This window comes from Mus caroli, unplaced genomic scaffold (genome assembly GCF_978045245.1).
Source record: "Mus caroli unplaced genomic scaffold, Mus_caroli_1 scaffold_4, whole genome shotgun sequence".
Taxonomy (NCBI): Eukaryota; Metazoa; Chordata; class Mammalia; order Rodentia; family Muridae; genus Mus; species Mus caroli.
The window spans coordinates 109,673,813-109,792,152 of NW_028227259.1; the positions used below are offsets into that span (position 1 = coordinate 109,673,813).

A 118,340-nucleotide genomic window follows, 5' to 3' on the forward strand; every position below is an offset into this window, starting at 1 on the left:
CAAGAATTTACATTGGATCTTAAAATAATAAACTTCTCATTTTGCCGTTTTACTATGTTTTCTCAGTAGGTATTCTCTGACAGATAACAGACTGTGGAATAACACAGACAGCTGAAAATCACACAGCCACACTGACTTTGGAAGCCCTGTGGGAGGCTTTCACTATGGAGGTCAGGGAGACAGCAGACACTGAAGAGTCACAATGACAGTTGTGAGACTTCGGTGAAGTTTTCAGTCAAAACCACCACCCATGCCAGGAAGTCTTCCTAGATGTGACACATAGGTATGACAATGGGAAAATCCAGTGTCTACAAGCACTCTGCAGAAGTACCCAGGGTGTGGACACATGGCTTAGTTTGTAGATCCCTGGCCATTCAAGCCTGAGGACCTGAGTTTAGATCCACATTTGAAGGCCACTTGCTGCAGTGTGCATATGCAACCTCAGTGCTAGTGTGGCAAGGCACGTGATAGAGGCAGAAAAATACTGAGAAACAAAAGAGGTGCCCTGCCTCACACAGCATGGAGAGCAAGAGCCTCCACCACAGTGAGGCACACATGAACATGCATGCATTCATACAAACATGTGCACACAGCATGCACACACACATAGAGACAGAGTCAGCGAGAAAGAAACTGAGAGACAGAAAGAGAAAGAGAAAGACACAGAGACTTTTTAAAAAGAAGAAAAATACCACCGGAGTAAGTAGTTTAATAACCTTTGTACTTTAATTTTGTAGTTGGATATCTTGTTGGAGCCTTTAAAAAAAATCACTTTCCTATTTTCCTGACACAAAATGCAACTGAGTTCCCAGAAATGCCTCGATTACAGAAGAGCTCAGTTGCTTTCAGTTTGCATCAGAATCATGTTCCAGGAAATGCCTTTCAGAGTTGTGTCAGGGTTGTCTCTCTGGCTGCACAGCAACTCTGCTAAGCTGGACATGCATTCAGTTTGGAGGGTGAATCCTCAAAAGTCAAACCTCCAGACTCACAATTTCATGGCAAGTATATGCATGGCACTCTTAAAGTCTTTCTATATTTCAACCGAATGTAGACAGGCCTGCTGCACACATCAGCAAGAACATGCACACACATGTGCACACATATGCACATATATTACAGTGCACAGACATGCACAAGTACACACAACACACATGCACATATACAATACATGCACACACAGTACAGTGCACAGACATGCACACACACACACACAAACACATGCACACACACATACATGCACACACACACACAAACACATGCACACGCACACATACATGCACACACAATACAGTGCACAGACATACACACCCACACAGACACATACATGTACACACATGCACATACATGATCTTGGGTGGTATAATAGGTCATCATTCAGGTCCCTGAGTTTGGTTCCCAAGGCTGAAAAGAGGGTAGGTAAGGTGCTTTGTTTTCTCAGGTTTTTCAGGAGTTTCAGACACCTCCTCATGCTCACCTCATAGCTTCCGTGCTCCCTGCTCCTCACCCTCACTCCTCTCCTGTGCTCCCTGCTCCTCACCCTCACTCCTCTCCTGTGCTCCCTGCTCCTCACCCTCACTCCTCTCCTGTGCTCCCTGCTCCTCACTCTTACTCCTCTGCCATGCTTCTTGTTCCTCACACTCACACCTCTTCATGCTCCCTACTCTTTACCCTCACTCCTCTACCGTGCTCCCTGCTCCTCACACTCACTCCTCCCCCATGCTCCCAGCTCTTTACCTTCACTCCTTTCTTGAACAGCCTCCAATAGTTATGCTCAGTCTTCTCCCTCATGACCTCCAGACACTGAAAACTTAGGGGCTGGATTCTTTCATTGTTTCAGGTCTCTTCTGGTGTTCATATTCTTATTTATGCCCCTGCCCTGCTCTGAAGGTATGTTTGAGACATTTTATAAATCTCTTTTTACAAACATTTTTATCAAGAATTTACATTGGATCTTAAAATAATAAACTTCTCATTTTGCCGTTTTACTATGTTTTCTCAGTAGGTATTCTCTGACAGATAACAGACTGGAGCATGTCGGAGGGGAGCCTCAGTCACTGAGCCTTCTGCTCACTGTAGTGGTCAGCTGCCTTCTGCACAGCTACTGAGTTCTCATGCAGGACTAGAGTTGTCCCCAGACAAGGCACTAAGTATAGTTTGCAGCCCATACACTCTTGGGTGTATAACATTCACTGGATGGTGGTCATCCCACCAGGGGCTGCAACACTAAAAAATAAAAACACGACCCCCCAGCCCCCACCAGTAGCTGTGACTCCTTAGCTAGAAGTGGAATTCTATGTCCCCTTCCATCTAGCCAGGACCAACAACAGTGATAGTATTTCTACCACATTTTTTTAGAGAGGCCCTGGGTTTTAATAGATCAAACCTGTCCCTGAACCCAGACACTATTGCATATGCTGGAAAGATTTTGCTGAAGGGACCCTGTTATACCTGTCTCGTATGAGGCTATGCCAGTGCCTGGCAAATACAGAAGTGGGTGCTCAGAGTCCTCTATAAGAGGGAACACAGGGTCCCCAATGGAGAAGCTAGAGAAAGCACCCAAGGAGCTGAAGGGGTCTGCAGCCCCATAGGTGGAACAACAGTATTTCTACCTCTTCTGTAATAGAAATAACTTTTCCATGGAAACTACTCCACTGTTGATGGCATCCACCTAGGTGGTCACCTGAGTCCTCAAATCCTCTGTGAACTTTGTGAATAGATAGGCAAATATCAAATCTCCAACTCAGTAAGATCCATGGCTCTGAGATTGAGTCTAAGGTCACACGCACTCACTGAAATGGAGTAAATGTTTGTGTTCCTCAAAAATTCAGTCCTTAGACTCAACTCCACAGGATGTGGAGCCTTTCATGAGATGTTTAAGTGGGAAGTGCAGAGGTCTTGTGGCTGGAACTGCTGTTCTTACAAAAGCTCCTAAGACAACTCACGCCCCCCCCCCCCATTGTGTGAGGAGACACCATAAGTCAGTGGTCGTTAACCTAAATGACAACTCCCCAGACACCAGCATGCTGGCACTCTGATTTTGAAGTCCCAGGGTCTAAAGCTAAGAAATAATTTTCTGTTATTTTTATGTTCATCCTTTGTGTGGGGGATTTTTTAATCCTAGTACTAAAAGACACGAAAACATGCATGTCTATAGTTATTCTGGCAGTCAGAGCCTGCATGTTCAGGTTTACACTTCATTGCACTCTTCCATGGGGTCTATCATAAACATAGATTAGCATCTCTCTTGTTCGTGGCCAGAAGGAAATCCAGGGTGGAGAGGAAACAGGGACACACAGTTTCACCCTAGCTAAGGAGTCATAGTTACTGGGGAAAAGAGTCGGATTTTTATTCTTTAATGTTGCAGCCTCTGGTGGGATGACCACTCTCTAGAGAATGCTATACACCCTGGACTATAGGGGCAGCACAATCTGTCCTTCATGGTTTTGAGAGAAAAGACATGAAGTTGGTGTGTGGGAAAGGAAGGAATGTCAGTGGAGATGGGATCAAAATTGATTGTATGAAATGCTCAGAGAACTAATAAACTGATAGAAAATAAATTATCTATTTTCTAAAATCATCAAAGTTGTCCACAAAAAACCACTTCCACATTAACATGAAATTTGAGGGGAAAAGACAGATTTGAGAGGCTAAGCTACACTGTCTTGTTTTAAAGTCATGAAGCATATGAATATTTTCAGGACCTTGTAAGTTGACACTTCCTTTGGCCTGGTTAGAACTCCCAGTGGTCTTCTTAAGAAATAACTTCTCTATTGGAGGGACAGAGATGGTCAAAGGTTAAGAGCACTGGCTCTGGCAGAGGTCATGGGTTCTGTCCCCAGCACACACATGGAGGCTTACAACCATCTCTAATTCCAATTCCAGGACATCTGCAGCCCTCTACTGCACTCCAAAGGCAATGCAGAAAACGTTCCCATATACATAAAATAAAATGAAAATTTAAATAATGTTTTAAAAAAGAAATCACCTATGTGACTTCACTGAAGAAAAAAATTTTTGAGTTAATGATATTTTATTAAAGATGGGGAACCTCATACATCTGGACACACGTGATGCCACCAACATATCTGAGAAGTTGTAAGCATGAACACACATTTCAATATGGTATACCAATTGTGGTGATTTTATCCTTAGGCTAATGGATTTGAATGCTTGGTCCCCAGTTGATAGAACTGATTGGGAAGGATTAGGGGGTGTGTCCTTGATGGAGTTGGTATCACTGGGGTGGGCTTTGAGGTTACAAAAGGCTCACATTCCCATCTAGCTCTTTCTCTCTGCCTTGTGCTTCTGCATCAGAGGTAAGTAAGACCTCAGCTACTACTCCAGGGCATGCCTGCTCACCTGTGTGCAGATTCCCTGCCATCATGATCATAGAATCACCCTCTGAAACAATGAGCATCAAATAAGTTCTTTCTTCTGTACATTTCCTTTGTCATGGTACCTTGGTACAGTACTAGAAAAATTACTAAGACATGAATATTATCAAATACATATTTCTGTATAGAAATAAACCAAAGTACAGAATAATGTGCTACAATGAAATACTCAGTGCACAGTACCACACCAAATATGACTTAAAAAGGAGGCTCACAAATACCTGTGACCTTCACTCCTGGTCCTGAACCTTGCATTAGAAACTTTAGAAAACTTTGGATTGCTCTAGAATGTTTGTATCATGATTGTTTTCAGATAACTATGCCATAGAATATTTTTTTTTAATACTGAGTGGTCAAAGACAGAATGCTTCCATCTGGAGAGTAAAAATTTATACTCTGTGAGTATATTGAAGCTTTCAGCTCTGGGGTTGCCTCCTGTGGATGACGGAAAGGGAGTTACACTGAGCAGTGGTGCAATGTTTTAGGCCTCTTTTTCTTCATTCCTAACCAGGTATATACTGCCTCTACCAGTATGATGGTTTCCATATGCAAGGACCAGGGAGTGGCACTATTAGGAGGTGTGGCCTTGTTGGAGGAAGTGCGTCACTGTGAGTGTGAGCTTTAAGACCCTCATTCTAGCTGTCTGGAAGTCAGTATTCTGCTAACAGCCTTCAGATGAAAATGTAGAACTCTCAGCTCCTCCTGCACCAGGCCTGCCTGGATGCTGTCATGCTCCTGCCTTGATGATAATGGACTGAACCTCTGAACATGTAAGCCAGCCCCAAATATATGGTGTCCTATATAAGACTTGCCTTCATCATGCTATCTGTTCACAGCAGTAAAACCCTAAGACAGCCAGCAAGTATTTATGGTCCATGAGATACTGAAAGATCCCCAAGGGAGAATGTGATCCACCAGCACCCACAGAAATGATGTCAGGTCACATTGGTTTCATAATATGAAAGTGTTTTTCAGAGTCTGCTATGGACTTTGGTTTTGTTTGAGCAGAACAAATATCACCTTAGTAGTCGGCCTCTTGGTCAAAAGCCTCTTGACGACACTTCCACTTTCTGTCTCAACTGGATTTGCATGCTCTTCCATTTCAGGTACCTTCATGTTTTCACACAAAAAGTCAACAGAATACACTGAAGATAAAACGGGAAATCTGGAGGAACTATGCCAGAGAAAATGAATGTAGATTCAGCCATTCAAGACCCTTAAAAGCATATAAGTAAGACATAGCTCTGGTGTGGCTGTATCTATGATACTGAAGGTGACTATGTGCACACTGGGCATTGTTGGCATGGGTAGAATTAGCTGCCATTGGAGTATGGCTCGACTTTGGAAAGGATTGAGCTGATACTTTGGTAAAATTGTTATGAAGAAACTCAATGGTTGAAATATATTGAACTCGTGTGCTATTTCTAAGGACTTGAGAACTCATTCATTCTTGTTGCTAAGAAATTACTGATTTATCTGTAGATCAACAAGACACAAAGTAGATAACCCCTTCTCAAGAAATGACCCAAGGGGCTCCAATATCAATTCAGGTCAGCCATCTCAGGTCAGTGGTGGAAAAACTAATCCTCGCAATTATACAGCACTGCTCTGGATCTAACTGTTAATAACCCAGATATCAAAACCAGAGCAGCTTCAATAGTAAAGGGAAAAATCAAGAGAGAGCAAAGGCCTAATGAATACAGGAGCAGATACAAGAAAGAGATGCTTAATAAATAAAAAGGAATAAGAAATCCCCCAGAGACAGATAAAAAAAAAAAAAACATTGCATTGGGGAAGAGAGTATGGTTTTGTTTCCACAAGAAAAAGAAAAACTATGAATTCCACAGTAATTAATAAAAATCAGATTTGAAGGGGAAGACTCCCTGAAGATCTTAGCGAAAGAAAGAAAGGAAGAAAGAAAGAAAGAAAGAAAGAAAGAAAGAAAGAAAGAAAGAAAGAAAGAAAGAAAGGAAGAAAGAAAGAAAGGAAGGAAGGAAGGAAGGAAGGAAGGAAGGAAGGAAGGAAGGAAGGAAGGAAGGAAGAAAGAAAGAAAGAGAGGAAGGAAGAAGAGGAAGAACAAAAAGTAAAGTATGATCCCCTACATGAGAACAGCTCTGAGACAGGCTGAGACATGAAAATGTCTCCAGTCCAGAACTTCAGCTATGCATAGCCAATAAATATATCTTGCTGGCTAAAGATCCTCAAGACTGATCATAATATCCTTTCAATTGGCATAGATAGAAATTTATGTTACAGTTCAGTTATATAATCCAAACTAACTTGTAAAAAGAGATGCCTTACCTGTTCAGAGAGCAGAAAGTCACCTTTAGCTAAATTGTGCACATTCCATACATATGTTAACACAGAAATGTATATTACCTCTGAAAGCTTATGTGTTCACATGGGAGAGAAACAGAGTCAGAGAGACAGAGACAGAGAGAGAGAGAGAGAGAGAGAGAGAGAGAGAGCGCAGATAAGCAGCTCTTGCAAGATTCACCCTTAGGGATGCTGAGATGCTGAGACATATTGTTTCAGCATTCTGCCTGATCCTAACTCAGACGGCCTTCATCACTGTTTCAACAGAACTTGCTTCCAGGACAGCTTCTAAGAAAGCTGCTGACCCCAGACAACTTTAATTTATCCAGTTTTACAGATTGACCCAGTCAGGAATTCACTTAAGCCTGAGCTTTCTCAGCTTGCAGAGACTGTTTTAGCTGGCTTTCTTTTCTTTTCTTGTTTAATTTTATTTATTTTATTTATAATTTATTTTTACACTACATATTCCATCCCCCCCCCGACACACACACCCTCCCTCTGCTTCACATCCCACACCTCCTCCTCAACTACTCCGTCTCCATGTGAATGTCCCCACCCCTCACCCCACCTGACCTCTAAACTCTCTGGGCCTCCAGTCTCTTGAGGGTTAGGTGCATCATCTCTGAATGAATACAGACCCGGTGGGTCCTCTATTGTATATGTATTGGGAGCCTCATATCAGCTGTTGTATGCTGTCTGTTTGGTGATCCCAGTGTTTGAGAGATCTTGGGGGTTCAGATTAATTGAGACTGATGGTCCTCCTACAGGATTGCCCTTCTCAGCTTCTTTCAGCCTTCCCTAATTCAACAACAGGGCCAGCTGCTTCTGTCCATTGGTTGGGTGCAAATATCTGTGCCTGACTCTTTCAGCTGCTTGTTGGGTCACAGCTAGCTTTCTTTTTTTTTTAATTTACTTTTTATTAGGTATTTCCCTCATTTACATTTCCAATGCTATCCCAAAAGTTCCCCATTCTCTCCCCCCCACTCCCACTTTTTGGCCCTGGCGTTCCCCTGTACTGGGGCATATAAAGTTTGCAAGTACAATGGGCCTCTCTTTCTAGTGATGGCCTACTAGGCCGTCTTATGATACATGTGCAGCTAGAGTCAAGAGCTCCGGGGTACTGGTTAGTTCATAATGTTGTTCCACCTATAGGGTTGCAGATCCCTTTTAGCTCCTTGGGTATTTTCTCTAGCTCCTCCATTGGGGCCCTGTAATCCATCCAATAGTTGACTGTGAGCATCCACTTATGTGTTTGCTAGGCCCCGACATAGTCTCACTACAGACTGCTATATCAGGGTCCTATCAGCACAATCTTGCTAATGTATGCAATGGTGTCAGCGTTTGGAGGCTGATTATGGGATGGATCCCTGGATATGGCAGTCTCTAGATGGTCCATCCTTTTGTCTCAGCTCCAAACTTTGTCTCTGTAACTCCTTTCATGGGTGCTTTGTTCCCAATTCTAAGAAGGGGCAAAGTGTCCACACTTTGGTCTTTGTTCTCCTTGAGTTTCATGTGTTTTGCAAATTGTAACTTATATCTTGGTTATTCTAAGTTTTTGGGCTAATATCCACTTATCAATGAGTACATATCATTTGAGTTCTTTTGTGATTGGGTTACCTCACTCAGGATGATGCCTTCCAGGTCCATCCATTTGCCTAGGAATTTCATAAATTCATTCTTTTTAATAGCTGAGTAGTACTCCATTGTGTAAATGTACCACATTTTTTGTATCCATTCCTCTGTTGAGGGGCATCTGGGTTCTTTCCAGCTTCTGGTTATTATAAATAAGGCTACTATGAACATAATGGAGCATGTTTCTTTCTTACTAGTTGGAACATCTTCTGGATATTTGCCCAGGAGAGGTATTGCTGGATTCTCCGGTAGTACTATGTCCAATTTTCTGAAGAACCTCCAGACTGACTTCCAGAGTAGTTATACAAGATTGCAATCCCACCAACAGTGGAGGAGTGTTCCTCTTTCTCCACATCCTTGCCACCATCTGCTGTCACCTGAATTTTTGATCTTAGCCATTCTGACTGGTGTGAGATGGAATCTCAGGGTTGTTTTGATTTGCATTTCCCTGATGATTAAGGACGTTGAACATTTTTTCAGGTGTTTCTCTGCCATTCGGTATTCCTCAGGTGAGAATTCTTTGTTCAGCTCTGAACCCCATTTTTTAATGGGGTTATTTGATTTTCTGGAGTCCACCTTCTTGAGTTCTTTATATATATTGGATATTAGTCCTCTATCTGATTTAGGATACGTAAAGATCCTTTCCCAATCTGTTGGTGGCCTTTTTGTCTTATTGACGGTGTCTTTTGCCTTACAGAAGCTTTGCAGTTTCATGTGGTCCCATTTGTCAATTCTCGGTCTTACAGCACAAGCCATTGCTGTTCTATTCAGGAATTTTTCCACTGTGCCAATATCTTCGAGGCTTTTCCCCACTTTCTCCTTTATAAGTTTCAGTGTCTCTGGCTTTATGTGGAGCTCCTTGATCCACTTAGATTTGACCTTAGTACAAGGAGATAGGAATAGATCAATTCGCATTCTTCTACATGATAACCACCAGTTGTGCCAGCACCACTTGTTGAAAGTGCTGTCTTTCTTCCACTGGATGGTTTTAGCTCCCTTGTCAAAAATCAAGTGACCATAGGTGTGTGGATTCATTTCTGGGTCTTCAATTCTATTCCATTGGTCTACTTTTCTGTCATTATACCAGTACCATGTCGTTTTTATCACAATTGCTCTGTAGTAAAGCTTTAGGTCAGGCATGGTGATTCCACCAGAGGTTCTTTTATCTTTGAGAAGAATTTTTGCTATCCTAGGTTTTTTGTTATTCCAGATGAATTTGCTGATTGTTCTTTCTAATTCCTTGAAGAATTGAGTTGGAATTTTGATGGGGATTGCATTGAATCTGTAGATTGCTTTTGGCAAGATAGCCATTTTTACAATGCTGATCCTGCCAATCCATGAGCATGGGAGATCTTTCCATCTTCTGAGATCTTCTTTAATTTCTTTCTTCAGAGACTTGAAGTTCTTATCATACAGATCTTTCACTTCCTTAGTTAGAGTCACACCAAGGTATTTTATAGTATTTGTGACTATTGAGAAGGGTGTTGTTTCCCTAATTTCTTTCTCAGCCTGTTTATTCTTTGTGTAGAGAAAGGCCATTGACTTGTTTGAGTTAATTTTATATCCAGCTACTTCACCGAAGCTGTTTATCAGGTTTAGGAGTTCTCTGGTGGAATTCTTAGGGTCACTTATATATACTATCATATCATCTGCAAAAAGTGATATTTTGACTTCTTCTTTTCCAATTTGTATCCCCTTGATGTCCTTTTGTTGTCGAATTGCTCTGGCTAGGACTTCAAGTACAATGTTGAATAGGTAGGGAGAAAGTGGGCAGCCTTGTCTAGTCCCTGATTTTAGTGGGATTGCTTCCAGCTTCTCACCATTTACTTTGATGCTGGCTATTGGTTTGCTGTAGAATGCTTTTATCATGTTTAGGTATGGGCCTTGAATTCCTGATCTTTCCAAGACTTTTATCATGAATGAGTGTTGGATTTTGTCAAATGCTTTCTCCGCATCTAACAAGATGATCATGTGGTTTTTGTCTTTGAGTTTGTTTATACAATGGATTACATTGATGGATTTCTGTATATTAAACCATCCCTGCATCCCTGGAATAAAACCTACTTGGTCAGGATGGATGATTGTTTTAATGTGTTCTTGGATTCGGTTAGCGAGAATTTTATTGAGTATTTTTGCATCGATATTCATAAGGGAAATTGGTCTGAAGTTCTCTATCTTTGTTGGATCTTTCTGTGGTTTAGGTATCAGAGTAATTGTGTCTTCATAGAATGAGTTGGGTAGAGTACCTTCTACTTCTATTTTGTGGAATAGTTTGTGCAGAACTGGGATTAGATCTTCTTTGAAGGTCTGATAGAACTCTGCACTAAACCCATCTGGTCCTGGGCTTTTTTTTGGTTGGGAGACCATTAATGACTGCTTCTATATCTTTAGGGGACATGAGACTGTTTAGATCGTTAACTTGATCCTAGTTTAACTTTGGTACCTGGTATCTGTCTAGAAATTTGTCCATTTAGTCCAGGTTTTCCAGTTTTGTAGAGTATAGCCTTTTGTAGAAGGATCTGATGGTGTTTTGGATTTCTTCAGGGTTTGTTGTTATGTCTCCCATTTCATTTCTGATTTTGTTAATTAAGATGCTGTCCCTGTGCCCTCTAGTGAGTCTGGCTAAGGGTTTATCTATCTTGTTGATTTTCTCAAAGAACCAGCTCCTCGTTTGGTTGATTCTTTGAATAGTTCTTCTTGTTTCTACTTGGTTGATTTTGCCCCTGAGTTTATTTCCTGCCATCTACTCCTCTTGGGTGAATTTGCTTCCTTTTTTTCTGGAGCTTTTAGGTGTGTTGTCAAGCTGCTAGTGTTTGCTCTCTCTAGTTTCTTTTTGGAGTCACTCACAGCTATGAGTTTCCCTCTTAGAAATGCTTTCATAGTGTCCCATAAGTTTGGGAATGTTGTGGCTTCATTTTCATTAAACTCTAAAAAGTCTTTAATTTCTTTCTTTATTCCTTCCTTGACCAAGGTATCATTGAGAAGAGTGTTGTTCATTTTCCACGTGAATTTTGGCTTTCCATTATTTATGTTGTTATTGAAGATCAGCCTTAGTCCATGGTGATCTGATAGGATGCATGGGACGATTTCAATATTTTTGTATCTGTTGAGGCCTGTTTTGTGACCAATTATATGGTCAATTTTGGAAGGTATATCCTTTTGTTTTAGGATAAAATGTTCTGTAGATATCTGTTAAGTCCATTTGTTTCATCACTTCTGTTAGTTTCATAGGCCCTATTTAGTTTCTGTTTCCACGATCTGTCCATTGATGAAAGTGATGTGTTGAAGTCTCCCACTATTATTGTGTGAGGTGCAATATGTGCTTTGAGCTTTACTAAAGTTTCTTTAATGAATGTGGCTGCCCTTGCATTTGGAGCATAGATATTCAGAATTGAAAGTTCCTATTGGAGGATTTTACCTTTGATGAGTATGAAGTGTCCCTCCTTGTCTTTTCTGATAACTTTGGGTTGAAAGTCGATTTTATTTGATATTAGAATGGCTACTCCAGCTTGTTTCTTCAGACCATTTGCTTGGAAAATTGTTTTCCAGCCTTTCACTCTGAGGTAGTGTCTGTCTTTTTCCCTGAGACTGGTTTCCTGTAAGCAGGAGAATGTTGGGTCCTGTTTGTGTAGCCAGTCTGTTAGTCTATGTCTTTTTATTGGGGAATTGAGTCCATTGATATTAAGAGATATTAAGGAAAAGTAATTGTTGCTTCCTATTATTTTTGTTTTTAGAGTTGGCATTCTGTTTTTGTGGCTGTCTTCTTTTTGGTTTGTTGAGGGATTACTTTCTTGCTTTTTCTAGGGCGTGGTTTCCGTCCTTGTATTGGTTTTTTTCTGTTATTATCCTTTGAAGGGCTGGATTCGTGGAAAGATACACTGCTAGCTTTCTTAAGACGTGCCCATTTCCCCAATTTTGGGACACCCCCCCCCAACAAAGAAAAATGATGCGCCAAATCAGCAGGAACCAATTTTAAGAGAACTACTCCCCATTCCCCAGAGGTGAGGTGGATGGTGTTTAGGACATTCTATAGATGTTGAATGTTTTCATCACTTAAGTGGGTGGTAACAAATTGTAACAGTCTTGGGTCATGAAGGAAACAATGTTAAAGCGATCTTTTTTTTCCACACCAATAGGTTCAGGCAAGATACACAAGAAAGAAAATAAGGGTCAACAAGACAGTTCAGTGGGTAGAGGTGCCTGCTGCCAAGCCTGGGGACCTGAGTTCAACCCCTAGGACACACACATGAAGGGAGGGAGCCCACTCGTGCACACTGTCTTCTCACCTCCATGTGCCATGGCATATGTGCGTGTACATGCACACATGCACACACACATGCACATACAAAATAAATAAAGTATAATACAAAAGAAAAGGAGATACAACAGAGCTATTGGATACATACTTTAAATATCTTTTAATAATATTGTTGAAGAATTGTTTGAAGATTTTAAGAAGGTAAGCAAAGAAGTAAGACTCTTCCTTTAAATATATATATATATATATATATATGTATGTATATATGTGTGTGTGTGTGTGTGTGTGTGTGTGTGTATGTGTATAAAGATAAAACATGATATGGCTATCTCCTGAGAGGCTCTGCCAGAGCCTGACAAATACAGAGGTGGATGCTCGCATCCAGCCATTGGACTGAATATGGGCTCCCAGATGGAGGAGTTGGAGAAGGGACTGAAGGAGCTGAGGGGGTTTGCAGCCCCATGGGGGAAGGGGAGCAACAGTGTTAACAGCCAGATCTCCTGGAGCTCCCAGGGACTGGACCACCAACCAAAGAGCACACATGGAGAGATCCATGGGTGCAGCAATATATGTGGCAGAGGATGGCCTTTGTTGGACATCAGTGGGAGGAGTAGCCTTTGAGCCTGAAGGGGTTCGATGCCCCAGTGCAGGGGAATGCCAGGACTGAAAAGCAGAAGTGGGTGGGTGGGTGGTGTAGCATCCTAGTAGAGTCCAGGGTTGGGGAAGAGGGAATAGGGGGCTTCCCAAGGGGAGACCTGGAAAAGGGGAAACATTTGAAAGGTAAATAAAGAAAACATCCAATAAAAGGGGGGAGGAAAGTAGGTTGGGCCAGCAGTCATGGGGGCTTCTACATCAGCTCCTGCCTCCAGGTTTCCGTCCCCTTTGAATTCTTGTCCTGGTTTCCTTCAGTGTTGGACTACAATGGGGAAGTGTAAACCCAATAAACTCTTTCCTCTCCAAAAAAAGAGATAAGACAAAAACTATCACATTGAAATTGGACAATGCAAACCAACAGGAAGAAAAGAGCCCAAGAGGAGGCACAAGAATCAGAGACCCACTTGTAACCACACTCAGGAATCCCATAAAAATACTACACTAAAAGCCATAATATATCTGCTTGGGACCAGTGCAGACTAACACTGGCCCTGTGCTTGGTGCATTAGTCTCAGCTCACATGCACCTTGCTCAATTGATTTAGAGGGTCTCATCTTCTTGGTGTTCCATCCCCTCTGGCTCTTCCAGTCTTTGCACCCCTTCTTCTAAGGGGTTCACTGAGCACTGACAGGAGGAGTTTGATGAAGACCTCCCATTTAAAGCTGAGTACTCCAAGGTTTAATGTCTGACTGTGGGCTGTTTGAGTTCTCATCTGCTGCAGGAGGAAGCATCTCTGATGCTGGCTAAGGAAGGCACTCATCCATGAGCATGAACTAAAACTCTTTATGAAAATCATCTCTCCAAGGAAAATCCCAACACATGAGCCATAAGGTCTATAAGCCTTCACCAGTGTCGCAGTCATTGAGCCGACCCTCGGCTTAGACTTTCATAAGAATGTTACTTATTCAGACAAAATGCCTCCAGAGAGATAGTGAACGAAATCAGGCATTACAGTTTACTAGAGAAGAGCTAAAAATCTCAGGGCTATTTCAACAAAGTAAACTTAGAATTCTCATTACAGACATGAATGGCAGACTACATTACATAATAATAGAAAGACGGTGGGTTGTGGTTTAAGGAGGAACTGAGCTGGTGAAGGCCAGGAAGCAATGTCCAATCTAACTTAGCTATTTGTCAAATCATTCCTTGGAGGCACTTATAATAAAACCATAGTGAAAAAAATGCAAGACCCTCCACACTATCGCAAAGACAAATCTGGAACACTTCTGTGTTATGGGACGCCAAGGCCTCCAGGAGATCAGTTTCCATGAAACTAATTGTCTCAAGACTGTGGCCAAACTTTTGGACTTGTCACACAGACTCCACTGGAGTGGGTATGGCATGGATCCATTAGTATCTGCAGAAGGAAGGCCATATTCCAGCCGTGAGAGAGTGATATGAGCCTTAGAGTGGCTTTCACTGGGAAGTCTCTTGCTGGCTTCATCCTTAACCTAATCTGTACTCTGAACAGCCTTTTGCCTGGAATCACAGGGGGTGAATTGGGAAAATTTCCAGTTAATGACATTTTTTTTCCTGTTAGTTGACTCTAGTCAATAAATAGATCAGTTTTATTTGTTAATACTAATAAAATATTTCTTTTATTGATATTGAATATTTAATTCTAATCAATGTGGATATATTAGGGAAAGCTAAAATAAGCTTTCCTTTATCCTCAGTTATTTAGATGAAGCCTGATTCCTATTAGAAAATGTATGACAAGAGAATTTTTTTCTAGAACTATTCCAATCTTTTGTAATCATTTACTACTGCCTACACTTATTAGATAATACCAATTTATGATGAATCTATTATATACAAAAAATTAAATTAAATCTCTATATTTTTAATTGAAAATTATGCCTGGCAGGTGTCTTAGTCAGGGTTTCTATTGCTGTGATGAAACACCATAACCAAAAGCAATGCAGGGAGGTGTGAGGAGCAGGTGTGGCAGCAGTCCCAAGATGGCGCCCAGGACTGCAGCTAAGTCTTATGACTTGCACCTGACTTCCTCATACACCTGAAAATAAGCCACGACCATCACCATCGTGAGAGCTGCGCAAGTGCACCATGATGCTGGTGGTGTAAACAAGTCCATATTTGGTGGAGACATGCCCCTGCCGCCCTGATTGGCTGAAGCTGCATGCCTGGTGAGGTGATGTGGCCTGCCATGAGTGGATGGGGGCTGAGAACATATAAGCAGACCTCCCTGGGTTTCCGGAGTCCCCATAGCAGCATCGAGGTGTTCCTGCGATAAAGGCTGTTGAGAAGAATCCGACTGTGTTGTGTCTTCCTTGCCAGCCGAGGTGGGCGCAAAATCTGGTGGCCCATACGTACGGAGACCCAAGGACAATCTCTCGGATTCAGAACTCTTCAGCTACAGAACGGCGGTGCCGTTAAGTTCCCAGGATATTGGGATGATAAGGTTCCCTGGTAAGTGGGACAATAGACGATAAGGTTTCTGGCTTTGGGACAAGTTAAGGTTCCCGGTTTTGGGACAAGTTAAGGGACTATGATAACCTCAGTGTAGTGATCAATAGATCCTCGCTGTGTAGTTATGCTTTTTTCTCTCATTGACCTTTTGTGGGTAGGTCTGATAGTTTTGGTCTTGTTTATTCTGATATATGGACTCTGTTACTGTTTGAATTGTCAGGCAGTCAAGACAGGTCAGAAAATCCTTACAGAGCAACAAGAGAGTATGTCGGAATAGGAGAAGGGCTTAAAAAGAAAAAAGAAAAAGGAGACACAGTGTTATCAGGTAGACAGAAAGAACAAAACAAAAGAGCCGAGGCAGAGGAGGAAGGCGAATTAGCTTCCTCGCCCCCTCCCTATGCCTCCTCGGCAGCCGCCTATAGGCGGACCTTCTGTCCGTAGGTTTGGAGAGAGGTTAGATTCTCCTTACTGGGATGTCCTATTTTCACCGACCAAGCAGGGCAGAGATATCATGAGCCTCTAGATTTCAAAGTAATCAGGAATTTGGCTGAGTCTGTGCAGACGTACAGCCTAACTACCTCCTATACTGTGGCTCAAGTAGAGGCCTTGAATAGACACTGCATGACGCCGTCTGATTGGGCAGTCTTGGTGAAGGCGTGCCTTTCACCTGGGCAGTATTTAGATTGGAAAGCCTTCCTTATTGAATTTGCAAATGAACAGGCAGCAGCTAACACTGCTGCAGGAAATCCAGCATGGGATAGGGACATGCTGCTTGGCCAAGGTCGCTTTGCACAACAACAGACAGGATATCCAGTGCAGGTGTTTGAGCAGGTGAATCAGATTGCTATAAGGGCGTGGAAATCATTGCTCAACAGAGGGGAAGTTAGTGAAAACTTGACTCTCGTATTGACTCCCCAGATGGGCACACAGGTGATTGAGGTTATGGTCTCATCACCATGAGGTATTGTGTCCATCTCCCCTGGGGATCGAGTAGCTCCAGTGTTGGTTCCCGGGGTCCCCGTAGCAGCATCGAGGCATTCCTACAGTAAAGGCTGTTGAGAAGAATCCGACCGTGTTGTGTCTTCCTTGCCAGCCGAGATGGGCACAACAGGGAGGAGAGGGTTTAGTTGGTTTAGTTGGTTTTCCTGGCACTGTCTATCATGGAAGGAAGTCAGGACAGGAACTCAAGCAGGCCTGGAACCTGGAGGCAGGAGCTGATGCAGAGGTCATGGAGGAATGCTGCTTACTGACTTGCTCCTTGTGGCTTGCTCAGCTTGCTTTCTTATAGAACCTAGGACCATAGCCCAGGGATGGCACCACTCACAGTGATTCAATCACTAATTAAGAAAATGTGCTACAGGCTTGCCCATGGCCCAGTGTTAACAGAGGCATGTTTTCAAATGGCTTCCCTCCTTTCCAATGACTCTAGTCTGCATCAAGTTGACGTAAAATTAGCCAGCAATCCAAGTTTTAAAATAATTATGTGTACTGTGTATACATGATTATTTCTAGCTGTAGACTTTATATCATTATGCACCTTCCCTTTAGAACTCATTCATTTTCTGTAGGAAATAGTTAGTTTGAAATACCTTGGACCGCTCACAATTAACAGAAGCCAGAAAAGAGGAAGAAGGTACGTGATGAAAACCTTGTGACCACATATTATTTGACCACAAATCTGAAAACGCCACAAGGCGAACCACCTATGGAGACATCTGTCTTCCCCATTAGTGTCAGTCGGCAAGCTCACGTCTATTGACCTTTTGTAACACAGTTACAGACGAAAATTTCCCCGTACCTCTCTGCTCAGAAAAACAGCTTAGTTCCTCGTCTAGTGAGGATAAGTTTTCAATAATCTATTTTAATGATTTGGGTACAATAGATGCAAGAGAACTCACCTCTGAGGTGAAAAATTACACCAGTCTTCTGCCCTGAGAACATGCTGACTTCGTCCTATATCCCTGCTCTGGAGAAAACAGCACCCTTAGCAGCCTGTGGGGGTGCCCTAAAGAGGGAGCAGAGCCCCTAGTCTGCGGCCTTAGCCACCCAGTAGCAGCTTGGAGACTCCAGCCCTCGACAGACACCTCTCAACTGAAGCCACAGAGCAAGCTTGAGCCACAGCCACCCGGAGAAGCATCTCCTAGATTCCTAGCCCATGGACGATGTGAAGCAATGAAAGCTTGTTAGTCTTAAGATGCTTGCACACAGCCTCAGGTGAGCGGAACGCTGATGCAGGCTCACACACCAGCCCCAGGGTGAGCAGTACACAGGTGTGTGTGGAAGTAAATGGGCAGTTTATAGGTGCATGAAGGAACAACAGATAGGGCCACTCTCTTCATCGGGTGTTAAGAGAAAGCTGTCACCAAAACAGGCCAGACTGCAGGATTTTTCCAACACCATTGCTATTACACTGTGACCTTTTATGCTAACAAAACAAAAGGAGTAATCCAAACATTCTCTTAGTGGAGGCTAGAGACAGGCTCAGCAATTGAGAGCACTGGCACTCTTCCAGAAGACCCTGGTTCAATGCCCAGTACCTACACAGTGGTTCACAACCATTTATAACTCAAGTTCCAGGGGATCTGAAACCCTCCTCTGGCTTCTATGAGCACCAGGCATACATGTGGGGTGCATAGAGCCAAAACACCTATACACATAAGAAAATAATATTTAAAGTATTTTTTTGAGTTCCCCCTTGGCTTGACATTTTTTTCTTTGTTATTTTTTAATCCAAATCCCACTGTGTAACTCAGGCTGGTGATGGGCTAATTATCCTCCTGCCTCTACCTCTGATTCCTGGGATTGAAAGGCAGGCACATAAGTCATGTCCAGCAGTGCTCTATTTTCTTCATATATGCATTTATTAAATGAAGACCTTTGAAGAGCTACAATGTGGGCAAATCCTACACTGGAGCACAGATGTCACCCCCTGATCACTATGAGGACAAATGTGCCCCTAACTCATTCTGATCTTGGACGGTATTTCCAGAGACTGGTGTGACAAGATAAAGGACTCGTGCCACTTGGTTTCCTGAGTGGTTCTTAAATCACAGTCACTAGTTAGTTTTTGGCTTTTTAAATAGTTATAATGACATTTTATCATTTAGTGATAACAAGCCAGGAAAAAGACCATATTCCTAAGCCATTACAGAGTCCAAGAACTCTCTCTATTTTTGTTTAGTTTGGCAAACATTTGTTCAACTGCTCCAGAATTCGACACACACTAAGTTAGACACAAGAAATACAGAGAAAATTGTGTGTGTGCTTATTCTCCAAAACTAAAGATCCAGTAAGTGCTTTACTCTTTTATGTGCCTCTGTGTGCACACAAGAGAACAATGTGGCAAAGTTAGTTCTATGTAGTTGTTCTCTTCCTCCACTTGTGGGTACCCCTGGATTCAACTCAGGTTGTCAGGGTTGGCAGCAAGGGCTTTTACCCACTGAGCCATCACACCAGCCCCAGATCCAGTAATTCTAAAAGTAAAATGGTTGCCATGCATAGTGCTGCACACCAGTGATCCCAGCACCCAGGAAGATGAGTCAGGAGGATCACAAGTCTGAGGCTAGCCTGAAATACATAAAGAGACCATACCAGTAAACAAATTGATGGATAGAGGTAGATATAAAGGTAGGTAGGTAGGTAGGTAGGTAGATAGATAGATAGATGACATAGATAAATAGATGATAGATAGATAGATAGATAGATAGATAGATAGATAGATAGATAGATAGATAGAAAGATAGATAGATAGATAATGAGAGAGAGAGAGAGAATGAATCAATGTGCTTGGGCTGACATGCAGAGATCCTTCAAGATCAACTAAGGCTTTGGGTGAGAGGGAAAGAAACAGAATCCAGAAATCCAGACACCAAGGGAGAGTGGCAGCAGTCAAGAGTGAGGGGCATGCACACATTATAAGAGAAGAGGTGAAAAGGACTAGCCAGGGAGCCTCCATAGCCTGGGATAGCCAGACATCCCTCAACCTGGAACATCAGCCAGGCCCAACAAGAACATGAAGTTACAGTCACTTATGAACTTTGGAGAGAGGTGAATAATAGTTAGGTGTAAGAAGTAGCCCACAGTCCTTCCCTGCCATGCAACTAAGGGCAAGGGCAGATAGGAAATGAGAAGAGAGGAAGAGAAAGTCCTACCTTTAGGAAAAATAAAAAATTTAGATAAGACACTAATTCCTAAATCAACTCTGCCTTGCAACCTAAAACAACCATGGGCTCTGGTACGGTGAAGTTCCCTTGGGGTTTAATCCCACAGACCAATGTCCGTCCTTCTAAATACAATTTATACTGACAGCAAGATGCAAAACTTAACTTGTGGGGGTTTCCCCTATCATTTCTCCAACCATAAGTATTTAATACACCATACATATTTACATTAATGAAAGCATTATTCAGACTACCCATGTGAATAAAAACAAGATTGTAAATGAAACATTCCATTTCTATCACGAAGGAAAATGACTATGAATTGTAGCTGCAATGCCTTTTCTCTAAAAATCACCCTCAGATCTATTTCTCGTTATCTGGCCACACTGACAGACAGCATTAGCAGAGTGTAGTGTGCATTAGGCATCCCCATAAGAAATCTGATTACACACAGCTAAGTTCTCATTGATTATAAGGGTCTTCCAGCCGGGCGGTGGTGGCGCACGCCTTTAATCCCAGCACTTGGGAGGCAGAGGCAGGCGGATTTCTGAGTTCGAGGCCAGCCTGGTCTACAAAGTGAGTTCCAGGACGGCCAGGGCTATACAGAGAAACCCTGTCTTGAAAAACCAAAAAAAAAAAAAAAAAAAAAAAAAGGGTCTTCCAGCTTAGCCTGGTTCTCCATAGCTCCCCTGCTCACAGCAGCTGCCCCACAACCAGCCCCACAGCCCAGCTCCACAAACCCAGGGCTCACACTCTCTGCTCTGCTCTGCTCTGCTCTGCTCTGCTCTGCTCTGCTCTGCTCTGCTCTGCTCTGCTCCCAACGCTGACTTGTGGCCCTTCACCACATGACCTCATTGTGGCATCTGCTCCCGTGGTTTCTCCTCATCCTTCAGTTCTTGGTGTCATTTCTTCCCAGGAGAGTTTGGTGGTCATTTCTGAAGACAGGGAGGAGGGACTGACACAGACATCACTCTAAGAAAATGAGCCTTCTTATGCCTTGACAAATCTTCCCCACTTCTTCAGCCTCATATTTTAACAAAGTGCCAGAACTCAGCAACAATTCCGTTTCCACACTTCCTGCTTGGACCTCCAGGTATCAGATATAAGCTCACCTGCCATCCTGAGCCTGTATCCTTCTCCCCCCTCCAGCTCTCCCCTAGGGTCCTGGCAGGTCCTACCACCTCTCACAAACACATGCTGATGGAAGTTATTAACATTCTCTACCAATCCAGGAATAATAAGCCAACTGTTATCAATGTCTTACTACAGGAAGTGTTGTATTATTTTATTCGATTCTTCTAGCACCCTCTTAAGAGAGGTATTTTGCTTTTTTTTTTTTTTTTTTTTTTTTGAGTTAGGAACTTAAGATATATACAACTAATACAACTTTCCCAATATTAACTGCCTGTAAGTGATAGAGAAGAAGCTTGACAAAGCCGTGTAGCAACTTCTGGTACAACTGCTGATTTAACGTCTGCACATTCAAGAGGGGGAAAAGCATCAAGCATATCCAGAAATGACACTGAGAAACATAAACCATTAAGTGAAGAAGGGAAGATGGAGACTCCATTTGAGACTTCACATCTGCAGACACACCAGCCGGGAGAGCTACAGTGCAAACAAGAGACTGTAAAGGGAATACACTGACTTGGCAAGAGACACAGAGGCTGCCAAAACACTGGGGAGAAAGAAGAGACTGGACTTGTGTCCTAGATGGGCATAAAGCTATCCCGGAGAGTCCAGATCTGCCTGGTGAGTAGCTTAGCCTTCCGCAGGAGGGTTCTCCATTACCTGCTGAGAAACCAGACTGTGTCGTGTTAAGTCCAAACAAACAAAGGTCCACAGAAGCTTGGCTCTGCATTGACTTTGAGAAATTCAACCATTTTGTCAGAAGAAGCAGGTTAAGCCACACCGAGTCAAGGCCCTTTTGAAACTTAAAATCTTATAAAGCTGTATTAGATGTGTAAACAATGAGAGTTAGCTAGCTATATGGGGGCAGATCTCTTAATGGGTGCTTACATACCAGTGCCTTCGTGCACAAGTAGGATCATGAAAAATTCATAGTCGAATAACGATCAGTATCTCAGTGCCTAGCACTACGTGAAGGCTTGGCAAATATTTCACAGTGGTACCACTATGATGGGGGCATGAAGAGCCACTGTATGACCCCAAGGAAAACAAATACATGCTCTCTCTAGGTCATTTACATTTAAGTGCCCTGTGCCTAGCTCCTGGCAGACCCTTACACATGGCAGGCAGTCAAGAGACATCTGTTAGATAAATAAAGGAAAGGAAGAAATGGGACTAAAAATGACTGCTCTTGCAGAGGACTTACCTAGGTCTAGCTTCCAGCATCCACATGGTAGTTCACAACCATCTGTAACTCCAGGTGCAGAGGCTCTGACGCCCTCTTCTGGCACTGCACACACAGGGTACCCATAATGGATGCAAACAAAACACTCACAGACATAAATCTAAAATATTTTTTAAGGAAAACAAGAAACAAATGAATCCTAGTGATGCCTTGATAGCAATGTTATTTGCGACTACCAACTAGAGACCAAGTATTCCAACCTAAGAGCCCCGGCCATTCTCACTCAAACCACTTGAGGGCGCTTTATAAAAACAAATGAAACTCAGAGAGAAACAAGAGGCGTACAGACCTTAAGAGAAAGTTAGTGTAAAACAAAATCAATTCAGAAACATGTTTCCAAAATTGCCCTCACCCCATCCTGAGAGAATGGCTACATTCATTCATTCCATATCAGAAAACGACTGCGTCATAAAGGACCTCTGATTGTGAGCTCAGTGGTCCTTTCATAAATAAGAGACAAAAGATTATTTACGCTGATGACATTTGGGGAGTATTTGAAAGCAGTCAACCATGCTAGCTCACATTGCAGTTCTTAAAATGCCCAAAGCCATGATGGGAAAGCCCGTGCTTTCAGGGACCAGCGTTGTATGCGTGCTTAGAGCAGACCTGAACGCTGATGATCAAGAGGCCGGCATCCATCACAAGCTAGTTGGTTCAGATCCAACTCAAACATCAAACCAGGCTTTCTACAGGCTGGAACAGAGCGACAAATAGCCCATCTGTATTGCCAGGGGGCGGCACCAATGAGAGCAGACATCTATTTCCATAAAAATAGACTTTAGTGGCTGAAATAACCGGACATTTGGCAGGGCCGGCTCATAAAACGAGCATTTCATATGCCAGTAGGCTATAATTGGTACAATAAATCATTTTCTTTCTACCCAGTGAATCTTTAGTTTTCCAAAAGACTAAGCCCGAAATTTAAAAGGGTCTAAATTGTTTTTGCCTTAAAGCCAGCTATCTGGAGAAATAACTTCATCGCAACAGCTGCAGCATAACAAGCCAGCATTTCTTCTCAAAACAATATGCATTGTTTTCTTCTAGAATCATGTGCTTTTCTCGTACCAGTTTTAAAGCTGCCAAAATCAGTTTTTTATTTTAAGAAGCACAGAGATGATTGGAGAGATGGCTCAGTGGGTATAAAGTGATTGCTGTATTGAATCTCTCACAGAGAAATGAGAGGTGGAGACAGGAGACTGGCCTGGAAGATCAGGGGCCAGCTAGCCTGGAACAGGCTGCACAGTGGGGCACAGTGGGGGTGGGGGGAGAAGACCACACTGGTTAGTTTTTGTCAAGCTGACACAAACTAGAAGTCACCTGGGAGGAGGCCACCTCACTGGGAAATTACACCAGTCTGGCTGCCCTCTGAGCAAGCCCATGAGACATCCTCTTGACTGTTAATGGGATAGGGACCACAGCGGATACTGTCACTCCTTAGTGGTAGTGCAGGGTTCTGTTAGAAATCAGGCTGAACAGGTCACTAAGCAGCACTCCTCTATGGTTTCTGCCTCAGTTCCTGCCTCCAGGTTCCTGCCCTGCCTTCCAAGATAATGAACCTATGATCTAAAATAAGCTTTCTCCCCAATTTGCTTTTGATCCAGCTTTTGATGACAGCAACAGAGAAGGAACTGGAACAGAGACCTTCCTCTGCTGTGCCCCGAAGACCCAGGAGACCCAATGCAAGTCAGATAAAGAGTCCTTTGTTCAAAACAGTGGGCTCAAGACAGACAGGACTCTCAGAAGCAGAGTAGGGTTTATTAAGCCAAACCCCACAATCACATCACCCCAGGTGTGGGCCAGGGGTGGGAGGCAGAAGTTTTGAAAGTTTCAGTTCATCTGATTAAAACAAATTGGTTTTGTGTTGTAAAACAATGGACCTCCGGAAGCTGCAGGTGCGACTGCATGAGACCGTTCTACCATCAGGATGTGGTTAGTGGGGGTGGGGGGTTCCGGGAGTGGGAGGGCACTGGGAAGCTTCTCGGCCACATGCTAGCTGAAACTAGAATAAAATGGAGTCGCTTTGAGCAGCTCACATCAACAAGAAGAAGAGAAACAACTAAAAGTCCTCTGACCTCCACACAGGCTCCAAGAAATGTGTGCAAGTGCACACATACACACATACCACATATACACACACCATATATATATATATATATATATATATATATATATACACACACACACATATACACCCCACACATACACACACACACAAACACATGCACACACACCACACACATATACACACATACATACCACACACATACACACAAACACATATGCGCACACCATACCTACACATATACCACACACACAAACACACATGCACACACCACATATATACACACACCTCTGTCTTAGTTAGGGTTTTACTGCTGTGAACAGACACCATGACCAAGGCAAGTCTTATAAAAAAAAAAAAAAAACAACATTTAATTGGGGCTGGCTTACAGGTTCAGAGGTTCAGTCTATTATCATCAAGGTGGGAGCATGGCAGTATCCAGGCAGGCATGGCGCAGGAGGAGCTGAGAGTTCTATGTCTTCATCCAAAGGCTGCTAGTGGAAGACTGACTTCCAGGCAACTAAGGTGAGGATCTTATATCCACACCCACAGTGACACACTCATTCCAACCAGGTCACACCTATTCCAACAAGGCCACACCTTCAGATGGTGCCACTCTCTGGTCCAAGGATATACAAACCATCACAGTCCACTCCCTGGTCCCCATAGACTTGTTCAAAAACATGAGTCTATGGGGGCCATACTTAAACATAGCATAATGCAAAATGCATTTAGTCCAACTTTCAAAGTCCTCATAGTCTATAGCAGTCGCAACACTGTTAAGTCCAAAGTTCAAGGTCTCTTCTGAGATTCATTCAACTTAATTATTAACTGTAATCCCCAAAGCCAGGCAGGAAACCAGCTGGGCAAACTCCAAACTCTGCATCTCCATGGCCGATGTCAAATTGGTCTTCAGATCTCCACTCCTTTTTCATCTTTGTTGACTGCAACAAACTGCTTTCTCCTGGGCTGGTTCCATTCCCTGTTAGCAGCTTTCCTCAGCATGTATCCCATGGCTCTGGCATCTTTAACATCTTTGAGTCTCCAAGGCAATTTCAATGTTACAGCTTCTTGTTTCAGTGTCTGGGGTTCCACTTGATCTTTTGGACTCCTCCTAAGGGCTGGCATCACTTTTCTATCTCTGCCCTCTGTAGCACTCTATGCTCAGGTTGATCCACTCCACTACGGCTGCTGTTCCTGGTGATCATCCCATGGTACTGACATCTCCAATACACTGGGGTGTTCCACTCCAACTAGGCTTCACCAATAGCCTCTCATAGGCTCTCTTCAGGGTGCCAAGCCTCAAATCCTTTGCATGACCCCCTCAGTCCTGGGCCATCAACTACAGCTGAGGCTTCACCTTCTCCAATGGCCTTCCCTGGCCTCTCATAGTGCTAAGCCTCAGCTTCTCTCCATGATCCCTTCATTCCTTCACAAGCAGTACCACCTGAGTGACTCTTACACATTACCAAGTCCAGCCGCAGCATAAGGTACAACCTTGGGTATCTCTGGAACACAGCTTCTTTGTGCTCCCAGAAAACACTTTCCAGAAGATTTCACCTCAGTGATGCTGGTCTCTTCTTAATCACTGCTAATTACTTAGCTCCAGCTAACCAGCATCAATTTTCCCAGTAGTTCCTTCCATTCTTAACTCTAGAGCCAGAGCCACATGGCTGAAGCTGCTGAGTTCTGCTGCTTGCAGGAACTAGAACATGACCCCCTTGTACTATTACATTGTCACTGGCTTTCTGTTTTCTAAATCCTTCACTGCCTAAGCTTGGCTATCCTGGATCTTGCTCTGTAGATTGACCTTGAATGCAGAGATCAGCATGCCTGTTTCCTGAGATTAAAGGTGTGTACCACCATGCCTGGATTTAATTTAGCTGGGTAGAATCTTGCCCCAAGGTCCCACTCCCTTAATCTGTTATCTCCTAGAACACAAGATTTTGCTCCATTTCACTTCCTGGTATGCCTTTAATACTCGAACCATATATTTTATATTTTGCCTTTCTAAGCTTGCTATGCTTGTTCAAACTTCTCTTTGTGAGACTTAACCAGAGAACAAAGTCTCTGCTGGGCTTTTTTGAAACTTCCTTTGTCAATGCAATTAATGCAATTAATCCAAGTCTCTTCACCTTAGCCTCAGGCAGACTTTTCAGACAAGGGTAAAAAGTAGCCACATTCTTCACCAAAATACCACAAAAACAGTCTTTATGCCACATTCTGAAATTCTTCTCCTTTGAAATCTCTTGGGCCAGGTCAACACGGTTCAAATTACTCCCAGCAACAAAGTCTTCCATATTCCTACTAGTATGACCCATTAAGCCCCATTTAAAGCATTCCACTGCCTTCCAAATCCAAAGTACCAAAATCCACATTCTTTCAAATAAAAGCATGGTCAGGCCGATCACAACAATACCCCACTCACGGTACCAACTTCTGTCTTAGTTAGGGTTTTACTGCTGTGAACAGACACCATGACCAAGGCAAGTCTTATAAAAAAACAACATTTAATTGGGACTGGCTTACAGGTTCAGAGGTTCAGTCTATTATCATCAAGGTGGGAGCATGGCAGTATTCAGGCAGGCATGGCGCAGGAGGAGCTGAGAGTTCTATGTCTTCATCCAAAGGCTGCTAGTGGAAGACTGACTTCCAGGCAACTAAGATGAAGATCTTATATCCACACCCACAGTGACACACCTATTCCAACCAGGTCACACCTATTCCAACAAGGACACACCTTCAGATGGTGCCACTCCCTGGTCCAAGGATATACAAACCATCACAACCACACACATACACACAGACACACATATGAAAATTGCTTTTATAGTCAGCAAAGAGAGAACAGACAGGAAATAGGACTCTGCTATCTAGTAAAGAACAATGGCCGACCTGCCTCAAGTCACCGTTCTGAACATTCCATAACCATCTGAATCAGTGCCACCATTAGAGGAACAGAGTTCAAACACATGAGCCCACAGAGGACATTCCCCACCCAAATGATAACAATACCAAAAAGAAAAGAAATGACCCAAATTTAGCACTCAGTCAAAACAGATGGCCCCTGAAGTGTCCCATTTAGATAACTCTTGGTAGATGTGATGGTGACCGACTTAGCTCTAAGTTAATGCACAAATTCAATGTTTAAATCTATTTATTAGGCCAGTTAGAAGGCTCAGTGGGTGAAGGTCAGCCCGATGACCTGAGTTTGGTCCCTGTGACCCACATGAAGGAGTAGAGGGACCCAACTCCCTGCAGGTTATCCACTGACACCCATGTGAATGCACTGGCACCCCCAACACACATAAATATTTATACTTAAATAGTTCATAATTAGAAAGCATTCTATGAATTGCCCTTGCATGAACTAAATAATCAGTATTAACTCTATTCTACAATGCTTGGTTTCTAGCTCTCCTATAAATAATTCCCCTAAAGGGGGTGGTGGTGATATCTTCGCTTCTTTCTAAGCCAATAATTATGTATCTATTTATCAATGCCAATGGGCTTTGAAAAGAAGTGCTTCATATCATCTATCATATTTCATATGAAAGACAAGTACTAACAAAACTAAAATGAATTTCACTTATTCAGAACTATAAGGCCATTCCATTTTCACTTTCAAGGGATAGCTTCCTAGGACATACAATGATGTATGTGTGCACCTAAGAATGCACATATGCATACTCATGTGTATGCATGTATGTGTAAGTGTATGTATATATGTATGCATGACATGCATGAGTATACATCTGTGTGTATATTGTGTGCATTTGTGTGTATACATGTGTCATGTCCCTATATGGGTGCATATTTTTGTATGTGTGCTTGTGTGTATGCATACTTGTTTGTGTGAGTCTCTGTGTGGACATATATTTCTGTGCATATGTTTGTAGGGGTATATGTGTGTGTGTGTGTATGTGTGTGTGTGTATGTGTGCATTTGTATACACATGTGTATGTGGGGGGTTGGAGTATATGTGCTACCACATGCCATGGAAGCTTATACTCCACCTAGGAGATAGTAGATGTTAACTGGGTTTTCAAGGCTATTTGTTGACTTGATCAACTATTGAGTGATTTTCAGTGATACTTTCTGAAGTGAGGAAACTGAGTTTAGAACCCCAGTAGATAGCAAAAGAACAAATAAGATAAAGCACGGGGAGTCTGATCATTCTGCTGAGAGCTGACTATCTGGAGTTCTTAGGGCATTGAAGAGCAAGAAGCCACCAAGGATAAAACCTACTGTCAATGGAATACATTTAGAGAAACCATACACAAATACTAAAAGCTGGTACGCACAAAGTGTAGGTGAGACTCTACGTACAACCTCAGACAGTAATAATAACAGCGACAACAGTAAGCTTCAAGGCTAGCGTGGTATGGTGGACACTGAACATCCTCAGAGTCCACCAGGACTGGGTACCAACTCTCAGTGCCAGGGCTTCACAAGCTGTCCTCCGCCAGCTATGGTTTCTGTCCTCATCCAGCTGTGGTTTCTGAATCTATTTTACTGATCCAGTCACTTCCTCTGCAACCCTAGAAACAAAGATTGAATGCTATCTGACAAAATACACTGTAACAGGACAAAGCACAGTGTGAACTCCAAGCAATCAACCACGCCTCCAATCACACTGTCGTTCTTTGATTCTCATTGAGAAAGCAGAGGAAACGTTAGAAAGCACGTCCAAGGCCTTCCAGATGTCTTAACTACAATTCTCACAGCATTCACAGGCCAAACTGGGTTGCTTTGTAGCTGGAGTTACTAACCTGCAGCTCGCTTAGGTTTCTGGGTCTCAGTATGGTAACTTTGGCTTTTCAATAGTGGGGTTCTGGTTAAAGATTCAAACCAACGCTTTCCAATGCTTCCGTGGCATACAAATGCTCAACACTTGATTTTTTAAAGTGTGTGTGTGTGTTCACGGGGAGGTCACAGTACAGCTTCAGTAGTTTGTTTTCTCCTAGTATCGAGCTTCCAGGTTTGCACTCAGGTTGTCAGTCTTAACAGCAAGCACCTTTTCAGACCGAAGAACCTTCCTGCTCCAACCTTTTTCCATTCTAGATACAACTCCCCCGTGGAGGATCCGCAGTGTTTCCTATTCTCTTATTTTTAGCCTAGCCTTTTCAGTCTTCGCATTCACATCTAGGTACTGTACGATTTATAAAGAATAATGAAGGAACCCACTGTACAAATTTTTAGAAGCAAACATTTTGGACAAAGGACTGTAGTACGAGACAAAGCAATGACCCCTGGCATATGAGCCACTTTCTGTCATGACAAGGAACCACATCCACACTGGCAACATAGTGCAGTGTGTCTATTTGACACAACTCGCTCCTAAAATTCTAAACACAAGTCAGAATCTAGAGTCTGAAAAGCAAACCCAAGGACGCCTGCGGTATAACTCTGTCCACCAGAGAGCGCCAAAGCCTTACACATATTTTATGCTACGCATTTCAAAGCGTAAAAAAGGTTAAGAAAGGAGTTGAGGCCCGCTACCACACAACTGGTAAAGTGGCATTTTTGATACTTTATCAGCTTACTGGCCGTCCACTGCTCCCAGATACGACATTAGGGGACAAGGAAACACTTAAGGAGTTTATAGTCTAACAAAGGTTTTTACCTTGTCACCTCTTCACTGACAGAAGACAGCACCCAGGTGCAAGGGAGCTGTCTCCCTGTCTCCAGCCTCAATGCATATGAAGAACCAGCCCTCCTTGTTTGATAGCAGTCGGATCAGAGGAGCTTTGGAGATACCTAGCTACACCCTCTAACTGTATGTATAAGGCCAGACTTAGTCAAGAACACAATCACAGTTGATGCTAACCCAGGATTTAGCACATACCTAGAATTTCCCTAATAACATACACACTTAGTTTAATCCTCCACAAAATTTATTTTTTAAGAGGTAAACTTAGGGCTGGAGAGATGGCACTGGTTGCTCTTCCAAAAGTTCTGAGTTCAATTCCCAGCAACCACATGGTGGCTCACCACCATCTATAATGAGATCCATTGCCCTCTTCTGGTGTTACTCATTTATATAATAAATAAATAAATTGTTTTTTTAAAAAAGAGGTAAACTTAGACACAGGACAGTAAGAAACCTGATAAGAACCAAAGAGCTCATTAGCCAAAGCCCAGACTAGCAACTTTGCTTCGGAGTCCAAGTGGCATTTTGAATTGTGCCTAAACCTCCAGATTGGGATTCTGAGTCCAATTCTCATATCAATAAAGAAAGCTGATGATAATATGGCACTTCAAAGTCACATGACTGCTAGGTTGGAAAGAGATAAGATCAAAGAGTCATTCCATACATAGTAACACTGTAGTAAATACAATTTCTAGTTCGCAGTAAACGTCTCTACTTTATCATCACTAATTAGCCCCCCTTCTCCTTTTCCCTTCGGAGCCTTAGTCTTTGTCTTTAAGATCTATTCTTTTGTTTTAATTATGTGTCTGTGTCAGGTGCTGGGGGACTAAAGTTGGATATGGGTGGCTGTGAACCACTCAGCATGGCTGCTGGGAGCTGAACCGGCGTCCTCTGGGAGACACGCTCTAATCACTGAACCATCTCTCCAGTCTGCAGACCCCAGTCTCTTATGTGTGTTCATTTGGAACTCTCACAAGTTAAACTATGACAGCTCATGAGGGCAGAACTGGAGGCTAAAGTACTAGAGTGACCCCAGAATATACAAGACGGGGGTATGGGTCCCCAGTCTCAAATCTCATTTCATTCATTCATTCACTCATTCATTTATTGCTTCCTGGGAACAAAACACTAATTTTGAGACATACGTACCCATGTGACTGCCGTGGCTTTCAGTCTCCTGAAACACACTTGCGCATCATTCCTCCAGAGGATGTCAGCGATCCGCAGTTACGAAGCACTCACTCATCTGCCCACCTCACAGGCCTCTGAACCATCCCTGAGCTGCAGGAGGTTGAAGTGCCTCAGCTGGAGAGTGTTAATAGATTCTATCACTCTCAGATACACAAACCAGAGACGTGGCAACCGTTATTTATCTGAGTGGTTTGGGTATTTTAGAACAGAAATTGCTTGCTTGTGGTTGTTTTATTTTTTTTCCCCTCCTGTAACCCGAAGAACAAACTGTTGTGTCCACTTATTACATTGATAAGTAAATTAGATGCAAGACTTTCACATCTCATAATCAACTTCACCCAACAATAAATATGAAATTGTGAAATTTCTACCACCCACATATCTGTTTTCATCTCTCCCTATGACCGTCCCTCATCTTGCTTTGTAATCAAGCTGCTTGTGATTTCTCCACCTGCACTGAGACCTCTGACAGCTTCTAAAAACCTGTCGTTGGTGCAGGGGCGGGGGGGGGGGGGAGCCTCTGGAAACAGGCTTCAGCTGGAGTTCTAAATTCTTTAATGTACCATCAGATTTCGATTTCTCAAAACGGTTCTCTCTCTCTCTCTCTTTCTCTCTCTCTCACACACACACACACACACACAGCTTATTTCAGGCTTACAGCAACTCTCAGAGCACCACTGTCCATCCAAAGCCCCTGACTCTAAGAGAACCGCTATCTTGCTGAACCACTCTGACTGGTGGTTCTCAGAAGGCTGATTCCACGGTGCAGTCATGGATTAAATAGGAAGGCATTACGTCATCAAAGGTCTCAAGCTTTATCCCTGGGCTGAAAACTGCTCAACTTTCCTAAATTCACCCTTGGTCAAGGCCTTCAAATGCTTGGGCATGCTCCCATCTTGATCACTCCATGCTCAAGATGGGAGCATCCCATCTGTATTAGTCAGGGTTTTACTGCTGTGAAGAGACACCATAACCAAGGCAAGTCTTATAAAAAACAACATTTAATTGGGACTGGCTTACAGGTTCAGAGGTTCAGTCCATTATCATCAAGGTGGGAGAATGGCAGTATCCAGGCAGGCATGGCGCAGGAGGAGCTGAGAGTTCTGTGTCTTCATCCAAAGGCTGCTAGTGGAAGACTCACTTCCAGGCAACTAGGGTGAGGATCTTATACCCACACCCACAGTGACACACCCATTCCAGCCAGGTCACACCTATTCCAACAAGGCCACACCTTCAGATGGTGCCACTCCCTGGTCCAAGGATATACAAACCATCACACCATCCTCAAGATGGGAGCACTCCCAGGAGGATGCAAGCATTGGGCAGGGTAAGAGTTGCTGGGTAGGAGGCTGGGGCAGGGACATTAGGAAGGTTCCTCAGCTACATCTGCTTACATCTTCAACTTTCTCTTCTAACTACATGTTTATCTCACTGTTTCTGATCCAGCCCACCTCTCAACCCCACTCTGACCCACTGGTATGGGATTCTGTTCCTACCCATAAATGTCCCTGCCTACTGTCCAGCAGTCTGGCTACTACCCCCCCCCCCCACAGCAACCCTAATCCCCCATCTTCACAGTCACCACATCTAGGAAGCACTGTGCTAGGAAACCTAGTCTCATGGCTCACGTGGATCCTTAAGGTTCAAGGAGCTATGACTTAATAAGTCCCATCAGCCCCAGAATCAAGGCTCTAAGACTTTCCTTCCCATGGAGGCAAGGTCAGGAGAGCAAGGTTACCAGGACAGAGGTCTAGAGCTCCCCAAGATAGCCCCTGTGTCTCAGAACTCACAACCCAAACCATTCCCTACCCCATTCATTGATTCTACGGACAAAGTTCCAAAAGTTCTATTATACTTTCTTCTTAATAGAAGTCTGAATCAGAGGGTCCAGGCCAGGGTAGGTCCCATCCATGGCCCCATCACTTGTAGCTGTCGCCTCAGTTTCTCCCACACTGTCCTTGTCACCTTCATCAATGTCAGTTTCTCTGGCTGTCCTCATTGTGGTACCTGTGACTTTAATTTTATTTATTTCATCTATTTATTTATTGGCTGATGTGAGAGGCCATCTTCCTCAGAGCAGCCCCAGCAGCCTTCTGGGAGCTGTAGAACATGGTCTGCAGCTGCCTTTCCTGGGGCACACTCCCAGCTTCCACAGCTGAATCACTCAGTGGTCATTGGCTCCCAAGAAGGTGTCCATCTGCCCTAGCTGCAAGCAGACCAAGGCTCCATTGACACAAACCCTGAGGAGCTCTTGCACGTCTCCCACCTCACCTGCTGTCATCCTTCCTCTCCTTTAAATCCATTTTACACAGATCAGACTAGCCTCCAGCTTCAATGAAGCCTCCTGCTTCTGTGTCCCGAGTGCCAGAAATTGACAGGACCACCAAACCGGGCCATTTTCCTCTTTCCAACCATTCTCTCCCCTAATGATGTAGGTCCAACTAGCCCTCAATTTTATAATGAGGTAAAGGACATCTGTATTATTCCACCTTTGTCAAAAACATACCAAGGTCACACTGAGTGCTCCTGAGACATGTTTTTGTTGAATGGTTTAACACTTGCAAGTAACAGTGAGAGGACTTTACATCTTACATCTATTCTCACACACTTGCCTCTCTTTTGAGTTCTGAAAACTCCAAGCTTTTTTTTTTTTTTTTAAGTTCTTTTGTTTGCTTGTTACATGGTCTCACTATATAGACCAGGCTGGCCCCAAACTCACAGAGATCTGCCTGCCTCTGCCCCTGGAGTGCTGGAATTATGGGTGTGCACTATAATTCCTGGCAACTTTAACCCAAGGCCCTACTTTCATTCTCTGCAGACATAAAAACTCAGAGGGCATGGTGAGTACACATAAAAAGCATATGGAAATAAATTAATAGAAAGATAAGCAGGCAATTAAATATTCAGGATTCAGAAGCTAAGGCCCAAGAAAACAGTGCTGTGAAAGTGTTTAGAAGTTTAGTTAGTCGAAACACTTATCAATTCTGGTGTTTGAATATGCTTGGCCAATGGGAAGTGTGACTATTAGAAGGTGTGGCCTTGTTGGGATAGGTGTGGCCTAGTTGGAGGAAGTGTGTCACTGTGGGAGTTGCTTAGTAGTCAAGCTCCACCCCCTGCAGCAAAGAGTCCTGACCTAGCTGCTTGTGGATCAACATGTAGAACTCTCAGCTCCTTCTCCAGCATCATGTCTGCCTGGATGCTGCCTTGCTTACCTGCCATAATAATGGATTGAACCTCTAGAAATGTAAGTCAGCCTCATTTAAAGGTTGTCCCTTATCATGGTGCCTTGGGCATTAGTGTCTCTTCACAGCAATAAAACCCTAAGATATTGGTTTATCAGGTCTACATAATACCATCTGGAACAATGCTAAGAAACTGAGCTTCTGATGGGCAAAGGCCATCCCGAAACTCAAGACAATCTGTGGTTTCATAGGCACTAGGCTCAGAATAGCTGTTGTTGGTAAATTAGTGAGTCAAATGATACAATGTCTAACACAACGATGCAATGTCTGATACAATGATACAGTGTCTGATACAATGATACAGTGTGTGGCACAATTATATACCGTCTGATACAATGTCTGATATAATGATACAAGTCTAAAATATGGAGTGTGCCCAGGACAGATAAGACATAATGGAAAGAGAAAAGCCCACTTAAAATGTCAGCAGTTGCTTGTCCTGAGTCTGGCAGCCCATAGACCCACCCGGGGAGGATAACGATGTTTTCTGGAAACACACACCTCTTTCTCCTCCAGTTCCAAAATGTCCTGACTCGGGCTCCTTTACAACTTTTCTGAAACTTTTCCCCAAGCCCTTAATAAACAGATATATGGTTCCTGCTTTTAAAGACTCACCAGAATTAAGAATGAAGGCAAGTATTTGGCATGTAGTAACATTAGTAGATAGGCTAGATGGTAGAGACACAAACAAGTTTTTAATCTAGCATTCAGGGAACAAAGGAAGGTGGGTCTCCAAATTTGAGGTCAGCCTGGTCTGCAAAGTGAGTTCCAGGATAGCTGGGGCTACACAGAGAAACCCTGTCTCGAAAAAACCAAAACCCAAACCAAACAAAATAAACACACCACACACACACACTAAAAACAAAAAAATTAGCAAATGGTTTCTTCTTGGGCCATAAAAAGAAAACACAGCTACTGAGTGGGGAAAATGGGGTCTACAAAGTCCAGCTGAAAAGGGGTTCATTGTGAGGCCACTTTCCCAGCAGCAGGAAACTCTTTGCCTAGATTTCAACAATGCTGAGGGAGAAAGTGTGAATCCTCACAGGGCTCCCAGCAGGAACCATTGTCTCTCACCTACTGAGGACCCCTCAGAGTGGTTTGCAGCCCACTCCATGACATCCGGGGGAAGGAGACAGGAGCCACTTCTTTACCCCTGGGCTTCCACCTGGTTCCACTCACCTATATTTCCTTAAGAATCGCCTCCCTTTTATGGACAAGAGTCAACAACAGCCAGGATGCTTGGATGGACTCAATGTGACCCGGATGACAGCATCTTTTCTTTAAATGGGATGCCTGGGAAACTTTCAAAGAAATATTTGGACAAATTCCCAGAAAACAGATCAAATGAGGATGTCTTGATTCTTCCTGCAGGAACTGTGTTTTCTCCCAGGGAGGACTCCGTGGAGAGGATCCCATGGGGAGGACTCTGAGGAGTGCCACCTACACAGCACTGTTCTGATGAAGATGGTGTTTGGTTAAGGCAGATCGAGGTGCATAACACAGCGGGTGGTAAGAACACTCCGTGGCCATGACTATTTGAGGCTGAGACTACACTAGGCGATGGACTCACACAGAAGCTCACAGCAGGCTTCGCACAACGGCAGTCTGGCTTTCTAGGTCAAGCTACCTTATTCCAAGCACATGTATAGATACCTGATCTTCTGCCTGGCTGGGAGCCCTCCCCGCTGAGCCCACTCTCCAAGCCATTCTCAGAATGTGTTCCAGGCTCCTGGAAAGCTTATCTCTAAGCCACAGTCACCGAGAGCCTGTGGAGGTCAGAGCAACTCTTCAGCAGTGGCAACATGCTCAACACCATGCAGTTAACCTGGCAGATGCAGCAGATGGCTGACAGGACACGACGACAGAGCTACCAACTGTGAGACTGACGATGCTGCCTTGTAGAGACAATTATAAGTCTGTGTCTTCAGGCCTGACCCCATTTCCCCACCCACCTTGGAGCTGCTGCAGGCTGAGAGTTTAGCAGCATAGGGAGGTACTAGATAGATTCCCCCTCCAGAACAGGAGCTGTGACCTGAAAACAGACTCAAGGCCCTGAGCCAAGACATGAAAGCAGAGTGCAGCCTCAGAGAACTGTTTTACGTTAGAACCCCTAAGCTGGATGGACCATATTCAGGGTTGTGTTCAGTACACTCCTTGCTATGACATTCTTTCCATGGTCAACTTGATTAGTTTTAGGAGCACTGAGGGTATTTGGATGAGACACAGCTTTGGGGGAAGGAGACCAGTCCTCAAAGTGTGCTATACCAGCCCACGTGCTGGGGTCCCGGAATAAACTGGCAGGGGGCAGGGAGGGCCGGTGGATAACTGTGCGTTTCCCTGTCCCTTCCTCCTCCTGGGTATAAGTGACTGCACACTGCTGCCACCACATCCTGGTAAGCTGCCTCTGCCACCAAGCTGCCAGGAGACAAAATAAACAGTTCCTTTCCTACATGATTTCTTGTCTGGTATTGGTTACAGGGGTGAGAACAGCAAATGATAGCCTGAGTCCCACAGTGCCAAGTGTGGCCATGACAGGCGGTGTTGTGATAGACAGGTGGCTTCCCTCACGTGGATGCTCACAGAAAACCGTGCACACTTCCAGCCAAATGTGTGTGCACTGCAGCTCACATCCATTTTAGGAGGCACTATGCTAGCTGCACATAGCTTATGTATGCTTTTGGTCCCAGCACTCTGCAGGCAAAGGTGGATCAAGGTCATCCTAGTGTACATAGTATATACAGGGCTGTACAGTAAGTATACTGTGTATATACAGGGCTCTATAGCGAGTATACTGTGTATATACAGGGCTGTATAGTGAGTATACAGTGTATATACAGGGCTCTATAGCGAGTATACCATGTATATACAGGGCTGTATAGTGAGTATAACAGTGTATATACAGGGCTGTACAGTGAGTATACAGTGTATATACAGGGCTATATAGTGAGCATAACAGTGTATATACAGGGCTGTACAGTGAGTATACCGTGTATATACAGGGCTGTATAGTGAGTATACCGTGTATATACAGGGCTGTACAGTGAGTATACCGTGTATATACAGGGCTGTACAGTGAGTATACAGTGTATATACAGGGCTGTATAGTGAGTATACAGTGTATATACAGGGCTGTATAGTGAGTATACAGTGTATATACAGGGCTGTATATCGAGAGACTGGAAGAGGAGTGGGAGAGAGAGATGATGTGCCCTCTGAACATACCGTCTCTACAAGAAGAGGGTCTATATTTTTAAGAGAATTCATTACTGTAGCTGCTGTGGTATTCTGTCTTCACCTCTATCAGATCTATATTTCATTTTTAAAAAGGATTTCTCATTATCACAGAAATTGAAAAATTACTAAAATGAAAAAGAACTATTTTAAGATTGACTTTTAACTTGTGTGTGTGTGTGTGTGTGTGTGTGTTGGGGTGCACATGAGTGCAAGTGTTTGAGGAGGGCAGAGGCATCAGATTTCCTGAAGCTGGTGCTACGATGTTGTGAGTCATGTGCTCTTAACCACCAAGCCATCTCACTAACCCCTGAGCCATCCGTCCAACCTCTGGAGAAAGAACTATTAATGCTGGATACTCTTCTGTCTCTCATAAATCACCCAAAGCTCTTCCAAGAGCAGAGAAAACCTCATCAAGGCAGCCACATGGTGTGGAGCTTACCTAGTGCTCAAAGACCTTTCTGTTTCATTCCAGGAAACTAACACAAGAGAGACCTACCAATCCCACAAGTTAGGAAATTCCTTCCTGGGGTCACTGAGTTCACCTACCTATAAGATGACAAACTTGTAGCAATCCCTTATTTTCTAACATCTGTGACTTTAGTGACCATTAATTATACAGAGGAACTGACCACACACACCTCTGGTCTTATTCCCATTGTCACATGAATGGAAAGACCCTACCGCCAGAAAGAGTGAGGCATGGCAGAAAATTAGATCATTTTATTTTGGCTTCTCTAATCTACAGCTTGTCTGAAGAGCCGAGAAGATGAACCGCCATTTTAAGATGACGTCCAGAGCAGATAAGCAAGAGGAAGACACCAAATGTGTTCTTTAAGGGCCCAGATGATACTGATGTGCCAGGTTTCAGATTTGAGAACAGAGCTGAGGCCATGGTGCACCTGGAGCCTAAAGCAAAGACGGAAAAACCTGAATGACAGCCCAGGAGTTTCCAGAGCAGTACAAAGTCCTCTATCTGGCTCCTACAACTGTCATAATAAGAAGTGCCATCATTTGCTGATGAAAATTAGGAATGTATTAACAGTAATCACATTTAACAGCTACATCTGTGGGGTTTGCCAGACGTAACACATTTTGAATGAACTTGATCACCGTTGCTTCCTATTGATAGGTTGAGCTACAAACAAGGAAGCCAATTTAATATGCATCCCCATTGAATTTAAACTGACCACCAAGCTTATAATCTCTGGCTGTAGAGACGAGGACACAAAGAGTTAAGTAACTTCCCCAAAGTCACACAAGCAGCCATGCTGTTGTGACAGAAAACATTATGTGTTCAGGGTCTTGGAGGAGGAAATGTCCCTTCTCAAACATTCAGCCAAGGTTGTAAAATCAGAAACGTCCAGCTTATAATGTTCTGATCTGATACCCTGATTCTCTTACAGCACTTACTTTTTCCCCTCAAAATGATACTTAAAAAAACTCTTTGTCTGGGGGCTGGAGAGATTGTTCAGTGGTTAAGAACACTGCTTTTCCAGAGGTCCTGAGTTCAATACCCAGCAACCACGTGGTGGCTCAAAATCATCTCTAACAGGATCCGATGCCCTCTTCTGGTGTGTCTGAAGACAGCTACAGTATGCTCACATAAAAATAAATAAATACAAATCTTAACAAGAAAATAAAAAACCAAATACCTCTTTGTCCAGGTGGTAAACAGTTTGAGGGCCATACTTTACATCTAGAATTACAAACATGTACACAGGGTCTTACACACAATTTAATGACAATATGTTGTATGTTCAAATGAAAGAATTTTTTTAAAAAGATGTGTGTGTGTGTATGCAGTGTGTGTGCCACGTATGTGGGTGCACATGTGTGTGGGAGCACATATATGTAGGTGCACATATGTGTGGATGCCTTTGGAGGCCAGAAGACGGTGTCAGAACGTTTGGACCTGGAGTTGTCGGCAGCTGTGAACAGAATTCTGGTCTTCTGCAAGAACGGTCTGTGCTCTTAGCTGTGGAGCCGTTAGTCCCCACACTGTTTCCAATGTTTGCTTCAGACTCAATGCAACTGCATTCACTCAGAGTGAATTGGACAAGGACCGGGTATAGAAGTGACTTCCAGGGCAGTTCGGGCTGGAGTTCTGATATGACTGGTCGCTACTGGATACAGCGCAGTCTTCCACACCTTGGTAGTGTGTGGAGGTATTGGGTGCCCAACTGATCAGGTGATTCAAATGCTGTCTTCTTTTATTCCTCTGGGAGTGTTTTGTTACCTAGGGATGGGAACACCATAGCAACTAAGAGTTACAAATCTTGCTGAATTGAATCCTTGTGCTAGAAATAACCTGGACAAAGACCGAGCTTAAAACAGAACAGGGAGGGTGTGGGGGAGTTAAAGATTCGAGGAGGAGAACAGAACTATTAAATAACCCAGAGATCTGAATTTGGATTAAAATTTTGCTTAACTTGCAAGGCACACTGTTACTCTTCAAATACAGGGCCATTGACAGGAGAAGAATGTGGATGGGGACAGGTGACCATCCACAATGAAATACTACTATGTGTTCTCCCTCTATCTTGTCGCCTCGCGCTGAAGATAAAGACACTGGAAAGAAAAAGATGGTATTGGAGGCCCAGAAGCTGTTTAGTTTGGCCCTACTGTAAACCTCCTTCCCAGGGGCCCTGCAACCTTTCCAGTCACGCGACTTATAGAGCGTTAAAGGGACTTCACTAAAGGCAGGCCCTGCGCGGCACACCCCACCCTTCCTGGTAGAGTAAGTTGTGTCAATAACAAGTTTCTCAGGGGTGCACACGTGAGAAGGCAGGGGTCTTCTGCTGGGGTGGAGCGCCTGGGGAACGGCCATAAGCCCCGGCTCCTGGGTTTCTGGAATGCAGCCCCAGCTCCTGGCGCGGCGTGTGGCTGCCATGCACCGCGGATGCCAGGCTGGGCGAGTGCATCCGGGCGGCCGCATGGCGTTGGCTCCGGGAGGTGGCAGCTGCGCTTTGTGTGCAGCAGGAGGGTGAGTCACCGGCCCCCGCGGTCCGTCCCAAGGCCGGGTGGACTCTCGGGCCGGGTGGCGGAGCGATCCGGGTAAGGGCGGCTCGGAGGCGGCGCTGCGCGTCCCCGGCTCCCGCCTGCGCAGCCTGCGCAGCCCGCGCGCTCCGCTCCTCCTCCGCGCGCGAACTTAGTCAGCGGTTCGCGCCGCCGCGCGCCCATTGGCCGGCCGCGCGCGCCGCGTCACAATGGAGCGGCTCCGGGGCGGCGAGCCGGGCAGCGCCGGGGCTTCCCGCTGAGCCGCAGCCGCCGGAGTGCGGGCGCCGGCCGCTCGGCTCGCCCCGGCCGGCCCGGCAGCGCGGGCCTTGGGGGCTCCGACACGAAGGTAGGCGGGGACGGCGGGCACGGCGGGGACGGCGGGGGAAGGGGGAGCGCAGCAGCAGGTGGGGGCAGCAGGGCAGGTGCTGTTACCTGGCGGCGCCTCACCTGGGTCTCCCGCTGCGCGCAGGTGGCACAGTCACCAGCTAAGCCGCGGTTGCGCGGCTCCCACGCCCCCGGGGGAAGGAGGGCGCGGTCCCTTGCGGGCACCTCTCCTGGATGTTGGGGTCAGATGGGGCGAGAGGAGGGGGCGGCCGCGCCCAGGCGGTGCCTTCGCTGTCCCCACGGCTGAGCGCGCACCTATGTACCCCCCACCACCACCCCTGAAGGGAAAGGCCCTCCCTCTCCACCCTGGTCTCCCCTTAAGTGAAGGCAGCTCGCTCAAGGGGGTCCACACCAGGTCCCCGCCGTTTGCCCCCTGCCCTGGCGCCTCCTGTCGACATTTTATGCTCTTGGGTATTTACTGGCCTACAGCTGTGATTTTAGCGTTTGAGCTGGAAGGGGTCAACTGATTTCCATTTGAAGACTCGGGTGGTTCCTCCTCCTAGGTTGCAGGTGCTGACAGGTCAGAAGGAAGAGGCTCGGTAATCCGTGTCCTCGACTGACTTCCCCAAGTCCGTAGGTTGCTTATAGTCATGTGACGTTTGTGGAAGACTTTGATGTGTGGTTAGAAAAACTACCACTAGGATCCCTTTGCCCCCCCACCCCAGAGGACAAACCTAAATTTAAAAGTCAATACCAGCGTGTGGACTTCTTGAATACATTCTGGTCTTGTCTGAGAACTTAACAGGAAAAAAAAAAACCCAAAAACAACAACAACAAAAAAAAAACCTAACTGCTATATAAAAATAAGAGAGAACGTTTAAAATATCGTACATGTGAAACCAATTTAGATAATTTGTTCAGTGTCCGTTAAGGAATTAGAGACTGAGAGTGTAGCCCCAACAGGCTTAGCAAAGGCAAGGTTGGGGGTTCAGTGCCCTCCAAAGTACTACTACTGTTGCATATGACAATGATAATAGTAACAGTAACTGCTTTCCAGGACATCTGTGGTTTTTGCCTAGATGTATATATGGGAGAGTGTACGGTGCTACAGTGTCAGTACACTCAAAGTGAACAAATCCCACTTCCTAAGAAGGCACAGTACAGTGTTCTGAGCTGTGGATGCCAAAGTCACTTTTCTGTTGCCCCCAGCCTTCCTCGTGATCAGGTCTGTTCTTGACAAGAATAAGAAACTATAGTTAATCCCCCAGGTAATGAGGCCTGAGCGATTTAAAAACCTGAAGCCCTAACATGTCTGGTGCTGCTCTGAGCTAAAAATGGGGCTTGGAGAAGCCGAGTTGTCGATGAGCACACCTTGAGTCATGCTGACTTTCTTATGCCTAGTTCCCCAGGTATTCTTCTTGTTAGAATTCGGTTGACTTCCTTGAAACTCCTGTGCTCTCTGATCAGAAGGCTGTCACAGCATACCTAAGTGCACGGGTTCACTTTGTGAGTGGCTGTATTTGACACATTGAGATTTGACTTTAGGTCAGTTGGCCTGTCCCCACCTCTGTCCCTGCTGATATTCTGATTCCCAGAATCCTCAGGATGAAAACATCCACCTGAATTAAGATGTAGCTCTAAACAGTAACGTTTGGAAGGGCCACAAGTGTTTTTAGATGACCACGTAGGGCATTTCCCCTCAGGGACCTGTCCTTTGTCTTTTTGGTCTCTCTTCTGCATTTGAAAAGGGAAAAGGTTTTAAAAGGATTCACTCTTCAAACATTTTCACTTTGTAAATTTTGCTTTTGAAATTTTCATGTTCGTGTTGGCATTCATTTTTAACTGCCTGTGTAAGATCCAATAGCTAGCTGATCTTTGGTTGAGGGTCTTTCAAGTTAAGTTTTCATTTTCTTTTCACTTCTCTCTCCCAGCATCTGTTGCCCTTGGGGGTGTGATCAGGAATGGATGTGTTCTGATCCCGCTGGGATTCTCAACATTGGTGGATTGTTGCTTGGCTTGTTGTATAACACCCTCCTGAGAGTCCCAGAGCACTGGTATACCAGCAGGCAGCGTGGTTCTGTGACCACCTGGAGGAACCACAGAAGCCCAGTGCTGTAGGTTTCCCTAACATAGTTGTACACTACCCCGGATCCGTGTCTCTCATTCATCTTTATACTTGCTGCCTTCTTGCTGTTGCCTACTTTCTGTCTGTTTCAACTGTATTCTCTCTCTTTTTTTAAAAAATGTATTATTACTGTTCATGTGTGGTGTGTGTGTGCAGGCCCTGGCACCCTACAGCACACATACAGAGGCCAGAAGGGAACTTTGTGGTGTCTCTTCTACCCGAGTGAGTTCAGGTGCTCCGACTCCTGTTTTCCCTGCTGAGCCGTCTCCCTGGCCCACGGCTGTGTTATCTACACTCCCTCACACCTTCATTGATTTAGTTCTCTCTGCAAAACAGTCCTATAGCAGACGTAATAACCAGTTTGTCTGCTTCTGGATCATTAGGACTGATCCTCCGTGCAACCTGCCTCACTCCACGTCCCCCTCCACACTCCTGCCATTGCTATTCGTTTAGAAATTGAGCAACAAGATACAGTAAACTCCCTCTCCTGTAACTTCACTTTCCTTAGACTTCTACCCAGTTGCAACACCATTTAAATGCCCTCCTTCGGCGCTGTTGTGAAAGAGTAAAGGGACTAAAATGGGCACCCGGCTTCAACCTTGACCTTTTCTCTTTGCTTGCTGACCTTCACGCTGCCTTTGATAAGGGTCATGTGATTGTCCTTGTCCCTTTCCAGACTCTGTATTTGAAGTGCATCTATTGCTTCTTTGAATCCTGACCACTCTGTGCTCTTTCCTATCTGTGTGCCCGGCGTTTGCACAGTGCCTCTCCACCATGCCTGTCCTTAGGCACGGGAGCTGCCCAGAGCACTGCTGTTTTCCTTGTTTCCAGGGCTGAGATTTTTGCTTTTGTCTCTGGTGGAGACTGAATTCTTTGTGTTAGGCGTCATTGTTCTTTATTCTGTGTGTGCAAAATTAAGAGCACGTCTGAACCTTCCTTATTTTCTCTCTTCAAGTCTTTTCGCAGTCTCTTGAAACATTCCCCCACCACATACAAGACTTCTTACAAATTACCCGTCAGCCTTTGCCCAAGCGCTTGGACCTTGCAGGCTGACATGCTAGTACCTGAACTTCGCTGTCACTTTGGATAAGTTGCTCAGTTAAGATTAGCTCCTCGTCAAAGATCACAAAACAGTAACCTAAATAAAGTGACAGTGGTTTCCCTTTCACGTGAAAGTAAGAGAGTTTGTGGTGGTTTGAAAGAAAACACACACACACACTCACATACACACACACACACACCATGGGAGTGGAAGCATCAGGAGTCGGGGGTATGGCCTTGTTAAAGTGGGTGGGGCTTTGTTGGAGAAAGTATGTCACTAGGGGATAGACTTGAGATCTCAAATGCTCAAGCTAGGTCTAGTGTTACATTCACTTCCTGCCGCCTGTCTAACCTGATGTAGAACTCTGTTACCTCCCCAGCTCCATGGCTGCCTGGATGCTGTCATGCTTCCTGCCATGACGATAATGGACTAAACCTCCAAAACTGTATCAAATGTTTGCCTTTATAAGAGTTCCCATGATCATAGTGTCTCTTCACAGCAATAGAAACCCTAAGACAGAGTTAACAGATAGCTAGGCACAATGGTGATGCTTGTAATCCCTGTATTTGGAAGAATAGCACAAGCGAATTGCTGCAAATTTGAGACAGCCTGGGCTATATATATATATAGTAAGATCTTGTCTCATCCCTGCCCCCCGCCCTGGGCAAAGTTATGGATGGTCCAGCCAAAAGTATTATCTATGGTTCTATAATCTTCTGAGAAGACTGGTCTCATTTAGTGGCTCTAACATATATAATGTGAGCCATACATAATGCATAGCTCTATCATACATAATGTGAGGCTCCAACCTTATGGTCCAAGGTGATGCTTTAGTCACCACAGCTAGCTCCAAGTGGCAGAAAGAAAGATAGAAAGAGGAGAATAGGCATCCGCTTGCAGTTAGGAGCTGCTGTTAGGAGCTTTCAGATACTTACTACATCTCATTGCCTAGAGCATAGTGTCCATCATCACTGCTTCCAACCGTAGTCGGTCCCAGGCAGAGCGCAGGGAGGATCCATGCTTAGGAAATAATCACACCTCGTCTGCATGTGTGTGTGTGTGTGTGTGTGTGAGTGTGTGTGTGTAGTGTGTGTGTGTGAATGTGTGTGTGTGAATGTGTGAGTGTGTGTGTGAATGTGTGTGTGTAGTATGTGGTGTGTGTAGTGTGTGTGAGTGTGTGTGTATAGTGTGTATGTGTGTGTATGTAGTGTGTGTGTAGTGTATATGTGTGTGTGAGTGTGTGTATGTGTGAGTGTGTGTGTGGTATATGTGTATGTGAATGTGGGGGTGGAGGGGTTGTGAATGTGTGTGAATGTGTGTGTGTGTGTGGTGTGAGGGTCAGACGACAGCTTCCAAATGGCAGAGTTTTCTTCTTTCATATTGCTTAGAGGCAGTCTCATGCTCTTTCTGCTGCTGCCCAGGCCTGTGCTCTTATCTTCACCTCATGTCTTACAGCAAGAGAGCTGGGGTGGGGAACACAGAAGCAGGGTGACTGTCAGAGGGCGGGGTCTAATTCAGGTCAACAGGGTTATGAAGCAAAGGCTTAGCCACTGTCATCCTGCCCGTCTTCCTGATTCTTAGTAAGAGATTCTTAGGGATCTTAGGGGAAAAAAATTAAAGCTATTATCAAACTGTGTAACCCTGGTTGGTTTGAAATTTACTATGTAAACCAGGCTGGCCTTGAATTCACAAAGATAGATAGGCCTGCCTCTGCCTCCCAAGAGCTGGGAGGCTTGTGCTACCATGCCTCCATACATGGCCTGACATTGTTTAATATGTACTTTTAATCTCCTAAATTCTATAAACATTGCAAAGTCTGCTGGGTGTGGTAACACACGCCTCTAATCCCAGCACTCTGCACTAGGTGGATCTGAGTTCCCAACCTGTCAGGGATCGATGCACAGTCTCAAAACAAACAGAAGCCAAACCCAATAACATAGTGTGTTTTCCACAATCGCCTTCCCGGCCTCCCATGCTTGCTTTCTTGTGAACTCGTCTCAAGATGCCATATTATTGGTTTCAATTTCTATCTTAAATATTTGAGCATTTGCCCTGGTTAGTAGTCATCATACATTTGAATTATGCCTTGTCACGGTGGGGAGATGAGCGTGTGAGTTCTAGAAACAATGCCAGACATTGTTTGTGTGTTTATTGAGACAGGAACTTTCTGTAGACCAGGCTAGTCTCGAACTCACAGAGATCTGCCTCTGTCTTCTGAGTGCTAGGATTAAAGGTGTGCATTACTACCTCAAGCATAGCAATGTTTTATTTCCTCAGTGGCAGCATGTATTTCGTAGATTAAAAACACAATATAGATTAAATGATGGCTCATGAAATCAAGTGGACCTGGTAGGAGTTCTGAATCTGCCACTCACTGAGTGTATACAGCCTCTCACTCACTGGGTGTATACAGCTTCTCATTCACTGGGTGTATACAGCCTCCCACTCACTGGGTGTATACAGCCTCCCACTCACTGGGTGTATACAGCCTCTCACTCACTGGGTGTATACAGCTTCTCATTCACTGGGTGTATACAGCCTCCCACTCACTGGGTATATTCAGCCTCTCACTCACTGGGTGTATACAGCCTCTCACTCACTGGGTATATAACAGCCTCTCACTCACTGGGTGTATACAGCCTCTCACTCACTGGGTGTATACAGCCTCTCACTCACTGGGTATATAACAGCCTCTCACTCACTGGGTGTATACAGCCTCTCACTCACTGGGTGTACACAGCCTCTCACTCACTGGGTGTATACCTGCAAACAGAGGTAGTAACGTGGAGAGTAAGGGGAAAGATTTTTTTATATAAAATGTGTAATAGTGTGTGTGGCAAAGGAAGTGGTAACTTTCCCACTTCAATGTGGCCTGGCCTTTTTCATGAGGCCTTCCTACAATGACCCATTTTATACTGGTCATTGTCATAGGTATCCAAGTGAATGCCCTTAACTTCTAAGTCAAACTTAACAAAATTGTCTCCAAAGTCAGTTTCTAACCCAAAGAACAACAAAACTATTCTGCATCTTTTGATCAAAAAGCAGCCAAGCCTTTCTGTTCCTTACCCTCGTAGTGAGTAAGTTTTGGCTGATCCACTAATGAATCAGTGATATTGCTAGACCCTTCCACCCTCGATAAGAGTTCGTGGTATTTTTAAGCAAATATTAATCACTTGCTGCATGCTAGTGATTCATAGTGCCGGATCCTAGGGAAGCAATGGTAAGCGAAACCCGGTCTGGTCTCAGTGTTGACAAAGGTTGTGGGTTATTGAAGTCAGACAAGCAGCTGCTGAGAGCAAGTAAAATTTCCATGGTGACTGTTGCTGGGAAGGAGGCAGAAAAGGGGCCGTGAAGGCACAGGCAGATGTGCTGCAGTCAGACTGAATGGTGACGCTAGTGGCAAAAGCTGACCCACAAGCTGCAGTAAGTAAAGGGGGGACACAGAGTGGCTTGAAATTAGCCCAGCTGTGAGCAGCTCAGGTATGGATGCCCGGCACCACCCATTGAAGGCTTGGAACTGTTGTCTACATACGTGTCTGTAGAGATGGAGAAGTAGCTGAGTGATAATAGGGGACTTGACTCTCACATGCACACTCCTCGCTCCTCCTTCACACCCAGAATATAAAGCAAATGTGTATAATACACAGCTCTGCTGTGTGCTTCTGGAAGGGGGGCCACAAAGCTCAGGAACTGTTCAAATCCTTTACTGCTCATCTGCACTGGCTAACTCTAAATAAATGTAGGGGTTTTGGGTTTTGTTTGGTTTTTGTTGTTTTGGTTTTGGTTTGTTTTTGACGCATCAAGCAGATGCATATTAAAATTCACCGTAAACCATCCACTCCTAAAAAGCCTGCAGTCAAGTGACTGACAGGTCCCTGCAAGGCTCAGTCGTGCTCCTACCACGGCGGGAGACACATGGAAAGAGAGCATCTTCCAAGCCAGATGCAAAGACTGGAGAGAATATATTTTTTCACACGCTTGTTGCTTTTTTTGACTCTGCTGAAGGAGACAAGGACAGTAAAGTGAGGTCTTTTCAGGGAGTCGGGAAGTGGTCTTTGTCGTCCTTAGCACATAGAATTTAGAAGACATGGACCATTCTGAGACCATTTGTAGAAGAGTCGGCTTCTGCAGCTGCACTGAACATGACCAGAGAGTGGGAAGCGTGCGGTTTTACAGGCTTGGCTGGACTCCTCTGTCTTTAATGGCCTACCTCAGGGCCAGGGGGCTGTCCCAGTGTCCAGTCCCTCTGTGTAGGCAGGAAGCAAGCTTGTCAGGGGTGGCATTGGCAGGGAATGTCATTTGTCCTTGCCCTGTCTAGCAGAGCCAAGAGAAGAATGGGTGAGGAAATGGTGCTCCTCTCGAACGCCAGCCACCAGCTTGCAGGAACCCGTCTTCCGTGTGTCTCCCACCACAGTAGCGGTGTGACAGCCCTGAGGGAGCCTGCCAGACCCTGGACTGCAGCTTACTATTTTTTTTTAGGAGTGGATGCATTTAAAGTGAATTCTATGAATCTGAATTTGTGAAGTTCATCTCTCTAGGCAGAATTGGATGAGTTTGTTGTTGGCCCAGTTTCAGTGCTGAGACTCCATCCTCTGGAGAGCCATGACTTATCTCCTAGCTGTGTTTGTGCATCATGCGTGATGCAGTTTCTCAAGGCCGCAGATTTCAGTGTGTGAGGGAGCGTGAGTGTGTGTGAGAATATGAATGTGTGCATGTGTGTCTGAGTGTATATGATGAGTATGTGTATAAGTGTATATGTGAGTGTGTCAGAGTGTGTATGTGTGAGAGTGTCAGAGTAGGTATCTGAGAGTGAGAGTGTGTGTGAGTGTGCATATAAGTGTGTGTGAGTGTATTGTGTGTGTATATGAGTATGTGTGTGAATGTGTGTGTGAGTGTGCATGTGAGTGTGTGAATGTGTGTTGTGATTGTGTATATGAGTGTGTATATGAGAGCGTGAGAGTGAGTGTGTAAGAGAGTGTATGTGAGTGCATGTGAATGTGTGTGTGTGTGTATTTCAGTGTGTGTAAGTTGCGTGTATGTGAGTGTCAGTGTATATGTTTGTGAGTGTGTGTATATGAATGTGTATGTGTGTGCAAGTGTGTATATGTGAGAGCATGAGAGTGTATATCTATGTGTGAGTATGTATATGTGTTGCTCAGGTTCCCAGGATATCCCCTCCCCCAGGCAATTTATGCTGTGCTTGTGCTATCCCCAGGTACCTGAAGTCTCTGTCACCTTCCCCCACACACCCTTGTGACCAGGCTCCTTGTTTTGGGTTTCTCCTGGTACTGGGAATTCCTATCAGTGACACAAAGAGTTTATCGATGAAGAACATGCCACTCTTCCCTGATGAGTGTAACTGAGGTGTCTTCTCAGTTGTGACCTCAGCCCTTCTCTGGTCACCTTAGGTGAGGCACCCATGCCTTGCTCGCCCATTCCCCATTGATCTGTCACACCTTGGTTTATGGTTGGCTTGCCTGTATTTTCTTTTTCCCCTTACCGACACCGGGACATGAGTTCTGTGAAAGACTTTGTCTCTATTCTTGGTTGCTTTTAAGCATGCCCAGTAGCGAGCTTCCCAGAACTGACGTGTGTAATAGTGGACAAATAATTTGACCCTATTGGTGATTAAATTGGTCTGTGATGGCTGCCTCACAGAAAAAGCAGGGCCTGGGGTTAGTGAGTTGATAGTTCTTTTCCCTCACAAAATGTGTTTACTTTTAGACCCCCTCACCTTTTCCTTTTCTAAATACCCAAGCATTCACTCGGTTCATCCAACTGGTGACTGCTAGGACTGGAATTTGTTCTCCCCTCTCTGCTCCTGCTTATATTGTCGGCAGTTGGTACAGTTGATGCAGAGGCTGTGTCCTTCACCCTTCCCCTCTGCATGCTTCCTCTACGCAGCTTCTTAGCTATGTGCGCCTGTGCTAGGAGCATCAGTGGCTATCTTCTCCCTGATATCATTGAGTTTGTAATTGTGTCCGTCTCTCCCCCACACCCTCCCCCCTCCCCTTGAGGAGCCCAATGGCTTGTGCACACCACAGGTATCTTCCTAAGAGACACATCTCACCATATCGGGGTGGCGTGGGTGCAAGCACCCAGGTGTGCAGAATCATGAAGTCTCCATTTGTCTGGTCTCAGCAGCTGTTCAGCACCACCTGTTTCCGCTCAGCAGCTTCTGTGTCCCCAGAGGTTTCACCGTGGACGCAGTGTGCACACCGATGCCCATCTTAAGCTGTCTGTAATACAGGGAGGTGGTGGGAACAAGATGGCTGCACTCTATGGCAATGTTCCCTCCTGCTACCCGGGTGTGCCTAATAAAGTGTGAGCCTGGTTCTCCTAAAGACCTTGGCCGGCATCTGTCTTTCATCCCCCGAGCCCCACCCCCTCCCCCATGCTACCTCTGGTTCTTGTACAGGAAGGATGCCAGAAAACAGCTTTGCCTCCTCTCTGGTGTTCCTCGGAAGTAATAGGTATGTTTTACTCATCTTCTGAGCTGCTTGGACCAGGCCTCAAACCTGCCACGCTGCGGACAGCCAATAAACGTATGCAGGAAAGCACCAGGGAAGGAGTTGGGTTCACACACAGTGATCCCAGAGATAGGTTTTACTGATGTGCTTTTGACTGGAGTTTTGAAAGAAGCCTCTTTAAAGGTTAGAAGTTATGAATGCTGTTCCTATTCCAGTTAGGTTTTTTGTTGCTCTGATAAAACACTGGTCAAAAGCAGCTTAGCAGAGAAAAGGGTTTGTGTCTGGGTTACAGCTACAGTTGTTCATTGACAGAAGCCAAGGCAGGAACTGCAGGCAGGAACCTGGAGGCCAGGAACTGATGCAGAGGCTATGGAGGGGTGCTGCTTCGTGCTTGCTGCCCATAGCTTATTCTCCTACAACCTTAGGGGTGGCTTCTCCCACAGTGGACTGGGACCCTCCCACATCAATTGTTAATCAAGAAAATGCCCCACAGACTCGCCCACACAGTCCAGTGTAATGGCGGCAGCTCCTCACAGTCCAGTCTGATGGTGGCAGTTCTTCAGGGGATGTCAGTTGGAGAGTCCGAGCTCATGATGGTTGAACATTAATCTGCTTCAGAGTTCTAGATCTGATGGCTTACCATGGACACTGGAGACAGCTTTTGAACTTTCTGGCATAATCCTGTTCCTTCTTTCTGTCAGAAGTCATTTTTTAGGTGGTCCACACAGACCTGTGCCTCGGGTGTTTAGAGCTAGGCCTTTGAGTGCCCACCTCTATCACTTGTTTAAAGACAGAAGCTAACATTTTTCATGATTGCTTTATAAGTATAAAAGATGACATTTATGATGATATACTGTTTTTTCTTTAAAGAATAATTTAAATGTGCCCAATAGAAACTAAATTAAATACCAAAATGGCTTGCTCTCCCACTGCCATTTAGTTAAAAAGTAAATTTACAGAGTTTTGGTAATGAATCTCATTTTATTTTCTCTGAAGCTCAGTCTGAGGGTAATATGCATATATTTAGAAGTCTTTCCTAGCCCTAGGTTAGCATATCATACTCTTTTGACACATAAACACAAACACAGTTATATCTACATCTACATTCTTATCACAACTATGCTTTAAATATTAATGAACTTGTAAACATCGAGTTATTTTATTCATATACAATTAACAGCATTAAATCCATTAAAACTTTGATGATTGAGCTGTCAGGGTGCCTCAGCAGATGAAGGTACCTGCCACCAAGCCTGAAGGTCTGAATTAGATCCCTGGAACCTACACTGTAGAAAGTTGTCCTCTGACCTCCACATAGGTGCCCTGGTGTGTGCATGCACACACTCTGTCTCTCTCACATATTTATACACACACACACACACACACACACACACACATGAGATATGTGGACCTAAGAGCTTATTTGCATGTGGGTAATTTTACTTATTGACAAAATAAGATTTATAATCAAATGCTTATGCCACATACCTGAGAGAAGGGACCAGAGCAAAGAAATCCACTCTGTCCTTTGAACTGCTGAGTGCTTGTCACGGTTATCCAGTGATTGATGGGGAGGGGAGGGTTTCCAGCCTGGTCTTCTGAGCTAATTGAGTAGGTCCTCCTCCACACCTACCCCAAGACAAGAAATGTCAACTCTCCCCAAAGCCAGAAGGGCTTGCTTCTTGGTCACTGAGTCTCTTCACTCCTCAACACCTGTAACCTTAGGGGATTTCAAATCAACACTTAGCTCAGTGTCCTGGAACTGCATCCGAGGGCATGGTGGCCCTGGCAGATGGCTGGCAGCAGAGGTTTGCCCTTCTTTTGTACTGTGGGGGAAACGGGGGCAGAGGGGTTAAAAAGAGAAAGAAAATAGCTGTGAAGTGGACCCCAGAGAGGGGGGACATTCATGGGGAGGGAGGGCATACCGAGTAATAGGGGGTGGGGGTGGAGGGCAGATAGTTTCACTCAGAGTTTAACTATCTGGAGATAGATCCTACCAGGATACTCCACAAAAGTGACTTCCCACACTTAAACCCTGCTTTGAAGAGCAGTGGTTTGGATACTTAAACATATACACACATACACACACACATGCATGCACACACACACACAAACACACACACCCCTTCCTAGTCAAATTAGCTGTCAACTCTCATGGTCATCTGAATGGAAGACTTACAAGTATACTCTTCCTACCAAGTGGCAGTGGTGGTGCACACCTTTAATTCCAGCACTTGGAGGCAGAGGAAGGCCAAGCTCTGAGTTGGAGGCTAACCTGATCTACAGAGCAAGTTCCAAAACAACCAGGGCTACGTGAAAAAAAGCCTAAATAAATAAATAAATACTTGAGTAAATAAATTTTTTTTAAATTGTTCTTGCTACTCAGGGACTTTGTGTAAGAACAAGTATAGTTGAGACTGTTTCTTTGGAATATCCCCCACTGAAGCTAAAAATTAGCTACCGAAGTATTACTACATCTATTTAAGAATATAGGAGACCCACAGAACAGAACTTTGATTAAAAATCACCAGATATTTAACTGGCAGTCAGCTAGGTTAGCATTTGATTGGTTTTTATAATTTGCTCTAGAACTCACTGTGTAGACCAGGCTGGCCTCAACTCAAAGATCCACCTGTCTCAACCTCCCAAATACTGGGTCTAAAGGCACACACCACCCCTACTGGTCTCTAAGAATACATCTTGACCCTACAGAAAAGAATCAAGAATGGTAATTTGTTCACAGAAAGAGATTATTAATTACAAAAGTTGGAAGCGTTTGGGCCCCACAGAGGCCCAGGGCATTTTCCTATGAAGTAATGCAAGCTTCAATCCTGTCTGGGCTTCTGGGTGCCCCAGCCCTCTGTGAGAGGACACTGGGCAGCTGACCCCTACACGTCTCTCTACAGCTTAGAGCAAGCATGTCCTAAACTTCAGGAGTCTTAGCGATTATATTCCTGCCACTTACCTGCCTCTTGATGATGCGATAATGACTCATTCGAGTATAACCTTGCTTGGCTCAGAATCAGCCTAGATCTTAGTGAACACACCTCTGGGGTGTCCGTGAGGCTGTGTTTCTGAGGAATTACTGAGGGGAGCGAAGGAGACCCACCCTGAGTGTGGGTGGTACCTTCCCCTTTTATCAGAATCCCAGACTGAAAGAAGAGAGATTCCAGACCATCAACCCAAACGCTGCAGCCTCCTTGAGCTGTGCCTTCCCTCACGGAAGGACTTCCTCCCCTCAGGGGCGTGGTCACAGATGCTGTGGGAAAGATCCACGGGGAATACGGGGCTGATAAGCAAGTCCTCAAACCCTGAGAGATTTTTTTTCTTCAATGTATTGCTGGCTTCTTGTCACCAATGAAGTGTCCTTATAAAAGGCCTCAAGGACTGGGAGACTTGACTGTAAGAAGCATAGGCCTGCGAGATAGATAACCCCTAGGCTCGGGCAATCCCAGATCTTGTGTTCTCAGGACTATATTTGATTTCTTGTTCGTAGGCTTAATGTTTGCTATAGGTCTTTAAAGCATCAATTCCTTAACAGACTGTTTTTGACCATTTAATATGAGTCAGGCATCACACTGGGTACTGGGAAAAAATCCAACAATGAAGGAAACAGAGGAAAAATGTTTTATATGTGCATCCTGAAGCAGTAAAGGTGTCCAATGAGCAAACACAAGGTTGGGTGTTATATAACCGAGGCTACGATGAAGCAGATGGGTGAAGAGCTAGCGCATTCTTAGGGCAGGGTAACATAGGGCACCCATCCTAGAGTAGGCAATTTGTTCAGAAGGAGGCTGGCCTCAGACTTCCCATGTAGTGCAGAATGACTGTGAATCTGACCCTCCTTGTGTCCTCTGCCTCCAAGTGCTGGAGTTGTGTAGCTCTGAGGACTGAAACCTGGCCTTTGCATACAGCAGGCAAGCACTTGACTTCTGAGAAGCCCAGACTTGAAACCATTGAGTTTATCTGATGAGCCAGTTCAAGGTTGAGCTACTGCGCAACTGTGTGCCAGAGACATCATCATTTTTCTATTTTTCGCTTTTGAGTATTATGTTCTTGAGACTCTTTCTCAGGTTGTACACATACTGCTGTGATAAAATGGTATTCAGCCTTGATCCTTACGGAGAACTGAATGTCCATATTCATGGCTGTATTTTAGTCTGTCCTTTATTCTTTCCTAATAAGATGTTAAGGTTGAGAAAAGCAGAGTAACATCCCCTCAAGGGAATGCAGCAGTCCCCCCTTTAATCCCAGCACTGGGGAGGCAGAGGCAGGGCACCTTGGTCTGCCAGGACTCACTCACTGGTCTGCTGGGTCTCACTGTGCAGCCCTGGCTGTCCCAAAACTACCGTGGAGAAGAGTCTGGCCTTGAATTAGGTTAAAGGTGTACACTACCACACCCAGCTTCATCTCCAAGGTTTTCCATGCTGTGGTCTGAATGTCTGACTCCCAGCTTTTACAGTGGGATCCCAACAGGGAAGGGTAGGTCTCTAGGAGGAGATTGACTCACGAGGAGTCCTCATGGGTGCAGTGAAATGGACATCCACTCAGAGTGAGACCCAGCCGAGTTTGTCTGCCTTTCCACTGTGTAAGGTCACAGCAAAACATCAGTCTCAGACATTCAAAGTGTCAGGGTTCTCTCAAAATATAAAAATCACAAGTAAGCACACATCCCAGAAAAGGATGAGCAAGCACTCAGGATGCAGGGGATGGATGGACAGATGATAGATAGATCGATCGATCGATCGATCGATCGATCGATAGATAGATAGATAGATAAGGTACCTCAGAGAGCTGGATATCTTGACAGAGTGTTTCTTCAATGGCTTTAAAAGGACAGTGTTAGGGCTTAGAAGACCTGAAGTTGTAGATAGGAGAAGATCTGTCGATAGGAAAATCCTTGTCCCTCTTTCAGCCAACACAGTGACTTCCTTCCTCTCTGTGACACAAAAGTCACCCCCACCCAGGAATTTCCTCTGGGCACATTTTATAGAGGATGTTGGAAGATAAGCTTGTCACTGTCTAGAGAGTCTCCTCCTGTGGCTTATCTCCTGGGCCACACTTCCTTAGCAGATGTCTCAGCTCTTTCAAAGTAACCGAGAGTTGAAAGTTGCCATTATCCACACAGTTGGATCAGTATATGGTTTCCAAAAGTAGGTAGCAGTTAAAGATTTCAATTTGCATATTTGAATTTTTTAGTAAAATTTAGCTAGCTTTGTAATTTTAGATGCTTATTAATTCTTCCTCCTACAAACACTGGCATTTACTAAATCAATCAATCTCTCTCCCTCTCCCCCCCCCTCCTCCCCTCTCCCCTCTCCCCTCTCCCCTCTCCCTTCCCCCTCCCCCTCCCTCTTTCTTTCTCTCTCAATGGTCATGGCTGTCCCGGAACTTGGAACTTGCTATGTAGACCAGGATGGACTCAGAGATCCACCTATCTCTTGCTCCAGAGTGCCACCACACCTGGCCTGCATTTGCTGAATTTGAGAGTTTTCTATTGTTTTAATGGAGACAAAGCCTTCTTTTTCAGACTTGCCCTTTAAGGCATAGAACACTTTGATAGAAAAGACTCTAGCTTTTCTCTCTCAATTAGCCAAAGGCCTCTCTTTCACCCTCACCCCCACCCCCAGTATTTGTGAATTTCTACCCTATGTTTCATCAGTGTTCCTTGTTGCTATAGTGATAGGCACCGCCACTATATGTGATACTCGTCTTCACGGGTGGCAGACCTGGAACAGTGCAGTGGAAGAGATGCTGGGGTTATGGGCTGGTATTCTTGTCCTTTCCCTACCCAGGCGTTATGAGGGTGAAGAGTGACAGGGTTGGGGGCGGGGGGGGGGGGGCTGGGGGATCATCTGTGAAGAGTTTATAGTGCATTTGTTAACTGTGCAGGGGAGAGTACTGGGGGTGGTTAAAGCTCACCAGCCGCGGGCTGTAATGCTCACCAGCTTTGATACGGGCTGTATGGCTTAATTTCCCCCACTTTTCTGCCTAATCTTTAAATGTAGATGTGTCTGCTTAGGATTTCTCCTCTTCACGGTACTTGGCTTTTATTAAATGTTTCTCTGACTTCATAAGAACCAACCTGATGACCCCTGAAGTTTTTTTAATGTGGTCAGTTAATGCATACTTATTTTGTCTTAAAAATGAAGATGAGGCTGGGTGCCACCACGCCCTTGATCCCAGCACTTGGGAGGCAGAGGCAGGTGGATTTCTGAGTTCGTAGCCAGCCTGGTCTACAAAGTGAGTTCCAGGACAGCCAGAGATACACAGAGAAACCCTGTCTCAAAAACAAAAAAAAAAAAAACAACAACAAAAAAATGAAGATGAGTTAGTCTCCAGCTTTTGGAAATCTGCTGTTTCAGTAAATCCCTGCAGTTGTCCACACCTCCCTTTTAACCTACATGCATATTTATTCTTTATACAGCGCACCTTTAAGGGCCATGTCCGCAGAATGCTCAGGAAGAACCCAGACATAGAGCAATGTGACCCAGCTGCTCAATTGTAAACAACTGTCTGTTAAATCTGCCTTTCACTGGTTTTAAATCTTGTCGTACTTACTCTTTTTGTTTAGGTAGCATGTACAGTCTGACATAATTTAACACCGTGTTTAGATTATAAAGTTATAGTTCATTCATTGCAGACCAGCGCACTTACACATTTTATTAGCTTGGTTCCAAATGAAGACAAAAGTGTGGTGATAAATGATTCTAAGTAACCAAAATGAATTACCAGAGACACTGCGAGAAGCAAGACTGTCAGGAATGCTAAACCTAGAATGAGAGAACAGTCCAATCAGTTCTGCAGCGTACTGACACCGAGACCAGCACAGGATAAATCAAGGGTTGGAGCTACCTAAACAAACTGATACACAGGTCCGCTGCTCTGTGGCACAAGAACTCCCATTCTTTCTCCATTGCCTGTAGGGTTTCTTCCTTTTCACGGTGACCTTGCATTCGTCAATTTGTGTTTGGAGTCAGTGGCACACGACAATTTTTAATATACTGCACATGGTGTATCTGCTTGCCCAAGCCATCTTTTCCCCTTTGTAGCTCAAAGGGACGATGGGCACTGAATGGATCTGAATGTGCACACTCACTCTGGCTTGAAGGGAAGGGGACATTGGAATGAGCTTGGACTGTGCACGCTGATCCTGGCCCAGGCTCCGCCTGAGCTGTGCCTGGAAGCTCCCTTTTAACTCTGTGCCCAGCACACAGCTTTCCAGAGAATAGTTCAAAGACAAAGAGAAGCAGAAGGTGATACGGGCTTTGTTTAGGCACAGGCACCAGCAGCCATTCAGCTGTGCTGGAGGTAAAGGGAAATCACCTTGAGAGACCCGGATGTGATGGTGTTGAGAAAGGAACCTAATAGCAAAACAATCTGAGGGGAAAAAACATGTAAGGTTGAATATTCTCTTTTTATCAGAAGGACTCTATGGTGGTTTGAATAGGTTTGGCCCCACAGACTCATGTGTTTAAATGCTTGGTCAAAGGGAGCTGCACTATTAGGAAGTGTGGCCTTGTTGAAGTAGGTGTGGCCTTGTTGAAGTGAGAGTGGCCTTGTTGAAGTGGGAGTGGCCTTGTTGCAGGAAACCTGTTACTGTGGGCACAAGTTTTGATGTTTCCCCTATGCTCAAGCTATGCCCAGTGTGATACAGTTTCCTCCAGCCTGGGAGTCAAGATGTGGAACTCTCAGTTCCTCCAGCACCATGCCAGCCTGCATGCTGCCATGCTGCCTGCCATGATGATAATGGACAAACCTCTGAACCTGTAAGCCAGCCCCAGTTAACTGTTTTCCTTTATAAGAGTTTCCCTGATCATGGTGTCTCTTCACAGCAATAAAACGTTAACTAAGACAGATTCTATTATAATTACCAGTCAACTATGCTTACAGACATTTATAATGGTTAGTATAACTCCCACCTTTTGTCACCTTACAGAGGTGGAATGGACTAAACTCTCCACCAGATCCTCAAGTTTTATGTAATTCTCCGTGTGAGCATCTGCTAACAGTCTGTGAGGAAAGGTCTGAAGGACATGGAGTTGGTTGTGCGGGGAAAATAAACTCCTTCCGCACAGGTGAGCATGGTTTCAATGAGGAAGGCCGGCAGTCCGAGTGGAGCTAGGACACGGTGGGCAAGATTGGTCGGGTTTATGGCCCAGGAGAACAGAGGCTGTATTTGTGAGCAGTTTCCTCTTTCATGGGCCACTAGCCCCTGATACCTTGTGGGTGAAGGTAGATGTCAGCACTTTGATGTTTTCATCAGTGTGGAAGTAGACTAGGCCAGCAGAAATTATTTCTGTTAGGACTAATGATGAAGCTGGCCTCCTGAGAGACTGCATATCTTGGACAATGTTAAGGTTGATGACGGTAGGGATGGATGAGAGCTCCTTCTCCTTTGTGCATCTCCTGTACTGTGGGTCTAAAGCAGGTGATTTGGATACTGATCTGAACAAGGGTTGAGCGTGGTTCAGCAGGGTGTGCCTGCAATTCCAACCCACGGGAGGCTGAAGGATTACGAGTTTAAGGTTTCATCCTCAACTACATACCGAGGTCTAGACCTGTCTGGGCTATGTGAGGCCCCGTCTCAAACAAATATGGGTTGGGAATACAGCTCAGTTTAATGGAGCCCTGGATCTCTCTCACCTGGTAAGCTGTGATGTAGTGTGTTCCCAGCACTCTTGGAGATGAAGATAAGAAAAGCAGAAATTCAGTGTTGTCTTCAAGTAGGACCTGGAAGACAGCCTGGGATAGAGGCCCCTGAGTGATGGAGAGATGACAGCTGGTAATTTCAATAACAACTTTCTTGATGTTGGTAATCATCTAAACTTGTGGAATATCATCATTGGTGATAATCTTAAGAGGGTCAACATTCTAGGAACATTTAAAGCTTAGGTATAAAGCCAGTCACTGTCATGTACTAGAAAGACAGGCTTGAACAAAGATGTAAATCTTGAACATATCTTGCTTTCATGGCTTCCAGGTTGATTCTTATTTCTTGAATCCATGCCTACCTTTAGGCCAGGTTCTAGAGAGGAGAATCCTTTGTTTGGGCAAGCTTGTGAACTCTGGGCCTTGGTCCTCACAACGACCTTGTCTCCTTAGTGGTTCCCATGACTCACAGGGTTGCCAAGCAGTCCCTCTGCCAGGCCCCCTCCATCTGGAACATGTATGTGTGACCAGAATACAATCACTGAGTAGCCATTTGCCCTTTGCCCTGTCAACAGACCTGGTTCCATGAGGTAGGTAGGAGTGGCTCCCCTGGGTTGATGCCTCTGGTGTGAGCATTGTTGGTTTTCCAGAGCCACCCACTAGGCAGCGGCCACCCCCAATTCACCAAGCGAATACACGTGTGCATGTTAGTCTGCTGTTCATTCCATCCAGTGTCACAGCCTCCTCTTTCTGGCAGAGCTCTGGAAGGTAATCACACGGATGCTAGCCATACTGTCAAGGAAAGTCCACAGGGCTCTTGTCCCTGTTACATCATCGATAGAAACACTGGAAAAACCATGTTATCGTCTCTGATGCTTTGGCTACACCAATTTTATCCACGGTTTCTGCCTTACCTCGGCTGCTTCCTAGGGCCTGCAGGTCCTCACTCAGTGCTTCTTTCATCTTATATACCTGGGAGGAGCTAGTAAGGGAATCACCTTACTTGTCTTATGATGAACGTGTGTCAGTTCAGTAGTGAGGGCTTTGATTGACCTTTTCCTCCTTGTGAAAGTAGACCCAAATCATTGCTGGTAAAATTAGGCTTGAATTTAAAAGGAAAGACTTTTTAAATTGATTTATAAGGAAGACTACAGATAAATTGGACTTTGAGGGTTTTTTTTTAAAGGTTTTTAGATTCATTGATTTTATTTTATGTATGTTTTGCCTGCATGTGAATGTATAATGATGTGAATGTGTATTATGCCTGCAGAGGTCAGAATTGGGTGTTGGATGCCCTGGAAATAGAGTTAGGGGTGGATATAAGCCAGCACATGGGTTCTGGGAATCAAACCTGGCTCTTGGGTAAGAGCAACAAGTGCTACGTCATCTCTCCAATCTTACAAAAACAAGGTTAGAAAATTATCACAGCAGAGCAGTCCCAGGACCAGAGCAGAATAGCCCGTGAATCTCACCATTGCCCCACAAATGTGACAGCACAACCAGCCACTCTTCACACTGCCAGTGCATGCGCTGAGATTTGGGGCTATAACCCAGGGGAGCGGTGGGCCCTAATTGGTCTTCATGGCTGTCAGTATTCAGGGTGCTCAAAGAAACAGACATCTAGAAGACAAAAAATAAAATAAGATACAAACTCTTTATTTGTTAGGTGTCTTAACATTAGGAATTGAAAGATCACAAAGTTAGTGACCTTGCCAGTCTCCTTATTTAGCAGTCTGCGCAGAGGGTTCTATTCTATTATGACCTCGTTTTTTGGAAAAGCAAGCAAGCTGCGATGTTTAAAATGGCTGTGCGTGCTTGTGGAAAATAATATGTACGTCCATATGGTGACTGTGGACTGTGTGCAGCCGACTTTGACTGGAAACAGCCGACAGAAGGAAGTTAAGTTCTTGGTATATCTTGTGTGTCTTTCCTCTCCAGTAAATCCTCAGGGTTGTTGCGTATGATGGCCAAGTCTTTAAAGAATTCATTTTGAACAAAACTCCTCCTGCTCTCGTGAGGTTTTTGTCTTGGTGTTTATCGTCCCAGTGCTGGGATCTGAAGTGTTCTCTGTCTATTTCTGTGACTTTGTCCTGATAATCTCATTTGGATTTACCAGGCTCAGCAGCTGCTGTTTTCACAGACTATCACAAAGTCGCATTAAGGTCTCAGATTGATAAAAATCCTTCTCAGGGTTGGCCTAGATTATTCAGAGGTTGTTTTTGTTTTTGTTTTTGTTTTTTGTTTTTTTACAAAACACAAACCTTACCCCCAGCCCTTGTAATTGTCAGACTCAGAGGACCCACCCAATATATGCAGCAGAGCACAGAAGAGACACAGACAGGCCCCTGAGCTCTGTTGTCCCTTTCCCACCCCACCATACCGTCTGCCTACCCAGATGGCATTCAGTTTCCCAAGACATTTTTCACACAAGGAATTCAGTCAGTGATTATATCAGCAAACTTTATAAAAACTAATTGCCCATGGGACTCTTCCCTACTAATAATTAGGTCTTGACATTATATATGTGTGTGTGTGTGTGTGTGTGTGTGTGTGTGTGTGTGTGAACACATATATGAACGATCAGAGAGGTTTCCTGCCTTTTAAATCAGTGACAATGTGAACATCCAGCTCGAGAACCGCAGGCCAGTGATCAGGTTCCAAGAAACCCTCCACACAAGGTCAGTGGAAATCCTGAGGAAGGGATGCCTTGGGATCTGGAAAGGGGCGGTGCAGCACTAGATTAATTGTAGGTGACGTTGTCTGCTCAGGATCTGCTGGAAAACATGTGGGTGTGGCCAGGCAGGGACCGATCATTTTTAGACCTACCGGAAAAGCACATGCGGGACCCTTGCTTTTTCCTATTTTATCGTGTTATAAATCTTCCTAGTACAGTTTTTTTTTTTGTTTTTGTTTGTTTTGTTTTTTTTACAGAGGGTTTCTCTGTACAGCTCTGGCTGTCCTGGAACTCACTTTGTAGACCAGACTGGCCTCAAACTCAGAAATCCGCCTGCCTCTGCCTCCCAAGTGCTGGGATTAAAGGTGTGCGCCACCACCGCTTAGTACAGTTTAAAAAAAAAAAAAACAAAATAAAGTTTACAATAAAAATATGGTTGGTTGGACCTTGGAGCTTTGCTTAAATGTAGTAAGCTCAGGGTGGGGTCATGGCCCAGCATGCACCATCCAGGCTGAAGGTCACTCAGCTGTACCGTCTGCCCTTGCTCCTCCACACCCGATGAGCCGTGGTGGTTGCTAAAAGCAAACATAATGGCCAGCTTTTGCAAATTCCCATCATAGCCCATCTTCTTCAGCTTAGAATTCATTGGCAGCTTAAGCTCATGGGCTCCAGCGTGGATATAGTTTTCTTCTTCCAACTTTCCCCTTCTGCTCCTTTGCAAACTGTTTTTCTTCAAGATAAAAGCACAGCTATAATTCCCTGGTGAAATGGAGGTGAACGTGAGCGAGGGCATCTTAGTTAGCCCCCAGAAGCAGAGACAGCAGGCTGTTTATAACAGGAAACAGCCCACAACCAGGTCGAGGGCCTCCCGCCTTGGTGTGGCTTCCCAGAATTTCCCTGTTTCCTGCTTGACTCTTCTACCTCAGAGAGACAGGGGAGAGGACAGAGAATCAGAGGAATCTAGACAGCTGGTGAGAGTCAAGGATTGTTAGTTCTTTCACTGTGAATTGAGGATATCAATGCTGACGTGCTCATGCTTATCAAAATAATCTCCTAAGGGGCTGGAGAGACGGCTCAGCGGTTAAGAGCACTGACTGCTCTTCCAAAGGTCCTGAGTTCAAATGTGAGCAACCACATGGTGGCTCACAACCATCCACAATGAGATCTGATGCTCTCTTCTGGGGTGTCTGAAGACAGCTACAGTGTACTTACATATAATAATAAATAAATCTTTACAAAAATATCTAAGCTTTTGGGAATTTTGCAAGCCACTTGTTAAATGGTCATTAAAACAAAAACCAAAACCCCAAAAAAACTAAGTTATAGGGACAGCTCATTGATTAAGACCCCTAGCTGTTCTTCCAGAGGACCCAGGTTCAATTCCTAGCACCCACATGGCAGCTTACAACCATCCCTAATTCCAGTACCAGGAAATGCACATATACATAAAATAAATAAAAACCAAAACTATGCTCAGTGTTTCTGTAGAGTTGAGGTATAAGGTTGACGCATTTGTTATATGTGCATCTCAATTGCACTTGTGTTTGTTGGTTTGACATTACCCTTAGTGGGAATATTTATACCATGGAATATAGCAAAGTCTCTGAAGCCAGCCCTCCCTGCCCCACTTTTCCAGAAGATTGTTAAATATTTATAGCAAACCATTAGGTATATTTATGATATTTTGGTTATATTTTTCAGGTGTCTACTTAGGAGACATTGAAATATAAGCCATGTCTAGAATGTGACGCAGATGACCCAGAGAGGGTGGGCATTGTGATTATGATGTTGTTGGTCGGCATGTGGGCTTTGGTATGCTCACTCTGCTTTTGTGTGTGGTTGGAATTTCCCATAATAAAAAGTTAAAACACTAATTAAGGTTGCTACACTATAAACAAACAAGCTGTGTGTCCTCAGTGGTCAGGCACAGGATTCTGGCCCAGTACTTGGCTGGCCCTTAATTCTTGTTTTGTTTTGTTTTTTTTGTTTTTAAAGACAGGGTTTCTCTGTGTAGCCCTGGCTGTCCTGGAACTCACTTTGTAGACCAGGCTGGCCTCGAACTCAGAAATCCGCCTGCCTCTGTGGCCCTTAATTCTTACTAGCAAATCCCTTTAGTGTAAAACTCTTCTCAAATTTTGGAGCATGTATTCTGTGTCATGCAGATCATTGACTTTAAAGACCTTTTTCTCATTAAGTAGCATCAAGAAGTCACTGTGCAGTTTATGGTAGACATGAAAGCAAAGGACCCTGATACAGGTGTTCCCAGAGCTTTCCTTGCGGGTGGGGTATGGGTGGGGACACGTGCGATGGCTGGATGGCAGGTCCTGCTTGCAAAGCCATTTGTACAAATAGGAAGAATGAGCCACATTATTGCTCAGCAGGCTGCAGACAGCTATATTCCAGCTGTGTGCCCTTTAGAGTTACTTTCAGTCTAGCTAATCTGAGTCATCACTCTTGAAAGGAGAACTCTCGTCAGCTGCACCTCCCTGAGAGCTACCTTACTCATACGCTGGATGTGTGTGAAATTAGTGGCCTTTGAATTGAACTAGTTGTAATTTAATGACTTAAAACATCAAGGGCTACCTCTGTGCTGTCCGAATTTCACAAGGCAAACATCACAATATTTTTTTTTCTAACATGTATTGAGGTATCAAATGGAAAAGTTGTAACACCAACTACTTAAATACAATACATGTCTTGGTAAGGTTGGAATGTTCATGTCAATCTTGATATGAGTTTTGAGTATAATAGTTTCTTCCTGGATTTGATTATATAGTAATTCATACACACTTAATCTAGTTGACCAGAAAACTGAGTAATGGATGCAGTCAGTCATTATGACTGTCCCAGAAACCAGGGCAGTGGGGAAACCAGGCTTTGTGATAGGGACAAGGAGGGACAATAGCCTTGAAGGAGAAGTAGGCTCTGACACCCACCTTAAATGTTAAGTTATGCAGCCGGATGCTCAGTGGACGGAGGTAGGCTTAGATCATTCACCAGGTTTAATCACAAAACAAAAGCTTCCCAAGTCAAACTCAGATAAAATACTGAGATAAAATTTACCCAAAGGAAATGTGAGTGAGGGCAGGGGGCACCAACAGCAAGCAGGAGCATGAACCAGAAACAAGGGTAGGGCAGGTGAGGAAGCGACCCCAGCTCTCCCTCAGGCAGCCAGGCAGGCAGGCAGCAGGCAGGCAGGCAGCAGGCAGGCAGGCAGAGAAGTCATCTGAAGAACCCAGAGCCTTGGGAGTTTCTTCAGGATGTATAGATAGGAGGCATGGTTAAAAATTAAGTCAAACCATGGGGATTGTGACATGACTGCTAAAGAATAGTACAGATTTAGTTCCTACAGTGGAACGGGCACCGGCTGTGATTTACCCCAACACATATTTAGTGTCTGGGCCTGGTGGCGGGAAACTCAGTGATTTCCACAGAGAGCATCCGTGCTCCTGGGGTGCCCCACTACCAGATGGAGACAGACAGCAGGCAAAGCAAATAACCTTCAGGTAGATAAACCACAGGCAAACTGTGCAGCAAAGGAAAACGAGCACAATTCTTCAAATTACTCTGCCCAAGGACTCTGGGGGTGATCAACAGAAGGATCCTGATAACATAAAGACAGCACTCGTCTCCTAATGTGCTCCTTGCTCTTCATGTCGATGGACTAAGTGTATGCCTATGACCCAGAGTTGAGAACACAAGCGAGTCAGCATGGTTAGAGAGAAGTCATACTTCTGGGTGCTTCCAGTCAGGCAGCCAAACAGCAGTTATTCTGAGGTGCTTTCTCTCTTCCTCTCTTCCTCTCTTCCTCTCTCTCTGTCTCTGTCTCTGTCTCTCAATCTGTGTGTGTGTGTGTGAGAGAGAGAGAGAGATGTGTGTGTGCATTCTATAACACATTTGTTTGGAGTGGAAGTTGTTTGTTCTTTCAGACAGGGACTTCCTATGTAGCCCAGGCTAGCCTGGAGACCATACTTTCTCTGCATCTATCTCTTATCTGCTGGAATTACATATGTGTACCACAATATAGCAATAAATTTCTACTAACTTGTCATAAATAAAATTAAGTTGCCTGTCTTTATATAGAATTCTTTTAAAATAATTATGTATTTATTTTATGTATACTGTACATATACCATAGTGTACACTGTAGCTGTCTTCAGACACACCAGAAAGAAGGTATCAGATCCCATTACAGATGCTTCCAAGCCACCATGTGGTTGCTGGGAATTGAACTCGGGACCTCTCTTCTTCACTGCTGAGCCATCTCTCCAGCCCTTATATAGAATTCTTTAGAGGGCAGTTTTGTACATAGATTGTTTTTATAGGAGGCCACATATGTTTCTTTTTTTTTAATATACTTTTTCACATTACAAAGTTCAGGACTTTATATCCAACATCCCAGAGCCTGTAGTAGAAATGAGCAGCCCAACAAACACCACACACACACACACACACACACACACACACACACACACCACACCCGCTCACATTCTCCTGGGACTCTGATTGACTTTTCTATCTGCTTGTTAGTCCTCTGTATCTTTGAAGTCCACAAGCTCTGGGGCCTTCCCCTTTTACAGCTCCTGCAGCTGTAGCCCTCACTCTCCTGCACTGCTGGCCTTGTGGCCTAAACCAGGCTTGTCATTTGTCCTTGTTTCCCAGTTCTCCTTAATGGTTAGTGTGATACCAAGACCGAATGCTGAATGAATGCCTGGAAAACCCGAGTCCGTTCCCGTTAGGGAATCATTGTAACATCTGCTGGGGAGTGTGTAAACGTGCGGATAATAGGCTCGCCCTAACCTCTTTGCCCGGAGTCCGAGCTCAGTGAAATCATCCTTTCTTAGTTGTCCTAGGGACCACCAGTCTACCTGCTCCCTTTCCTATCTATGTTTCCCTCTTGAGGACAATGGTCTGTTAGCACTTTTCAGTTAAAAGCTACATTTGCCAAATCCTAAGGCAAAAGATCCTTAGATCGGTTCACTACCTTTGATCTGACATGAAACAGTTAGCAGGCTGCTCGGAGACCCCCACTTTCGATAAAGCCTTTCCCAGCCCAGCTACCGGTGCCCTCCTAATCCCTGCCATGTTTCTTTATCACCATGTTCCCCTGCACAGCTCCTCACACCGTTTCAGTATTTTCTTTATTTACATTTCAAATGCTATCCTGAAAGTTCCCTATACCCTCTCCCCGCCCTGCTCCCCTACCCACCCACTCCCACTTCTTGGCCCTGGCCCCCTGTACTGGGGCATATAAAGTTTGCAATACCAAGGGGCCTCTCTTCCCAATGATGGCCGACTAGGCCACCTTCTGCTACATATGCAGCTAGAGACACAAGCTCTGGGGGTACTGGTTAGTTCATGTTGTTCTTCCTATAGGGTTGCCGACCCCTTCAGCTCCTTGGATGCTTTCTCTAGCTTCTCGATTGGGGGCCCTGTGTTCCATCCTATAGATGACTGTGAGCTTGCACTATTTCTTAAAATACTGCTTCATTCTTTCAGACTCCATGACTCTTTTCTAAGTCAATCAGATACTCTATTCTGGAATCTGCAGGCCCACGCGTCTTCACTACCCAATTTATTCACAGAGATGCCACCCACAGACACATTAACCTTGTTCAGGACCACAGGACGTCTTTCCCACCAGGCAGCATCTTTTCCAGCCCCTCCTCTCACCCCCACCCCACACACCCATAAAGACTAGGGCTGCAGTATCCCCCGGGGCTGTGGTAGTCAGGAGAAGTGCTGGTTAGTTGTGTTTGGAATTTGTCATGATGGCTTAAACCTGTAATCTAGTCCTAGGGAGAAGTCAGGACAGTGAGAAGCTCAAGGTCAGCTTTGGCTACCTAGTGAGCTTCAGGCCAGTCTGGGCCACACAAGAACCTGTATCAAAACAAAGCAAAGTTCAGTACAAAACTATATTCGGTACTTGGTGTCGGGGTACACTTTTGGTCTTCCCTAGACACATGTCTTTCCATCTTCTTCCTTCATTACTTGGGGATCAGACACAGAGCCTCACACCTATCAGGCAAGCACTCCACCACCTAGCTCCAGCTGAAATTACCTTTTCCTTCGGAGCTGAGATTCTTTTTGTAAAAAAAAAAAAAAAAAGATTTATTTATTATATTTATATGCGTACACTGTAGCTGTTTTAGACATACCAGAAGAGAACATGAGATCCTATTACAGATGGTTGTGAGCTACCATGTGGTTGCTGGGATTTGAACTCAGGACCTTTGGAAGAGCAGTCAATGCTCTTAACCCCTGAGCCATCTCTCCAGCCCTGAGCTGATATTCTTGAAATCAAGGGCATGGTTTACCTATCTCTTTAAGAAAAGAGCAATCTGCATACTTAGAAGTACTCCATGTCCAGAATTAGTCATCTGTGCCTTACCTGTTTCCTTCCTCATCCTTGTTTCCTGTCTTCCCTGACCTTACTGAGTGCCATAAGGGAAAACACAAACAAGAGCAATCCACTTCCTCGTCCTCTTCATCCCACAATTCAGCAAATGCTCAACAAATTCTCTGCCAAAATAATTGAATCAAGACAACTCAAAAATATGAGGCTCCAAAAAAAAAAAAGTCTCTAAAATTTAAGTGTAATCTTTGATAGAAGGAGCAACAGAGATGGGGGAGGGAGTCTTAGAGGAAAGGGCTGGTCTGCTTCTCTTTTAAAAGTGAGTGTGTTTGTGTCTGTGTGTGTCAGTGTGCCTGTGTGCGCACACACGCAGACATGCACACACAAGCACACAGACACACATGAATACACATATGCATGCACACATATGTGTACATATGTGTGCATGAGTAAACATGTGTACACACGGGCATGCACGCATGCAAACACACACACGCAACATGGTACTTAAGTGGGGAGAGAGAAAAACTTTCAGGTGTTGTTTTTCACCTTCTGCTATGTGAGACCTAGGGATTGAACTTAGGTTGTCAGGCTTGGCAGCAAGCACCCTCACACACTGAGTCATCCCTCACACCATGGCCACTGGCCTGCTTCAATCCTCATCTTTCTGTGTGTCTACAGAGAAAACATTTCAAGTAAAGCTTTACTCAGACTCTTCGATCTCTTTCAATGCAACAGCAGTAAAACTGGCTCAGTTTATTAGGAGTGGCAGTGCCCTGGCAGAATAGGCCATTAGGTATTTGTTAAACACATATAGGTATTTATTGAACACAGTCAGGACACGTGATTGGCATATTCCATATGTGTTTGTGCTCATATGCATGCACACTCAAATCAATTTGTTGGTCCCTCATTTTATTTGGGTGTCCCCCTCTTTTAAATTTTACTCATAATTGTGACAGCAGTGGACTTGCCTTGTGGAATGGCACTTATGTGTCCTTTGCTTTTTGTACAGAAACAGATGGAGGCTAAGGTATAGGTCATTGAGGGGCTAACTTACTTGGGTTGCTAAGAATATTCATAAAAATGTTGCACTTTATGTGATTAAACTTACTCAACCCTGCTTGAAGCCAGAAGAAAATAAATCAGTGAGTGAGAATTCCTTTGATCTTTCTAGGCTCTCTTCTACGCCCAATCTCCAAGGAATACGCAACATGGTGGCAGAGCGCATATGCAGCATGGTGGCAGAGCCCATAAACGACATGGCGGCAGAGCCATTAAAGAGCATGGTGGCAGAGCCCATATGCAGCATGGTGGCAGAATGCATAAACAGCATGGTGCCTGAGCCTATAAACAGTATGGTGCCAGAGCCCATAAACAGCATGGTTGCAGACCCCATATGCAGCATGGTCACAGAATGCATAAACAGCATGGTTGCAGAGCCTTTAAACAACATGATGCCAGAGCCCATAAACACCGTGGTTGCAGAGCCCATAAGCAGTATGGCCACAGAATGCATAAACAGTATGGTGCCTGAGCCTATAAACAGTATGGTGCCAGAGCCTATAAACAGCATGGTTGCAGAGCCTATAAACCACATGGTTGCAGACCCCATATGCAGCATGGTCACAGAATGCATAAACACCATGGTTGCAGAACCTATAAACAGCATGGTTGCAGAGCCTATAAACTGCATGGTTGCAGAGCCTATAAACAGCTTGGAGCCAGAGCCCATAAACAGCAAGTTTGCAGACCCCATATGCAGCATGGTCACAGAATGCATAAACAGCATGGTTGCAGAGCCTTTAAACAGCATGATGCCAGAGCCCATAAACACCATGGTTGCAGAACCCATAAGCAGTATGGTCACAGAATGCATAAACAGTATGGTTGCAGAGCCTATAAACAGCATGGTTGCAGACCCCATATGCAGCATGGTCACAGAATGCATAAACACCATGGTTGCAGAACCTATAAACAGCATGGTTGCAGAGCCTATAAACTGCATGGTTGCAGAGCCTATAAACAGCTTGGAGCCAGAGCCCATAAACACCATGGTTGCAGAACCCATAAGCAGTATGGTCACAGAATGCATAAACAGTATGGTTGCAGAGCCTATAAACAGCATGGTTGCAGACCCCATATGCAGCATGGTCACAGAATGCATAAACAGCATGGTGCCAGAGCCCATAAACACCATGGTTGTTAAACCCTTAAACACCATGGTTGCAGAGCCTATAAGCAGCATGGTTGTAGACCCCATAAGCAGCATGGTGGCAGAGCCCATAAGCAGTATAGTTGCAGAGCCCATAAACAGCAAGTTTGCAGAGCCCATAAGCAGTGTGGTTGCAGAGCCTTTAAACAGCATGATGCCAGAGCCCATAAACACCATGGTTGCAGACCCCATAAGCAGCATATTTGTTGAACCCTTAAACAGCATGGTTGCAGAGCCTATAAGCAGCATGGTAGCAGACCCCATAAGCAGCTTGGTGCCAGAGCCCATAAACAGCAAGTTGGTAGAGCCCATAAGCAGCGTTGTTGCTGAGCCCATGAACAACATGGTTGCAGAACACATAAACAGCATGTTTACAGAGCACATAAGCAGCATGGTTGCAGAATGCATAAACAGCATGGTCGCAGAACACATAAGCAACGTGATTGCAGAGCGCATAAGAAGCATGGTCATTGAGCACATGAGCAACATGATTGCAGATCATATGAGCAGCATGGTTGCAGAGCCCATAAGCAACATGATTGCAGAGCACATAGGCAACATTTTTACACGGCATATAAGCAGCATGTTTACAGAGGACACAAGCAGCATGTTTACAGAACACATGAGCAGCATAGTTGCAGAGCACATGAGAAGAAGCATGGTTGCAGAACACATGAGCAGCATGGTTGCAGAGCACATGAGAAGCATGGTTGCAGAGCACATAAGCAGCATGGTTGCAGAGCACATAAGCAGCAGCATTGTTGCAGAGCCCAAGAAATGATACCTTGTATTTATGTCAGAAGCAAAACCAACAAGAATGAGTTTTAACAATACCTTGCTCTACCAAGCCATGGTACTTGAATTCTTACTGTGCCTGGGATTGCATAGTAAGTGTAAACTTCTCAGCAGAATAAAGATCCAATAGGATCCCCAGCCGAACAGTTCAGAGAAATGGGATCTGTTATCTAAGAAGCCAAAGCCACATTTCCCCCAAAGCCAGTCATTACGGATTGGATTGCCATTGTCTTTATGAGAACATTTACTAGCACGGACAGGATAGCTTCACTCTGTTCTCCACTCAACAGGGCTGGGTGAGTTACTCATGTTTCAAATTGGCCAGTCCCACTACAGGAAAATACATTTACATAAAAGATTAGATCAGTTGCCAGACAACAAATTGAAGACTTACCTCTTGAAATCCCTCTTAGTGTGGCTCTGATTAAATTGATGTTGCCAAGGGAATGGACTTTTAAGTGAAACGTTAATAGCACTCCAGCTAATTCCAAAGTGTGTCTCACTGCCCCCAGCTCTCAGTGGGACCAGATTTGGTTTCACTTCCTGGTTTGCCCACTCAGCCTGTTCCTGGGAAATATTTAAGTAACATAGGAGAGAAAAAGAAAAACATTGCTGCCAAGTGGAGGAATGAGTTTTAGTTTGGTTTAGATTCAGTTCATGCTGTCATTCTTTTATTTAAAATAGTTTTCAACTTTTATATATAAAGGGTGTATTATATATAGCACGGCCATACTTGGTTGCTATCATAGTTTGTTCTTGCTCATTCCCTCTTCTGTGACACCTTGCCCTGATGTTTTTTCCTGTCCCATTCAATGACTTTTTAAAATTAATTATTTTATTTATTTACATCTCAAATATTGCCCTCCCTTCCAATCCCTCCCTCCCAGAGTTCCTTGCCCCCTCCCCCTCTGCACTCTACCAGAAACTGACTGAGACAGATGCAGATACTTACAGACAAGCAATGGACTGAGGTCGGGGAACCCCCATGCAGTGATTTTTATAGAATGAAACTTCCTAATGCCTAAACTGGTAAGTCAGGTGTGTGTGTGTGTGTGTGTGTGCGCGCGCGCGCGCGAGATCCATTCCAATGTTTGGTGTTTTGTTCAACTGCTCTCTACCGTATTTCTTGAGATTGGCTCTTTCCCTGAACCTAGAACACACTGGTTGACTAGACTGATCAGCCAGAAAACTCCAAGGATCCCCCTGGTTTTGTCTTCCCAGAAATGGAATTGAAAGCCACTCACTGTTTCTGGACAAACTCAGAATTTCATGCTTGCCTTGTGGGGTCTTTACTGACAGAGCTATGTCCCAATCACAGTTGTATAAATTTGAAAAAAATAAAAATAAAAAGCTTACTTGGCAATGAAAGAGATGAGGTTCCCTTGTGGTGACGCCATCCCTTCTACAGAACTGTTTGCTTAGGCACCAGTTGGGACACATGAAGTGTTGGTCCATAATTAGCATAATCATAATTTGATTTTCCACAGATGTGATTGTAGGCTGAGTGACACAATGCCTAATTTTTCCAATGATCAACATCCCAGTTTACTAAGGTGGCATCTTGTTTATCAGACAGTTGACAAGGCTCTGCAAGTACTGGCGCCCTTTTGTGTATGTTTTAAATGATTGTACATGTTAAAGCCTTGCATGAAATTTGGCTATTCGTTCTAAAGCGATATTTGTGTGGTAAAAATATTTAATTTAGTATTCCGGTATCCTCTAGTCTAAAATGCCACTTAGCATATTCATTTCTTTAAAAAAAAATGTTAAGACTTTAGGAAAATCCTGCTTCCTCAAAATCTAATTGTCTAGTTACATCATTTGCCAGGCTAATCTGGAAATTTGATTTTTTTTCTACTTGGAATTTTAATGGTGAAGTCAATTTATGCTTTACTTGGAGATTACCTTATATATATAATTTTTTAGATATATTTATATGTATTTATATGTATATATGTATGTGTGTATATATATGTGTGTATATATATGTGTGTGTATATATATTCAATTAGGCCTCCTGTTTGTGTTGGGCTTTTATCAATGAATGTTTTCAAATTTATATCACTGAATTGTGTTCTCTGAGATAGTTTTCCATTATTCCATTGCACAATGACTTTTTACTACATGTAATATCCAGTCTAAACTCCCCCAGATAATAATTACTTGGATATCTGTTATGCTCAGGGCTTGGACTCTATTCAAAAAATTTATTATCTTGACATTTGAGACTTTATTTAATATTTGATCCTAAGCTTCCCTTCATCCTTTTCTTTCTCATGCTTGTATGGAAAATTCCAGTGTGCCCTGTTATCCTGAGTTCACCTTGCTTCTCTGTGTCCTTCATTTCATGCTGTGCCCCACCATGAGTCCTTCATGAGTGTGCCCCCCTAGTCTTTCATGAGTGTGTCCCCCTAGTCTTTCATGAGTGTGCCCTGATTCTCTGTTGCTTTTCCCTTCACCCCAAGCTGTGCACACTTGTACACCTTGCAACAACTATTATTCCTTACCCAGTGTTGCCTTGAGACACATTGTATCAATTTCTTTGTTTTCTTACATTGTGTCTTCTTCCACCCAAGCACAAACTCCTTCTGATGGCCAGGTTTTGAGCTTAGGCAGTCCCATCTCCCTCTTCACCTGGGATAAGATATTACACACAGAAGCTCGGTCCTGATTTGTTCTCACATAGTGTCCATTCGAGATATGAGATTCTTTCACCTTCTCTTGGTGGCTGTTTGGGGCCACTTAGTTGATGGCAGATGATGACCCCTTATTTCTTCTTGTCTGTCTTTAAGCCAGCAGTGACTCCATGGTGGCATTTTCTGAATGGTTCAAAGCTCCACAATAAAAACAAATGGTGTCAAATATAAATAGGAAAATATTATTTACTGGGGCATTGGGCAGGGAGTGGGGGGGCAGGGAAAAAAAGTCAACTTCTCAGGTCTTTCCACCTTTTGAATTTGGCTGCTTAAAAAACAGCCTAAGAAAGAGCCATCATCAGCTGGACCCTCTGATTCCCTTAGTCTCTTCAGGAGAAGCTTTCTGTGTTCCCTCCTGTCCCAGAGTCTTTCTATTGAGGCTGAGCCACCACCACCACCACCACCCCCCCCCAGCCTCTTCCCTGTTGACAGGAGGTTCAGTGAGTCTCTAGTCTCCGTGGGCAGGAACCTTCAAATGTCATGTGGAATGTGGGAAATTGAAGGTGAAATAATAGAAAAATAAGCAGTGGGTTATGTTCAAGTCAGAAAATCTAATTTTAATTCTTTTATCTACTCATTAATATTCAATGGCTACTTTTGCATAGTAAGCCCTGAGATATGTTAATCTGCATAATATACACTGACCAGACCTCAGAGCTTATTGCTGGTGGGAGGAAAACTCCCTTAATGGAGTGACTACTTATAGGATAATAGGGGATATGAAAGAAAAGGGCAGAGAGCTACAAGAGCCTGTGGTGATTGGTCAGGGGTGTCAGAGGAAGCAGCCCTATGGGGAATACCTATGTAAGCCATTGGCTTGGAGCACTGGGATTTAATTGACAGCCTTGTTTACTCCCTGAAGGTGAGCTTGACCTTCCAAGGGAACTTGGGGCACTGTTTCAAGGGATAGCCTTTTTGAATAAGAATTAGCCCTCTATAGTCCTGTATAGGAAAGGAACTTCCTATGCAGCCTGTGCTTTGTGTAGTACAGTAAACAATATGTATTTGGTCTTGGACCCAGTTGCATACACATATACATGTGCCCACCCACACATATGCATGCACAATACATACACACACAACACATATATACACATAATACATACCCATACACACACATACGTATGTCCATGTGCAGTCTGGTACTTTGCTTGCTCCTGAGCTATATCCTCTTTAATGAACTATTACTAATAACTGAATTGTCCTGAGTTCTGGGAATCATGTGACAGTTACTGAACTTTCGGAGGGTGTCAGACCAGGCAGGCCTAGGGGTGGGTAGCAGGGACACCATCAGAGGCAGAGCCTTTGACGCTGTGAAGTGAGATGCCTACTCTGGGAAGGCAATGTAGAACAGGGCTGGATCATAGCATGGCCAGCTGATAGAGATAGGCTCTGAGAAAGGCTGTCCTGTTTACCCTACACGTATGCCAAGTGCCTCTGCTGTGTCAGCAGAGAAGGCAATGGCAGCAGGGTTTGGCCACTACATGACCCACTCACCAGATTGGAAACACAACGTACTAAGTCAAACTCAAGACAAAAGTGGACATTGGCTCTGAAACATAGATGACATAAAGCTGCTCTGACACATGTGTGACATAAAGCTTGCTCTGACACATACATGACATAAGGCTTACTCTAAAACATACATGACATAAAGCTTGCTCTGACACATGGGTGACATGAAGCTTGCTCTGACATATGGGTAACATCAAGCTTGCTCTTTCAAAGCTTACCTGTTTCTCTTCTGTGGCTCCTGTCCAGAGCTTTCCTTCCCACACTTCCCAGGAAAGAGGAGCTGATGAAATCAGTGTCTTGGCTCCCAGCAGTGTTGTGGAAAGTCTCCTCTGGCTTCAAACGGTAGTAGGCAACCTGGACTACTAGCAGGGTGTTGTGGGTACTCCTTCTCTTGGCCTGCTACCCACCCACTCTTCCCTCTCTTGACACTGCCCCCCTGCTATCACATGGTAGATTTGACAAAAGAACTTTCTCCTCAGGTCACTATTTAACCTCACTGAAATTTTTTTTCCCTTCTGCCTGGAATCCTGGGCCTCTGGGCCTTTTTCATAGGACATCCATGGTGACATTTGCTGTTCTGTTTCCTTGTCACCAAAGCCCTGTGAATAACTCTGTGGCCTGAGTTGTGTATTTCCATCTATTGTGCAGGGTCTTCTCTCGACCAGGCACCAGCAGAGCTGCCTTGCCTGCAGGAAATCTCTCTGCATTTGCCACTGGAGTGATTTCAGAGATGTTGGTTTAACCAGTAATCTCAGCTCCGAGGCCTGTGAGACAGGACGTGAAAGCTGAGATGGGGGACTAGAGTGGGACCCATGCAGATGGCAGTGGAGGCGGGCACGGGATGTTTTCCAGGACACATGCCCCACACGACCGACATGGGAAGCTAGCCTTCAGTGAGGGAAGTGGGCATGCAAAAGAGGGACCAAATTGAACCAGGACATGGCTGCTAGCTAGGATTTAGGGATTAAAAAAAAACAATCAAAATTTATAAATAAAAAAAAGGAGCAGTCTGCTTTGCCCTCAGAGGTTCTGGGATGTGTAGCAGGCAGGTCTGGAACCGTTCTGTGTTACCCGGAAATAGCTGTATGACTGTAACCCAGTGAGAGAGATATGTGCAAGGGAATCATGTGCTTGTAGACTCTGCAGACAAGCAGGCTTCAAAGATTCTGGTCCAAAGTGTACTATGTGTCCAGGTCACGATAAAGTGTGAGACAGCCATATCCCAACTGGTAAAAAGGCCTGAGTGGCCCAGAGGACTATTCAGGCTCTTCTTGAATGATCTGATATCACTGCGATCTGAGAATACATAATCCAGTCTGCATAGGAAGTAGATCCTACCAGCTTGTAAATGGAAAGCCACAAAGCTAGAAAGGTGTTGTCTGACTGCCTGATGCTGGCTCTCAATGTGACACATTAGAAGTCTGGTATTGGCATAGGCATGGCCATTCAGGACCCTAGTGCAGGGCTGGAGAGATGGATCAGCGGTTAAGAGCATGGGCTACTTTTCCAGAGGACATGGGCTCAATTCCTCAGCTCCCACAATGGTACCTCATAACCATATGCAACCCCAGTACTGGGGGATCTGATGCCCTCTTCTGACCTCCATAGGCATTGGCCACCCATAACTTACACAGATATACATGTAGGCAAAACACCCATACACATGCACAGAGAGGGGGGGAAGGTGAGCATATGAGCAAGAGAAAGAAATCTTTGAAATCTTTGTTGTGTGTAACAAATCTTAGTTGTTCTCTGGATACATTTGCAGAATCATGTTCTCTTGATTAACCAAACTTGAATTCAAGGTTACAAATAACCTGATGATTGAAAATACAGGATTGCTTATAGTGACATACACCCCATGGATGAAGCAAGCTTGGTATATTTAAAATAATATTTTCACATGTTATGTTTTCTGGGACATTGAGGCTGAGTGTATTTGATTCCTGTGATCCTTTTGTGCTTATTGCAATGAGAATGGTTTTCTTAATCTGCATGACTATTTCTGGTAAAATATACAAAACATAAAACTTATTTTAGCTATTTGTAAATGTAAAATTCAGTGACTTTAAGCACATCATATTGAGGTACTTTTTTTGTATGTGTCAGGTGTGTGTGGATTTATAGAAGCATGTTGGAGACCAGAGGTCAATGTCTGCTCGCTTCCTCTGTCCCTCTCATTTTATCTTTTGAGATAAGGTTTCTCACTGAACCTGGAACTTTGCAATTCAGCTAGCCTGGCTGTTCATCGAGTTTCAGGGAGCCTTCCCTCTGTGTTGCATGGCGCTGGGACTATGGATGTCTTCTGGGGATCTAAGCTCAGGCCCTTGTCCCTGCATCTTATCAACTGAACGGTCTCCCCAGGTCCTGATGATAGATAGGTTGTGGTTTGTTGTTTGTTTTATTTTGATTTTTTTCATTGATGATAGATCTTTAATGTACCCCTTTGCCTAGGTGACACTAGCCACACCTGGTTTGTCAGCAACAAGATTTTGCCTGTTAAGACAGACATTAAATGACTTGTGCCAGCTACTGCTTCAAATGTTACAACACAGTTTATTGTTTTTGTTTCTGCTTCGGAACATCCTGGTCCATGTAACAAATAATTGAGAAAAGGTATATTTATACTTCACATTTTGGGATAATGGGTCAAATTGCAAGTCTGCCATTAAAATCTCCAACTTGGGTGGAAAACTGGGCTCCCCAGTGTCAAGGCTGATTGGCTGGGGGACAATGCATGAGGCCATCCTTTTAACAGATTGGCTTGTTATAAAGCTACCATTGTGTTAATAAGTTACTATGTTGGTTGTTACTTTGTATCCATCCCTGTGCTAAGCATTTGAGTGACAGTTGCCTTACTTAATTAACTGTTAAGGCATTTCAATTAGGTTAAAAGCCATCTTTATGTAATATAAAACAGTAGTAAACTGTTTTGTAGATTAGAGAGTTGACACTTAGCTTATGATTCAGCCGGTAGAAATGGATGTCAGGCCACCAGCTTAGCCAGTCTGCTACCTCCCTTCTGCTTCATTTCCTAAGCGTTCTTCAAGGTTTTAGATGAAGAGACTGGCAAGTAATGCTCCCTTATCAGACCATTCAGAAAATCCGTATTTAAATGCATGGTGCTGTTAATCTTAATAGATCTTAATAGATATACCAGGCATCAAAGCCCTGTATACATTATTTTAATGGTAAATGTGGGTTTTTTCCCCTTGTTATTAGAGAAGAGGGCTTCTTGGTATGAGGTTGTGTAAGCAGGATGCATTCTTGCTCTGGCTATCTATCATGTCAAACCTGATTACTTGATGGGCAGGCAGGAAGGGCGCAGAAGCTCCTACTGTTGAGTTTCATTAGGTGCAGTACGGAGCCATGGACCAGGAAGAACCATTTGCCAAGCATCTCTTATTCTTTTCTAAAGGTTTTGTTGTAGAGTGCAGAGAGCGAGATGCCACATTCTCTGTAGAACTCTCCAACAGCACTTCTGGGGGAGGCCACGAGGCAGATGTTCTCAGAGCTAGTGTGAATTCTGGGTTTGCTTTTTAACTTGATCAAACAAGTTTCTGCGTTTCTCCAGTCTTTACTCTGATGATTTAAAATAGAAATGTCCTCTGTGGTCCCAAGCATTTGGATCCTTGGGCCCCAGTGGATGTTACTGTCTGAGGAAGTCTAGGAGGCACAGGCTAGCTGGAGAAAGTCTGTCACCAGGGATAGCTTTGAGAACTTAAGGCCTCGCCTACTTGGAGTTTGCTCTCTCTGCTTCCTGCTTAAATAGCACATAAGTTCTCAGATCTTATTTTGCTGTCATGCCTGCCGCTTGCTGCTTCCCCACCATGATGGACTCCTAACCACACCAGTTAGAACCATAAGCCCAAGTAAACTCTTTCTTCTTTAAGTTACCTCTTGCCTTAGTTAGGGTATTACTGCTGTGAACAGGCACCATTACCAAGGCAACTTTTATAAGGACAAACACTTAATTGGAGCTGGCTTACAGGTTCAGAAGTTCAGTCCATTATCTTCAAGGTGAGAGCATGGCAGCATCCAGGCAGGCATGGTGCAGGAGGAGCTGAGAGTTCTACATCTTCATCTGAAGGCTGCTAGTGGAATACTGGCTTCCAGGCAGCTGGGATGAGCATCTTAAAGCCCACACCCACAGTGACAAACCTCCAACTGGTTTGTCACTCCAAAAAGGCTACACCTACTCCAACAGGGCCACACCTTCTAATAGTGCCACTCCCTGGGCTGAGCATAGACCAACCATAACGGCTCTGTTGTGGTATTTTATTATGGGAACAGGAAATAACTAATAAACTCCGCTTTCTAACCTATGGAGTTGAGATGAGCATCGAGAGCACAGTGAATGGTTACCTGCACCTCACCATCTTCCAGCATCCCTTCCACACAGCTGCAGTTGAGATTGCTGTAGTTAGGCCTTGCCTACCCCTTGAACTCTTAGTTCTCAGGTTCAAAGCAAACCCAGAATTCACAGCTCTAAAAACAGTTCAAACAGCCAAGCACATCACCAGATATTTGTGATGTAGTTTAACAGTAGTGTACCTGCCCATTTGGAGAAGTTGGGTAGGTGCTCATTTTGATACTTCTTATGGTCTAGGAATAATAGCTCAGTGGGTAGGATGCTTGGCTTGCATCCATGATACCCTGGGCTCAGTCTTTAGCACCACACACTGGGCTTGTTGATACATATCTATAATCCTAGCCTGCAGAGGTGGGGGCCAGGAAGATCAGGAATTCAAGGTCAGCCTTGGCTGTCTATTAAGGTTGAGGCCCTTGAGGACTATTTGAGACCCTGTCTCAAAACCAGAAAGAACTGTGTAAGGTTGTGTTTTGTGGTCATTGACCCATAAGTGAACACCGAGCCTTTGTATTGTTGCCTTAAGCCCATTAAGCTTTGTCTTACTACCTTGGGCTTATTGCGGTCTGTCATGTGATATTTGTCATCCCTTCAAGAGCATGACGTAGCAAGCACAGCCTTCCTCTCAGTGATCATCATCAGTAACCTGCTCCAAGAGACTAAAACTATCCCGAGGACATGAGACATTGTCAGCTGAGTCTTAGTTCATAGGATTGTAAAAGTACAGTGTGTAGGGACAGAGAGTGCTTGCCGGCCCTGAGAAGATAAACAGAGCTCCTTCCCTCCCAGAATGCATGGTCTTGGAGGGAGAAGCCAGGGTAAGAGTTGAGCCCAGCTTAGCATGACAGACAGCACTCTGGCCTGGAAGACAGCATGCTCGTGCGTGGTCTCAGCATTTCCCCTCTTATATTATAAGGCCAGTTCGTGCAAAAGAATAATCATGAAATCCTAATTCACAGGATGTTGAGGTCGTTTAGGAATACTGTAGCATTCATCCAGTGGCCCGTCACTGATTTAAAATGACGTGCAGTCATAATACAGCCAGTCATGCTAAGCTTGACAGCAGCTCTGTGTTCAGATTTGTGGGATGTTAGGTTTAGTGGGGAACTTGGCAAGCATGCTTGCTCAAGGGTGAGGTTTCGCCTCCGCCTCCCATGACTGCACTCACTGTTGTGGAATGAGAACACCTTGGCCCCAGTCATGGCCTACCCCTTCCTTTCTCTGCTTCATGCAATGTGTACCCAGCCTCTGCTCGTATATCTTTCTGAGAGCCAAGCTATCTCCATACTCTTGGTTCCTAACTGGGTAATGAAATCCAGTCACATGGGTGACAGCACTCTAAATGTCCCTGAGCCGTACGTAAGGCCAGCCTCAGTGCAACGCGAGGTTGCCTCAGCACTTGTCTCTTGGGCAGACTAACTTCAGTGCCATTTAAGATGATTCTTCACATTTTAAATTTTTATTTTATTATGTGTCTGAGTATTTTGCCTGCATGTTTGTCTGTACATTCCTTGTGTGCAGAGGCCAGAAGAGGACCCGTTTGAAATGAAATTATAGTTAAGAATCATGATGTGTGTGCTGGGAATTAAACCCAGGTCCTCTAGAGAAGCAGTTGCTGTTTTAGCCACTGAATTGTCTCTCCAGCCCATCACATTTTAAAATGTGATGAGAGCTGAGAGCTGAATGGGAACAAAGTAGCAAAGAAGCCGCTTCAACCCTGTGCCCTGTCAGTTCTCAGGGTCCCAGCTGGCCAGAGGGAAATCACAGCCACATTCCAAATCTCCCTTGAAGGTTTTACCATCGCTCCTTCATCTAGCCATTGATAATACTCTGGGAGAGATCCCTGGGATACAAGTATTTAAGAGACTTGGTTGCATTAGTTCATAAAGAACTTGAGGCATTAGCTTAACTTGTACACCATAGTGCAGTGTGAAAGAAATATTTGCATGCCCCAAGAAGACACAATAGAGCCAGGAAATTAGCCAATGAGGTCAGTGCAGCTTCCAGAGGTGGTGCCATGGGACCTCAAGGCAGGGCAGGCATTAGATTGTAGATCAACAATAGCCTGCCACTCAGAGATCCACCTGCTTCTGCCTCCCCAGTGCTGAGATTAAGGAATTCGTCACCATGCCCATCTGGAATGTCCCTTTTTAAGTCTTTGCTTTGGAGTCTTTCAAGTCAGTGATGTGGGAGTCTGAATTTACATAATCAGAACCTAAAATATAGATTGCACAAGATAGAGTATGGTGGTGTGATTGCTGCCGTTTCTGGGATGCACCACGCATAGTAATGTCATAGGATTGTGCTTTAGATTTACGGAGATTGTGAGCTTTGGGCTGGGGATGTACCTCAGTGGTAGAGCACTTGCCTAGCATGGCCAAAGCCTTGGGCTTGGCACCCGCACCATTACAAAACAACCAGAAAAAAGGTTCTTGATTTGTTTTTGCTCCATTTTTCATCTTTTCTTTTGCAGCTGTCACTACAAGGCAAATTCAAATGCATGAAAGCCTGTGTTTAGATCCCAGAACTGTGTCTTTGCTCCTTGCTCTACTACACAGGAGTGTGCAGTCAGTGTCTGCCATCCCTACCGATCAGAAAGCAAAAGTGTGCAGATTCCTCCCCTTCTGCAGTCAGAGCCTTAGGACCTTTTGTTTCTCTATCAGAAAGCTCATCCTTAATCCTTAGTCACTTGGGAAAATAAGTATTTTCCTCTACGTCCCTTCTATGCTCCTTTTGGAAGACGGGAGGGAACATTCAGTCTCAGCCTCCTGGTCTCCACGTCTGCTAGAGTCCATTCTTAGACTGACCCAGAGCTGAGTTTTTAAGTTAAAATGCACGAGTGTGTGTCCTGTCTCTGCCTGGGAGTGGTAAAGATGAAGCGAGTTTGGGAACCCATTAGCATAGCGAACTGGATCACAGAGACACAGCCGCCTGTCTCTGCAGCTGGCCTGTCAGAATTACCGAGCCAGTCTTTGTCCCGTTTTATCCTGCCTAAAGTGTGTGATTTGTTCTATTCTGAGCAGCACGGCCATTTAGGATTGTCACAATTCATCCTTCCAGCTTGGTACTTTTGTGTTCTGCTGAGGAGGAGAAAAGAGGATGAGTTCAGCTATGGTTTCTAAAATCAGCCCGAATGGTTCTCTTGGCCTGGATAAAGAAACTGAAACACCGGGCACTGTGGCTTTTAGTTGACAGCAATGTCTTCATCCTGAGAGCCTCTGCTGAGTTCTACGTCTGTTCCTTTCAACAGGATAAATCTCTGGTTTGGGTGAACTTGGATAGAGAGGAGTGAGGCTTGTTAAGTCATGGGGTGGGTTTGTTCAACCCAACGTTAACAGCAGGCACAGTAAAGCAACAGCAAGATATTTCTTCACGTATGGAATTAGAGGTTTTGGTTTGTTTGTTTGTTTGTTTGTTTGTTTGTTTGTTTGTTTGTTTTTAAATGTGGTTTCAGTGATGATTCCTAATCTGTTCAAAAATCAATTGATATACTGCTTGCCAGAAAGATTATTGGTATAATTGGAGGAGGGCGGGTGGGCGTTGATTGATATTACATATAAGAGACTAAATATTTCATTTTGTCCCAGGAGTATACTTTAGAATTCTATACAAAAGAGTCATGTGAATCGGGCTGAAGAAGAGGATATAGCTCAATGGTAGATGGCTTACTTAGCATGCACAGGTTCTAGGTTCGATTCCCAAAGGGGAAGAGAAAAGGGAGGGATACCATGAGTCTAGTTTAAAAGATGTTTGTAGCATTGTTACTAATAAACAGCGAACGGCTTTTAGAACTGTGACACACTCACGATGCTTTCATCAGAAATAATGCCTGGAGACTTTACAACATGAAAAATCCCATAAGATTCCAAAGGAAACCTTGAAATTATGCCAGGAAATTTTACAGTGGCATCTCTGTTCGTTGCAGGCCAGGAGCAACAAAATAACAAAACTCAATGGGAAAAAAAACTCAAATATTTACTTTTTCTCTTAAGAAATACCAATATCTTTACTTGTAGAAAATGGAAAATATTAAAAAGACAGAGATATAGTATGGGTCTGTGCCTGGGATACAATGTTTCATTCTCTGTTAAAATGCCTTGTGAATTACTGCTGTGGTTAGACTGTACTTTGATTGTCTCCCCAAGTGTCAGCTAGTCTTTTGCTGAGAGGTCAGAGGACTATCTCTGACCCATGCTTTTTGAAAGTTGTATTTTGTGTTTTTCACAAAAATTTTAAGTATGTTGGGAGTTTGAAAACCACGTAAGGGGGTAATGATCTTGGAGTCCTAGGATACATAAACTATAACAATGTGCTTATGGTTTCTTCTCTTCAGGCATTCCTCGGATCAAAACTACTTGCAGAGTTTCCGGTTGACCAGCATTCATAGGGTAAGATGAACATCTCCAGTGGTGAACACATGGCACAGATTATTACAATTTAGTTGGTAGCTTGGGGCAAAAAGAAATACAGAAAAAGATTGCCATGCTTACAGATGTTTTGAGTAAAATCACTTTGATATTTTTAGCCTGATTAAGCAGAAATTTAAATCTGTGTTATTTTAATTAAAATGTCATCTTCCCACCCTCTGTGGGTTCTGTAAGCAGAAATGAACGTGTTTAATGGATTCCTTTTTTGTTTGGTTTTATCACTAAAGACTAATGGAATATAATATAATCTATGAGACAGCGTCCATGCCTACTTATTTGATCTGGGCATATTATCCTTTTTGTTGTTCCATGGATTGATTGGTTATGAGACAGAGTCTCTTGGATGGCAGGCTGATCTTAAACTCACTGTGTAGCTAAGGAAGGCCTTGAACTTCTAACCCTCTGGACTCTACCTTCCAAGTGCTGAGATTTCAGGTATCACCATGCCTCTATGCCCTGTTGCGAATCAAACCTAGCTCTATGCCTTCTGGGTAGACACTGTTACCAGGGGAGCTCCATTCTCAGCTCCCAGGGTTTGTTCACGTAACCCATCTGCCATGTTTCTATTCGACAATGTAACTCTCTTGAGTGAGCAAATCAGAAGTGTAAGCCTGTCCACACTTGCTTCCAGCAGACATGAGTCCTTTTCAAAACTATGGAAAGTATGTCCTGTTAGCTCTGTGGCAGAGTGTTTGACTTACTGTGGTGGGGACTGAAATCCCTCACTGACTCCAGAGTGGTGAATACACCTGCCTTTTTAAAAGTATCACCCATCTCTGACTCCTTCCTTCCTTCTTTCCTTCCTTCTTTCCTTCCTTCCTTCCTTCCTTTCCTCTTTTAAAAATTATATATATCCTCCTAAGTTTTTTTTTTAAACTTACATTTATTTATTTAATGTATGTGAGTACACTGTCACTGTCTTCAGACACACCAGACAAGGACATCAGGTCCCATTACAGATGGTTGTGAGCCACCATGTGGTTGCTGGGAACTGAACTCAGGACCTCTGGAAGAGCAGTCAGTGCTCTTAATCACTGAGCCATCTCTCCAGCCCTTTAAATTTTATTTTATGTTTATTGGTGTTAGAACTCTTTCAAACAAAGATAAAATCCACTGAAGTGGGCGTGTGTTTCCACACGAATCTGTTGAGCCGAGCAAGTCTTTGAAAGCTAGCAGACTCTGCACTCAGGTGCTCCTGACTCTGGCGGTCTCTCCATTGTTTGAGTTGTCTCATATCCAAACTCTGTGCCTTGGCTGCAGGCTCGCTGTCACTCTCCTTGCCCCATGCTCCTGGCTTTAGCCAGAGTGCACCCTTTCTGCTCCTCAAACCTCCCAAGCTTACAGCTCTCTCTGCCTGTAGTGGTCTTCCTCAGTTGGGCTGGGTGACTCTATTTTAGTCTCTCTTCTAATGACTGTCCTCCAAACAAGTCATCACCGTCCTTCTCGAGGCTTGCAGTCTTCATAATGTCTTTGATCTTGCCACGGCTTTGTGCTTGGCAGTTGTTTCTTCTCTTCCTCCTTGGTAAAATACGTAAGGGCCGGGACCCGGCAACTGAGGGTTGAACCTGGGGCCTTGTACATGCTGGGCAAACATTCTAAACTGGGATTGTCTGTCGTGTCCGCCTCTGTTTCCCTAAGACTTAGATGTGTTGGCACACTGCAGGCATTGTAAGTATTTGGAGTGCAAGTAGGTCGAGCTCTGAGCTTCATTCAGTGCGGCTGTACAGGAATGTCCATCCACTCCCTTTATGCCTAAGAACATGAAGAGCTTACACAAGAGGTACTCACAGAGTTTACAAGGTCTAGCCCATCCTCCCACTCATTTGGTCCAGGCTACACAGTCTGGAGAAGAGGTGTGACACTCTCCGTTCTGTGTTTAACAGGATCCCAGTCCTGGGGGAGCAGAGATAAGACAATTCTCACTCTGGCTGTGGTGTGCTTGCTCGCCATAATTGAATATGCAAATGTTAACATTAAAGAAAGGATTTAAATGAATCAGGATTTAAGGTATAATAATTGGTCTATCCCAGATCACTGATTGGTCTCCCTCAGATCACTAATTGATCTATCCTAGATCTAAAATCTCTCATTTTTATACTTTAGGGAGAATTATAAATGTTTCCTTGAGTATATTTGCAGCTTCGTGTGTCTAAGGAAGACTATTAATAGTGTTTTCAAGCCTGTCCCTGGACTATAACCCAGGGACTTCTGTCTGTGGAGAGATAACGCATCGGCTCTGGATGGTTTTCTTATTTATTCCTTAAAGAGTGGGCTCTGGTTTCTATAGTCCCTGTAACTGCTCTGTGAAGAGTAGGCCACGGTCTCTACAGATGCTCGCTGTCCTCTGCGTGGGAACCTAAGGGGGAATATGTGAGTCACAAGAGACTATGGAAGGTCTGGGTGTGGCGCCATTTATTATTGATTATTATTAGTATATAGAATGTTAAGAATATTAGGGGTTTGGGGGGAGTTGATCAGGAAAAAAAATTTTTTAATACTGAGAAGTGACAAGGGATTTGAGCTTGGCTTCTTACTTACGCCATCTCTGTAAGAATTACCCATCCACCAGTAACTTCCAATAACACAACTCCATCTCCCATCATTTAAAATGTGTTTTAGAGTCCATGTGGTTGTACACAATTACCACCCAAACATTCAGGAAATTGAGGCAGAAGGATCCTGAGGCCTAGGTTAGCCTGGGCTACATAACAAACTCCCATCTAAAAAAAACTCCAAGGTCAAAAACCAATGTAATATTTAAGATTCAAAGTGGATGATATAGTAGCCTACTAAATGCATTTATGATCAATATTTCCAAAACAGAGCATTATCAACTAAATTTAATATATGATGTGTTCTGCGCCTGTAGAAACAGATTAAAGCAACCTTCTTTAACCTTCAGAGCAGTTTAGAACTGGCCATGGTAGAGCACTGTAATCTCAGCACAAAGTTAGGCAGAGGGAAGCCAACATAGTCTGCACAGTGAGATCCAGGCCAGCCAACGCTACATCATGAGATCCTGTCGCAAAAACAAACAGAAATGCCCCACCTTCATTGGGATTTCAATTTAATTTATTTGTTCAGTACCTTTCTCCTGGGGCTTCCAATGAGTAAAGTGATTTTTATCTAAAACATTACTTACGATTGCTTAACAAAACAAATTAGGGATTTGCCAAATGACCGTTTCCTGCCTCCATTTGCTTTTTCTGCTTTTTGACTGGTAACAGCTTCTTTCCCTGAAGCTCTGACTCGTGTGCTCACAGAATGTTTTCTTCCCTGCCTTAGAGGATCCGACCACCCCTCCACACCTAGACAACAGTTCTGTTCTGCACTTGCCAGAGTGAAATGGTTCCTTTCAAAGAGTTCTTGTCTGAGGCCCTGTTCCCTCCCTGGACAGTCATGGCATATCACAGTGGATTAAGGCCCTGTTACTGTTTGGGGCTGAACATCATTTCCCAGGTGGAGCCCTAAGTGACAGAGAACATCAGAACCTGACGTGTGGCACTTCCTCTCAGAAATCAGCCCCATTAATGGTCATCTTAAAGACCTCTTGGGCATTGGGAAGGCCGCAGTCAAATGCCTTGGTTGGCCTCTGGGTCATCAGTGGCCCGAGTGCAGTCCAGAGACCCCAGCGCTTTATCCCAGCATCCCAGCAGATGCCATGCGGAGCAGAATTGCTCATTGTTCAACAGAATCGTGAGAAACAATGAAATGTTTATTTTAAATACTGAGATTTGATGGGGGGTTTTGTTTGATTGGTTTGTTTGTTTGTTTTGGGTAGACCAAATTAACAGTGGCAGAAATTGGTGTCTTAACGTGAGGTACTTCCATAATGAAATCCATGGAAGGGGCACAGCACACAGCCAGCAGAGAAGACCTTTATCCTCAATGAAGATACAGTCTTCCTGGTAGTTGAGGACCAGTGAGGAAGCTGTTACTGGGGAGGATACAGAATGCTACCCGCTTTTGTATGGACAGGAAGTTCAACAAACCCTCACCGACTTGGAACCTAAGAACCAGCAGATGAGCTGCAGGTGGGAACCTGCAGGCAAGTTTTCAGCAGAGCATTGAAGGCTCCTTTTATAGCCACAACGATCCAACTGTTGGGAGATAGATGGATTAAGGAATATTCAGGTTTTAAACAGGCTTTAGAAGAAATATTTCCTGTCTAAAATTGTCTGGAACCCTAAAAAAAAAATTCTTATAAGATTTTTTTTTAATTCCTTGTTTCTGTACCTCACACACAAAGGCTTAAAAAAAAAAAAAAAGAAAGAAAGAAAGAAATGATTTCAGCCGGGCGTGGTGGCACACGCCTTTAATCCCAGCACTTGGGAGGCAGAGACAGGCGAGTTTCTGAGTTCGAAGCTAGCCTGGTCTACAAAGTGAGTTCCAGGACAGCCAGGGCTACACAGAGAAACCCTGTCGCAACCCCCCCCCCCAAAAAAAAAAAAAGATTTCAGGTCTAAACATTGGACGAAGGACAATGTTGTCAGTAGCACTCAATTTCACAGTAAAAAGGGCTCGTATGTAAGACCCTTAATCACAGTAACCTCAGAAGTGCCCCTCTCTCTTCTCAGCCAGATGTGATGTCCCATAGCATCCTGACTTGATTCAGATGGCACAATCCTGGTCTCAAGGCAGAACTTGAAGCTATGGTGGGTGAAACTTCTGCAGGAGGGTTGGCGTCTCAGTTAGGTTTCATTAGAGACATCATGACCACAGCAACTCTTACAAGGACAACATTTAATTAGGGCTGGCTTACAATTTCAGAGGCTCAGTCCATTGTCATCACAGTGATAAACAGGGCAGCATGCAGGCAGACATGGTGCTGGAGAAGGAGCTGAGAGTTCTACATCTGAATCAGCAGACAGCAAAAGGAGATTGCATCACACTGAGCATAGCTTAAGCGCTTGAGCGTTAAAGAACTCAAAGCCCACCTCCAGAGAGACACTGTCAGCATGGTCACACCTTCTAATAGTGGTGTCACTCCCTGTGGCTAAGCTTCCACACACATGAATCTAGAGAGGCCATGCCTATTCAAACCACCACAGTTAGTATGCTTTGCATATAAAAAAGACATGTTAATCATTTATGGCCAGAAGATTGTTGGAGCATAACTATGCATGTATTGCTACAGAGAGGTACAGCCAAGTTTCCTCGCCCCTTCTGGGCTAGCCTTGGGACTCAGTAAGTGGTTTGTTTGAACAGAAAGCTGTATAGGTTCTAGTGTTAGAACCAGCTATCTTACTATTGTATGAGGAAATTTTGGGCTGGCCAAATCTGTGAAGGAAAGGGCCCATAAAATCTCAATCACTTGATCTTCCTGGGATTTGGGGCATGGAGATTCAAAATAGAGAACAGTTAGACAAAACATTTTTACCCATATGCTGTGGAGCCCTCCCTCTGCGTCCTGCTTGGGCCATCTCCCAGGTCCTATGACTGTGAACATGACACCACACACAGGCATCTGAGTGTTTTCCCTGCGTTTAGCACCTGCATATTAAGATATCTTAATGTGCTGAAAACTGTAAGATCCTACAGTGTCACGGGATCAAAATGTGAATGCATCTGACTCATTTCTTAACCACTGTTCGAGCTTACTAGGTCCTAATAAATTTTAACTCAGCTGATTCTGTTCATTATCTTTCTGTTGCTATAACAAAGTTCTTAGGATAATCAGTAACAAAAGTGGGGTCGTATTTCCAGAGGTTTCAGTCCCTGGCTGGTGGCCCCACTGTTGGGGGCCTGGGGTGACCTGGCATGCCTGACCATGCATAGGAGACTGTTGTGGGAGAAACTCTCACTTTCAATGGTTTGCCCAAGACTAGGAACCCAGACCTTGCTTTCTTTCTCGAGGATCCAGGGCCTTTGAAGTAGCATCAAGTTCTCAGCATCTAAAGACTCTGAATGCTTGTTTATTTTCACTAGTTATTTTGGAAATGGTTTCAAAGTAAAAGAAGGACTACTGGGAAATCAAGATGCCTAACTTGAGTGTTGTTATTCCCATCTTGGAGACACTGGGATGAGGTTGTCAGATGAATTCATATGCTTTGAAGAGCCTTGATGACTTTTTAATGAGATTTAAAAGTCGAAGGAACGGGATTGGGACCATAAAATCCATTACTCTCCACATTATTTCTTTGAAGTGATTTAGTGCATTTGTGTGTTAGAAACCGAGATCTCATTTGGACCGAGTCCCCCTCATTGTTTGCTAATATGTGGTCTGGAGAAAGTCTGGAGCACAAACCGTATTCACTGGCATAATGGCTCCCACTCTACACACGTCATTAGACACAGAAAGGTTTCAGGCCTTCCCTGCACCTGTGAACCCTGATGAAGGAATTAAAGAGGAAGCCTTAGTTCACTCGGAAACATTTAGTGGAAATCTTTAGCTGGGGACTCGTATTAGGAAGTCTGTGACTTTGTAACTGGAAAAGTCACAGAAAACACTTGAACCCTTGTTTCTGGGGCTATAATAGAACTCAGTTCTGATGCAGATGCCAGGCAAAGAGCTAAATAGCTTTTTCTCTAGCTCTTAGAAAACTGAGATGTGGCATAGTTAATTGGATTTACTGAGGTCATACGGTCTGGTGCAGACAAGGCTTACAGTCTGAGTTCCAGTTGTAATTGTTTGTCCCTGACAGTTTTATTACACTGGGTAAGGTGAGTTCTTTGGGCCAGTCTTTCATGTTTATAACATATGAAGAAGACCTAGTATGTGTCTTTCTGCCTTGTTTAAGTATGAAAAGGTTTGATATAAAATGCACTTTGTAGATAATAAATTAGGATATTAACTGTAAATTATTTTTATTTGATCTTATTAATAAGAACTTTATCAAAGGAATTTGATGATCTGATGGGTTAGCTGATTTGAAAAAAGTCTTACTTAGCCAGTATCCAAACTTGACATTGAGGTTTGATATCACCTACACATGTGTTGGGCCACATTCATGTATCCTACCTTCATATATCCTGACATATGTGAAAAGCAGCATAGCCGTGCCTGGTCATGTTTTAAAAGCAAGATGGAGAAAGTTTACAGTTAATATCCTGATGGGATAAACAGGGCAAACCTTATGTGCTTGGGGTCCTCTGAGCAGTTCATTCGTCCCAGTTCCTCCTTAAGATTATTTTACACGGTTGCCATCAGTTCTAGTTTTATATCTCTTTCTGTGATGGAGAAAATATAATATTTACGAGAATCTGCTGTCTAAGAAATACCGCGATGTCAGCAGCATGCTGGCCATGATGCTTACCTGGTGCAGTAGAATTTCCCAATGAGTTCATATCTGCAATGCGGGAGAAGACTATGAAAATAATGTTTCATGCATCAAATAGCTTTTTTGCTTATTTTTTTGGTTTTGTTGAGAAAGGCTCTCTCTCTATATATAGCCCTGGCTACCATGGAACTTGTTGTGTAGACCAGGCTGGCCTTGAACTCACAGAGATCCACCTGCTTCTGCCTCTGTACCCAGCTTCAGATATCCATTTTTATTTCCTTGGCTGGGGATTGAACAAGGGCCTTACACATGCTACCATTGCTCTACCATTGAGTCACACCCATTCCCCTGGTACCTTATACTCCCTGCAGTTTATCTTCTCAGCATATATAAACCTTTACCAACCCTTCTCAAGAAGGTTCCGTGGACACCAAAACATAATTTCTATGCTCCATTAAAACTATTGTAACCTGTGGATCAAGCCCAATTGCAGAACATGTGCTTAGTTTATCCAAAGGCCCTGGACTCAATTCCTAGCACTGGAAAAATAATGCTAGCATTTCAAAATGTTTTTATAGTTCAAGGTCATCAATGTGTGTGCAATTTAACCACCATATATGATTAAGGTAGATGCTGAGGATGGGGTTTTACCAACTGCAAGGTAAAATAATATTAACACAAAGGCTGACTGTATCCAATGACATCACTTCAGGGAAATGCAGCTTTATTTCTGAGCCCCATGTGAAAATAATGTTTTTACCCTGTGGCTTTTCTGATGAGTTTAGTCGGCTAAATTTTCATAACACTGTGAATTCTGATTTGAGCAGATACATGGCTTTAAACTGGTATAGAAATTTCACGATACAATAATCAGGCTGACAGATACAGGCAAGATGTTGCCTATGAGACTAGACAAGAGGTTAACTTATGTAAAATAGTTTGGAAGGGCTAAGTGTTACAGTTTTTAAATATATCACACTGAAATTTCAGCAAGAAACTTCTGGAAAATTGAAAGGAAGGAAGTCCAGGGGTGGGGTGTAGTTCGATGCATGTGGGAGGGGGATCATCTATAGAGCTTTATCAGGATGCACCCTAGGTGGCAACCCACACAAAATATATGCCAGTGTGGCATTTCAATGGAGAGTGCCTCTGAAAACAGCATCTCCAAGATATTTTTGCTTTCTCGTAGAATGAAGACAAAGTCAGAGATGGTGTGTCTGAGAAACTTCAAAAGGTGTAGACCTCCCGATTGAAGCATACCTGATTTGGTTCATTTTCCTTCATAATAGTAAGTATAAATGTGTACAGGGCCAAGTAGGTCAATGTCAGCTTGAAGTCTTTGCTGAGCAATCTGCTCCTGACAAATCTTTTTATCATTGCTTGAGCTGTTATTTCTCCACGTATCAGTTTGAAATATTAAATGACTATAACTCTCAAGAACTGTAGGGAATGACTAAGATTATAAACTCAGGCTGTCAATGTCCTTAGAGATATGATCCACGCTTACTTTCCATTATAAGAAATCCCACTGTAGTGTTCCAGGTGGACAGTCATTTTATCCATCGAGACCCAGCTGGCACAGAGACCTGAAATTAGATGACTCTAGCCTTGCACGGTAGCACGTTTATAATCCTACCAGGAATTCAAGGTCAGCCTTGACTACATTATGAAATTTAGGCCAGCTTGGGCTACATGAGATCCTTCACCCTCAAACATGTCTTTCTTTATAAACCTTCTACCAATCTGGCTCTGCCGCTGAAACAAACCCACACATCCCTTCATCCATGAGGTGCACATTGCTACTTTTTATAAGGAGACATAAATACCCATTCACCCAGATGAGGTACCCACAGGTCAACCCTGCTTGGTAAACCAATGGGTTTATTGGGTTTACTGACAGGAAGACAGGCAACAAATCACAGAAGCTACAACACTAGCAGACTGCAAGCTTGCAATGCTGTAAAAATCCTCTGTCCTCCAGCACCCTAGTTTGCCATTCTCCCCATTCCAACACCCCTTTCCCCCTATGCCTTGTACTAGCATATCCCAAAACTGAGTAGCTCCAGGGAGGGGCAAGATTGGGAGTGGGAGATAGACTCTCAGCTGAGGGTCCGGTGACACTCCTCATGCTTTCTGGAGGGAATGCTAACAGCCTCATTACCATTATCCCAGGCCTAGCCTCTGTACCATGTGTCTTATTTACTACCATGACCACACAGCCCAGCTATTCTGTCGGTCGCCACAGTAGTGCCTGATCCACAGGTGTCCAATGTCACAGAAATGTTCCCTTCTGTCCTTGCTGACTGTCTCCCCTTCCTCATGGTCCTACACAGGGGATGGTTTGAGGTAACCCCACTCCTGGTCTTTTTTTTTTTTTTTTTTTTTTTTTTGGTCCTGTTTCATCTTGAACTGGATGTTAGGTTTCAAGTAGGATCTAACTTAATAGAAACAAAACTGCTGGCCCCAAATTATCTGGGAATCACAGTTAACATGGCCAAAGGTTGGGTCATTATTAGAGAATAACAGTTGTCACTCAAAGTATGCACACTAGGCTAAAATCCATTAAGACATTTTTATGTTATTTCACTCAGGAACATTTTCTGTGATTCCTTTCTATTGAGTTCATGGTACTTTGTGGTCAAATAACTAATAGAACGTTCTGTTAGCATGGTGTAATTCTCTCGGGACCAGGGTAGAGAGCAAGATTAGCTTCAGTGAGAGGAAGACAGGATGAGAAGAGTCAGGGGTCAGATCTACTAAGCTAGAGGAAAGCACGGAAGCCCTGTCGAATTTTATAGACAAGCGGAGGAAGTTGGATACATAAGATACTATTCTCAGAGAGGTCCATTCTGGGAGGAAAAGCAAGGGATTGAGGGGTGGCTTAAGAAGTGGAAAAGGAGCCAGGCTGTGGTGGCGCACACCACCACCGCCAGCATTTGGGAGGCAGAGGCAGGTGGATTTCTGAGTTTGAGGCCAGCCTGGTCTATAAAGTGAGTTCCAGGACAGCCAGGGCTATACAGAGAAACCCTGTCTCGAAAAACCAAAATAAAAAAGTGGAAAAGCTGGCAAGAATATGTGGTCAGATGGGCAGGACATGTCAAGGATGTCAACACGGGAGAGAGTTGACCTGTAGCAGCCTCCATAACAGGCTCCTGGGATTTAGCTTGCAGCACTCCTAGGACTCAAGGCTGGGTACTAGTCTCTCCAGGAGAACCAAAGAGGCTTCTCTGCGATGGTCCCAGAGAAATGGCACCTAGAGAGTCATTGAGGCTCTGGGAAGGTGATGATTTACCACTCAGGAAGGCAAGAAAAAGCCCTTGGACACAGGATAGATGCCCTGCCAGTCAGTTACTGTGATTTTCTTTCTGTTGTCTGACCAAATGCCATGCAAGCTCCAAACAGTCCCTTGTAAGTAACACTCTGCCATCTTAGAGGTGATGTGGAGCTTAGGAATTAGGGTTTCTAAACACAAAGGGCGTAAGCGATGCTGAATTGATGTTTTTCAGGACATGATTACTTTAGGGATCTGACCCTTATTCTGACTCTGCCTCAGCCTCACCGCTATCCCGTAACCTTGCTCGTCATCCTAGCCCCAAAAGGTTACGTGGGATAAACAGGAAGTTCACCTTAGACCCCAGAGTGTCATGAACACACCAGAAGGGTTCACAGAAAACATTATTGATGAGATCATTTATTTTAAAAGGTCTGAATTCTTCTCAATGTGAAAAGATAAAATACATCTTGTTATCGAAGCTAAGAATAATCAGCAAAGGACAACACCGTCATTCTGTGTCTCTTCACCTCTGTGCTGTCCCATTACACAGGAAGCCCCTTTGTTCTCTTCAGGGCTTCTCTTCACCACTCCTTCTTCCTTTTTTTTTTTTTTTTTTGGTTTTTCGAGACAGGGTTTCTCTGTGTAGCCCTGGCTGTCCTGGAACTCACTCTGTAGACCAAGCTGGCCTCGAACTCAGAAATCCGCCTGCCTCTGCCTCCCGAGTGCTGGGATTAAAGGCATGCGCCACCACACCCGACTTCACCACTCCTTTTTAAACCGTTGCTGTTGTTTCTCTTTTAACTGCCCTGAGGTTTGCACAGCCAAGTTACATAGTGAAGGCAGAGAAAGAAAGGGGAAATTCATTCAGCGGCCATTTGCCTTATGAGGAGTGGGTAGAACCCTCCAAGCCTGAGGGATACTGTTGTGAAGCAGGGTTTGCACAGAAAGGCCCTTTTGCAGGGATCGAAACAACCCTTCAATGGTAAAGAATACTCCAGACACAGGCTCTATCTAGAAAGGGGCTTCTTCAGGGTTTTAGAGGGTAGACACGTAATATAAGCATAATATCTTAGAGTGAAGATACAACAGAAGGTTAACTGAAGAGCTGCCTCAGATATTCCCCCAAAGCCCTTTACAGATAGATGTGCCCCCAGTTGGTCCCCAAACTAAGGGACTTTATAGTTCAGTGTGATTTAGGTTAGAGATAAAACCTTACATGCCCCCCTGATCAGAACGTGGATTTTTCCCATCTGCTGAGATCTTGCTGAGTAGATAAAGTGTGTACAAGCATTCTCATTAAATGCATGCACTCTGGCCCTTTGTGGTTGTGCATACAGTGTAGTCCCAGCAACTGGAAGGTGGAGACAGGAAGATGGGGAGCTTAGGGGAAAGCATCAACTTCACAGTGAAGCCAGGCTGAGCTACACGAGGCTCTACCTCCATATACAAACACAATCACAACAGCATGTCAAATGGCTTCAGCCACGTCTCTTCTCTTTCCTCCTCCAGCCTCTCCTCTCTACAAGGGAGTCATGATTACACTAACAGAGTTAAAATGCTTAGCGGACGCCCAGTCATCCTACCACATACTGAAGCCATGGTGGGATGTCTTCTGGTATTACATCACCCTCATCATGCTGTTGGTGGCTGTGCTGGCCGGAGCCCTGCAGCTCACCCAGAGCAGGGTTCTGTGCTGTCTTCCCTGCAAGGTGGAATTTGACAATCAGTGCGCAGTGCCTTGGGACCTCCTGAAAGCCAGCGAGAACGCATCTTCTAACTCGGGCCTGCTGCTCCCACTGCCACTACGGATCCAGAACGACCTCCACCGGCAGCAGTACTCCTACATCGATGCTGTCTGCTACGAGAAACAGCTCCATTGGTTCGCCAAGTTTTTCCCCTATCTGGTGCTTCTGCACACCCTCATCTTCGCAGCCTGCAGCAACTTCTGGCTTCACTACCCCAGCACCAGCTCGAGGCTGGAACACTTTGTGTCCATCCTCCACAAGTGCTTCGACTCTCCGTGGACCACACGCGCCCTGTCAGAGACAGTGGCGGAACAGTCAGTGAGGCCCCTGAAGCTCTCCAAGTCCAAAACCTTGCTCTCAACCTCAGGGGGCTCCGCCGACATTGACGCCAGCAAGCAGTCATTGCCCTACCCACAGCCAGGCTTGGAGTCGCCTGGCATAGAAAGCCCAACTTCTAGCGTCCTGGACAAGAAGGAGGGCGAACAAGCCAAGGCCATCTTTGAAAAAGTGAAGAGGTTCCGCCTGCATGTGGAGCAGAGGGATATCATCTACCGGGTGTACCTGAAGCAGATAATCGTTAAAGTTATCCTGTTTGTCCTTATTATAACCTACGTCCCCTACTTTCTCAGCTACATAACTCTTGAAATCGACTGTTCGATCGACGTGCAGGCATTTACAGGCTATAAGCGCTACCAGTGTGTCTACTCTTTGGCAGAAATCTTCAAGGTCCTGGCTTCCTTTTACGTCATTCTGGTGATGCTTTACGGCCTCACGTCCTCCTACAGCCTGTGGTGGATGCTGAGGAGTTCACTGAAGCAGTACTCCTTTGAGGCTCTCAGGGAGAAAAGCAACTACAGCGACATCCCCGATGTCAAGAACGACTTTGCCTTCATCCTCCACCTGGCCGACCAGTACGACCCCCTGTACTCTAAGCGCTTCTCCATCTTCCTGTCGGAGGTCAGCGAGAACAAACTGAAACAGATCAACCTCAACAACGAGTGGACCGTGGAGAGACTGAAGAGCAAGCTCGTGAAAAACTCGCAGGACAAGGTCGAGCTGCATCTCTTCATGCTCAACGGTCTCCCGGATAACGTCTTTGAGCTGACAGAGATGGAAGTGCTGAGCCTGGAGCTCATCCCCGAAGTCAAGCTGCCGGCTGCTGTCGCTCAGCTCGTCAACCTCAGGGAGCTCCACGTGTACCATTCGTCCCTGGTGGTCGACCACCCCGCCCTGGCCTTTCTAGAGGAGAATTTAAGAATCCTCCGCCTGAAATTTACCGAGATGGGGAAGATTCCACGCTGGGTGTTCCACCTGAAGAACCTCAAGGAGCTGTACCTGTCGGGCTGCGTTCTCCCGGAGCAGCTGAGCAGCTTGCACCTGGAGGGCTTCCAGGACTTGAAGAACCTAAGGACCCTCTACTTGAAGAGCAGCCTGTCCCGGATCCCTCAGGTGGTGACAGACCTGCTGCCCTCCCTGCAGAAGCTGTCCCTTGATAATGAGGGAAGCAAACTGGTTGTGCTGAACAACCTGAAGAAGATGGTCAATCTGAAAAGCCTGGAGCTCCTCAGCTGCGACCTGGAGCGCATCCCCCACTCCATTTTCAGCCTGAACAACCTGCACGAGCTGGACCTGAAGGAAAACAACCTCAAGACCGTAGAGGAGATCATCAGTTTCCAGCACCTTCCGAGCCTCTCCTGCCTGAAGCTCTGGCACAATAATATTGCTTACATCCCCGCGCAGATCGGAGCGCTGTCTAACCTGGAGCAGCTCTTCCTGGGTCACAACAACATCGAGAGTCTCCCTCTGCAGCTTTTTCTATGCACCAAACTACACTACTTGGATCTAAGCTATAACCATCTGACCTTCATTCCCGAGGAAATCCAGTACCTGACCAATCTGCAGTACTTTGCTGTGACCAACAATAACGTGAGTACATCTGTTCTTCCTTTTGTCAGCCACTGTGAGGCTGTGCTGAGCTTGAGGTGTGTAACACAGGGAAATTGGTGGACGGGCGTCCGTGTTAGCCTTATCCCAGCTGAGCCTCTTCCCCTGTGATCGTGATAAATTACTAAAGTCCTGAGCATCAGATTCTCATCTCACAGGTATCTGTGAACAAACAGAGGCTCGACAGGTGTTCGGTTTATCCTCTTCCCCCATTTCCTGTACACATATCACTGCTAAAGTATTTAAACTCATTTATTAGTGGTAGTAGAGCTTGACTTTTGTTTGAGAAGATCTTGAGTATTTAGAACGCTTTAGGTAAGTGGAAAACTACCAAATTTTAGAAAATTTGATAAATTAGAAAACTTTGGGTAAATTTTTTTATTTCACCAGTAGGAGTCATTCTGACTAGTGGTATACATGAGAGTTACCTGAAAAACCTGTTAAAATATGCATTGCATGACAACACTCTGCTGATATGCACACACACACACACACACACATATACTTCATTTTTTTTTTTTTTACAAATTAAAAAGTTATAGGTACTAAACAGCTGTAATGCTTTGTGGGGCATGATTAGGTAAATTAAGACCATGACTTCTTGGCGACATCTGAAAGTGTTATCATGCACAAAGGAGGATGGATGGATGCATTACAGCATAGGAAAGTCTTAGCTTTCTAATAGGCCAAAGTAGAATGTTATAGCCTTGTGTGTCTCTTCTCTGAAACCCGAGCAGGCCTGTCACTAAGCACCCTGGGGTGAACATGACACCTGTAAGTGGGTCAGGAACACTCCCTTTAGGGCGCAGAGTAAAGAGCAGAGGGATGGGGTGACCATCCAGGAGGATACTTTAAGAAGGTGGTTCCCCTGTGGTCCCCCACCAAACCCCATGTCTGTGCACACAATAAACTCTAACCAAAGGGTCACAAAAGATAGGTGTCAGGAAGGCTCAGCAGGGAAGGGTGCTTTCCCACCATGCCTGGCAACCAGAGTGTGAGTCCCAGGGTCTTCATGGGGGGGAAGAAGAAAAAGAAGTGTCTTACAAGTTGTCCTCTGACCACAACACTAGTATGGCTCGCATACACCCACCCCCATAAATACACACAGTAGATAGATAGACAGATAGGTAGATAGATAGATAGATAGTTGTTTAGAAGGAGGGAGAAGAGGTGAGAGATGAAGATAGCAGAAGAGACTTTCATCAACAAACAGTGTGTGCAAGGAATTGGGAAAAAATTAGTAACTTTTTAAAAAGTATATTGTTGTAAAAAGAATTTAGCCTGGCAGTGGGAAGTTGTAGGGCAGTGGGAAGTTTTTTGTGTTCAAAAATTTGAACACAAATGTTGGTGACTTACCCTTAAGTCAGGGTAAGCTTTCTCATCTGGCCACACCATCCCCAGGAAACTGAGTGTGCATTTGATTTGAAGAAGGTGCTGACTTGGGGCAGAACCTGTCCAGAGTGGTTTTCAGCCACTCAGTGGGATCGATGTTAATGAAAGGTGGGAGGGCTCATTTTTCAGATGGAGATGCAAATATCAAAGTACCGTCTAATGTTGAAATATTCATGGAAATTATAAAGTAGGCATTCATAATGGGTGCACAAGTAGGTATTGTACTATGAGTAAGATAGCACTTACTTACAGGACAAATAGTTTAGCTCAGGATAGAATTACTTAGTTGGAGGAAAGCTTTACCTCCTAACAGAGTTCCTCAATTAGGAACTTGGAGTTAGAATAGGTAAGTTAGCACCGTGCACCTCATCTGGGCACTGACCTTGACTGAGTTCCTTAGATGACACCTCAGTGACCCTGGTGCAGAGTCAGAGGGCCCGGTGGCCTCTGGCATTGTCCCAGCTCCAGAGACTGTGCACTTCCTTATGCCATCCCTCTCCTCTCCTGAGGGCCCAACAGCAGCCACACACACCACAAATTCAGAGCTGTGGGAGAAGATTTGGAATCTAGAGGCACAGGCAGAGTGGTGCTGTCAGTCACTCAGGATGAGCACCTAGGGAAAATAAGTCCTTACACGATTGGGGGCCAAAGGGAGTTGGAGGAAGAAGAGGACGGTGAGATTCCCAGCTGCGGCGGCGGCGCATGCTGGTGTGCTCTCCTTGCCCCCGGGGACACACACACTCATCCTTGGTGTGAAGTACTTCTCCAGACTGGAGGGGATTCTGCTCCTTCAACAGACATTGGCCGAGGGTAATTTGAGGTTGTTAAACCAGGGAGAAAAGTGTTACTCATTGGCAGCCAGACGCAAGGAAAGCTGCTAAACATTACGGCCCCACAGTCAGAACTGTCCCACCCAAAATGTCCGCAGTTCAGAGGCTGTCTCCATGCAGGCTGCCTCAAACAAAACAGCTGAGAGCCCTGTGTGGTGCTCAGCGCTTTACCCCCCCACACCCGGGCAGCTGGCACCTACGGAAGCCATTCAGTTCATATTGACTGAGTGCCAGGGAACCAAGCCTTCCCTGTTGTTAGCATGTCTCCCAAGTCCCGGCTGCGCGTGTCTAAGCAGGACCCGACTCTGCCCTCCAAGGAACCCTGGCAGGAGTAGCTTTCAAAGCAGCTGGCTTGCGCCTTTCTACTCCACCTGCCTCCTTCAGTACTGAATCCACACAGGTAACAGTTACATCTGTGCCTGAGAAATGCAGTAAGCATGCAGCTCTCCCTTTGCTCGGGTCTTATCTCCGTGTGTAGTGGTGATCAGTATGGATGTTAGGCACAGCAGCGTGAACTTCAGATTTGTCTTCAACAGTAAGCAGGGCTGAGGGGGGGAGGGAAGATGGAGAAGAGGGGAGTTTTGAACGGAATGAGCATTTTCAATGCTGTTCTTGAGATTTTGAATTTACATGAAAAGCGTCCTTTTGAGGAGAACTCTGTCCCTCACAGCCAGCTCAGTGGGTTTGCATTAGGCCATCAGAGGATGGCTCAGTGCCCCTTCATCCATACACAACAACACTGCTTCCTGAAGCAAAGAGCTCACAGTCCCACATTGTCACAAACCAATGTAGATGAGCTGTATAGCCTGCTCCTCCACCCCAAGGCCTCAGTGGGGCAGTGAGCTGTGGGATGGGATGAGCGCAGCAGCTTCCTTGGCAGTCTCTGCACGGCGAATCCATTCCACTGCACACCTAGATGTCTGGTTCATCGTGTCAGGGAGCATTCAGGGAGTGAGCTGCTGTCACGTTGACCCAGTTTGGGGGTTATTTACCGTGTTTGACATGACCTCACAGTGCTACATGAATCCTATCATAGATGTGAGGGAACAGGAAGAAGGGCAGACGGTCGGTCAGAAGCGTGTTTGTGGAGTGTAGAGGTAGCGTGTGCACGTACACATTACCTTTTCCTTCTTCATCTCTGCTCCTATTGACTACTGAAAAACTGTTTTTTGTTTCATTTTCTAAGAAAAGCAGTTTAGGACGTAGCCTTGCCTGCCCTTGGGGGCTCTAGGCATTGCTCATTGATTGATTATAAGTTCTTTATGAGGACTCTGGGGAGTAATTTATTTCTGATCCAGGACTCAGTAATTATGATTCTCCTGGTTACTGGCTTGTTTTCTTTCATCTATAAGTGCTTTCTCTCTAAGGATCACATTAGGAGTGTTCGCAACCAAATCGTATGTCCTCCTCACTCAGGAGAGCGTGGATGTTCACAGAGGCAAGGGCCACTGCTCCATTAAATTTACAAACAACGTTATGCCTTCCCTGTGGAGCTGCAGCCATGTTCTGAAGAAAGGGAACGGGATACAAGTATGTGAATGTGCTGCCAAAGCCGGTCAAAACTGGTTTCACCCACTTCCTTTCTCCTTGTAGATTGAGATGCTACCAGATGGGCTGTTCCAATGCAAGAAGCTTCAGTGTCTCCTCCTGGGAAGAAATAGCCTAACAGATTTGTCCCCTCTGGTGGGGGAGCTGTCAAACCTCACCCACCTGGAACTCACTGGTAACTACCTGGAGACACTGCCTGTGGAGCTGGAAGGGTGCCAGTCTCTGAAACGGAGTTGTCTGATTGTCGAGGACAGTCTGCTCAATTCCCTCCCACTTCCCGTGGCAGAACGCTTGCAGACCTGCTTAGATAAATGTTAACCTGAGGCCCCGGGGTAGGAAGATGAACTTTCCTAAGTTATCACGATGAGAGATGGCCGGTGACTCTGACACGCCATAACCAAAAATATTACCAAATAACCCAGTGTCCAAATCAAGCAGTTAAATATCCACACCGGAGTTTTGTGAATAACCGATATTTAAATTATTGAAATGTAAAAAGTATACACTGAAGGTGGATTGAGGGGCGTGTCGTTACAGAAACCTTACCTTTCACGTCTTATCTTCAGAACCCTGTCCCCACCTCCACCCCAACCCGTTGCTTATTTGCATACATGCTTTCATAGGACCTTGTAGTCTGATATTTAACTCCATGAAGACTCGTCGGTATAAATCTCCTTGTCATATGCTCACCACTGGCTTTGATTTATATTGTTTCTTTTTGTTTTTAAGCAGCGTGCATCACGCTGGGCAGAATTCCATCTTGGCTGTCTTCTCTGCTCCTTTCTCATTTTGCTGGAATCTTCATCCGGGTTTCTCTGATAGTCCTGGGAAAGTGCTTACTACGTTTGGCGTTTGCCTAGAACAGGAGCCAGGGGTTCTAGGACGTGTGATCTTCTGAGCACCCTAAAAATTAATGCATTCTCAAAATGTCTTCTGGTCTATCATCAGAGCCGTTTTTAAATATGTTAAAATTTTTTATATGAAATATAAAATATTTTCTACTGTATGATCTCAGATGCTACATCTACGAGAACACCTTTTTGTAAGCAGTGAACATGTGCATCTCTGTAAGGATTTAATGATTCTTAATTTGGGCTGATTATGATTCTCATGTTTGTATGCATTCTGCTCCAAAAATTTTTGTACTCTTGCAACTAATTACTGCAACCAATTTGGATGACAAAAAGCCTTGTGTTTCGCTCCCTAACATCTTTGAGGGTTTCCTCATGAGAGGACAGGAGGGCCGCTGAATCACCTACCTCTCCTTGCTGTTGTCCAAGAGTACGGGTACAACCCCTCAATTACTTAAAAACTACCACCAAGGGGAGAGGGCAAGATCTAGATTGGAAAATTGATTGGAAAATACTCTGTTAGATGTAGGGTCCCCCCCCCCCAATGTGCATGATCTCTCAATATGACGATGATAGAAGCTGTCTATTCAGAATCTGAGCCCATGAAACTGACATCTATCTCATAGGCTGCCTTGTGACCCCTGGAATAAGTCATGTTCCTCCTGACAAAGAGCTTTGTGTTTGGCCCTTTTTTTTAATCATGCGTATTGTTGAATAAATAAAATAGATTGGCTTACACTGGGGAAGTGGACATTGTAGTATGTTTTTCTCTCATAAGTCTAGGCATTATGAAACCACCTCCTTTTAGACATAGCTGTCAAATAATCCATTAACTGCATCTACAAAAAAACTGGAAAACACTTCTAAGGAATCTTCTAAACACAGAGCTGTGGCATGTTGTTTTCTCCTAATTATTCTAGAAAGATGAAAATGTCTCTCAGTGGCCGTATATACCTGATGTCTAGAGAAGAGAATTTCATGGAGGAAACCTGAGTAAAGTTAGTTACAAAGAATATACTGAAGGCCCTAAGCTGCCTAACACATTATGGATAGACTAAAAGAGACATATTAGCAAAGCTTGCCTTTGTTAGAATGTCCAAGTTCTCAGGGACCTAGGCATAACTGGCTCTCACTGGGGCCTCATGGACAGGCCCTGGCTTAGCCAGGCTTTTCTGATTCTTACTGTTTTAATAATGTGAGCTGATGGCTGACATTTTCCAGTAAAATCATCACATGGACCAATTCCAAAGTTGACTGGAATTGTCTGAAGTTTTGAACATAAATGTGAGTGAGGTTTCAATACTATCAATTGTGCTTCATATGAACTAAAAAAAAATCCCACCCTAACCAGTTCAGACTGTCTAAACCTCCCCCTGATGAAGGAGAAATTCCCTGTGCCTTTGTTTTCCAATATATGCATCATTGGCTAACTGGTCTACCTCCTCAAAGCAGTTCCCTAGATGGATCAATCATGAGGTGTGAGCCGCTTTCAACACACAAGGCTGTTGTTACTGGTGGAAACCATATTGCTCTTGATACAACAGTCTTATAGTGTCTCTTGTATTTAACACTGATGCATCAATGTTGAGGTAGCTTTTCAATCTAACACTAAGACAATGGACAACACATTTACCACCTGACAGAGATCTATCTGTGTTAGCACTGGCTTTACTAACCTAAGTGTTGATAGTCACCTTACCGAAGAAAATAGTCTTACAAATTATCATGAGATTAAAGTCTCATGATAAGAATATTCTTTCCAAAAGCCAAATGTAGAGGGTCAAAAACAAAACTTTGGCCTATACTAAAATAATATGGGTTAATTTGCATACACACACAAATACAGAGAAAGATGTATAGCTTCAGTTTTGCAAATTTCAGTTTTCAATATGTTCTTCTGAAAATTGCAGGAGGTTAAAGGTTAGTCTGAGGATAGCAACTTTTTTAATTCATTATTTTTAATCACGAAGTATTCGATTTCCATAAAATCAATTCCAGTTTGAGAAGATGCCATGTGTTCCCACAAGGGCAGAGTTTTCCCCTCATCTACATCAGGGTGGATTTCTGCAGCATAATTATACTGAAATTTTTTTAACCTTCTGTGTATTACCATATTTCTGTTAATAATAAACAGGTTGAATCAGGGTACGTGAAATTGGGCTCTCAGTGATAATGGCAAGCTCTAATTCATGTGCTGCAGTGTACTAAAGTGGTTTATGCACATGGCATTATTCTTTGATGATGAAATGGTTCTGCTGATGTTTCATAATTCTGATACCATGTTTAATTAAAACAGCACATGATATTGATGGGTTCATGAAAATGGCCACTTACTCTGTGGAGTTGACACTGTTTCCTTACATTTTTCAGTAAATCCTTCCATCTCTGCAGTCACGTGGCACTGGTCCATCTGCACACTGTGTTTTGTCCTCACCCACCTCACTGAATCTGATGGACACTGTACAGTAGCAGTCTCTTAGTGCAGAATTGTCAGTGATGCCTGAGCTTGATCATCCCTGTTTATAAGAATCTAGCTTCTGGTCTCTGTTCTCATTAACCGCATATTGCATTATAGAATGAAAAATAAGAGAGACTAATTAGAGAGAGGAAGGAAGACTTATTTTGCACCTTGAACTGAATGAAAAGAAAAAAAGATATATATATTTAGACAGTGTAAACAAACAACTGCTGCAGAATGTTCTCTGTGTAATAGTGTCTGGTGTGTACCTGTGTGCTGTGCTAAATCAGGGGACCCTTTCTGTCTCTTGTCCATGGTGTCTATATCCAGTGACAAGGGTCTGCCATGTACCTTTTGCAATGGACTTCATAAACTGCATTCTCTAAACCTTTTATTTTTAAATATGAACAATTTCATAAACACTGAAGTATTAACAGATTATATGAGTCAGAGTATTGAGCTGAGATAGCTTCTAATTGAACTTAATTTTATATTTAAGTTTTGAATTTATCACAAAATATACCATAGCTGAAAAAAGCAATTATGAATGCCTTCTGCATGTTCGTTATTTCTAACAGACATGGTGCAATTGTTTTTAAATACAGAAAGGTGTAGGGTTAGAATGGGTGTGTCTGCACTCATCTCTGTTGTCTGTCTGTCTTTATAGTAACCCTGTTTCATGCTAAGTAAAGGATGATCCGATCTTGGGTGGAGATGCTTTGTTTTGTTAGCTCCCAGTGGAGGCCGGCATTTGCCCTTTTACCTTTTACCATATACTTGGAAATGTGTATCTGGAATTAATTACTAGAAAATGTATGATTATGTTCCATGTTTTTGGCCCCTGGGTTCAAATCCCTACATTTGGTAGATTTGGGTAAATTTTGCTGTTTTTAAAGCATCTTTTATGTAAAAAGATTACATTTTTATAATAAATGGCAAATAAGATGAATCGCTAGACTCTGATTGGCCTTGTTTTTGCCTTGTTCTTTCTGCTCAGCTTCCAACACCAACTGCCATCTCTCGATTCTCACACAGCTGTACTGTCATTTAATAACATGGTGTATTTTCATGCCTGCACATAACTCTAAATCGCTCGCTGGGTTTTGTGAATATGCAGCCATGGCCACAGAGCAGTATGTCCTGGATTGAGAGTGACCTGCATTGGCATATGCAAGGGTTTGGTGAAGGAGAATTCTGTGCCAAATCTCTGATGGCTATTCAACCCATGGCCCCCACATTTCCTCCGAGAGTCTCAGGTTTAGATGCTCAAAAGCCAGCTCTGCCCCCCTCTCTTCTTGGCACCTGTCCATGTGCTGTTAATAGCAGCGCCTGAGCAGTGTACCAGGTAAATGAGATCCAAGGAACTCCAAAACAGACACCTCTCAACAGGCTTATCGATGGGAGAGAAAACAGAATTACCATGCAAAATATGCATGTGATAATTTGATGTTTGGAACTTTCTAAACAGGTAAAGCACTTGCCGTGAACACATGAGGACCCAAGTGTAGGTTTCCAAACATCCAAGTGAAGTTGGACGTGGTGATCTGCATCTGTAATCCCACACTCCTACAGCTAGATGAAAGGTGGAGGCAGGAGAATGCCCAGAAGCTCAAGGGCCACTAACACCAGAGGTCCTCTAACCTTCACACACAAGCTGTTGTGTGAGCGCCTTCACTCACACATGTAAACACAAAAACACAAGCACAACCCTTTGCTCACTCTGTTACACAAGAGCATTCACACATACCAGAGCCCCAGTGGGCACCCCGGGACTCGCTCTGTGGGAATCTTGTGAATCTTGAAACGGAGTACAAAGGAAACTGGTCTGGATTGTAGACTGCCTCTTGCCTGTAGGCTCCTCTAAGTCTGTAGGAATGGAAAACAGTTTAGAACAGCAGTCACAGTTGCCACAGGCTTCCCCAGCCTTCTGGGTAGTGCTTAGGGGAATCAAGGCCAGCAGCCCACGAAAGCCTGCAGTTCCTGGGCTTTCTTCAGGGCAGGGTTTGCCTTTTTGGTCTAACCTCACCTCATGAATGTGGTGAGGGGCTTGACTGAGGAAGGGGGGCAGTGTGGGCTGCTCTGGGGCTGCGGCACTTGTTCAGTTTTTGCTTTCTTCCTTCGAATCTGTTCCCACTTGGTGGCCCCTAGTCCCTGGTCCTCCCAAGTAGCCGCAAGCCAAAAAAGGATCAGAAGAATAGCCATTTTCAGTGTGAACTATTTAAGAATTTAGTCTCCCTCGACCCTGTGTTGTCTCCTCAACCCTTGACTAACAAGCTTTTCTGTCTTCTGACACACAACCCTGCACTGTGCTGAGACTCACAGTTAATGCTTCACTTATGCAGTCTTGTGGCAGTGCCCATCAGAGGGGTCCACACACACCATTTCATTTTTTACTCTCTACCTCCCTCTGCTGCTGAGATGAGAGAGCATGTTAGAAGCTCTCTGCATAGTCAGTGTAGCTCCAGGTTCTTCACTGGGGGGAACATGTTATTCATGCTACCTGACCTAAAGAGAAAACAGACTCCCCACTTTCCTTGAACCCCAAACCTCCCAGTTCTCCCCACTCCCTCACTACACTTTACTGACAAACTTCTCTCCAGCACTCCATTGCCCCACATTCCAAACCCTCCTGGTAATTTCTCATCCGGAAGTTGTCAATTAAAGGGGCATCTGTGAGCACAGGGGAAATGTTTCCTTATGATTTGACAATATGTACAATTATCTCAGCCAAGCTTCTCACCCACGGAATAAGGGCCCCAACACCACACATGTAAAATAGCCTACAAGGTTATAAAATAACCCGAACCAAAGAAAGACTGCTTTGGGGAGTCTACTCTCTTGTGCCTGGTGTGGACCTTAAGCCAATTTAGTTTCCCTTGCCCTGGCCTCAGACTCAATCACTCCATCTCATGTGAGATGCACAAAGAATGTGCCACACCGTGCTTCCTAGCACTGGGACAAGACTCGGTGTGAGCCCCCCCCCCCATGTGAAGAATTGGATGCCCAGTTAAAAGAAGAGGAAAAGAGACATGGTTTGAATAGCCAGCATAGATTTGGTAAAGAGGTGGGGAAAACTGGTTTACTCTGAATAAAACTCACAGGCTTTGATGTCCACTGCCCTCTCAAATATGATTCTGCAGTAGGAACCAAGAAGCCAGTGGGGATTTGGAGGTCCAGGGAGAAAGAAATCTCCCAGCTCAGCTTTGTGTCCTCCACTCCCAACTGTTGAGACAACCTCTTCCCCGTGGGGACACCTCTCCTCCAAGCACTTCGCCTTCTTGGCCCAGCCACCTCCCTTCCCAGATCACAGTCCTTCCGATAACACCTCTCCTCTTCCCCTGGACACCCACTGCTGATCAGCCTCACCCAGCCTGTGTTCCAAGCTTACAAATCCTTACCCACGCCTGAATCCCATCTACAAGAACATTAAGTAGACACTGGTCCAAAGAGGACACCTTGCTTTATCTTAGCAAGATTAATATTTTCACCAGCCTCTCTTCCTGGAAGGTAGTTTCCTGCCACGTTTTAAAATCTGAAAGAATAGAATTTACTCAGTATTTGGAATGGGATCCGAGCCAATTTCCTTTTTCTTTTTTTTTTTTTTTTAATCTGTTAACCTACAGAATTGCAGTCGAAAGCTGGAGTTAACTGGGCCCATATCCCCAATTATTCTAATGACATTCAGCCCTTTTGCAGATTAGCAACCCTAGGCAACTGTCCAAAAGTGCTAACGTCTAGTTCGGCTTGGCCTGGCACACGGTGCCTTGTTCTTGGCCACAAAGGCTTCCTTCTCACCAGGAGTTAGCAGGCCAATAATTAAAAGGCGATTTCGCTCTTGAAAAGCCTCGCAGGTGTTTAAGAGCAAAATAGAAAGGCTTCTCTCCCAGAGTTACTCAACTGCACCACCAGGGGGTATCAGATGCCACCTGTGTGAAAGGAGGTGTTTGTTTGCCCATCTTAGGTATGGCCATAGGGCAGAGAGGCCTCAGAGCCTGTGAAAGCCAGAAGTTGCCAATCAAAGCAGTCTTTTCACAGTGGGCTGAGCCTTTTGTGGGCAGCTGCTCTGTGCAAGGGGAAAGCTCCGTGTTTCTTCCAATTCTATGCCCTAGTTTCTGTCTTCTGAGATGGTGAGTTACCCTTTAATCTAGCTCTGCAGATATAAAACTCGCCACCAAGAAAGCACCATAAAGAGATTCCCAAGAGAAGGTCAGAGGTTTGAGCAAGATCACAATCCTCCTGCCGATGGAAGAAGCAGTGTTGCACACACAGACACACAGACACACGCACACGCTGAGTACAACTGACAAGCATGCACTTAGCCAAAGCCTTGTGTCTGGAAGAGCCCAGATCAGCAGCCACATTTTCCTGCCTCACCAGGCCCAGCATGTTCCCCAACAAGCTGCAACCCTTTCAGTTACAAACACACCTTCCTGTGCCCGGGGCATTGCTGACTTAGGACCTGATCCCACTTCACTCATAAGCAACCCAGCTCTCAAAGGCATCTTCAGTGGCTACCATCACTGAGAATATCCAGGGAATCTCCCAGGAGCTTCATGAACGTCGCTGATGCTTAAAGTGTAAGTAGGCAGGAATTCCATTTAACAGGTGAAAAATTCATCCCGGCAAAGTGAGTGCCATATTGGACTGTATGTTAGATTATACAGAAAGTCAATAGCACAGCTGGGTTTTAAGCTAGAGACCAAATTTTCCACCAAATCAGTACCTTTATATATACTCTAACACTGCCAAGGTCACACATCTAAGAAGTTTTGGGGGTTTGAGCACTGTCACGCCCTTTCTAATATGAGGGTTCTACATGAATATTCTGGAAAATACTTGGTATGCAAGTACATGCCAGTATACACACAAATTTTAAACACATTTTGGTATGTCATTCAAATGACTGTTTTAAAACTGCATATGCTGAAGCATACATAGCTTTTATTTCGGAGGCTTAACCTAAAGCTTTGCATATTCCTGCTCTCAGAGGAATGGTGAGTTCCACTGGGCTGTGTAGCCTAGGTCCCCTGTCTATTGAAGACTTGTTAACACTGTGGTCTTGCTTCCAGTTGCTAAGGAAGCTCCCAGTTTCTGTTTTATTGGGGACGAAGTTGCAGATTTCGTCCCTGCAAACTCTGATTTATTATAGGAAAATGCTGGCTGGCAGGCATCTCAGACTTGCAAAATGAATTCCTCACACAGTTCTGCTACGCCACCCTCTGCTGTGGACTTAGCTCCTTGGAGCCTGAGGAGGAGGAGGAGGAGAAGGGACGAGTTTCGCTGAGCTTATTGAATTCATTCTGTGTTCCAGATTAGAAGCTGTGGCCCTAGCTTTGCCTCTGGCTGACTACACTGTTAAGCACAGAGAAAGGGGGACCCAAGCTCTCACACCCTCGGCCCCACAGCCCTCCAGCCTCCAGTGGCCTTGATCTCTTGGTTTTCCCTGTGTTCTTCAAATTGCTTGAGGCATGTAGCATGTGAGGCCACCATACATCAAGTAGCTCAGATGTCTCCAAGGTTTGCTCACACCCAGGGACCGCAGTCCTCAGTCACACAAACTGTTTTCTTGCTGGAAGATAAAGAAAGCAGCCCTTGCCAGGACAGGGAAAGGGGAGTGGGTGGGTTGGTGAGTAAAGGGGAGGGGTAATGGGATAGGGGGTTTTCAGATGGGAAACCAGAAAAGGGGATAACATTTGAAATGCAAATAAATAAAATATCTGAATGAAAGAAAGAGAAGAAGAAGAAGAAGAAGAAGAAGAAGAAGAAGAAGAAGAAGAAGAAGAAGAAGAAGAGGAAGAAGAGAGAGAAAGAGAAAGAATGAACGAAAGAAAGAAAGAAAGAAAGAAAGAAAGAAAGAAAGAAAGAAAGAAAGAAAGGAAGGAAGGAAGGAAGGAAGGAAGGAAGGAAGGAAGGAAGGAAGGAAAGGAGAGAGAGAGAGAGAGAGAGAGAGAGAGAGAGTCAGCCCCTTTTCCTTCCATTCCCTCATCTTAAAGGAGGATTTAACAGAGAGGATTTTAGGTTCTTGCAAAGCCGGAAATGAGCTGAACGGCCTGGGTATTGTATCACATAATCAGAATGGGCCAACGACTGGATGGGCCTTGAGAAAAGCGACATGCTTTAAGTGAGAGGAGACTGGAGGGAGGGAGCCGGATCTGACTGTGACCTAGTGAGCCTGTGGAACGCTGTTGCCTAAACTGCCCGCTGGGGGAGTGGGCGTGTCGATGATCAAGCGAGGGCTAAGCCTGAGTGACTTTCTTTAGCGCTTGCATGTCACTCATTTCTTCCTCTCCCCCCCCCCCCATGATTCACTTTCCTGACACGAACACAACTTTTCACTGAAAAACTCGAAGCATCAGAAGTGAGGGAGTGGAGAATCACCTTAAAAGACTGCTCTGGGGCTGGTGAGATGGCTCAGTGGGTAAGAGCACCGGACTGCTCTACCGTAGGTCCAGAGTTCAAATCCCAGCAACCACATGGTGGCTCACAACCATCCGCAACGAGATCTGGCGCCCTCTTCTGGAGTGTCTGAAGACAGCTACAGTGTACTTACATATAATAAATAAAATCTTAAAAAAAAAAAAAAAAAAGACTGCTCTGTAGGACATCCCCATGGGAAAGCCAGGCACGCGATAAAGACAGACTATTTAAAACAGACTGGAGCAGAGCTGACTGGTCAGGCAGGGCGGCATGATACTGAAGAGACAGTTTTCAGGAAGTCCTTGGCTTGTGCAGGTGAACAGAACTGCTCTGCCCTCTCTGTCTTTAATATGGAAGGTGAAAAATGGCTGTCATCCAGCCCAGAGTCCGCCCAGGGACAGATCCTTGGAGCTCAAAGTTCCTGGGGTTTTATTCTCGAGCTCTGGGCGTAAGTATCAAATTGGCCCTGTGGCAAGGCAATTGTAGTCTGGGTGTGCCACAGAGGGTTAGCTTCTACCTAGACAAAGGGCATACCCTCCCCTGTCTGGTTCTTAGAGGGAGCTATGCACCACCAGGCTTTCTGCTATGCAGAAGACTTCCTGCAGTGCCTGTCCTCTGTCCTCTAGACTTCACTAGACCTAGAAAAAGGTAAGCCCTCTGTCTTCAATAGAGCTGTGTTCTAGTAATGGTTAAAAAAATCACTGTAAGAGCTGGCGAGATGGCTCAGCGGGTAAGAGCACTGACTGCTCTTCCAAAGGTCCTGAGTTCAAATCCCAGCGACCACATGGTGGCTCACAACCATCCGCAACGAGATCTGGCGCCCTCTTCTGGAGTGTCTGAAGACAGCTACAGTGTACTTACATATGATAAATAAATAAATCTTTAAAAAAAAATCACTGTAAACTTAAGGAGATCTAGAACAACCTGGGAGATGGACTTCTGGGCATGCCCATGGGGAATACCCTTGATTAGGCTAATTGATGTGGGGAGATGCACCCACTGGGGGTGGGGGAACTAATCCATGGGCTGAAATCCATGACTCTATGAAAGAAGAAAATGAGCTGAACATGAGTATTCATGGCTTTCTTCCTCATGACTGTGGACCACTGCTTCAAGTGCCTGCTGCCATGATGACCTGTTGCCATGACGACCTGTTGCCTTGATGACCAGTCCCTGAAACTGTGAGTCAAAATGAGCCCTTGCTTCCTTGAGTGGATCTTGTCAGGATCCTTTAAGCAACCCAGAAAGAAACTAGGACAGGAAGCCTGGGGGAGGGGGGGGGCACTTGCCTCTGCGGTGACATGGAGTTAGAGTCCTTTCCCAACAATTATTCTTGAAACTTTCTATCTCAGCCTCTTTTGGAGATGTAAACGCTCTCCTACAAGTATTGAGTGCCTACTGCTGCCACTCAAGTGTTTCTGTAGGTAGTGAGGCCTCGGTGAGGGACAATGGGGGCAGCTGGGCTCCTGTCCTCATGAAAATGCACCACCCAGCTCTGAGGGAACGTGGCTAAGAAGTAAAAAAGAATCTGGTGTCTGAACTGATGTCTGTAAATCCTGGCATTGCAACACTATGATGCTCCGTAGCCTAACAGTGGACTTTCTAACGTGGGGATAGGCTGAACTGTGAAGACAGCTCAAAGGGTAAGGCACTTGCTACCCGAGGGGGCACACAAGCCTGGTGACCTAAGTTTGACCCCTGAAACTCATGTAAGCTGAAAGGAGAACCAGCGTCACAACGTTGCCCTTCCAACCTCTGCATGCAAGCTGTAGCAAGCATGCCCATGCGTATACATCGTACACATACATGAACATTTACACATAGTAATAGTGAATCTGTGCATGTTCCCTAAGGAGCCTTCTCATAAGTTGCCATTCTGACTCCTAAAGCTGAGAGATGTTCTTCCAGGCATGATCGTGTTTCCATAGTGAGAGTGAGTGTTTCAAATATGCCCACACAATCCAGTGGAATTTTTCTGGGCTCACTGCAAGTTTCTATTTATCTGAATAGACTCCTTGCCTGAGACGGCCAAGTTCCCACTTGCACTCCATGATCCATGCAGTTCTCAATGTTGCCAATGCTCCCGGCCTGGCCCAACTTGACTTCTCGCCCTGCCTTACCCGCATAGCTGTCAATCAGACAGTTTCAGCAGGGCAGGAGACATCTGAAAGGGTCCAGGTCCAAACTGAACTTTGAAGTGCAGAGTTCCCAGCCATGCACCCAATAACATCCTGCTCTCTTGGGTTTAAACATCATCCACTCTGCGATAACTCCTTTGGATTTAGCTCTTGTTTGAAATGATCTGCCTGATGCCATTTCTCTGCAACCTTCAGAATGAGATACAATCTTTCCTGAGTCAGCCAAATGGAGTGGACCTTTCCAAGCCTAAAGAAACATCTGTCCTCCGTCTGCAGAACCTGAAAAACAGGACTTTAACTTGAGTGCTGTGAAGGACACTAATTCTTGTAAAGGACAAGAAATCCTTTTTGGGGTGTGGGAGGGAGGGAAGTTAAATCCCAATAAATGCCAAACAGGATCTTCCCCACCTTGCACATCATTTTCCAAAGAGCACCCCCAAAGGCCACGTTAGCTGAGCAGCTTAATGAGAACATAAGCTCCAAAGTCAGCCAAACACTAGTCAAATATTTAAGATACCATGTAACATATATGTAGTCATATAGTTATTTAACTGTGATAATTCTTGGATATGTAAAACAGAGAAGATTCTGGCATCTTCCCTAACAGTCACATTCTCTAGAAGGCCAGCACTAAGGACTCGTATTCCTCTTTTGATGTTTCTGCTGCTAATAGGAGAGGTGGAAATACAAGAACATAAGATTGGGGATCAGAAGCCCAGGATGTGCATCCCTGGGCTGTCACTTAGTGTGGGATGCTGGAAGAGTCACACGCTTACCAGTTCAGCTCACCATTGAGGTTCAAGGAAGATAATCACCTCAATGTCCTTGGCCAGTGCTAAATTCTATGAAAGCATCATCGGCCACATCATCGGCTGTCCTTTCTGTTATGAATCCCGTGTTTCCTTTCTGTTATGGACCCTGTATTTGAGTTCTCTGGAAATTCCTGTTGAAATGCTAACTCGGGTGTGAGCGCACTGGGAGGCAGGGCTTGGTAGGGGGTTAGATAAGCTTGGAGGAGTCATAAGAGTCTGTGGCTTGAAACTAGCGCCCCCAATAAAACAATAACAGCCCTCACTGTCAGGAGTCCGGGAGACGAGAGGAACTGAATTTGCTAGCGACCTGAGCTGGTACTCACTCCCCAGCCCCTGGAGAGTCAGAAACAAATGTCAAGAGTACCACTTTCTATCAATAACAACAACAACAACCAACAGTGAAAGAGCATTTGGATATATACATAATTTTTTGAGACAAAGCCTCACTATGTAGCCGTAGCTCACTTGGAACTCATTTGTAGACGGGCTGGCCTCAACCTCAAAGAGATCCACCTGCCCCTACTACCTAATTGCTGGGATTGAAGTCTTGCCCACCACGCCCAGCTTGCTTTTTATATTGCACATCCAGTGCTGCGGCTTTCCTTTCTCTTTAAATGTGTAAGGCTTAGGAAGCCCTTTAAATACAGACCTCACAGCAGGCAAGCCACAGCTGTGAGCTAAAGAAATCAAAAGCCAGCTGCCCCTCTCTTGCTCAGAGTCAGGTGTCAACGGCCTTGTTCTTATTTTCTTGAAGACAAAGGCAGCAGTTTTGTCAATGACATCATAGTTGATGTTGTGACCCTGAAAAGGATCCCCCCAAGTGAAGTGGCCTTCTCCTAGCCGGCCTTCTTCCTCCCTCATTCTCCCCAGCACAGGCTACAAACACTACAGCCCACTGTTAGTGATGTCATTGGGATCTAAGCCAGGAGCCTAGCAGTTCTGTGGAACGACTTACCCACCCAACCTCAGCAGAACTAGAGAGACAAATAATAGCGAAAAGCAGAAGAAAGAGACACATTCATTGCGGCCACGCTGGGAAGAAGAACAAGGGGTTCTTCCCTGTCATTCAGTCTGAGACCTTTTCCTATGGGATGATACCACATTCAGGGTGAGCCTCTCATCTTCAGATCGACTCTCAGACACCCCCAGAGGGGAATCTCCTAACTGATCATCACAGGGAATAACTCCCACACCCCTACAAGTCGCCGGGGAAAGAGATCTTCTTTTTCCTTCACTTCCTCCAGTGTGCCATAGTGAGTCCCAGAACTAGATTGTATGAATCTCAGAAGAGACTTTGAACTTTGACTTTTAAATAAGTTGGAGACTGCTATAGACTATGGGGACCTTGAAGCTGGACTAAATGCATTTTGCATTGTGGTATGGCTACACGTCTATAGGGGCGAGAATGGAAAGGGGTGGTTTGAATATAAATGCCCCCCATAGGCCCATAGGGTGTGGCATTATTAAAAGGTGTGGCCTTGTTGGAGTGGGTGTAGCCTTGTTGGGGTAGGTGTGGCCTTGTTGAGTAGGTGTGGCCTTGTTGGAGTGGGTGTGGCCATCTTGGAGGAAATGTGTCATTAGGGGGGCAGGCTTTGAGGTTTCAGAAGCTCCAGCTAGGCCTGGTGACTCGCTATTCTTCCTGCTGCCTGCAGATCCAGATGTAGAACTCTCAGCTCTTTCTCCAGCACCGTGTCTGCCTCTGTCCTGCCATGCTTCCTGCTATGATGACAATGGACTAAATTTTTTAACTATAAGCCAATCCCTCAGACTAAATGCTTTCGTTTATAAGAGTTGCCATGGTCACGGTGTCTCTTCGCAGCAATAGAAACCCTAAGACAAGTTCACATTTGGATTCAGACACCCCTGGATGCTAATTGTTTGTGTCTGATTTTATTCGTTTTTTGAGGCCTCAGGAACCTCTGAGCCACAGCTTGGGGACCTACAGAGGGGGTGACAGTATCTATTCTAGGAGGTTGTGAAGCTCAGGAGAGTGAGAATATCAGTAGGAGTATTGGCCATGTGCTTGTGGATAGTGGAAGCTCAATATCGTGTCATGGTCACTGTCTGTCTGTCTACTCTCTCTGTCTCTCTGAGTGTATGTATGTGTGTGTTTTAGTGTGTTTTTGTACCCAGATGAGAAACACCCCACCCCAGTGTGTAAGAAATGAGTACCCCCTTGCACACACACATACACATATCCTATGATCACCAGTACTGACATTTTTCCTCCCAGTAACTATCAAGGATGCAAACAGAGCCCGTCAATCTCCACACAGTGTGCCTGCCTCTTTGCAGGGAAGTCACCTTGCTTGCCTGGCCTAGAAGGAATGTTCAGAGAAATGGGGTGGCAAAGGACACCGCTGTGGCTTTCTGATGTGAGTCCTCAGCAATCAGAACATTGATTGCAGTGCATCTGACCAATTGCAATGCTGTGCTCTGGGCTAGTCAAAACATTGTGATTCCTCTTGTCTGCAAATGACTCACAGCCAGGATGTCTTCCCAGGAGGCCATGCTAATAGGCCCGTTAGAGGAAGCAGCAGCAGCAGCAGGTTGAAGTCCTGGGGAGGCCGTTGGTACTCAGGTTTCATTGTTGTTTATCGCAGCTGTGTCACACAGCATCATGGTCCGTGACAGTCTGCCTCTGCGGATTCCAGTAATTGCTGCTTAGGATTTGCCTTTGTTCTGTTTCCAGTTTCACTCAGACATTTAACTGCCCAGAGTTGGCATAAACACCCACAGAGATGAAGAGAAAATACCTCGATTGGACTGCCCTTGCCTCCCATGCAAACCACAGGAAATCTCATGAGGTCCCGGGCCACCCACATTTCTGCCCAGCTGAGCTCGGGGAGGTTACCATGACCCCTTTATATTCAACAATTCACTGGGGTGATTCACTGAATCCAAAGCTTTATTAGAAGACACACTTCAACCAAACAGACATATAAGGCACGAGGGCACCATGCTCCACAGCCCCGCCCAGTGGTCTCAGGGAGGAAACCCTCTTGCTGCTAAGAAGACAGAGTCTATACCAGTTTGTGTCTGAATAGACTTGGGGTGGACACAAGACACTGGTAACACTAGTTATTAGTGATATTAGCTGGTAGTTATGAGAATCTATCAATGAAGTTGCCAGATCCCTAAAGGACCCCTGTCAGCAGTTGTCTGGCCAGCCCCTTTATTCTATTCAGATAGGAATCAGGAATAGACCAGGAGAGGCTTCCCCACGCTGTCCTTGGTAGCTTTGCAAGCCTCATCTCAGCTTATGATGCAATGGGCAGCAGATCCAAGCAGCAGCAGGAGGTCCCTCTTAATGCCAGTGCCAGTGGCGGTGGCCTTGGCTTTGGGAGAGCCCCAGCCTTGTGTGGGCACAAAAAGTGAGACTCCTCCAGCTTGCCTCAGTGGCTGGTGTTAGATGTCAGCTTTAGGCTAGGCTTCAGGCACCAGAGGGCTCCCTA

The 118,340-nt window shown here is 44.7% G+C and overlaps 1 protein-coding gene across 4 annotated transcripts; it reads left to right on the top strand.

The window, feature by feature from the left end:
• The first annotated feature begins 40,792 nt into the window (after positions 1 to 40,792).
• Lrrc8b (leucine rich repeat containing 8 VRAC subunit B) lies at positions 40,793 to 106,481 on the top strand. Of its 4 annotated transcripts, XM_085836961.1 has the most exons (7): positions 71,242 to 71,545; positions 72,137 to 72,278; positions 84,163 to 84,217; positions 88,834 to 88,911; positions 92,666 to 92,764; positions 96,260 to 98,421; positions 102,255 to 106,481. In XM_085836961.1, exons 6-7 carry the CDS (start codon positions 96,283 to 96,285, stop codon positions 102,525 to 102,527), a joined length of 2,412 nt encoding a protein of 803 aa, XP_085693087.1. In that variant the 5' UTR covers positions 71,242 to 71,545; positions 72,137 to 72,278; positions 84,163 to 84,217; positions 88,834 to 88,911; positions 92,666 to 92,764; positions 96,260 to 96,282; the 3' UTR covers positions 102,528 to 106,481. The 4 variants fall into 4 exon arrangements, with proteins under 4 accessions (XP_021018005.1, XP_085693086.1, XP_085693087.1 ...); XM_085836960.1 differs by lacking the exons at positions 71,242 to 71,545; positions 88,834 to 88,911 and adding an exon at positions 40,860 to 40,943; XM_021162345.3 differs by lacking the exon at positions 88,834 to 88,911.
• The last annotated feature ends 11,859 nt before the right edge of the window (positions 106,482 to 118,340 follow it).

Coding starts and splice junctions, on each gene's coding strand:
- Lrrc8b (XM_021162346.3), top strand. CDS start 96,283: ATGATTACACTAACAGAGTTAAAATGCTTAGCGGACGCCCAGTCATCC. Junction 98,422..102,254: donor TTGCTGTGACCAACAATAAC/GTGAGTACATCT, acceptor TTCTCCTTGTAG/ATTGAGATGCTACCAGATGG.